This window comes from Mauremys mutica, chromosome 1 (assembly GCF_020497125.1).
Source record: "Mauremys mutica isolate MM-2020 ecotype Southern chromosome 1, ASM2049712v1, whole genome shotgun sequence".
Taxonomy (NCBI): Eukaryota; Metazoa; Chordata; order Testudines; family Geoemydidae; genus Mauremys; species Mauremys mutica.
In genome coordinates, this window is record NC_059072.1 from 367946456 (window position 1) to 368090634 (window position 144179).

The 144179-nt window shown below is 46.1% G+C and overlaps 5 protein-coding genes and 1 pseudogene across 5 annotated transcripts; 4 read left to right on the forward strand and 2 right to left on the reverse strand.

Annotated features, from left to right (window-relative positions):
* The first annotated feature begins 40131 nt into the window (after nucleotides 1-40131).
* On the forward strand, nucleotides 40132-41112 carry LOC123362858 (olfactory receptor 52R1-like). Its single transcript, XM_045003371.1, has one exon. The coding sequence runs from the start codon at nucleotides 40132-40134 to the stop codon at nucleotides 41110-41112; it is 981 nt and encodes a 326-aa protein (XP_044859306.1).
* Nucleotides 41113-53053: 11941 nt separating this feature from the next.
* On the forward strand, nucleotides 53054-54022 carry LOC123362864 (olfactory receptor 52R1-like). The gene has a single exon (XM_045003380.1). The coding sequence runs from the start codon at nucleotides 53054-53056 to the stop codon at nucleotides 54020-54022; it is 969 nt and encodes a 322-aa protein (XP_044859315.1).
* Nucleotides 54023-70923: 16901 nt separating this feature from the next.
* On the reverse strand, nucleotides 70924-71871 carry LOC123376150 (olfactory receptor 52M1-like). The gene has a single exon (XM_045027945.1). The coding sequence runs from the start codon at nucleotides 71869-71871 to the stop codon at nucleotides 70924-70926; it is 948 nt and encodes a 315-aa protein (XP_044883880.1).
* A 16664-nt stretch (nucleotides 71872-88535) lies between these two features.
* LOC123362870 (olfactory receptor 52E4-like) lies at nucleotides 88536-89516 on the forward strand. Its single transcript, XM_045003394.1, has one exon. The coding sequence runs from the start codon at nucleotides 88536-88538 to the stop codon at nucleotides 89514-89516; it is 981 nt and encodes a 326-aa protein (XP_044859329.1).
* Nucleotides 89517-100530: 11014 nt separating this feature from the next.
* On the reverse strand, nucleotides 100531-101478 carry LOC123376124 (olfactory receptor 52M1-like). Its single transcript, XM_045027884.1, has one exon. It carries the CDS (start codon nucleotides 101476-101478, stop codon nucleotides 100531-100533), a length of 948 nt encoding a protein of 315 aa, XP_044883819.1.
* Nucleotides 101479-118714: 17236 nt separating this feature from the next.
* Nucleotides 118715-119695, forward strand: LOC123362872 (annotated as a pseudogene).
* Nucleotides 119696-144179: the final 24484 nt, after the last annotated feature.

A 144179-nucleotide genomic window follows, 5' to 3' on the forward strand; every position in this document is an offset into this window, starting at 1 on the left:
GTGATGGTCGCAGTACAAATGCCTGGATGGAGAGACAATGTGAATTTGAGACACTACATGCACTACTGGAGACTGTTCTTGTTGGTGAAGCAGATTGGCCACTCTTCACACACAGAAAAGAAGACATTTTCATTATTCATAGAAATAAATTATGAACAACTGACCCTACTAATGCCAATTCCATATTTTATGGCATGTGTCAATAATTCCTACATGTTGTGGTGAGGTAAAGCTTAATAGGCAATAGCAGGAAACATGACTTTGGGTACTGGTTATCCATCATTGTTCTTTAATGCAATGAAACCCAGGCTAGGGAGTCCATGCTGTAGGCAGTTCCCCATTCACCCGGTTGCTTAAAACCTGAGAATGGGAAAAAAACCCACAAACTTTTGCCAATTCATGCCCCGGGGGGGGGGGGGACATCCCAGCTAGTCGCACCCCACGGAAAAGACCTGGGCGTCATTGATAGCAACTCAGTGGAAACACCTGCTGTGGTAAATGATGGGGGGTAGAACCCCTTTTATGAACACCCAGCCAGCCAGTCAGTTAGCTATGAAAATCCTTCTTAGTAGCTGTTCTCTACTTGCCTTGCTTGTAAAGGCTGAAGGCGTCTCACTGAAATGCTTAGGTAAGAGGAAGTGAGTTGGCACCTGGCCAAAAGAGCCAATGGGAAGACTAGAAACTTTGAAAATTGAGAAAAAACTTCCCGTCTTTGTGAGGGTTGTTGTTTTCTCTCGGCTGGAGAGACAGAGAGCAGCAGGTGTGCTGTAAAGATTGGGCCAGATATGAAAATTCATCAGCATTTATACCTAAAAATTACTCATTTGGAACTACAGATAAGCAAGTAGAACAGGAAATGTTTAGTGAGACGTGATCTGGTTTATCGCTTTATCTTGGGCTGTGGAGTCTTCTGTGCTAAACGCAGGGGCTTCTGTTTTCTTTGTAACCTTTAAACTGGACCCCAAGGAAGGCATTCTTGGGTGTTAATGATATCAGTTGCTCTTTTAATATCTAGCAACACCCTGATTTTCCAGATGTGTTGTCATAAATATAAAGGGAAGGGTAACCACCTTTCTGTATACAGTACTATAAAATCCCTCCTGGCCAGAGAGACAAAATCGTTTTACCTGTTAAGGGTTAAGAAGCTCAGGTAACCTAGCTGGCACCTGACCAAAAGGAGGGGAAAAAGGCTTTGTTTTGTCTGTCTGTTCTGTGTGCTTGCCGGAGACAGATCAAGAAGGCAAGCAATCCAACTCCATTAGAATTAATAAGTTATAATAAGGGAATGTGTTAACTTACTTTTATTTTGGCTTATGATTTTCCTTGTCTAGAGGGAGGTCTTGTCCAGAGGGAGGTTTTGTCAAGAGGGGAGATCCTCTATGTTCTTCAGTCTTTTGTTATTCTGTAAAGTACCTACCATCCCGATTTTACAGCGGTGATTCTTTTACCTTTTCTTTAATTAACATTAATCTTTTAAGAACCTGATTGATTTTTCATCATTTTAAGATCCAAGGGTTTGGGTCTGTTCACCTGTACCAATTGGTGAAGATATTATTCTCAAGCCTGCCAAGGAAAGGGGGTGTAGGGATTTGGGGGGATATTTGTGGAAGGTGGGGCTCCAAGTGGCCTCCCTAAATAAGCTCAGAGGGTCTTCAAGCGGGTCCCCACGTCTGTACCATAAAGTTCAAAGTGGGGAGGGAACCCTGACATGGTGGCAGAGCGGTGGGATCATTTTGAACCAAAAGCCCAGTAGAATTTTAAAAGGACATTTTTTTTCCTTTTGGGCTGTTTAGAAAGCAGATAGAGATCTCTCTCTCTCTTTGCCTGGAGGCAGAGGTATCAGGTCCTGGTAATGAAGGGATGTTTTTAAGCTGTGAGCTGCTGGAGATTTTTGTCTCTGCCTGAGGGCAGAGTAGGTAACTTTCTACAAGGGAATTCACAAGCTAGTTTTTTTTCCCCTTTCTAGCTCTTGCGGTAGGCTAGGTTAAGTACAAAAAGCAGGAACATGATGACCAGTGACACAGCTAATAAACCAGAGCTGTCTAGACTGGCAGCAAAAGAGAAAGAGAACGAACATGAGAGACTGATCGAATTAAAACAACTAGAAATGAAGGCACAAGAAGCTGCCCACAAGAGAGCCCTGGAGTTACAATAAAAAGAGAGGCAGCATGAACTGGAGTTAGAGAAGGCAAGAGCTAAGCAGAATGTACCAGACAACCCTGGCAATCCTTCTCCAGGTACCACTTCCCATCCCAGAAAGTTGCCCACCTACAAGGCAGGCGATGATACTAAGGCCTTCTAAGAAAATTTCGAAAGGGCCTGCCTTGGGTACAGCATCTCTACTGACCACAAGTGTCAGCTCTCCACCAATCCTTAGTGGACCCCAAATTCATCAACCCAGAGGCCCAAGTGACGATTCAACCCTTCAAGTCAAACTCTCTAAACTTGCCTATAGCCGAGTTGCCTGTCCAGTACAAAGGCTGGTCAGGAAAGTGGACTTTTGCAATCTAAGAAGATTATTCCATTCCTATGCTGCTGGGGCAAGACTTGGCCAACCATGTGAAGCTAGCCAAGAGAGTGGGAATGGTCACCCACAGCCAGGCTAAGCAAGCTTTCAAACCTCTCCCTGTTCCTGAGCCTTCCACCGTTGCCAGCACTGAGTCCAGCGCTTGCAAGCCCATCTACAACTTCAACACCAGAGGCACCAGCAGGCCTGCACTGGCAGCAGCAGCAGATAACCCTACACAAGAGGCTCAGCCAGAGCCTGAAATACCACATTGTGCACCAGAAGAGTCTCCAGGATCAAGGGAACAGTTCCAAGCCAAGCAGAAAGCAGATGAAAGCCTCCAGGGAGCTTGGACGGTGGCACGGAGCAACCCAGTGCCTCTCAGCTCTTCAAACCGATCCCAGTGTGTTGTAGAACAAGGACTTTTATACAAGGGAATTCTTTATAGTGGGCACCAGGAAGACTGGCATCCTCAGAGACAGTTGGTAGTTCCAACTAAGTACCGGGTAAAGCTCTTGAGCTTAGCCCACAATCATCCCAGTGGCCATGCTGGGGTGAACAGGACCAAAGACAGTTTGGGGAAGTCATTCCACTGGGAGGGAAGGGGCGAGGATGTTTCTACCTATGTCCGGTCTTGTGAGGTGTTCCAACGAGTGGGAAAACCCCAAGACCAGGTCAAAGCTCCCCTCCAGCCACTCCCCATAATTAAGGTCCTATTTCAGCGAGTAGCTGTGGATATTCTGGGTTTTTCCCAAAAAAGACACTCAGAGGAAAACTGTACATACTGACTTTCATGGATTTTGCTACCCAATGGCCAGAAGCAGTAGCTCCAAGCAACACCAGGGCTAAAAGTGTGTGCCAGGCATTAACAGACATTTTTGCCAGGGTAGGTTGGCCCTCCGAAATCCTTACAGATTCAGGAACTAATTTCCTGGCAGGGACCATAAAAAGCCTGTGGAAAATTCATGGGGTGAACCACTTGGTGCTACCCCTTACCACCATCAAACCAATGGCCTGGTGGAGAGGGTTAATGGAACTTTGGGGGCCATGACACGGAAATTCGTAAATGAACACTCCAATGATTGGGATCTAGTGTTGCAGCAGTTTCTCTTTGCCTATAGGGCTGTACCACATCCCAGTTTAGGGTTTTCACCATTTGAGCTTGTGTATGGCCGCGAGGTTAAGGGGTCATTACAGTTGTTGAAGCAGCAATGCGAGGAGTTTATGCCTTCTCCAGGAACTAACATTCTAGACTTTGTAAGCAACCTACAAAGCACCCTCCGACACTCTTTAACCCTTGCTAGAGAAAACCTACAAGGTGCTCAGGAAGAGCAAAAAGTCTGGTATGATAAACATGCGAGAGAGCGTTCCTTCAAAGTAGGGGACCAGGTCATGGTCTTGAAGGCACTCCAGGCCCATAAGATGGAAGCATTGTGGGAAGGGTCATTCACAGTCCAAGAGCACCTGGGAGCTGTTAACTATCTCATAGCATCCCCCACCTCAAACCTCAAGCCTAAAGTATATCATGTTAATTCTCTAAAGCCTTTCTATTCCAGAGAGTTAAAGGTTTTTCAGTTTATAGCCCAGGGAGGCGATGATGCTGAGTGGCCTGAAAGTGTCTACTATGAAGGAAAAAGTGACAGTGGTGTGGAAGAGGTGAACCTCTTCATGATCGTTGGACGTACGCAGTGACAGCAGATCAAGGAGATGTGCACTAGATTCACGCCGATGTTCTCAGCCACCCCAGGATGGACCGAATGGGCATACCACTCCTGTCATAAACAGATAGTTAAGGGTTAATGCCTCTTTTACCTGTAAAGGATTAAGAAGTTCACCTAGCCTAGCTGACACCTGACCAGAGGAACCAATGGTGGAACAAGATATTTCAAAAGGAAAGAGGGAAGTTTCCTTTGTTTAGAGTCAGTTTCAGTTTCAGCCGGAGTAGAAAAGATTATCTTATCAGAGTAGTAAGTAAGAAGGAAGGAAATAAATAGGTTTATGTTTATTTTCTTTTTGTAACTTGTCTTGGCACTAGGGGAATAATCAAATTGGGAACATCGTCTGTGTTTTGAATCTGTTGTCTGTGAGATCAGCTTGTATGCTATCTCCCAGAGGTTTTTTTTTAATTTTACCTTTCTTTTCTTTAATTAAAAGCCTTCTTTTTTAAGAACCTGATTGATTTTTCCTTGTTTTTAAGATCCAAGGGAATTGGAGCTGGACTCACCAGGGATTGGTGCGGGGAAAAGGGAGGGGGAATGAGTAATTCTTCCTTGTTTTAAGATCCAAGGGGTTTGGATCAGTGTTCACCAGGGAATTGGTGGAGGAGTCTCTCAAGGCTACTCAGGGAGGGGAAGGTTTTTTGGGGGGAAGACAGAGTTTTCCAAATGACTCAAACATTTGGATGGTGGCAGCCTATTGATCTAAGCTGATAATTAAGCTTAGGAGGTTCACATGCAGGTCCCCACATCTATACTCTAAGGTTCATAGTGGGGGTGAAACCTATGACAACTCCATTGACAGAGGTAATGCTCACCCAATTAGAGCCCAATTGAGGAGGGTGTCTCCTCAAGCCAAAACTGCTATAGAACAAGAGATCGAGGACATGCTACAGATGGAGGTAATCCTCTTCTCTAACAGTGCAAGGGCACCTCCAGTGGTTCTAGTTCCCAAACCAGATGGGGAGATTCACTTTTGCATGGACTATTGTAAACTAAATGCTGTAACTTGCCCAGACAACTATCCAATGGCATGCACAGATGAGCTATTGGAGAAACTGGGATGTGCCCAATTCATCTCTACCTTAGACTTAACCAAGGGATACTGGCAAGTACCGCTAGATGAACCCACCAAGGAAAGGTCAGCCTTCATCACCCATGCAGGGGTGTATGAATTTAATGTGCTCCCTTTCAGGCTGCGAAATGTACCTGCCACCTTCCAAATACTTGTAGATGGTCTCCTAGCGGGATTGGGAGAATCTGCAGTCGCCTACCTTGACGATGTGTCCATCTTTCCTGATTCATGGGCAGAACACCTGGAGCATCTACAAAAAGTCTTCAAGCACATAAGGGAGGCAGGACTAACTGTTAAGGCTACAAAATGTCAAATAGACCTAAACAGAGTGACTTACCTTGGACCCCACGTGGGTTAAGGAACAATAAATCCCCTACAGGCCAAGGTGGATGCTATCCAAAATTGGCCTGTCCCAAAGTCAAAGAAACAGATCCAATCCTTCTGAGGCTTGGCCGGATATTACAGGTGATTTGTACCACACTACAGCCAAATCGCTGCCCCACTAACTGATCTAACCAGAAAAACACAGCCAAATGCAGTTCAGTGGACTGATGAGTATCAGAAGGCCTTTAACCACCTTAAGGCGACATTCATGTCTGACCGTGTGCTAAGGCCCCCAGACTTTGACAAACTGTTCCTAGTAACCACAGATGCGGCTGAGCATGGTGTGGGAGCAGGTTTAATGCAGGAAGGATTGGATCAAGAATTCCATCATGTCGTGTTTATCAGCAAAAAACAGTCTGAGAGGGAAAGCCACTGGTCAATCAGCAAAAAAAAATGCTACGCCATTGTGTATGCACTGGAAAAGCTACGCCCATACGTTTGGGGACGGCGTTTCCAGCTACAAACTGACCATGCTGCGCTGAAGTGGTTTCACACCGTCAAGGACAATAACAAAAAATTTCTTTGGTGGAGTTTAAGTCTCCAAGATTTTGATTTTGAAATACAACACATTTCGGGAGCTTCGAACAAAGTGGCTGATGCACTCTCCCGTGAAAGTTTCCCAGAGTAAACTGGTAAAAATTGTCCTTGAAATGTGGAAAGTATTGTTAGTTTGTACATAGTCAGTAGGGTATCTAGAGGTGCATGTGTCTTATTAACTCTGATTTCTCCTAGAGCTCTAGGAAGAAATCACAGCCAGTGTGAAACCGACTGTCCAACATTACCTGTGATTGGGGCGGGGGCATGTCATAAATGTAAAGGGATGGGTAACCACCTTTCTGTATATAGTACTATAAAATCCCTCCTGGCCAGAGGAACAACAACCTTTTACTTGTCCGTTCTTACCTTAAACTCTGTGAATCTATCGATAAAGAAAGCAGACCAGGCATTTATATTTGCTGTGGTAATTCAGTTCCCTTGAAAGTCTGAACATGTAACAACGATAAAAGGAAATTGTTTATGTAATCCACAATTGGCCTGTGGAACTCCTTGCCACAGACATTATTGGAGTGAAGTGCTTAGCTGAATGGGATTCACAGATAGATACGCTATTGTAGGTGGCACTGGTGGGACTATCTTTAGTTAAAGCTGTCTGAGATCTCAATAAGAAGACCTCATTTTCAGCTGGATGTAAATTTTCCAAACTGTAAGTGTTCAGAGTGATATTTCCTACGCTGGGTGAATTTGTTTTTGAAAGTTTCAGACATAAGTTAGAAGTTAGGAAACAATGTCTTGGCCATGTTATTCCAGTGAGGACCATTTCCACCTGCATGTTTTCCAGCAGATAAAAGTCAGGTACCAGCCACCTCCCCACACTTAACAACTAGAGCCCTGAAACGCAAGAGGAGGAGGTGACAGTCTCCGTACATTAACACACAACTGGCTCTTAAGGCCTTTACTCACTTCTTGTTCCAAGGGGAGGTTTGCCTCAGTGGGGCCTGAGCAAACTATGGGCAGGGCCCCAGAATTCAGCTTGTGTATTATACATCTACTAAAACCTTTCTCCTGAAGGATCCACAGGCCACTGGGAAACATGCATTCACCTTGGGTAGGAAGCCATCAGCTGGGGCAGACAGGTGTGCGCAGAAAATACTGGAGCAAACTCATGCACTGTGGCAATGGCCCTAAGATGTTTACTGGCTATGCAGGGCAGAAAGTATCACAAACTTACTGTCTATCCCATCATTCCCACGTTGCACTAAGTTTCTCAATGAGGTGAGCTCCTCAGCAAAAGATGGTACCTGTGAATGCTGAGACGGACGTGTCTTCCCTGGGAATCACTCTCAGGTAGCCGTGTCTCTCATTCCAGTATCTGCAGCAGCGTCCTATGCCGAGAGCTGACACAGAGGTGTGCACAGTTTATAACATAGCTTTGTGCAGTCTCAGGGGGGGTCGCTCAGCCTCCAGGGGAGCAGCATCTGGATGCAAACAGGCTGGAGACCAGCCGGTCTGTGCTTCTGTGCTAATTATCCAGCTTTAGGAGTAAACAGTAATTAAGGGACTTTCCCAAAGGGAGATGAGAACTCTTGGGCTCTGTCCTGAGTCAGACAGTAATTGGCTGCTCCGTGTGTTTATATATATGTAAAAATTATAGTTGATTAGGAAGAAAAACTAGGGATTAGTCCTAGATCTCCATAGAGTCTAATAGTCTGTAAATACCCAGGATGGAGGGGTAGATAATAGACAGATAGATCTGGAGACAGATGCCTGAGGGGAGACACAAACACTCTGCAGGCACACAGAGTTATTGCTAACATATCAGAGATTAGTAATTCTCCTCAGTAACTATCATCATGCTGTGCAGCACCTTTCATTGAAGGATTTCAAAAAGACTCAGGAACATCAGTATGTCAGTATGAACATATCCCCATTATACAGATAAGTAAACTGAGGCAGAGGGAAACGTGATCAGTCAAGGTCACATAGATCTTGAATGGCAGGATGACAGACAGAACCCAGAAATCCTGACTTCCCTGCCCTAATCACGGTCCCTCTCTCATGCCAAGAGGGAAATGGACTCCCGCTCTTGCATGGACTGTTTGTTGGGTGGGATGCAGAGGAAAGGCTGAAAGAGGGAGCCTGAGCCTTCGCCATCCTGTCAAGGTGAAACTGAAGTTTTCAGAACTAGCTGAGGTTTGTGAGTGTTGTCAGATGTCGCCGGTGTGATGTTCTGCTCTATCCAATGTTGATAACTGTTGGCTACGTACGTATGTTTCCTCTGCATACTGCCCCAGCTCTGCATAGAGAGCTGACCCAGAAAACCCTGAGAGAACTCCCAATGACCACAGACTCCCATAAGGTACGAAGACACCTGGCCAGATTTATTGTCAAACAAAACACAGTCTATAGCTGCCCGGATCAGATATCTACAGTTCTGCTAGTACAGATGTGCTCCCTGACAATGGACACAGCTCAGTCATTGGCGGGACTCTCCATTGCCCCCTAGGCTGGAGAAAGACACTCCCTCAGGGATGCATTTTTATACACAGGAACAAACAAGTTACACATCACTACTGACACATTGAGGTACGGGGTTGCTGCATGTTGGGGTGCTGCCTCTCTCCTCGTACATGGTGGTTCGAACAAACCAGTCTATCCATCATATTGTCCTTTTGACCCTGTCTTTAAGATGGGTCGGCCTGTTCCTTGTTACCTCTGTTGAATGTGTTCATACCAGGATGTCCGGTGCCATCCTGGCACATGGATACTTGCAATTAGTAGCCTTCTTCTTGCCAGCTTCTGTGAGCAGGGCCTGCCTCTGGCTCAGAGATTAACTTTGCTTTATGTTAGCAAAGTCTTGACCATAACTTTAGTTCAGGCCTCAGGCCTCATACTGGGCCTCTTATACAAGGGTTTATGTTTCAGGGCCTCATCTTACTACAGTGAGCTCCCCGCTCCTGTGAGGTGTGAACTCTGAGACTCCTCTTCCACTCCCACTCAGAGACCTGCCAATGCATCACAACTACCGGGGTCACTATCGGGGAACCAGCTTTGTGAAAGCAACAGCAACAGACAGTTCCTATGGGTGGAGTGTCCTTCCCCCACAAAACTGCCCTGAAACAAGTGGGGCCCTCTGGGCGGGATAGAGACTGGATTAATGTTTGCACTGGATTTGTTCTCTTCTTCTCGGATCATTTCCTCCCAGTCTCTCCCAGGTGGAATTTAAATTGAATGTTCCAGGCTGAGTCAGACTTTCCAGGACTGCTGTGGTGGAGGGCGCTTGGATTTCCACAGCTGAGCTCTCAGCCAGATCATCTGTCTAGTTGGGGGTATTTCTCTGGTGTGGAGCACCTGGGTTTTAAACACTGTTATGAGACTGAATAAATTCTCCTCTCTGAGCTGAACAGGGGGACATTTCCTCCTGTATTCAAGTGACTAACACTCTGTAGCTGGCAAGCATGGATTGACCTAATCTGTAGCTAAAGGCAATGAAGGGTGGTGGGACCTAGGCCCCTACTTGTGTGGATTATCGTGTTTATTATTTATGATCATTATTTGTGTTGTGGAAGCATCCAGAGGCCCCACTGAAGTTCTGGGCCCATTGTGCTGGGGCCTTCACGCACACAGGAGAAACAGCCCCTGTGTGACATCATTGACAGGAACTGTGACTGTATAGACCATTGTTGCAACCAAGATCCCATAGTTACCCCAAATATTCTACAAAGGAGGTGTTGCCAGCCCAGAGGGTCCGAGGGGGCAACAGTGGGAGTTCGTTGCCCGGTGTGCGTCGCACTAATTAACACACCAGGGTGGAGAAGCAAACCAAGTTTATTTGAGCTCAAATAAGGGGCAAGGGAGAAATAGCCATCTCAAATCCTGCACACCCGCACGCAGGCGGGGTCCCAGTATTTATACCCCCCTTGTTTTTCTCTTTCTGTACTTTCCCACTGTGTGGGCGACTTTATCATGCATGTAACCTTGATTATAGCATTTGCTTTCCGCCTATCTTAACTAGTATTGGCTGCATCTAGTGCTAACCGGCCTTGCAGCTGCTAGCAGTCAGCACAAAGCACAGGAGGTTACAAAAGTTTAGTAAGGCTAACAGAAGCGCTTAACATGGAGGTACTGTGGTTCACATAGGCCTACAGCAAGAAGACTTCATCGACACTCGTGATCTTCCATCCTCCCGAGTTACCTAGATTTATGCCTAGTGACACCAACAGAGGTGTCTGTGGAAACGTTGTAATTTGCTGGTTAGAATTATGCTGTCTGTAAGTGTGTATCATGTTTGTATCTGAAGTTATGAATATTGGCTATGTACTTGTATCCCAATGTGTTTGATTCTGAGTAGCATGACTGAAGCATTTGATCAGCTTCTTGAGAAATGACTATTCTGGGTAAGTGCCCAGTCAAGAAACACTTAACTGACATTGGACCTTGGGAGACTCCCATCCACAGCTGAGGAGCCTTCCTGGGAACATTCAAGGTAGCATGTGAGCAATGGCTGCTCTACCTGCAAACTGAGTCATGCATGGACACGTCACTTGCCCAGGTGACTCCAAACTCCATACTGCTGCTGTGATTTTCCACAGTAAGAACAAAGGTGTCCTTCCACCTGGCAGAGGATATAAAAGGCCCTTGAAACCCATCCATTTTGTCTTCTATCCTGCTTCTGACCTCTGGAGGAACTTTACTACAAATTGAAGCTCTGAACAAAGGACTGAAGGATCCATCCAAGCTGAGATGTTTGTACTCCAGAGACTTGATTGGTTTAAATCAGCAGTAATCCCATCAAGCCTGAAACAAGCCTGAACTAAGAACTTTGCAATTGTTGTGTGTATTTGTTTCCATTTAACCTATTTTAACTCTCATCTAAATTTCTTTCTTTTTATGAATAAACCTTTAGATATTAGATATTAGATTCTAAAGGACTGGCAACAGCGTGATTTGAAATCTGAATTATATATTGACTTGTGTCTGGGACTTGGTCCATTGGGATCAGGACAAACTTTTTTTTTCTTTTACTTGGGTATTGGTGTTCATAACCATTCATCCCCATAAGGAGTGGTGCTGGTGGTGATACTGGAAAACTGATTTGGTGCCTTAGCAGTGAAGGAACCCAGCCTTGGGCTGTGACTGCTCTGCTCCAAGCAATTTGTCCCGAATCGATACTCTCAGTAGTGTCCCACTAGAGGCCACATTGTCTCACCCTGTCCCGAGGAGCTTATTGTAGACACAGCTACTGTGTGTAACCAACCGGAAAAGGAGTATGCAGGAAGATGGGGGAGTAACAGCACTGAGACTGGGTGGTTACATAAGCTGCTGGGTGGGTATGAGACAACTAAAATGCACAGCCCTGCCCTGGCAGTTAGAAGTATATCCTGGGCCCTTAAGAGCAGATCACATGTTCAGGGCCAAGCGAGAACCGGCCATTGAGAGCCAGTTGGGCCAGACACACAGCTGGGAGCGCAGAGCTCTCTGTTAGCTTTTGTAACCTGCTTTAGTTCTCATCACGCCTCCCTCCTTTGAGTGCAGACTGTGCCTCTGTCTTAGAAATTCCCAAGAACCCCTGGTACCAGGGAGGAGACCAGAAGAGAGGGCAGAGGTAACAGGGCTGTGGTGAAAGAAGGAAGGAGCCACCCTGGAGATGGAACAACTGAAAGCCCCCAAGGATTCGAAAGTCTTCAAGCTTTGCCTACACTAGAACTTTGGTCTGTAAAACATTTGTTGGTCTAGGGTGTGAAAAAACTCACTCCCTTAACCAACAAATGTTTCACTGGTAAAAAGCACCAGTGTGGACAGTGTTATGTCAGTGAGAGACAGAGCTACTGCTGCTTGTTGGGGGTGGTTTAATTATCCCAGCAGGAAAACAATTGCTCAGATGTTGCCTGAATCTTCATCCAAAAGAGGCTGTACCCTGGCTGCCAACCCTTCAAAATGCTTTGCTCTGCTCACCGGCATTGCCTCTGTCGTGCTCTTTTTCAGCTTCAGCCAGCTGGTCCGTCCTGGGGAACGTGGTGTGGTTGTACAGAACGGAGAGCAGGAGCTTGGTATCATGTGCAAATTGCTGGCATTTGAGTCCATGTTGTGTGACCAGTTCGCACAATGGCTGCCCAGAGATTTTGAAAGGCCCCAGAGAGGGAACTGATCCTTGTGGAACTCCACCAAGGAGGGATCTAGTGCTGCAGTTGCAGTTTCCCCATCACCAGTAATTGGTTGTGTCTGTCCCTGGATTCAGACCATTTTAGTGCATCCCTCTAGACTCCTGCTGCCTCTTGGATGACACAGCAGTATCTCATTGCCAACTGAGTCAAATAATGCAAAGAAGTCCAGGAGAATGAACACAGAGTCCTCCATCCATTGACAGGAAGAGATTGTCCATTGGTGCATTTAAACCAGGCAAAGTGGATAGCAGTTGATAGAAAGGAGAAATTATAAAATATTGAAAATGGATAAGGGAAGCAAAAGACACCAGAGACAAATCCATGGCTGGCAGGGCTTAGGAAATAAGGAGAATATTTTTCAGTATATTAGAATCAGAGGAAATTTACAGAGTGGTATCGATTTTTACTAGATGAGGGTGGTAACACTGTTCATAATGATGCAGAAATGGGAAAAATGTTCAATAAAGCTTTCTATGCTGCATTTGGAAAGAAGCAGGATGATGCATTCAGATCACATGAACTTCTTTTCCTTGCACTGGTAATTATGGCAGAAGGTAAATAGCACCTACTTGGGATCGGTATTTTTAAATCAACATTCCCAGATATAAAGCATCCAAGGAGTCCTAAAAGTGTTTTCTGAGGAGATCCCTGCACCGGTGAAGGTCATTTTTAGTAAATATTAGAGAACTGGGGATATCGCAGAAGGCTGATAGACTGCTAATGTTACGAAAGTATTAAAAAAGAGATGACTTTAGATATTGAAGGTGGTTAGCTTGACGTTGGTCCTGGGCATAATAATGGAAAATATATTTAGAAAATAAGGAATTGAAGGAATACTACAGTTCACGATTGTTTTAGGGAATCACAAATGTGGGTGATAAAGCGAACTGGAGAGATGGAATAGCTTTGCACCACTGCAATCTGTTTGACTAGTACCACATGACATTCAGATTACCAAACTAGACCTAGCCAGTGTCACTAGAGCACTCATTAGATGGAGTGAGAACTGGCTAACTGATAGATCTTGTGGGGAGTTATCTCTAGGCTTCATCATAGAATCATAGAATCATAGAATATCAGGGTTGGAAGGGACCTCAGGAGGTCCAACCCCCTGCTCAAAGCAGGATCCATTCCCAACTAAATCATCCCAGCCAGGCCTTTGTCAAGCCTGACCTTAAAAACCTCTAAGGAAGGAGATTCCACCACCTCCCTAGGTAACCCATTCCAGTGCTTCACCACTCTCTGAGTGAAAACGTTTTTCCTAATATCCAACCTAAACCTCCCCCACTGCAACTTGAGACCATTACTCCTTGTTCTGTCATCAGGTACCACTGAGAACAGTCTAGATCCATCCTATTTGGAACCCCCTTTCTGGTACTTGAAAGCAGCTATGAAATCCCCCCTCATTCTTCTCTTCCGCAGACTAAACAATCCCAGTTCCCTCAGCTTCTCCTCATAAGTCATGTGCTCCAGCCCCCTAATCATTTTTGTTGCCCTCCACTGGACTCTTTCCAATTTTTCCACATCCTTCTTCTAGTGTAAGCAGCAAAGAACCCTGTGGCACCTTATAGACTAACAGATGTTTTGCAGCATGAGCTTTCATGGGTGAATACCCACTTCTTCGGATGCAAGTGTGGGGCCCAAAACTGGACACAGTACTCCAGATGAGGCCTTACCAATGTCGAATACAGAAGAATGATCACATCCCTCGATCTACTGGCAATGCCCCTACTTATACAGCCCAAAATGCTGTTAGCCTTCTTGGCAACAAGGGCACACTGTTGACTCATATCCAGCTTCTTGTCCACTGTAATCCCTAGGTCCTTTTCTGCAGAACTGCTGCCTAGCCACTTGGTCCCTAGTCTGTAACAGTGAATGGGATTCTTCCGTCCTAATTGCAGGACTCTGCACTTGTCCTTGTTGAACCTCATCAGGTTTCTTTTGGCCCAGTCCTCTAATTTGTCTAGGTCCCTCTGTATCCTATCCCTACCCTCCAGCATATCTACCACTCCTCCCGGTTTAGTGTCATCTGCAAACTTGCTGAGAGTGCAGTCCACGTCGTCCTCCAGATCATTAATGAAGATATTGAACAAATCCGGGCCCAGGACCGACCCTTGGGGCGCTCCACTTGAAACCGGCTGCCAACTAGACATGGAGCCATTGATCACTACCCGCTGAGCCCAACAATCTGGCCAGCTTTCTATCCACCTTATAGTGCATTCATCCAGCCCATACTTCTTTAACTTGCTGGCAAGAATACTGTGGGAGACCATATCAAAAGCTTTGCTAAAGTCAAGGAATAACACATCCACTGCTTTCCCCTCATCCACAGAACCAGTTATCTCCTCATAGAAGGTAATTAGGTTAGTCAGGCATGACTTGCCCTTGGTGAATCCGTGCTGACTGTTCCTGATCACTTTCCTCTCCTCTAAGTGCATCAGAATTGATTCCTTGAGGACCTGCTCCGTGATTTTTCAAGGGACTGAGGTGAAGCTGGCTGGCCTGTCGTTCCCCGGATACTACTTCTTCCATTTTTTAAAGATGGGCACTACATTAGCCTTTTTCCAGTCATCTGGGACCTCCCCCATTCGCCATGATTTTTCAAAGATAATGGCCAATGGCTCTGCAATCTCATCGTCCAACTCCTTTAGCACCCTTGGATGCAGCGCATCCGGCTCCATGGACTTGTGCTCATCTAGTTTTTCTAAATAGTCCCGAACCACTTCTTTCTCCACAGAAGGCTGGTCACCTTCTCCCAATAATGTGCTGCCCAGTGCAGCAGTCTGGGAGCTGACCTTCTTTGTGAAGACAGAGGCAAAAAAATCATTGAGTACATTAGCTTTTTCCACATCCTTTGTCACTAGGTTGCCTCCCTCATTCAGTAAGGGGCCCACGCTTTCCTTAACTTTCTTATTGTTGCTGACATACTTGAAGAAAGCCTTCTTGTTACTCTTAACATCTCTTGCTAGCTGCAACTCCAAGTGTGATTTGGCCTTCCTGATTTCACTCCTGCATGCCTGAGCAATATTTTTATACTCCTCCCTGGTCATTTAAGAACATAAGAACATAAGAAAGGCCGTACCGGGTCAGACCAAAGGTCCATCTAGCCCAGTATCTGTCTACCGACAGTGGCCAATGCCAGGTGCCCCTGAGGGAGTGAACCTAACAGGCAATGATCAAGTGATCTCTCTCCTGCCATCCATCTCCATCCTCTGACGAACAGAGGCTAGGGACACCATTCTTACCCATCCTGGCTAATAGCCATTTATGGACTTAGCCACCATGAATTTATCCAGTCCCCTTTTAAACATTGTTATAGTCCTAGCCTTCAGAACCTCCTCAGGTAAGGAGTTCCACAAGTTGACTGTGCGCTGCGTGAAGAAGAACTTCCTTTTATTTGTTTTAAACCTGCTGCCTATTAATTTCATTTGGTGACCCCTAGTTCTTGTATTATGGGAATAAGTAAATAACTTTTCCTTATCCACTTTCTCAACATCACTCATGATTTTATATACCTCTATCATGTCCCCCCTTAGTCTTCTCTTTTCCAAACTGAAGAGTCCTAGCCTCTTTAATCTTTCTTCATATGGGACCCTCTCTAAACCCCTAATCATTTTAGTTGCTCTTTTCTGAACCTTTTCTAGTGCTAGAATATCTTTTTTGAGGTGAGGAGACCACATCTGTACACAGTATTCGAGATGTGGGCGTACCATGGATTTATATAAGGGCAATAATATATTCTCAGTCTTATTCTCTATCCCCTTTTTAATGATTTGTAACATCCTGTTTGCTTTTTTGACCACCTCTGCACACTGCGTGGACATCTTCAGAGAACTAGCCACGATGACTCCAAGATCTTTTTCCTGACTCGTTGTAGCTAACTTAGCCCAGATCATATTGTATGTATAGTTGGGATTATTTTTTCTAATGTGCATTACTCTACATTTATCCACATTAAATTTCATTTGCCATTTTGTTGCCCAATCACTTAGTTTTGTGAGAACTTTTTGAAGTTCTTTACAGTCTGCTTTCATCTTAACTATCTTGAGCAGTTTAGTATCATCTGCAAACATTGCCACCTCACTGTTTACCCCTTTCTCCAGATCATTTATGAATAAATTGAATAGGATTGGTCCTAGGACTGACCCTTGGGGAACACCACTAGTTACCCCTCTCCATTCTGAGAATTTACCATTAATTCCTACCCTTTGTTCCCTGTCCTTTAACCAGTTCTCAATCCATGAAAGGACCTTTCCTTTTATCCCATGACAGCTTAATTTACGTAAGAGCCTTTGGTGAGGGACCTTGTCAAAGGCTTTCTGGAAATCTAAGTACACTATGTCCACCGGATCCCCCTTGTCCACATGTTTGTTGACCCCTTCAAAGAACTCTAATAGATTAGTAAGACACGATTTCCCTTTACAGAAACCATGTTGACTATTGCTCAAGAGTTTATGTTTTTCTATGTGTCTGACAATTTTATTCTTTACTATTATTTCAACTAATTTGCCCGGTACTGACGTTAGACTTACCGGTCTGTAATTGCCGGGATCACCCCTAGAGCCCTTTTTAAATATTGGCGTTACATTAGCTAACTTCCAGTCATTGGGTACCAAAGCCGATTTAAAGGACAGGTTACAAACCTTAGTTAATAGTTCCACAACTTCACATTTGAGTTTTTCAGAACTCTTGGGTGAATGCCATCTGGTCCCGGTGACTTGTTAATGTTGAGTTTATCGATTAATTCCAAAACCTCCTCTAGTGACACTTCAATCTGTGACAGTTCCTCAGATTTGTCACCTACAAAAGCCAGCTCAGGTTTGGGAATCTCCCTAACATCCTCAGCCGTGAAGACTGAAGCAAAGAATCCATTTAGTTTCTCCGCAATGACTTTATCATCTTTAAGCGCTTCTTTTGAATTTTGATCATCAAGGGGCCCCACTGGTTGTTTAGCAGGCTTCCTGCTTCTGATGTACTTAAAAAACATTTTGTTATTACCTTTCGAGTTTTTGGCTAGCCGTTCTTCAAACTCCTCTTTGGCTTTTCTTATTACACTCTTGCACTTAAGTTGGCAGTGTTTGTGCTCCTTTCTATTTGCCTCACTAGGATTTGACTTCCACTTTTTAAAGGAAGTCTTTTTATCTCTCACTGCTTCTTTTACATGGTTGTTAAGCCACGGTGGCTCTTAATAGTTCTTTTACTGTTTTTCTTAATTTGGGGTATACATTGAAGTTGGGCCTCTATTATGGTGTCTAAAAAGGGCCCACGCAACTTGCAGGGATTTCACTTTAGTCACTGTACCTTTTAACTTTTGTCTAACTAACCCCCTCATTTTTGTATAGTTCCCCCTTTTGAAATTAAAGGCCACAGTATTGGGCAGTTGAGATGTTCTTCCCACCACAGGGATGTTGAATGCTATTGTATTATGGTCACTATTTCCAAGCGGTCCTGCTATAGTTACCTCTTGGACCAGCTCCTGCGCTCCACTCAGGATTAAATCTAGAGTCGCCTCTCCCCTTGTGGGTTCCCGTACCAGCTGCTCCATGAAACAGTCATTTAAAGTATCGAGAAATTTTATCTCTGCATTTCGTCCTGAAATGAAATGTTCCCAGTCAATATGGGGATAATTGAAATCCCCCACTATTATTGGGTTCTTAATTTTGATAGCCTCTCTAATTTCCCTTAGCATTTCATCATCACTATTACTGTCCTGGTCAGGTGGTCGATAATAGATCCCTACTGTTATATATTTGTCCAATCTTCCACTACTTGTAAGCTTCTTTTTTGCGTTTAAGATCAGCAAGGATTTCACTGTTAAGCCAAGCTGGTCGCCTGCCATATTTACTATTCTTCCTACACATCGGGATGGTTTGTTCCTGCAACCTCAATAAGGATTCTTTAAAATACAGCAAGCTCTCCTGGACTCCTTTCCCCCTCATGTTATTTTACCAGGGGATTCTGCCCATCAGCTCCCTGAGGGAGTCAAAGTCTGCTTTTCTGAAGTCTAGGGTCTGTATTCTGCTGCTCTCCTTTCTTCCTTGTGTCAGGATCCTGAACTCGACCATCTCATGGTTACTGCCTCCCAGGTTCCCATTCACTTTTGCTTCCCCTACTAACTCTTCTCTGTTTGTGAGCAGCAGGTCAAGAAAAGCGGTGCCCCTAGTTGGTTCCTCCATCACTTGCACCAGGAAATTGTCCCCTACACTTTCCAAAAACTTCCTGAATTGTCTGTGCACTGCTGTATTGCTCTCCCAGCAGATATAAGGGTGATTAAAGTCTCCCATGAGAACCAGGGCCTGCGATCCAGTAACTTCTGCTAGTTGCCGGAAGAAAGCCTCGTCCACCTCATCCCCTGGTCTGGTGGTCTATAGCAGACTCCCACCACGACATCACCCTTGCTGCTCACACTTCTAAACTTAATCCAGAGACTCTCAGGTTTTTCTGAAGTTCCATACCGGAGCTCTGAGCAGTACATACTGCTCTCTTACATACAATGCAAGTCCCCCACCTTTTCTGCCCTGCCTGTCCTTCCTGAACAGTTTATATCCATCCATGACAGTGCTCCGGTCATGTGAGTTATCCCACCAAGTCTCTGTTATTCCAATCTCATCGTAGTTCCTTGACTGTGCCAGGACTTCCAGTTCCTCCTGCTTGTTTCCCAGGCTTCTTGCATTTGTGTATAGGCAATGAAGATAACTCGCTGAATGTCCCACTTTCTCCATCTGAGACAGGAGTCCTCCCCTCCTGCACTCTCCTGCTCGTGTTTCCTCCTGCTATCCCATTTCCCCACTTACCTCAGGGCTTTGGTCTCCTTCCCCCGGTGAACCTAGTTTAAAGCCCTCCTCACTAGGTTCATCGAGTCTGTCTGGTAAAATGCTGGAAGAGACGATCTGTGACACACGTGGAAAACCCCCAAACCACAAGCTTGCAGGTGTGCACTGACAGTTGAAGCGCTCGATTGGAGCCCTTATAAGACAGAAGTGGGCATAAGCTAAGGTAAATACAAACAGGGTGGAGAATTAACAGGGTAATTAGAGGGTAATTATTGGGCCAAGACCAAGGCCAGAACTCTCTTTCTGGGTAGGGGGAGGGCTAATGCTTACAATAAAGGGGAAACACAAAGACACCTCAGGGTCACTCCTCGGGATGTGGGGGGGGTGGTGAACGAGTGATATAGCTTTGCTTTCACTTTTGGCTAAGTCCCTGCTACAATAAATGGTAATCTTGTAACCAAAGACTCCATTCTCCGTGTGTTCCTGTGTGCCAGCTCGACAAGCCCAACAATAGTGGGATCCCGGGTGAACCACCAACAGAGCTCAGCAAGGAGACGTCCATGGGGATGCACATGCACACACACACAGGGACCGAAGTGTACACAGACACAGAAACCCACGTGCACACACACATGTTGGTGTCCCTAGGCCTAAATGAACCAAAGTTGTGACTCTAGGCCTGAGTGAACCAAAGTTCTTCCATGCTGTGAACTTTAACCAGCTTAAGATGCTTATAAACAGCAAGCAAAATGTGTAACTGTCAGCTTTCTTAGCTTGCAGCTGCAGTATAGCTCGAAACAGCAAAAAGCGGCAGTAAGACGAGGGAGAAGGGGGAGGAAAGTCTGCATGCGTCTGTGCTGTGAAGGCCATAGATAAACATGCGAACGAGAACAGTTCTAACAAGCTACATTATAGTGTTAAGTGTAACTGTTGCAAGGGGGAGGGAGGAAGGGGTAAAAACAAGGGGGGTATAAATGCTGGGACCCCGCCTGCTTGCGGGTGTGCAGGATTTGAGATTGCTTTTTCTCCCTTGCACCTTATTTGAGCTCAAATAAACTTGGTTTGCTTCTCCACCCTGGTGTGTTAATTAGTGCGACGCACACCGGGCAACGAACCCCACGGTTGCCCCCCCCTTGGGCCCTCTGGGCCGGCAACACACAGACACACACACGCAGCTTCAAACTCAAATGTGGATGCATGTGCATGTAAGGGTCCGTGTCCGGGTCCCCTTGTCAGGTGAGGGGTCGCTCTTCACCTTCGGGGTGCCTGGGAACCAGGCCGCCTCACTACCGGAGGCTGGGTAGCAGTTCAGTCTTACAGTCCATGCCCTAGATCAGGGCGGGACAACAGGCAGTAGTCCTGGCTCAGACCCTCAGGCAGGGGCTGAGCAAACAAACAGTCGTTCAGGGGCTCAGGCCCTCAGGCAGGGGCTGAGCAAACACCCAGCAGTTCAGTTTATCAAAGCCCAAGCCCTAGCTCAGGGCCGGGCAGCAATAGGTACAGAGCCCAGTCCCTCAGGCAGGGCAGAGCAGCAGTTCAGTTTGTAGAGCCCAAACCCTGGCTCAGGGCGGGGCAGCGACACAGATACAGGGCTCAGACCCTCAGGAAGGGGCTGAGCAAACCACAGGTAAGTCCAGGCTTCTAAGCCTGAGCGTTGGGGTGAGGGGGAGACTGCCACCCGTGAGTAGGGGGTGGCAGGGGGGACGCGGGCCCACCCACTCCACTGCGTCCCGGCCCGGGGCCCTAGCAGCGGCAGGGATCCGCTGCAGTCAGTGGGGATCCTGGCCGCAACACACTGACATAGGCTCAGGGTCGGCTACAGCCAGACTGGGGTCGGCTACCCCCGGGCCACTTCCAATCTCCCCCTCCACTGGTACCTGTATCGTCGGGGCTTCGGCAGGGGGGTCCACCAGCATCGGCTCCTCAGGCTATGGGTGCACGGGAGGGCTCGACTCCTCCTCTGGGTACCGGGCTCGGGGCAGGCTCGGCCCGTCCTCCTCGGGGTACCGGGCTCGGGGCAGGCTCAGCCAGTCCTCCTCAGGGTACCGGGCTCGGGGCAGGCTCGCTTCAGCAGGAGCTCGGGCACCAGTGTCTGTCCTCTCCAGCAGCCGGGGCCCAACTGAGCGCTGGGCCCGGGCCTTTATACTTCCTGTCCCGCCCCTTGACTGCCGGGGGGCGGGGACAGGTGGCGGTGGCTCCGCCCACTGAGGCAGCTGTTCTGGCTCGTCCCTCTCAGGTGCGGCTGGGAGCCAGGCCGCCTCACTACAGTGCACAAACACAGATGCACATGCACACACACACACACACACAAGCACATGGGTCCATGTGCAAAACCACACACACGGGTGCACATGCACACAAAAATTTCCAACCTGCAAGGCCCCATCGAGAAGGTGTGGTCTGAGAACCCCTAAGTGACTGGGTCTGCAGGGGAGATGCGGGGGAGACACCTCATTGGAGAATCCCACCAGAATTGAAGCCTGAGCAAAGACTCTAAGCAGCTCATTAGTTGTGGAGCAGCGTCAGCACTCAGGTTGCTTTGTGAACGCTACTGACGGAACCTTAGGAACCTGCAGGGTCAGGCAGCAGATGAGCTGAGGTTTGAGCAAGGCAGCGATGCCTAAGTTCAGTATTTCCCTGAGTGCCTTTGTGGATCTAGCCCTGGACGCCTTTCTGGAAGATGCTTTAGTCAAACACAAATTAAGGTTGTTCAAAGCCAGGGGGGCTGGCTGGAAACGCTTGGAGGAAACAGCCAGGTTCATGGACGTCCACCTGTCACTTTAAAAAAAACCCTCTTTTGTCCTGTCCTGTACAAGGAACAGAGTCCCTGCTGCAAAAGAGGTTTTTATCTGCTCTTCCCATCCTCCAGTGGCTCTAGTGTCCCAGCTGCTTGCCCTGCTAGAACCTGGGCAATCAGGGCCGGCTCTAGGCACCAGCAAAACAAGCAGGTGCTTGGGGCAGCACATTTGCAGGGGGCGGCATTCGGGCCACCCTTTTTAACTCACTTCCTCCCCTCTCACAACCCTGGAGAAGTGGAGCCACGGAGCATCTGGGAATCCAGCATGGGAGCTGAGAACCCATGGGACACTGGGAGCTGTAGTTCCTTGCCTGGCTCCCTGCCTAGAGAGCCAGTCGTGGATCAGAGAAAGAACTACATTTCCCAACATTCCCTTGGCCGCTAACAGCAGGAAAGGGAGGGGGAAACAGTGTGGTAGCTGGGACCTCATGCTGCAGTTTGCTGTGAATGGAGAGCTCACTGCTAGAGCGGGGTGGCACTGTGAATGGGGAACAAGTGTGCCCAAGGAGTAGAAGGCTTTGGCCCAGATATCTTCTTCAGAAGACATCCCCAGACTGGCTTAGGGATACTGGTGTGACCTCACCTTGCAGCCCCCAAAGAAGGAATTGGGTGGACTAAATGGACAGTGCCCCTCTCTAGCTGAAGCCTAGCAAGGGAGGTACGTGGATCCCACTAGAATTTAAAATGAAAAGTAAGGGAGGGGAGGCTCTGCTAGGGGCCTTCAGCAGCTTTAGATACCGTGCCAGGCACGTAGGAGGATTTCCACTTCTGAGCCATGGAAGCAGAAATTGACTTTTCCTTTCCAGTTTTAGCTAATATTCAGAAAGGGAATCTAGCCCCTGCCTTCCAGATTTGAACACCTCAGAATTCAGGAGTGCTCAAGCTCAATTTGGGCAGCTGTTACTTCATTTCTCCCAAATCAAATATACTGATCCACTGTAACTTGCTGTAACAGAAGGTAAATGCTAGCAATGATAATGCGGAAATGCAGGGGCACATTCTGGCCAAACCGGTACGTGAGGGAGGAGAAGAGACCTGGGATGTAGAAGGCTAAGATGACACAGAGGTAGGAGCCACACGTCCCAAAAGGCTTGAGCCGGGGAGACTGAAGATGGCCCTGAGGATCTCGATCCAGACCTACTACACCGAATACCACAGAGAGGCTTAGTAACTACTGATGCGGATCTCGGCGCAGGCCAGCTTCACCACGGCTATATACTGACAGTATAAGTGGGGGATGAGGTTGGTTCTGCAATATGGCCACTGCCTCGCCAGGAAGGGAAAGGGCAGAACGACCATTCCGCCACGCAGCACCATGACCAAGCTGATCTTGGCCATGATGGAGTTTGTCAGGATGGTGGAATGTCTCAGGGGATGGCAGATGGCCACATAGCGATCCAGAGCCATGGCCACGAGGATTCCAGACTCCATCGCTGAGAAGCAGTGAACGAAGTACATCTGGGTGAGGCAGGCACTGAAATTGATCTCCCTGGAATTGAACCAGAAGATGCTCAGCATTTTGGGCAGGATGGACGTGGACATAACCAGGTCGGTGACAGCCAGCATGCAGAGGAAATAGTACATGGGCCCATGGAGGCTCAGCTCCCTCTTCACGATGAACAGGATGGTGAAATTCCCCAGCATGGCTATGATGTACATTGCACAAAAGGGGATGGAGATCCAGACATGGGCTGCCTCCAGGCCAGGAATTCCCAGCAGGATGAAGGTGGAGGGGCTGGTGAAGTCGGTTGTGCTGGAATCTGACATGGAGTCTGGGAGAAGGTGTGTAACTGAGACAGAACGGTATCTCCTTCATGTACTGTACGTTCCCCTGACTTCCTGTATTAGGACAATAGTCGCAGTTGAAATGCCTGGATGGAGACACAATGTTACTACTGGAAGCTGTTCTCATGGGTGAAGCAGATTTTTTGCTCTTCCCACACTGTAAAACAGACTTGGGCAAACTATGGCCCACGGGCCACATCCGGCCTACGGGACCTTCCTGCCCGGCCCCTGACACCCCTGGCCAGGGAGCCTAGTCCCTGGCCCCTCCAGAGTTGTCTCTCTTTCCCTGCAGCTGGGTGTCGCAGCTGCGAGCTCCTGCTGTTGGTAAGGGGGTGGGGAGTTGGGGGAGGGTTAGGTAAAGGAGCCGGGGATCCTGGGGGGCAGTCAGGGAGGAGGGGGTGGTTGGATGGGGCAGAGGTTTGGGGGGTGGTGGTCAGGGGATGGGGAAAAGGGAGGGTTGGGACTGGGAATCCTGGGGGGGCTGCCAGGGGCGGGTTTGTGGATAGGGGTTGGGGCAGTAAGGGGACAGGGAACAGGAGGGTTGGACAGGGGGCAGGGGTCCCAGGAGGGGGCAGTAATGGGACAAGGAGTGGGTGGGGTTGGATGGTTTGGGGGTTCTGAGGGGGGCAGTCAGGGGATGGGGAACAGGGAAGGTTGGGAGTGGGAGTCCCAGGGTGGGGCTGTCAGGGGGCAGGGATGTGGATGGGGTTTGGCAGTTAGGGGACAGGGAGCAGGGGGGGTTGGATAAGAGGGTGGGATCCCGGGGTGCAGTTAGGGGTGGGGGTCTGGGGAGGAGGTGGTCAGGGGATGGGGAACAGGGAGGGTTGGGACTGGGAGTTCTGTGGGGGTTGCCAGGGGCAGGTTTGTGGATAGGGGTTGGGGCAGTCAGGGGACAGGGAGCAGGAGGGTTTGGATAGTGGGCAGGGGACAAGGAGCAGGGGGAGTTGGATGGGTGGGGGGTTCTGAGGGGGGCAGTCAGGAGGCAGGAAGTGGGAAGGGGCAGATGGGGGCAGGAGCCAGGCGGTTTGGGGAGGCACAGACTTCCCTACCCAGCCCTCCTTACAGTTGCACAACCCCGATGTGGCCCTCGGGCCAAAAGGTTTGCCCACCCCTGCTGTAAAATGCCGGTCATTATTCAGAGAAATGAATTATGAACAACTGACCCTATTAATGCAAATTCTATATTTTATGGTTTCAATAAATCCTGCATGTCGTGGTGTGGGAAACTTTAATAGGCACCAGCAAGAAACATTCATTATCCCTCATTGTTGCTTAATTCAGTGAATGCCAGACTAGAGAACCCAGGGTGTATTGAGTTTGCCATTCACCCAGTTGCTCAAAATCTGAGATTGGGAGAAAAAACAAAGCATTGCTAAGAGTTGTGTTGGGGGAAATGTCTGAGCTAGAACACATCTCAGGGGAGAAAGGCCTGGGCTCCATGGAAACACCTTCTCATTCGCAGTAGTAGCCAAAACAAGACAATGTTCACATGCTTACGGAATAGGGTGGAGAAAAACCTGCTGTGGACATGCACTCAAGTATGGGGCTCTCCAAGGCAGTCTCTGACAACTGGGAAGGCTATGTAGCGGGGTGGTCACCCCACTCCTGCCCTAAAGGGCTTAAAGCAGCCCAGGAGAGGGCTGTGGCAGAGAAAAGCTGGGCTGATGGGGGAAGCAGCTGCAGCTGTAGCCAGTGAAATCAGGGCCCAGCTGGCTCTTATAAGAAGGCAGTGGGCTAGAAGCACAAACAGTCTCTCTCTATAAAAGGCAGTGAGCCAGAGGCCCAGTCAGTCTCTCTCTAGCTGTAGAGAGAGAAAGGCCTGACTGCAGGGAACTGGACACAGGGTACCTGAGTGGAGCAGGGCTGGGGAAAGGCAGAGGAGCTGGGGAGCTCCAGCCTGGAAAGCCCCAGGCTGCGGCCTAGCAGAAGGCCAAGGAGTACTGGGGGTTGCAGACGGCAGCCCAGGGGTAGGCCAAGGCAGCAGGTCCAAACCCTCCTTGCCAGTGATGAGTGGCTGATACTGCAGTCTGCCCCAGAGTGTGGGGCTAGACAATGACTGGCAGTAGCCTGATACGGAGGCGAGGTGGGAATAGTGGGTGGGGGTTCCCTGGGTAGGGAAGACCCTGAGACGGAGGGGTGTATGGCCAGGGGGCAGCACCCCAGATAATGGGGCACCGGGTCTGGGAAGGACATGGGGGGTCAAGCGGCAGTGGGACCCCGGCCTGCAGAGGGTGCTCTGGAGGCTGGACGAGCTAATTCCCAGAGACAGTCAGCAGGAGATGCCACAGGGGTTAGTCCTGCACCATCACAGTTGCCATATGTGGACAGAATGAAAAGTCTGGGACTATTTAGTTTAGAGAAGAGACAAAGAAGGGGACATGTGATAGAGGAGAGGAAAATAAAGAATGGAACTGACTACATTCAAATGGACAAACACAGAACAGTTCCCAACCAGTAACATCTACAGGCCCTTAGTGCTTCAAAAGGGCTTATTCTCCAAAGCTGAGGCAAATTATCAGGAAAACTTTTCGGGAGGAAAAACTGAGACAGAAAAATGGGAATGAAAATTGGGGGTTCTTTAAGAACTGTTTATTAGATAGCTAAAATGTCACAGTTCCACAATCAAGAAAATGGACAACTTTGGCCAAGAACCCGGTTCAGTTGCAAAGGGAAGCCAGCAATTAAGGATGAAAACTGGAACTTCTATTTCAAAAGGGTAGTGTATGGTTACTGCAGGGATGGAGGAGATCCCAGGTGTCAGGGTTCCCCTGAGGTACAGATGTGGGGATCTGCATGAAAGACCACCTAAGCTTATATTCTTCCAGCTTAGGTTAAAACTTCCCCAAGGCACAAATTCCTTTTCTTCTCCCTGGACAGTATACTGCTGCCCCCACCAAGTGATTTACTCGAAATATTCAGGAAAGGGAAACTTGGAATCCCTATCCCCAAAAATATACCCCAAGACCCTTCACCCCCTTTCCTGGGGAGGCTTACGAATAAACTACCAACCAGTTGTCTTAGCAATGTGGGTAAGGAATGGGATCCCTAGCCTCTGTTTGTCAGAGGGTGGAGATGGATGCCAGGAGAGATACCAGGCAGTTGCCTTAGCAATGTGAGCACATGCCAGACCCTTTGTCTTCAGGACACTGAAATCAATCAGGTTCTTAAAAGAATAACTTTATTTATAAAGAAAAAAGTAAAAGAACCACACCTTCAGAACCAGGATGGAAGCTAACTTTACACTCAGAGGTTTCCCTATGAACGAATGAAACTACCTATGTAGCATAGGAAAATTCACAAGCCAAAACAAAAGATAACCTAACACATTTCCTTGCCCTACTCACAGTTTTTGTGGTTTTAGATGGACTATTCCAGGTATATTTTTCAGGAGATGTTATGCCCGCTTGGCTTCTTCCTCCGTCCAGAGAGGAAGAACAAACAAATCCTTCCCCCTCCAGATTTGAAAGTATCTTCTTTTCTCATTGGTCCTTCTGGTCAGGTGCTAACTAGTTCATTTGAACTGCTTCACCTTTAACAGGTAAGGCAATCCAGTACAGCTGCCAAGAACACATAAAGATTGCTACCCTTCCCCCTATATTCATGAAAGCAGGTTATTAACCCAAGCCAGCCCTTGCTCAGCCATGGTTGCCTTGTATCTGCAGACAGGCTACATGTCATGCTACAGAAGCTCCTGTTTGTGCTGGAGCAGAGGGATCCCTGTGGGTTAGATGTGCTGTTTAGGGAGGGTGGGGGGAGCTCTAGCTCCTCCTGACTTTCGAAGCTAATGCCAGCGTCTCTGCAGTGGGGTGGGCATGGAAGGAATGGAATTTCCTCAGAAGATGGAAGAGAGGGAGGAGGTGTTTCTCTAGCCCTTTAAAAACACAGATGTAGGATGAGCCAGAAAAAGCTGCGACAGGAGAGAGGCACACAGGCAGAAGAATGGACTCTTTGGTTGCAGGACTTTGGCTGCAGCAGAGACAGACTCCAGCTGGACGAGAAGCCAGGAGTAGTAGGCGGTGGCCCCTGGACATCTGATGTTCTATGATTCTGTGACAACCTAAAGGGCTCTGGCCAAATCCCACTGATGCTCCAGGGTGGTGAGGACACACTGGCAGGGAATGGTGTGCAGGTATTGTACAGTGTTTACCTGGATCTGGGTACCTCTTGTGCTTTGCAGAGGACACTAAACTGGGAGGAGTGGGAGATACTCTGGAGGGTAGGGATAGGATACTGAGGGACCTAGACAAATTAGAGGATTGGGCCAAAAGAAACCTGATGAGGTTCAACAAGGACAAGTGCAGAGTCCTGCACTTAGGCAGGAAGAATCCCATGCACTGCTACAGACTAGGGACCGAATGGCTGGGCAGCACTTCTGCAGAAAAGGACCTAGGGGTTACGGTGGACGAAAAGCTGAATATGAGTCAACAGTGTGCCCTTGTTGCCAACAAGGCTAATGGCATTTTGGGCTGTGTAAGTATGAGCACTGCTAGCAGATCAAGGGACATGATCATTCCCCTCTATTCAACATTGTTGAGGCCTCATCTGGAGTACTGTGTCCAGTTTTGGGCCCCACACTACAAGAAGGATGTGGAAACATTGGAAAGAGTCCAGTGGAGGGCAACAAAAATGATTTGGGGGCTGGATCACATGACGTATGAGGAGAGGCTGAGGGACCTGGAGGATGGGATGTATTGCACTCTCATCAAGTTGGCAGATGATACTAAACTGTGGGGAGAGGTAGATATGTTGGAGGGTAGGGATAGGGTCCAGAGTGACCTAGGCAAATGAAAGGATTGGGCCAAAGGAAATCTAATAAATAGAGATATACCTATCTCCTAGAACTGGAAAGGACCTTGAGTCCAGCCCCCTACCTTCACTAGCAGGACCAAGTATTGATTTTTGCCCCAGACCTCCTAAGTGGCCCCCTCAAGAATTGAACTCACAACCCGGGGTTTAACAGACTAATGCTCAAACCACTGAGCTATCCCTCCCACCCTTTGATCATGTTTAACAAGGGCAAGTGCAGAGTCGTGCACTTAGGATGGAAAAATCACATGCACCGCTACAGGCTGGGGACTGACTGGATAAGCAGCAGTTCTGCAGAAAAGAATCTGGGAATTACAGTGGACAAAAAGCTGTTTATGAGTCAACAGTGTGGATTCTATGGGTTGCATAGAGAGGGGAATCTCTGTAAATTAAATACCAGCAGGGATGCCGACAGGGAGAGACAAATGGGGTACCTGCCCTGGGGCCTGGCAATTTAGAAGGGCTTAGGGCTCCCAACCGTCACTACTGTGGCTTCAGCCAGAGCCCCGTGCGGTGCGGGCTGGGCAGTGCTGAAGGGCTGGATGAGGAAGTCTGGTCATAGAATCATAGAATCTCAGGGTTGGAAGGGACCTCAGGAGCTCATCCAGTCCAACCCCCTGCTCAAAGCAGGACCAAACCCAACTAAATCATCCCAGCCAGGGCTTTGTCAAGCCTGACCTTAAAAACCTCTAAGGAAGGAGATTCCACTACCTCCCTAGGTAACCCATTCCAGTGCTTCACCACCCTACTAGTGAAAAAGTTTTTCCTAATGTCCAACCTAAACCTCCCCCTCTGCAACTTGAGACCATTACTCCTTGTTCTGTCATCTTCTACCACTGAGAACAGTCTAGATCCATCCTCTTTGGAACCCCCTTTCAGGTAGTTGAAAGCAGCTATCAAATCCCCCCTCATTCTTCTCTTCTGCAGACTAAACAATCCCAGTTCCCTCAGCCTCTCCTCATAAGTCATGTGCTCCAGACCCCTAATCATTTTTGTTGCCCTCCGCTGGACTCTCTCCAATTTATTCACATCCTTCTTGTAGTGTGGGGCCCAAAACTGGACACAGTACTCCAAATGAGGCCTCACCAGTGCTGAGTAGAGGGGAATGATCACATCCCTCGATCTGCTGGAAATGCCCCTACTTATACAACCCAAAATGCCATTAGCCTTCTTGGTAACAAGGGCACACTGTTGACTCATATTCAGCTTTTCGTCCACCGTAACCCCTAGGTCCTTTTCTGCAGAACTGCTGCCCAGCCATTCGGTCCCTAGTCTGTAACAGTGCATGGGATTCTTCCGTCCTAAGTGCAGGACTCTGCACTTGTCCTTGTTGAACCTCATCATATTTCTTTTGGCCCAATCCTCTAATTTGTCTAGGTCCCTCTGTATCCTATCCCTACCCTCCAGCGTATTAACCACTCCTCCCAGTTTAGTGTCATCTGCAAACTTGCTAAGGGTGCAGTCCACACCATCCTCCAGATCGTTAATGAAGATATTGAATAAAACCGGCCCCAGCACCGACCCTTGGGGCACCCCACTTGATACCGGCTGCCAACTAGACATGGAACCATTGATCACTACCCGTTGAGCCCGACCATCTAGCCAGTTTTCTATCCACCTTACCGTCCATTCATCCAGCCCAGACTGTGGGAGACTGTATCAAAAGCTTTGCTAAAGTCCAGAAATAGCACATCCACTGCTTTCCCCTCATCCACAGAGCCGGTTACCTCATCATAGAAGGCAATTAGGTTAATCAGGCATGACTTGCCCTTGGTGAATCCATGCTGACTGTTCCTGATCCCTTTCCCCTCCTTTAAGTGGTTCAGGATTGATTCCTTGAGGACCTGTTCCATGATTTTTCCAGGGACTGAGGTGAGACTGACTGGCCTGTAGTTCCCTGGATCTTCCTTCTTCCCTTTTTTAAAGATGGGCACTACATAAGCTTTTTTCCAGTTGTCCGGGACCTCCCCCGATCGCCCTGATTTTTCAAAGATAATGGCCAATGGCTCTGCAGTCTCATCGGCCAACTCCTTTAGCACCCTCGGATGCAGCGCATCCGGCCCCATGGACTTGTGCTCGTCCAGCTTTCCTAAATAGTCCCGAACTACTTCTTTCTCCACAGAGAGCTGGTCACCTCCTCCCCGTACCGTGCTGCAGAGTGCAGCTGTCTGTGAGCTGACCTTGTCTGTGAAGCATTGAGTACACTAGCTTTCTCCACATCCTCTGTCACTAGGTTCCCTCCCTCATTCAGCAAGGGGCCCACACTTTCCTTGACTTTCTTCCTGTTACTAACATACCTAAAGAAACCCTTCTTGTTACTCCTAACATCTCCGGCTAGCTGCAACTCCAAGTGTGATTTGGCCTTCCTAATTTCACACCTGCATGCCTGAGCAATACTTTTATACTCCCACAGCCCCACCCCTTCTGATCGAGGGCCTGCCCTTTTCGGGAGCCCAGCGACCCACCTCCATACCAGTAAGAATTTTAATTTACTTTCCCCCAAAGTAACCCCAGTGACTGTGATGCGTTGGCAAGTTTCTGAGTGGGAGATGATGAGGAGTCTCGGACTTCACAGCTCACATGAGAGGGATCTCACAACCTCCAGCTAGTTCTGGAAACCTCACATTCACCTTGAGAAGATGATGCAGGATCTGGCTCCCTCTTTCTGCCTTCCCCTGCATCCCACCTAATGAACAGTCCCTGCCAGAGCGGGAGTCGATTTCCCTCTTGGCGTGATGGAGAGACCGTGATTATGGAAGGGGAGTCTGTGCGGGGAGATTTTGGGAAACCAGTAAAGTGCCTGAAACCGCTATGACTTATTGTTAAAAGCAGCCTAGTCAGCAGTTTCAGCTTGACCAAGGCAGGAGGGGAGCGGGGTTTTGGGTGCCACAGAAAGGGCAGCTTGACCCCCGCATCCTTCCTGATAAGAATTGTTTTTGAAGTTGCTGACACATGCATTTTAGAAAAGCAGGACGTGCCCCAGGAATGTCTATTGGGGCCTCCAGGCTGAAAACTCTGGAAAAACCCACACCTGGTTAATCAATAATCAAAAGGTACCTCTTTTGACCATTGAAACTGCTCGCTTAACAAGTTATTTATAAATAAAGGGGAAAGTTTGAGGTAGTTGGACTCTTTTGAGACTTCTTTGGACTCTTCCTCTGGATACATCTTGCGGACCCCACCGGCAGACAGAAGATTTGGCTACCAGAAGCCTGCTGCAGTGTCACTTGAGAGCCACACTCAGCTTTGTTAATTATCAAGGGCTGGGGGTGTTTTACGAACCTGTTGCGGACGTGTATAAGTGCTTGAGACTAAGTAAAGTTTAGCTTTAAGTGAAAGCACTCTCGTGTTTTCCTGTCTGTGCCAGCCATCGATCGGTCGGACGGCCGTGTCTCCCCTGATTTATTTCCTGACACCTCCTCGCACAGAGTAAAAGTTACCAAGAGCTTTGGGTTGAAAGAACCCCGGGTAACAAGTCAGGACTCCTGGGTTCTGCCTGTCATCCTGCCACACAATTTCTATGTGACCCTGGCCAATTTATGTCTAACGGTGCCTTAGTTTACATATAGGGTACATTTATAGAGACTTTCCTTTGTTAAGTGTTCTGTTAATCCTTCAAAGGAAGATGTTGCACAGGATGATGATAGTTACTGACAAGAATTACTGATCTCTGATCTTTTAGCAACAGTCCTGTGTGTTAGCAGAAAAGATTTGTGTCTCCCCTCAGTCTTCTATCTCCAGATCTGTTTGTCTACTATCTACCCATCCCTCCTGGTAATTTACAATGTATCATTCCCTATGGGGATGTAGGTGTTATCCCTAATTTTCTTCTTAATCAATGATAGCTTTTAAATTTACACAAACACACAGAGCAACCAATTCCTCTCTGACTCAGCACAGAGTCCAAGAGACCTTATCTCCCTTAAGAAAGGTCTCTTAATTGCTGTTTACTCCGAAAGCTGGATAAATAACTCAGAAGCGCAGACCGACTTTTCTCCAGCCTGCTTACATTAAGGTGCTGCTTCTCCGCTAGAGGCTGAATCAATCCCACTGGGATTGCAAAGAGCTATATTATAAATGGTGCACAGCCGTGTGTCGGGTCTCAGCATGAGCTGATGCTGCGGTGAGAGAGGTGTGGGACACGGCTACCTGAGGGCATTCAGCGTGGAGGTGGGTGTATTTCTGTGGCACAGGGCAGCATTCAGGATTAAAGGTGGTAGAAGTACAATACAAGGCCAAATTCTGACACCATGGCCCATAGTTCGTTCAAGCCCCACTATGGGAAAACTCCCCTGAATAAGAACTGAGTAAAGACCTGAGAAGACAGATGTGTGTTAAAACACAGAGACTGACACCTCCTTCTCTTGAATCTTGGAGCTCTGACTGGTGGGTGGGGGCTGTTACCTGACTTTTATTGCTGGGAACCATGGAGGTGGAAGGGCTCCTTGCGGGAACAACACCATCAAGAAATGGGATCTCTTAGCTTCATTCGAATAGTCAGCCGAACTCTTATGCCTGAAAGTTACAAAAAACAATTCAGCTGTAAGCAGACATCCAGCATGGGAAATTTCACTCCCAATGCTTGAAGACTGGAAAACTTCAGCTGAAACTGAGGTCTTCCCATTGAAGGTATCAGACAGCCTTAATTAAAGGTGGTGCCACCAAAGTCACCACCAATTGTCAATCCATTTGTGAATCCCATTCAGCTAAGCTCTTCACTCCATGTCTGTGGCAAGCAGTTCCACAGGCCAAATATGGATTTTGTAATATGTCATATTATTAAATATGGATTGTGTCGTATGTTCAGACAGTAAATGGAACTGAATGTTCTCTTGTTCGTGTGTTATGAGACACAGTAAATGTAAATATTTGATCTACTTTCTTTATTGATAGATTTATGGGGTTTATGGTTATTATGCACCATTTGATCATGCAGTCTGTCCTCCTGTATAACACAGGCCATTAAATTTCACCCAGTTACTCCTGCATTGAGCCCCTAAACTTGTGTGTCACCAAGGCCTGGTTCACACCAGGATTTTACATTGCAGACTCACAGAGACACTGCACGATAATGCGCCAGAAGGGTCACCTAGTCTGACCCGCTGCCAAGATGGAGGAGGTGTTCAGTCTAAACCTTCCGAGGCAGATGGCTGTCCCTCCTCCTTTTGAATACATCCAGCTAAGGAGCTTCCATAACCTTCCAAGTCATCTGTTCCATTGTCCTCCTGTTGTTACTGTTAGGAAGTTTTTCCTGAAATTTAATCTATATCTGCTCTCCTGTATTTTGAACCCATTGCCTCTGGTCCTGCTCTCTGCGGCAAGAGAGAACAACTTTTCTCCACTTTTTTTAAGGCAGCCTTTCAAATATCTGAAGACTTTTGCCATGTCCACCCTCCAATCTCCTCTTTTCCAAACTACTGAGTACTGTGTCCAATTCTTCCACTGAACTAGCTACCACCTCTCGGGGGGGATGGATTACCTACACTGACAAGACAACCCCTGCTGTCGGTGTAACTAGTGTCTACACAGAAGCAGTAAGACAGAGCCTTTGTAGCATTTTAAGTGTAGTGAACCCCTCAAGCAGATATTTTGGGAAAGCATCCACTCTGGGTCTGCAGACATGCGGAGTTGGAGAATCCTCCATTTCTCTTTGCAGTGCTCTCCAGCGGTTAGTCTCTCTCAGTGCCAAACATTTGGCCCGCTATTTCCAACTGGAATTTGTCTGACTTCAGTTTCCAGCCATTGGGCCCTGCTCTGCCTTTCTCCGCTAGATTAAAGAGCCCGATACCGCTATATAAGATAAATAAATCAAGTTCCTTTAGTCTCTCTCTCTCTCTCTGACCAGCATTTTCTCCCACCTCAAATCATTTCTGTGAGTCTTTTCTGCACCTTCTCCAATTTTTCCACATCCCTTTTGAAATGAGGACCCAGAACTGGACACAGTCGCTTACACCGGTGCATTTGCAGAGGTAAAATCCTTCCCCTGCTTCAACTCCCCATTCCCCTGTTTATGCATTAAAGGATTGCATGAGCCCTTTCAGCCGCAGCATCCCACTGGGATCTCACGATGAGTTGGGTGTCCATAGTGACCCATAATACAGTGCCCTAGTCTGAGGATCAGGCCGGCATTCCCTGTTCCAAGATGACAACTCTGCATTTGAGTGTATCAAAACATTTTATTTTGCATGGGCCCATGTCAAGGTTCCGCCCCCATTCTGAACTTTAGGGTACAGATGTGGGGACCTGCATGGACACTTCTAAGCTTAATTACTAGCTTAGATCTGGTAACACTGCCACCATCCAGAAATTTCAGTGTATGGATCACTTTCTGTCCCCCCAAAACCTTCCCCTCCCTGGGCAGCCTTGAGAGGCTTTTTTTCACCAAGTTCCTGGTGAACACCAACCCAACCCCTTGGATCTTAACACAAGGAGAATTTAACCATCCCCTCTACCTTCCCCCACCAATTCCTGGTGAGTCCAGATCCAGTCCCCTTGTATCTTAACACAATCAAGTTCTTAAAAAGAAAGCTTTTAATTAAAGAAAGAAAGGTAAAAATTATCTCTGTAAAATCAGGATGGAAAATACTTTACAGGGTAATCAGATTCAGATAGCCCAGAGGAACCCCCTCTAGCCTTAGGTTCAAAGTTACAGCAAACAGAGGTAAAATCCTCTCAGCAAAAAGGAATATTTACAAGTTGAGAAAACAAAAATAAGACTAACACGCCTTGCCTGGCTATTACTTACAAGTTTGAAACATGAGAGACTGATTTAGAAAGATTTGGAGAGTCTGGATTGACGTCTGGTCCCTCTTAGTCCCAAGAGCAAACAACCCCCAAACAAAGAGCACAAACAAAAGACTTCCCTCCACCAAGATTTGAAAGTATCTTGTCCCCTTATTGGGCCTCTGGTCTGGTGTCAGCCAGGTTTACTGAGCTTCTTAACCCTTTACAGGTAAAAGAAACATTAACCCTTAACTATCTGTTTATGACAGCCTGGCTCACCAAAAGCTCCAGATCAATCAGTGTGCCTGTCCCGGCCTCCTCATTTTAACCACTCTGCCAATGTTTGGGTTCTGGATTGGTTTTTTGATTGGGAGTGGCCTTTAAAGGGCATTTGGCCATACTGGATTTGCCATTTGTTACCAAAACAGATTTAATTTTTTTTACCAAAATTTTGTAACACATTAAGTTACCTTAAGGATTAAATACTAAATACCAGAATTAAACAACACTAGTTTTTATTTGTTTGGCAAAAGTATTTTTTTGGTTTTACAAACCCCAAAACAACACCAATTTATTATAAAACACCCTAAGTGTTTTAGAAATGTGACTAACTTTTTTATAGTGAAATGATTTTACTTAAATAACCTTTTTCTGATTATTTACAGACATTTTTAAAGAAACCAAGATTTTTTTATAAACCTTTTTTTTGACATTTGTACATAGTTTTACTGCTTAATTTTTTTTAATAACTACAGAGTTAACTTTTAACTTTCTTTCTTTTTAACTTCCTCTAACTGCAGTTGCCTGCTTGTTTGGGCCCAATCCTTCCTTCTTGCTACATTATTTCTTTTTATGGGCACAGGTATTGTTTCACTACCACTTTAGCAAGGAGGGTGGGCTTTTTGACTTACCCCCTTTTTATTTATTTATACACAGCTATTTACATACACACATTACATTTAGATGCATTTTATTTAATAATATTTTTTTTTATGTTTGGACTTAATACAATTATTTTTTGAGGCGGTAACAACCCCTTAGCACCGGTGCATTGTAAGAAAGGATAGCAGCAGGGCTACAGACAACGGGAAAGACAGGGAGAACAACAGCATGAACAGCACAGTAAAATAGGGAAGTTACACTTACTGACTATAGGAATAATGACTTTTTTTTTAATTAAGAAGGTAATTACAGGTTAAATTTTTTTTGGTTTAGTTTGAGAGAGGGATTTACTACACTTTGGGAAGTGGTTTTGCTGGGTTTAGGCAAATGCTAGCCGGTTAGGCTGCCCCAATGTGCCCAAACTGGTTGGCATGATTGGCTCACAATGCCCACAGGGAGGGAGAGACCTTAACCAGCAGTTTTTGTTGCAACGAGGAAGGGCTGGGGTCGTTTTTTTTTTAGAGTGTTTTTTTGAAAAACTGCCAGGACCTTATTGTGAGCAGGATTAGGCACATTTAGATACACACCATTTGGGGTACAGCAGATTGTACAATTTAATTTACAAAGCAAATCTTTTTTCCAAAAGATTATTAAGTAAACAAGAACTGAGGAGGAAAGCATAATAGTTAGTCAGAGGACCAACAGAAACGATTAGAGGTAAAGAGATGGGGTGGGACACAAGAACGTTGCCCACCCTTACCGTTTGTGGAGCGGCCAGGGTGGTAGGGACATTTTTTTAAGAGTTGGTTTAAGTGGGGTTATAACAGTGCATGACACTGTTTGAGGGATACATGTAAGGGCTTTTGATATTTAAGGTGCTTGTATTTTTTACCTTTGGGGCCGGTGGGGGCTGGGCAGCAGCTTTTTGCCTACTTTTTAGGACCATAATTTGAGTATATGTACGTGGCAGGAGTGCCCTTTTTTGGCATGGGAATTTGCTTAGATTTTTCTTTGCCCCCATTATGGATACCGGGCAGACAATTACAACCCAGCTGACAGGCATTAACAGACAGGCTAGCACAGTGGACAAAACGTACAACAAAACACACCACATTTACCGTGTGCCCTTTCGCCCCTGTCACCATTAGTTAGGGTGTAACTTTTAATTATTTTAGCATTTACTGGCACACCTACGGGCTTTTAGCTTTAATTACTGGCAGCTGGTTTTACAGCCCCTCCACTGTTTGCCTATTGCTGACGGGAGCCTTGGCCAACCTTATTTTTAGGGCCACTTCGGGGTTACTTACTTTTTTGGGGTTTATAGTGGATTTTACCTTTGGGGGTTTTAGCCCCGAACCTATAACAGATACAAAACAACCTTTACAACACAGGAATTGGAAAGGATTTATTTTTTTAATTTTGCGGTACCATTTTTTTTGTTTTTTTATACCGATTAAAATATGCATTTAATTGCCCTTGAGGCACGGTGTTGACAAGGAGTGCACCCCTGAGGTGTAAAATTTTGTTAAGGTCGAAGCTTTTTTTTAGAGGAAACTGCAGGTTTGGATTATTCCTGGTGTACCAATTTTATTTTTTTAAGTATTTTCATGTTGACTGGCCATAGTTTGAATACATATAAGCAGCAGGCGTGCCTTTAGGTGGGAGCAGGATGCCTTTTGACCCTTCGGCCCCCATCCTTAAATCAGCTTGCTTTTGCTTAAGCCTTTTACACTAGGAACGCCTATTTTGGATTGCCCCAATTATTTACACCTAGGTCGGAGTGCTTGGACCCGTCGGATTTTTTGACCATTTACACCCACATTAAGATACTAGGACCCGTTGGTGGCTTTTAGCCTGCCCTTGGCAGGGGAGGGGAAAGGGAAGAGGGTAGGGTGAAGGGTAAGGAGATAGGGTCACACACGCACCTACACCTGGACAGGCCTTTCGACGTGCCAGTCAAGGTCCACACAATCTCTCCAAGCGTGATTGTGGGGCTTGCTTATGAGACATTTCCGGTCACAAGCTTCTAGGCTTCGCAGGAGGCTCGGGGCGTCTTCCCACAACCGTCACTCACACTGGCCACATGGCCTTTACTCACATGCAGGCACATTTCCGACACAGCTGTTGGGCGGAAGACAGGATTCAGCCAATCACGGCCAGATCAAGACCTATGGACCGATAGAAGCTGGTCCAAGGTCTACCAAGCCACACCCAGTGGCTTTCTCCAGGGAACAAAACAAGATCCCGATGAACAGAACGGGATCAAACAAGATCTGGGTGAACAGAACCGGACCGAAGGGCGTCGGGTGTGTCTGATAGCAAAAGGTTCAGATTCAGCTTATAACTCACCCAAACCCTGAGCCTACAAGTTAGTCCTCCACCAACAACCCACGATAGAGATTTCAAAAGGTCTCTTACCTTTCAGATGGGCCCAGGGTTTGGTGGGAGACTGCCCGAGGTCCTCTGGTCTGGGGAAGTCATCTGTGGATCCAAGACGAGCCCCCAGATTGTTGTGGAAAATTGACCACATGGTTGATTTTAGATCAGACAGTCTGAGGCTTCTTTATTTTATACAAGCATATATGCAGGGAGAGTTAGCATGGCCCCACACAAAAGGCAAACTGCTCTGCTTTTTACAAATTTTACCAAGCTTATAAAGGCTAAAACCGCAAATCATAACACGCTTGTTACATATTTTAATTGCCTTATTTGGAATATAACATTAATTACAAGCAAGCTGACCAATTACCTTTCCATTTAGGGTTTTTTTTTGTTATTGTCATTTTTAGCCAAGTTTTTGGTTTGACTGTTTTAACACCTTTTCTATAGTCCTGAAAGCAAGCTCAGCTGTTGTAACTTAATAGATATTCTGGTTTCCCTTTATTTAATTTCAGTTTCTTTTTTATGGGCCCCTGACCGCACCACTTTGCCCCCGCATGCCCTTTGTAAAAAAAAGCCATTGTTTCATTTTAAAATTTTTACTGTAACTCCTTTTACCTCTTAACACACAAAAGCAACTTTTCATCACTCTTTCATCACTTCGTCCCCGTTCTTTCTTTTCCTTATACACAAAAACAAGCTAAACCAAAGTTTAGGCCTAAAAGCCTGGCCAAAGTTGTAAGCCCACCATGTTTTCCCTCACACCACTAAAGTGGGTTTTTAGCCAAAGTTGTCCACTTTCTTGACTGTGAAATCGTGACTTTTTAGTTATCAAAAAATCTTCTTCAAGAACTCCCAATTTTCATTCCCATTTTTCTGTCCAACTTTTCCTTCCAATCAGTTTTTTTCTGATAATTTGCCTCAGTTTGGGGGAATTAGTTCATTGAAGCACTAAATGTCTTTAGATATTACTGGTTGGGAATTCTTCTCTATTCTTTATTTTCCTTTCCTCAGTCATATGCCCCCTTGTTTGTCTCTTCTCTAAACAGTCCCAGACTTTTCAGTCACTCCACATATGGCATCCTCCCCGCTTCTCAAAGCCTACCTCAGAATTCCCCTTTTTATGCTATATCCTTTACAGACACTGGGTGACCAAAACTGAGTGTTTGTCCACAGCAGGTTATTCTCCAACCCTTTCCTCATGCATCAAAACATTGTCTTTGTTTTGGCCACTGCTGCGAATGAGCTGGTATTTCCATAGAGTTGCTATCAGTGATGACAAAGTTTTTTCCCTGAGATGTATTTCCTGCTAGTGCCTATTAATGTTTCCGACACCACGGTGAATGCAAATTATTGATGCAGGGAGCCCCATTGGCATTAGTAGGGTCAGTTGTTCATAATTAATTTCTCTGAATAATGAAATTGTCATTTTTCAATGTCTGAATAGCAATCAATCTGCTTCTCCCAAGAAAACAGCCTCCAGTACATCATGAACTGTCTGATATTCATGTTGTTTCTCCATCCAGGCAGTTGCACTGCGACCATCACCCTAGACCCTGGGCATATACAGAAAGTCAGGGGAACATACCGTACAAGTAGGAGACACCGTTGTGCCTCGGAGTTGGACAACTTCTCCCTTGATCCATGTCAGATTCGAACACAACTGAATTCACCAACCCCTCCACCTTCATCCTGCTGGGAATTCCTGGCCTTGAGGTGGCCCATGTCTGGATCTCCATCCCCTTCTGCACCATGTATGTCATAGTCATCTTGGGGAACTTTACTATCCTCTTCATCGTGAAGAGGGAGCTGAGCCTCCATGAGCCCATGTACTATTTTCTCTGCATGCTGGCTGTCACAGACCTGGTCCTGTCCACGTCCACCATGCCCAAAATACTGGCAATCTTCTGGTTCAATTCCAGGGAGATCGAATTCAGTGCCTGCCTCACCCAGCTCTACTTCATTCACTGCTTCTCAGCGATTGAGTCTGGAATCTTTGTGGCCATGGCTGTGGATCGTTACGTGGCCATCTGCCATCCCCTGAGACATTCCACCATCCTGACAAACCGAATGGTGATCAAGATTGGCCTGGCTGTGGTGCTGCGAGGTGGCATGCTCGCACTACCCTATCCCTTCCTGGCGAGGCAGTGGCCATATTGCAGAACCAACATCATCCCCCACACACACTGTGAGCACATAGCTGTGGTGAAGCTGGCCTGCGCCGACATCCGTGTCAGTAGTTACTATGGCCTGTTCGTACTATTCTGTAGGATTGGTCTGGATGTGTTTTTTATTGTTGTGTCCTATACCCAGATCCTCAGGGCCATCTTCAGCCTCCCCACAAAGGACGCCCGGCTCAAGACTTTTGGGACCTGCAGCTCCCACCTCTGTGTCATCTTAGCCTTTTATATCCCAACTCTCTTCTCTTCCCTCACATCCCGATTTGGGCACAATTTGCCCCTTCATTTTCACATTTTTATTGGCAACGTGTACCTCCTTGTGCCCCCCATGCTAAACCCCATCATCTACGGGGTGAGGACCAAACAGATCCGGGACAGGCTGCTCCAGATCTTTACTCATAAAAGGACTAAAGTTTTCTCCTGGTGCTCTAGGTCTGAGACCTAGGTCCATGCAGACCTGGCTGGTGACATGGTGCTGGGCCATCTCCCCTGAATCACTTACTGGGCAGTCAAGGAGACATTAAACCCTTTCCTGGCCTTGCTGTGCTTTCTCAGCATGACGTACTATGGAATTGGTGTATGTACAACTCATTAACACATAGGGTTGCCACCTTTCTAACTATAATTCTAATTGTAACTGGACACCTTTTAAACCTGGACACCTGCCCCTTGCCCAACCTTTTCCCCCAAAATCCCCACTGCTGCTACACATCTTCTGTCATGGCTCCACCCACTTCTGGACCTTCCCCCCCAAGGCTCTGCCCCTGTTTACCACTCCTCTCCACTCCCTCGTCACTTTCTGGATCATCTATGTGATGGGTTTCCCCCTAGGATGCCACCTGGAATTGAGGTACAGATGACGCGTCTGTCTCACCATTCTGGGTTTCCTCTTGCATTGTAATATTGTGACAAGATGAAACACTCCAAGCTTGCCTCACATCAACATCTATGGACAGGGACCAACCCCAGATGTGCACTGACTTTTGTCCCTGGGCTGAGATTTTTCCCCTTTGCACTTCAAACAATGCACTGTGGTAAAATATAAAATAGGGGTGTTTAGCTAGAGAGAGAGAGAGCTTTTAAATGATTATCGGTGAAAGGAAACAGATCCAAGTAGATTATCATAAGAAACAAAACAAAACCACAACCTAAGCTTAATGTGCTAGTAAGGGTTTGAATCCAGCAGTGTCTCACCCAGTTAGGGCGTACAAGCAGGTTATCTTTCTCAGGCAGCCTGACTTCTTTCTGCCTGGGATGAGCATTTACCCACCTGTTCTGTCTTTTTCCTCCGGTACTTTCAGGTGTGTCGTTATAGGGAGAATGACAGCTCTGACATCCTGTTATTTCTCCCCTTTATGTCTTCTTCCAAATTGCTAGAAAGCCCTTTGCTGTAACCCGGGTCAAACAGTATGTGACTCTGTGGCCCGAATTAGAGTCTTTTGGTAGCAGCATCCTAGAAATAATAAAGTTTTGTACCGGTGACCCCTTTCACCCAGCAAGCCTCTGAGTGTGACCCCCTTGTAAACGAAAAACACTTTTTAATATATTCACTGTTAGAAATGCTAGGGGCAAAGAGGGGTTTGCGGTGGAGGTGACAGCCCAGGACCCCCCATGTAATAACTTTGTGACCCTCTCAGGGGTCCCAAACCCCAGGTTGAGTATTCGTCTCATTCCAAAGGTTTGTGTGCTTGATCGAGTGCTCATAATTCTGTGGTTCATAATTCTAAGGTTCTACAGTAGAAGCTGTTTTACATCCTCCTTAACAGCTAATGGACTGGAAAGTGTTTCATCATCTCGTGTAATATGCATTAAATGGAATCAATTACATACAATAATGACAAAGTCCTTGGTTCAGGAGTAAATTGACAGCTGGGATGTGTCATTCGGTCCTTTGTTCAGAGCTTCAGTTTGTGGCAAAGTCCCTCCAGAGGTATGAAGGAGAATTGAAGACAAGATGGAGATGAGGCATCAGCCTTTTATCGTCTCCTCCAGGTGTAAGCACACCGCTTTGCTCTTAGTGTGGAAAAAAAAGACAGCAAAAATGGAGTTTGGAGTCATGTGGGCAAGTCACATGTCCATGCATGACTCAGTTTTTACACGCAGCAGCCATTGCCCACATGCTATCTTGAAAGTCTTAAGGAACACTTCTTATGTGGATTGAAGTCTCCCAAGGTGTATTGTCAGTTAAGTGTTTCTTGATAGGGCACTTAATTTGCAAATTCCATTCTCAAGAAGCTGACCAAATGCTACTTCAGAATTAAAACAGATTCATATACAAGTATATAGCTAATATTAATAACTTCAACTACAAAATGATGCATGCATACAGATTGACAGATTTTAATCATAATCGCCAAACCATAACCTTTTCACAGACACCTTCTTGGACAAACTTTGTCCAATATTTGCTGCAAATATATAACAGTGATTGCAAGAATGATCTGTACAGTTACAGATTCTGTCAATAACATCACACCCACGCTCCCATAACCTTGCCCCCCATGGTGTGGCATTCCCACCTCTGTAGGCCCAGGAACCTGCAATACTTGGCCAACCACTGGAGCTAGGGTTCCTCACTGTCTTGCTTCTTGGCCCTCAACACAGATCTGAGTCATACACATTTTGGTGTCCTGCCCTGGCTCAGGGATGGGAATACTCATTGGTTACACAGCTAACTCGTAACTTTGAGTGACACCCATCAGCACAGGGAAGTGGAGTGGCCTCCCACTGATCCATGGGGTGGGACCACCGCTAATCTACCCCAAGGAATCTTAATACAATGAGAGTGCAGACTGACCACCGCGGCACGTCCTGCTGGTCGCTCTGGGAATTAGCTCAGCCCACCTGTGGAGCGCCCTCTGCAGGTGGGGTCTCGTCCACCAGCGCTCTGCTTTCTCCACCTTCTTTGGACCCACGTCGCTCTCTGGACCACGGTGTGAGTAATGTATCGGGGGGTAGCTGTGTTAGTCTGTATCCACAGAAACAACAAGGAGTCTGGTGGGATCTTAAAGACTAACAGATTTATTTGGGCATAAGCTTTCGTGGGTAAAAAAACCTCACTTCTTCAGATGCATGGAGTGATGCATTGGCAAGTTACTAAGTGGGAGATGATGTGGAGTCTCGGAGTTTACAGCTCACATTAGAGGGAACTCACAACCTCCAGCTAGTTCTGGAAACCTCACATTCACCTTGAGAAGATGGTGCAGGATCAGGGTCCCTCTTCCTGCCATCCCTCTGCATCCCACCCAACCAACAGTCCCTGCCAGAGCGGGAGTCAATTTCCCTCTTAGTGTGATGGAGAGACCATGATTATGGAAGGGGAGTCAGGACTGCTGGGTTTTGTCTGTCATTATGCCATCAATCTCTGCGTGGCCTTGGCCAATTTACGTCTCACAGTGTCTCAGTTTACCTATATGAATAATGGGGATATGTTCATAGAGACTTTCCCTTTGTTAGGTGTTCTGTTAATCCTTCAGAGAAAGGTGTTGCACAGGATGTTGATAGTTACTGATAAGGATTACTGATCTCTGACCTCTTAGCAACAGTCCTGTGTATTAGCAGAGTCTCTTTGTGTCTCCCCTCAATCTTCCATCTCCAGATCTGTTTGTCTACTGTCTACCCATCCCTCCTGGCAATTTACAGGGCATCATTCCCTATACAGATGTAGGTGTTATCCCTTTTTTCCTTCCTTATCAATTATAATTTTTAAATATACACCAATACACAGAGCAGCCCATTCCTCTGTGGCTCAGCAGAGAGTCCAAGAGTTCTCATCTCCCTTAGGGAAGGTCCCTTAATTACTGTTTACTACGAAAGCTGGATAAATAACACAGAAGTGCAGACCAGATTTTCTCTTGCCTGCTTACATTAAGGTGCTGCTTCTCTGCTAGAGACTGAATGAATCCCACTGGGATTGCACAGAGCTATATTATAAATGGTGCACACCCCTGTGTAGGGTCTCAGCGTGGGATGTTGTTGGAGACTCTGAGGTGAGAGAGGTGTGGGACACGACTACCTGAGGGGGATTCCCAGGGAAGACACTTCTATCTCAGAATTCACAAGTACCATCTCTTCCTGAGGCACTCACCTGCTTTACAAACTCAGTGCAACGTGGGCGTCATGGGATACAGTGTAAGTTTGTGGTCCATTCCGCTCTGCACAGCCATTAAACACCCAGGGCCCTTGCCACAGGGGATGTGTTTGCTCCAGTAGCACTAGCCAAAATGTCCTCCTTTGATTAGCATCCCTGCCTGTCCCGGCTGTTGCCATTCAGCGTGGAGGTGGATGTATTTCTGTGTCACAGGGCAGCATTCAAGATTAAAGGTGGTAGAAGTACAATCAAGGCCAAATTCTGATGCCATGGCCCATAGTTCCCTCAGTACCCACTATGGGAAAACTCCTCTGGATAAGAACTGAATAAAGATCTGAGAAGACAGATGTGTGTTAATAGGCAGAGACTGTCACCTCCTTCTCTTGAATCTCAGGGCTCTGGCTGTTAACTGGGAGGGCGTTGCGTGGGTGGGTAGGTGGGACTGTTACCGGATTTTAATCTGCTGGAGACCATGGAGGTGGAACAACACGGTTAAGACATATGTTCTCCTAGCTTCATTCAAGTAGTCGGCTGAACTGTCATGCCTGAAAGTTTCAAAAAACAATTCAGCTGTAAGCAGATATCCAGCATGGGAAATTTCACTCCCAATGCTTGAAGACTCGAAAACTTCAGCTGAAACTGAGGTCTTCTCATTGAAGATATCAGACAGACTTAGTTAAAGATGGTGCCACCAAAGCCACCACCAATTGTCAATCCATTTGTGAATCCCATTCAGCTTAGCTCTTCACTCCCTGTCTGTAGCAAGCAGTTCCACAGACCAAATATGGATTATGTAATATGTCATATTATTAAATATGGATTGTGTCGTATGTTCAGACATTAAATGGAACTGAATGTTCTCTTGTTCGTGTTTTATGAGACACAGTGAATGTAAATGCCTGATCTGCTTTCTTTATTGATAGATTCATGGGGTCTATGGGTAGAAGGCACCATTTGATCATCCAGTCTGTCCTCTTGTATATCACAGACCATTACATTTCACCCAGTTATCCCTGTACTGAGCCCCTTAACTTGTGTATCACCAAGGCCTGGTTCACACCAGGATTTTACATTGCAGACTCATAGAGACACTGCATCCAACGAAGTTGGTATTTGCACACGAAAGCTCATGCTCCAATACGTCTGTTAGTCTATAAGGTGCCACAGGACTCTTTGCTGCTTTTACAGATCCAGACTAACACGGCTCTGGTACTGCACGATAATGCACCAGAAGGGTCACCTAGTCTCACCCCCTGCTAAGATGCAGGAGGTGTTCAGCCTAAACCATCCCAGGCAGATGGCTGTCCCTTCTCCTTTTTGTCCACCTGTTGTTACAGTTAGGAGGTTTTTCCTGAAATTTAATCTAAATCTGCTGTGCTGTAGTTTGAACCCATTGCCTCTGGTCCTGCTCTCCGCGGCAGGAGAGAACAACTTTCCTCCACTTTTTTATGGCAGCCTTTCAAGTAACTGAAGACTGCTGTCATGTCCCCCCTTCAATCTCCTCTTTTCCAAACTAAAGACACCCGGTTCCTTTAGCTTGTTCATCCGTCTTGCACTGCATCCCTCGGAATATAAAAAAAAAAAAATCCACACCCCTAAGAGATGAAGCTATATCTACCTAAGCGTGGTATAGACAGCATGATGTCGAGGGAGGAATTCATCCACTGAACTAGCTACCACCTCTCGGGGGGGTGGATTACCTACACTGACAAGACAACCCCTGCTGTCGGTGTAAGTAGTGTCTACACTGAAGCAGTAAGACAGAGCCTTTGTAGCATCTTAAGTGTAGACAAGCCCTCAAGCAGATCTTCTGGGATAGCATCCACTCTGGGTCTGCAGACATGCGGAGTTGGAGAATGATCCATTTCTCTTTGCAGTGTTCTCCAGCGGTTAGTCTCCCTCAGTGCTAAATATTTGGCTCTTATTTCGAACTGGAATTTGCCTGACTTTAGTTTCCAGCCATTGGGCCTTGCTCTGCCTTTCTCCGCTAGATTAAAGAGCCTGATTAGTTTATATAATATAAATAAATCAAGTTTTTTAAGTCTCTCTCTCTCTGTGTCTAACCAGCATCGTCACCCACCTCAAATAATTTCTGTGGGTCTTTTCTGAACCTTCTCCAATTTTTCCACATCCCTTTTGAAATGAGAACCCAGAACTGGACACAGTCGCTTACACCAGTGCATTTGCAGAGGTAAAATCCTTCCCCTGCTTCAACTCCCCACTCTACTCTTTATGCATTAAAGGATTGCATGAGCCCTTTCAGCCGCAGCATCCCACTGGGATCTCACAATGAGTTGGGTGTCTACGGTGACCCCTAAATCAATCTCAGGGTCCCTGTGTTCCATAATACAGTGCCCTAGTCTGAGGATTAGGCTGGCATTTCCCGTTCCAAGATGATAACTCTGCATTACAGTGTACCAAAACATTTTATTTTGCATAGGCCCAGCTCACCAAAAGCTCCAGATCAATCAGTGTGCCTGCCCCGGCCTCCTCGTTGTAAACACTCTGCCAATGTTTGGGTTCTCTACAAATGTTATTTACAGTGATTATCCACTTTCTTCAAGATCATGGGTGAAAATATTGAATAGCATCCAGCCTAGAACTGATCCCTGCAGAACCCCACTAGAAACATTCCCATTCCCTGACAGTGTATAGGGTGGTGGGATAGCTCAGTGGTTTGAGCATTAGTCTGTTAAAGCTACAGTGATGAGTTCAATCCCTGAAGAGGCCCCTTAGGCATCTGGGGCAAAAATTGGTCCTTCTAGTGAAGGCAGAGAGCTGGACTTGATGACTTTTCAAGGTCCATTCCAGTTCTAGGAGATTGGCCTATCTCCAATTATTACCTAATTCACAAATGGTTTCTGTGATCTGTTAGTTAGCTAGTTTTTATTCCATTTTATGTGTTCTCTACTGATATCGTATAGTGTTTCTTTGTTTATCTGAATATTTTCCCCTACTAAATCTAATGTCTCAGAGAAATTAAGGTTTAGTGCATCTGCTCAGTTCCCTTCATCAACCATACATGTACTCTTATATAATGAAAGAATTGAGATTATTTTACAAGACCTGTTTTCCATAGACCATGTTGTTGACTGGTATTAATTATAATCCTAGCTGTTTTTTTCAATAATCCCATAACACCTTTTCCATTGTTTTCTAACCTTGTCAAATCTTTTTATTTTGAAATTTCCCTTTTTTTAAAATAGTTTAATATTTAACAGAGGCCTGCCTTGTATTTGCCTCCTTTTTGGAGATGGGAGGGTGTTCTGCTTTTGCATATTGTGTACTGCTTCCAAAGGAAATTTGTGGTTTATCAGTCGCTTTTTGTAACTCTGGTGTTTGTAACTCTACGTTTTTATTGTAGAGGCTGTTTCACACCCTGCTTGATTACTAATGGCCTGAAACGTGTTTCATCGCCTGAGGTGATATGAGTATATCACACTGCTTCTTTCCAAATGCAGAACAAAACTATTTCTTGAACATATCTGCCTTTTCTGGAAAATTAAAAAGTTTCCTTTACCGTTCTAGGAGCTCACTTAAATATTTTCTAGAGTTTCTTTTTTTCTTAATATACTTAATAACGTCCTCTTTGTGATCCTTAAGTCTGCCAAGCATGGATTTTTCTTTGATATCTTTAGCTTCCCTGATCAGTTTTCAAAACTTCTAATTTGTATTGCTTGCTATCTGTTTTTCTTTTCTCCCATGTGTTATATGTAGCTCTCCCCTGCCTAACTGCTGCCTTCACTTTGCCACTAAAGTGGGTTTTTAGCCAAAGTTGTCCACTTTCTTGACTGTGGAATCGTGACTTTTTAGGGTATCCAAAACTCTTGTTCAAGAACTTCCAATTTTCATTCCCATTTTTCTGTCCAACTTTTCCTCACAGTCAGTTTTTTCTGATAATTTGCTTCAGCTTTGGGGAATTAGCCCTTTTGAAGCACTAAGTGTCTATAGATATTATTGGGTGGGGACTCTTCTCTGTTTCTCAATTTGAATGTAATGTAATTACCTCCAGTCTTCCTTTTCCTTTCCTCAATCATATGCTCCCTTGTTTATCTCTTCTCTAAACAGTCCTAGGCTATGGCTACATTAGCGCTTCAAAGCGCTCCCGCGGCAGTGCTTTGAAGCGCTAAGTGTAGTCAAAGCACCAGTGCTGGGAGAGAGCTCTCCCAGCGCTGTCCGTACTCCACGCTGCGGGCTTTGACTACACTGGCGCTTTGTAGCGCCGCAATTTGCAGCGCTGCAGAGGGTGTTTTTTCACACCCTGCTGCAGCGCTGCATATTTGCAAGTGTAGCCATACCCCTAGACTTTTCAGTCACTCTGCATATGGCAGCCTCCCCACTTCTCAAAGCCTAGCTCAGAATTCCCCTTTTTATCGGTGTGATGAACTGGGAATGTTCTTACTGTGGCCTGTGAATGCTGAGTGGGGGGTGTTGGCCTGGGAGGACGATCTGCATTGAGGGATGGGAGACTGACTGGAGGGAGAGTCGCTGAGCAGGTAAGGTGAGAATCCAGGAAGGGGTTGGAGCCACGTGACACCTCTGCCTGGGAAGCTGAACAAAGGCTGGGGGAGGAAAGGCTGGGGGGAAAGAGGGAGTTTTCGGGAGGTGGCTGTGGAATGGAAGGAGGCGCAGCTGGGACTCTGACCCCCCCAAGGGGGATGTGGGGCTCCTGGGACCCCAAGATGGACCGAATTGGGAGGATCCTGTTGCCTGTGCCTGCAAGACTTGTCTTGGACTTTGTTCCTGTGTTGTGTTACTGGCTGGCTGAGAGTCCTGGTGAATCGCAGGAAGTGGGGGGTGCAGGTATCTGACTCCGCCACACTGCGTGACAACTGGTGGGAGCGGTGGGATTTACTGCACACCGTGGACGGCGCTTCCTGCAGTAGGTGACTGGGGAGCAGTAAAGCAAAGGGGGATTGACGGGGACCAGGTGTGCTGAAGAGTCAGAGAGAGATAGTTTGAGGGGGCAATTAACCCCTGGTAGTGTGTGACCAGCGAAAAGGACTGTTGGAGTAAGGGGGTCCCTCTGAGGACTGCAGGGAGCAGTTTCAGGAGCTTTCCGCTCGACCCTGGGAGAGAGAAGGATTTTTGCAGTAGTAGGGTTCCCCTGGGGATTGCAGGAGCAGTCCCAGGGGCGGAGGAGTCTGCAGCTCGACCCTGGCAGAGAAGGGGTGACCTGAAGAAGGGCTGGTGCACGAGAGGTGTCCCTGGAACCGGTGGGAAGCTGAGAGCACAGGCAGACGAGGGTCCATCAGGAAGATGTATGCTAAACGCCTTACGAGCGACCTGGTGGAGCTGTGCAGGCAGAGGGTGCTGCGCATTAGGAGGTCCACCAAGGAACAGCTAATTGCCCAGTTGGAGGAGAAGGATCGCTTGGGTGAACCGAGCCCTGTCCCGGAGGGAAGCCGCCCGGCGGACGCAGAGTGGGCCCCGGGGCCTGACATGGCTGGGAGGCTCCAGACTGGTGCCGAGGACACCCTTAGACCCTGCCCACCTATACCTAGGGGAGGGGTTGGAGGAAGCCCAGCAAATATCGAGGGCACCCTGACCCCGGCACCCAGCACGGGATTCCGGCGGAGTTCCCCGTCCCTGGAGCGGATGTGGCTGGAATATGACAGGGAGGAGCTCGAGTTAAGGAGGCAAGAACTGAAGCAGGAGCGGGAGGAACAGGAGACAGTGTCAGCATGAGGAGAACCAGCGTCAGCATGAGGAGAACCAGCGTCAGCATGAGGACAACCAGCGTAAGAATGAGCAGGAACTGGCCCGGCTGAGGAGCAGCGGGGCCCTGGCTGAGGTGAGTGAGGGGGGACCCAAGACTACAAAGAGCTTTGATAAGTGCTTCCTGGCTCAGCGTAAGGAGGGGGAGGACATAGATACCTTCCTGACAGCCTTTGAGACGGCCTGCGAGCTGCACAGGGTTGACCCTGCAGACAGGCTCCAGTTTCTCTGCCCCTTACTGGACTCCACAGCCATGGCGGAGGTGGAGGCAGGGTGGAGGCAGGGGACTTCAACCTGTTCAAACAGGCCCTGCTCCACGAGTTTGGGCTGACTCCTGAGATGTACCGGAAGAGGTTCCGGAGTCAACATAAAACTCGTGAGGTCACATACCTACAATTGGCCAACCGGGCGCAGGGGTATGCCCACAAGTGGACAGCTGGGGCCCAAACTAAAGAGGACCTGCTTGACCTATTCATACTGGAGCACCTGTATGAGCAGTGCCCATCTGACCTGAGGCTGTGGTTGATGGACCAAAAGCCAAAGAACCCGCAGCACACGGGCCAGCTGGCCGACGAGTTAGTGGACAGTCGGGTAGGGGATAACAAGGAGAGCCCTTAGGACGTGGGGGTGCACCCGCATTTGCCCCCTGAGGTGTTGATGGAGGGGGACCTGGAGGACTGGCCCAGCATCTCCCAGGGTGTCCTGGTCGTAACCTGTAGCCAGAGCCAGCGAGGAGCACGACACCCTGACAACAGGGAGGGTACCTTGCCCGAGGCACAGGATCCTAACCCAGTGGGGAGAGAGCACCCAGGGACACGGCTCAGAGAGGCTGCGGCCTCAGACCCAGCCAGTGGGAAAGAGCAGGTCTCCATCCCTGTCCCAGCTGCTGAGTTCCAGGCCAAGTTGCAGAAAGATCCCTCCTTGCGGAAGATAAGGGACCTGGCCGAACTCGGTGTGGTACAGACCATGGCAGGAGGTTGCCGGAAAAGGTTCCTGTGGGAGAAGGTGTTTCTGTACTGAGAATGGGCTCCCCCAGGGAAAATGGAGTTGGGGGGGATCAGGAGGCAGCTGATGGTACCCCAGAAGTATCGCCGCCAGCTGCTCTGCCGGGCCCATGACATTCCCCTCTCAGGGCACCAGGGAACCTGGCGTACCCAGCAGCGGCTGCTACGGAACTTTTACTGGCCTGGGGTCTTTACTCATGTCCGGCTGTACTGCCGCTCCTGTGACCCCTGCCAGATGGGGAGGAAGGCCCGGGAGAAGGATAAAATGGCTGTAGGGCCTTTGCCCATCATAGAGGAGCCTTTCAAGAGGGAGGCCCAGGTCAAAAGTGGGACTCTGAACCAAGAGAGCCCGAATCACAGCCCCTGAGACTGGAATGCTGGGAGAAGACCCCAGCCCAGCTTGAACGCCACGGGTATTGGGGTGGAAAAAGAGCACGGGACACATAAGCCTTCTCACATGCATGTAATTCTCACCAAGAAATGGGAGGAATGTTGGGGCATCCTGGAAATATAGGTAGGTTCGAACTTCCCCAGATCACTGGCTAAAGTGACCCCGCTGAGTTCGGTCTTGAAGGGGGAGAGATGTGATGAACTGGGACTGTTCTTACTGTGGCCTGTGAATGCAGATCGTCCTCCCAGGTGTTGGCCTGGGAGGACGATCTGCATTGGGGGATGGGAGATTGGCTGGAAGGAGAGTCACTGAGCAGGTAACGTGAGAACTCAGAAAGGGGTTGGAGGCCAGGTAACACCTCTGCCCCAGAAGCTGAACAAAGGCTGGAGGGGAGGAGACGCTGGAGGGTGAGAAGGGTTTCAGGAGCTGGCTGGGGAATGGAGGGGAGCCCAGACAGGGCTCTGACTCCCCAAGGGGTCTGTGGGGCTCCTGAGACCCCAATATGGACCTAATTGGGGAGGATCCTGTTGTCTGGGCCTGCAAGACCTGTCTTGGAATGTGTTCCTGTCGTCTAAATAAACCTTCTGATTTACTGGCTGGCTGAGAGTCAAGGTGAACCGCAGGAAGCTGGGGGTGCAGGTCCCTCACTCCTCCACACTCCGTGACAATACCCTTTATAGACACTGGGTGACCAAAACTGAGTGTTTGTCCACAGCAGGTTATTTTCCAACCCTTTTCTTATGCAGCCAAACATTGTCTTTGTTTTGGCCACTGCTACAAATCAGCCAGTGTTTCCGTAGAGTTGCTATCAGTGATGACAAGGTCTTTTCCCTGAGGTGTATTTCCAGCTAGTGCCCATTATTTTTTCCCACACCACAATGTATACAAATTATTGATGCCGGGAACCCCATTGGCATTAGTATGGTCAGTTGTTGATAATTAATTTCTCTGAATAATGAAAATGTCATTTTTCAATGTGCGAAAAGCAACCAATCTGCTTCTCCCATCAAAACAGCCTCCAGTAGTTCATAAACTGGCTGATATTCATATTGTCTTTCCATCCAGGCAGTTCCACTGCAACAATCACCCTAGACCCTGGGCCTATACAGAAAGTCAGGGGAACATACAGTACAAGTAGGAGACACCATTCTGCTTCGGAGTTGTACAATTTCTGCCTTGCTCCATGTCAGATTCCAACACAACTGAATTCACCAACCCCTCCACCTTCATCCTGCTCGGAATTCCTGGCCTGGAGGCCGCCCATGTCTGGATCTCCAACCCCTTCTGCGCCATGTACGCCATAGCCATCTTGGGGAATTTCACTGTCCTCTTCATTGTGAAGAGGGAGCCGAGCCTCCATGAGCCCATGTACTATTTCCTCTGCATGCTGGCCGTCACTGACCTGGTCCTGTCCACATCCACCATGCCCAAAATACTCGCAATCTTCTGGTTCAATTCCAGGGAGATCGATTTCAGAGCCTGCCTCGCCCAGCTGTACTTTATTCACTGCTTCTCAGCGATCGAGTCTGGAATCTTTGTGGCCATGGCTGTGGATCGGTACGTGGCCATCTGCCATCCCCTGAGATATTTCACCATCCTGACAAACCGCATGGTGGTCAAGATAGGCCTGGCCGTCGTGCTGCATGGCAGCTTGCTTGCACTACCCTATCCCTTCCTGGCGAGGCGGTGGCCATATTGCAGAACCAACATCATCCCCCATACACACTGTGAGCACATGGCTGTGGTGAAGCTGGCCTGTGCCGACACCCACATCAGTAGTTACTATGGCCTATTTGTGGTATTCTGTGGGATTGGACTGGATGTGTTTTTTATTGTTGTGTCCTATATCCAGATCCTCAGGGCCATCTTCAGCCTCCCCACAAAGGACGCCCGGCTCAAGACTTTTGGGACCTGCAGTTCCCACCTCTGTGTCATCTTAGCCTTTTACATCCCAATTCTCTTCTCTTCCCTCACATCCCGATTTGGGCACAATTTACCCCTTCATTTTCACGTTTTTATTGGCAACATGTACCTCCTTGTGCCCCCCATGCTAAACCCCATCATCTACGGGGTGAGGACCAAACAGATCCGGGACAGGCTGCTCCAGATCTTAACTCATAAAGGGACTAAAGTTTTCTCCTGGTGCTCTTAGGTCTGAGACCTAGGTCAATGCAGAGTGACGGGGTGACATGGTGCTGGGCCGTCTCCCCTGAATCACTTACTGGGCAGTCAAAGAGACATTAAACCCTTTCCTGGCCTTACTGTGCTTTCTCAGCATGACGTACTATGGAATTGGTGTACGTACAACTCATTAACACATAGGGTTGCCACCTTTCTAACTATAATTCTAATTGTAACTGGACACCTTTTAAATCTGGACACCTGCCCCTTGCCCAACCTTTTCCCCCAAAATCCCCACTGCTGCTACACATCTTCTGTCATGGCTCCACCCACTTCTGGACCTTCCCCCCCAAGGCTCTGCCCCTGTTTACCACTCCTCTCCACTCCCTCGTCACTTTCTGGATCATCTATGTGATGGGTTTCCCCCTGGGATGCCACCTGGAACTGAGGAACAGCTGACCCGTCTGTCTCACCATTCTGGGTTCCCTCTTGCATTGTAATATTGTGACAAGCTGAAACCCTCCAAGCTTGCCTCACATCAGCATGTATGCACAGGGACCACCCCCAGATGTGTTCACGACTGCCCAGGCCAGCCACTCATGAAACTGCAATAGAGAACCTACGACCACAATACTCCCAGATGCCCAGCCTAAGATCCCAGACCTCTACTGTCCTGCCCTAGTCAAAAACCGACCAGCATGAATTTATTACAGAGTCCACCATTTCTACAAAGGAAAGCGGATGTGCACTAACTTTTGTGCAGGGGCTGAGATTTTTCCCCTTTGCACTTCAAACAATGCACTGTGGTAAAATATAAAATAGGGGTGTTTAGCTAGAGATAGAGAGAGCTTTTAAATGATTATCGGTGAAAGGAAACAGATCCAAGTAGATTATCATAAGAAACAAAACAAAACCACAACCTAAGCTTAATGTGCTAGTAAGTGTTTGAATCCAGCAGTGTCTCACCCAGTTAGGGCGCACAAGCAGGTTATCTTTCTCAGGCAGCCTGACTTCTTTCTGCCTGGGATGAGCATTTACCCCCCTGTTCTGTCTTTTTCCTCCGGTACTTTCAGGTGTGTCGTTATAGGGAGAATGACAGCTCTGACATCCTGTTATTTCTCCCCTTTATGTCTTCTTCCAAATTGCTAGAAAGTCCTTTGCTGTAACCCGGGTCAAACAGTATGTGACTCTGTGGCCCGAATTAGAGTCTTTTGGTAGCAGCATCCTAGAAATAATAAAGTTTTGTACCGGTGACCCCTTTCACCCAGCAAGCCTCTGAGTGTGACGCCCTTGTAAACGAAAAGCACTTTAAAATATATTTACTGTTAGAAATGCTAGGGGCAAAGTGGGGTTTGCGGTGGAGGTGACAGCCCAGGACCCCCCATGTAATAACTTTGTGACATTCTCAGGGGTCCCAATCCCCAGGTTGAGTATTCTTCTCATTCCCAAGGTTTGTGTGCTTGATCGAGCGCTCATAGTTCTGTGGTTCATAATTCTAAGGTTCTACAGTAGAACAGATTTACATCCTCCTTAACAGCTAATGGACTGGAAAGTGTTTCAACATCTCGTGTAATATGCATTAAATGGAATCAATTACATACAATAATGACAAAGTCTTCGGTTCTAGCCTGTAGCAGTGATGGAATCAATTGCAGGTTCAAATCAAGTCTCTGGAGTACATTGACAGTTGGGATGTGTCATTCAGTCCTTTGTTCAGAACTTCGGTTTGTAGCAAAGTCCCTCCAGAGATATGAAGGAGAATTGAAGACAAGATGGAGATGAGGCATCAGCCTTTTATCGTCTCCTCCAGGTGTAAGCACACCGCTTTGCTCTTAGTGTGGAAAAAAAAGACAGCAAAAATGGAGTTTGGAGTCACGTGGGCAAGTCACATGTCCATGCATGACTCAGTTTTTACAGGCAGCAGCCACTGCCCACATGCTATCTTGAAAGTCTTAAGGAAGACTTCTTATGTGGATTGAAGTCTCCCAAGGTCTATTGTCAGTTAAGTGTTTCTTGATAGGGCACTTAACTTGCAAATTCCATTCTCAAGAAGCTGACCAAATGCTACTTCAGAATTAAAACAGATTCATATACAAGTATATAGCTAATATTAATAACTTCAACTAAAAAATGATGCATGCATACAGATTGACAGATTATAATCATAATTGCCAAACCATAACCTTTTCACAGACACCTTCTTGGACAAATTTTGTCCAATATTTGCTGCAAATATATAACAGTGGTTGCAAGAATGATCTGTACAGTTACAGATTCTGTCAATAACATCACACCCACGTTCCCCTAACCTTGCCCCCCATGGTGTGGCATTCCCACCTCTGTAGGCCAAGGAACCTGCAATACTTGGCCATCCACTGGAGCTAGGGTTCCTCACTGTCTTGCTTCTTGGCCCTCAACACAGATCTGAGTCATACACTTTTTGGTGTCCTGCCGTAGCTCAGGGATGGGAATACTCATTGTTGGTTTGCTGCTCAGCCCTTGGTGCCGGCCTAAGTTATAGACTTTTTCCAGTATGTAATGGGAGTGCAGAATCCCCACCATGGCACCTCCTGCTGGTCGCTCTGGGAATTAGCTCAGTCCAGGTATGGAGCTCCCTCTGCAGGTGGTGTCTCGCCGTCGTGGCTCTGCTTTCTTCACCTTCTCTGGACCCATGTTGCTCTCTGTACCACGGTGTCCTCTTTGGCACACAGCCCTCTGGCTATGCCCCCAACTTCATTCTCCCCACTTCCGAGGGTATCCACAGGTCACAGTTCAGCCCTGTGCAGCAGTGGCAAGCTGCAGTCCTTTTTCTGGCCACTCCCACCAGCATCCAGTGGGTCAAAATGGGGGGTGTCATGGGCCCACCCACTTCTCTGGGTCCTGGCTAAGTGACCTTTGAGTGGCAGCCAGTTGCTAACTTCTTCCACTTTTCTCTACTGCCTGCCTTCCCTGGGACACTTCCCCGTAGCCCTTGCACCCACTCAGCCTTTGTGTCAGGGTCAGCTGTAGGGCACAACCCAGCCCTGATTGGCTGCCCATGGGCCCTTTCTAATTGGCTACCTTTCTGAACCGCCTCTCTCGACCGTTTTAACCCTCTCCTCTCCAGAGTGGGACAGCCGCCAGGCTACACTGACCCACACTGAATAAGGTGAATGACTGAGGCAGGCTAAAGACCTTAACTCACTATTATTTTGATGGGACTGTGGCCAGAGCCACAGGCTGTGGGGTACACAGCTAACTCGTAACTTTGAGTGACACCCATCAACACAGGGAAGTGGAGTGGCCTCCCACTGATCCATGGGGTGGGACCACTGCTAATCTACCCCAAGGAATCTTAATACAATGAGAGTGCAGACTGACCACCGCGGCACCTCCTGCTGGTCGCTCTGGGAATTAGCTCAGTCCACCTGTGGAGCGCCCTCTGCAGGTGGGGCCTCGTCCACCAGCGCTCTGCTTTCTCCCCCTTCTTTGGACACACGTCGCTCTCTGGACCACGGTGTGAGAAATGTATCGGGGGGTAGCCGTGTTAGTCTGTATCCACAGAAACAACAAGGAGTCCGGTGGGACCTTAACGACTAACAGATTTATTTGGGCATAAGCTTTCGTGGGTAAAAAAACCTCACTTCTTCAGATGCATGGAGTGATGCATTGGCAAGTTACTGAGTGGGAGATGATGTGGAGTCTCGGAGTTCACAGCTCACATGAGAGGGATCTCACAACCTCCAGCTAGTTCTGGAAACCTCACATTCACCTTGAGAAGATGGTGCAGGATCAGGGTCCCTCTTCCTGCCATCCCTCTGCATCCCACCCAACGAACAGTCCCTGCCAGAGCGGGAGTCAATTTTCCTCTTGGTGTGATGGAGAGACCATGATTATGGAAGGGGAGTCAGGACTGCTGGGTTTTGTCTGTCATTATGCCATCAATCTCTGCGTGACCTTGGCCAATTTACATCTCACAGTGTCTCAGTTTACCTATATGAATAATGGGGATATGTTCATAGAGACTTTCCCTTTGTTAGGTGTTCTGTTAATCCTTCAGAGAAAGGTGTTGCACAGGATGTTGATAGTTACTGATAAGGATTATTGATCTCTGACCTCTTAGCAACAGTCCTGGGTATTAGCAGAGTCTCTTTGTGTCTCCCCTCAATCTTCCATCTCCAGATCTGTTTGTCTACTGTCTACCCATCCCTCCTGGCAATTTACAGGGTATCATTCCCTATGGGGACGTAGGTGTTATCCCTTTTTTCCTTCGTTATCGATTATGGTTTTTAAATATACACAAATACACAAAGCAGCCCATTCCTCTGGGGCTCAGCAGAGAGTCCAAGAGTTCTCATTTCCCTTAGGGATGGTCCCTTAATTACTGTTTACTACGAAAGCTGGATAAATAACACAGAAGTGCAGACCAGATTTTCTCTTGCCTGCTTACATTAAGGTGCCGCTTCTCTGCTAGAGACTGAATGAATCCCCCGGGGATTGCACAGAGCTATATTATAAATGGTGCACACCCCTGTGTCTGGTTTCAGCGTGGGATGTTGCTGCAGATGCTGGGTGAGAGAGGTGTGGGACACGACTACCTGAGGGGGATTCCCAGGGAAGACACTTCTATCTCAGAATTCACAGGTACCATCTCTTCCTGAGGCACTCACCTGCTTTACAAACTCAGTGCAACGTGGGCGTCATGGGATACAGTGTAAGTTTGTGGTCCATTCCGCTCTGCAGAACCATTAAACACCCAGGGCCCTTGCCACAGGGGATGTGTTTGCTCCAGTAGCACTGGCCAAAATGTACTCCTTTGATTAGCATCCCTGCCTGTCCCGGCTGATGCCATTAAGCGTGGAGGTGGATGTATTTCTGTGTCACAGGGCAGCATTCAAGATTAAAGGTGGTAGAAGTACAATCAAGGCCAAATTCTGATGCCATGGCCCATAGTTCCCTCAGTACCCACTATGGGAAAACTCCTCTGGATAAGAATAAAGACCTGAGAAGACAGGTGTGTGTTAATAGGCAGAGACTGTCACCTCCTTCTCTTGAATCTCAGTGCTCTGGCTGTTAACTGGGAGGGCGTTGGGTGGGTGGGTAGGTGGGACTGTTACCGGATTTTAATATGCTGGAGACCATGGAGGTGGAACAACACGGTTAAGACATATGTTCTCCTAGCTTCATTCAAGTAGTCAGCTGAACTGTTATGCCTGAAAGTTTCAAAAACAATTCAGCTGTAAGCAGATATCCAGCATGGGAAATTTCACTCCCAATGCTTGAAGACTCGAAAACTTCAGCTGAAACTGAGGTCTTCTCATTGAAGATATCAGGCAGACTTAGTTAAAGATGGTGCCACCAAAGCCACCACCAATTGTCAATCCATTTGTGAATCCTATTCAGCTTAGCTCTTCACTCCATGTCTGTAGCAAGCAGTTCCACAGACCAAATATGGATTATGTAATATGTCATATTATTAAATATGGATTGTGTCGTATGTTCAGACAGTAAATGGAACTGAATGTTCTCTTATTCGTGTGTTATGCGACACAGTAAATGTAAATGCCTGATCTACTTTCTTTATTGATAGATTCATGGGGTCTATGGTTATAAGGCACCATTAGATCATCCAGTCTGTCCTCTTGTATATCACAGACCATTACATTTCACCCAGTTATCCCTGTACTGAGCCCCTTAACTTGTGTATCACCAAGGCCTGGTTCACACCAGGATTTTACATTGCAGACTCATAGAGACACTGCATCCGACGAAGTGGGTATTTTATTGCAATCACTTGAGTATGAACAATTGAGTCAAATTAGCTAAAGAAATGTATACAGTGTTATGTAATTGAAGCCTATTAGGCTCTAAGGGGCTACAATAAGTAGTGTTTTCTTTCAGATCCTTGTGTGTTTAAATCAGGAGTTAGACATAAAAAGCCATCAAAATTCTGGTAAAGTTAATTGTGTCCCTTTTCAAATAAGAATCTTTAAGCTGTGGATAGCTTTGTATCCAGAAGCAAGGCAGAAAGCATCTGTAATAATGCAAATTATCTAACTGATAAGGTAGGAGCCACTGAAACCTGGGCTGCCTATGAAACAAATACAACAAAAATGGGGTCATTCCTCTGTTTTGCCTGAAATCAACAAGGATATTTGTATATTTTAAGTGATGATTGACTGCCCCAAAGAGTAGACCTCGTTTTTTGTCTTTCAGATAATCAGAGAAAACTGATTCCAGCTGAACAGCATTCAACGTACCATGCATTTACTGGCACAATAGGAATTATGTTTTGAGTTCTAAGTCCTGTCTTGTAGTATTTGTCTCGTGGCCAGAACTGTTGTGTTTAAGAATATAAGAACATAAGAACGGCCGTATCGGGTCCCACCAAAGGTCCATCTAGCCCAGTATCTGTCTACCGACAGTGGCCAATGGCAGATGCCACAGAGGGAGTGAACGTAACAGGCCATGATCAAGTGATCACTCTCCTGCCATCCGTCTCCATCCTCTGTCGGACAGAGGCCAGGGACACCATACTTACAAACCTAGCTAATAGCCATTTATGGACTTAGCCACCATGAATTTATCCAGTCCCCTTTTAAACATTGTCATAGTCCTAGCCTTCACAACCTCCTTAGTTAAGGAGTTCCACAAGTTGACTGTGCACTGCGTGAAGAAGAACTTCCGTTTATTTGTTTTAAACCTGCTGCCTATTAATTTCATTTGGTGACCCCCTAGTTCTTGTATTATGGGAATAAGTAAATAACTTAAATACAATTTTTATACTTTCATCGGATAGTCTAGTTTAAAATCAAACAGAAGGGTTACATTAAAATGCTTGTCCTGGCTTGTTGCTCCAAAGCTCTATAATAAAGTTATTTTACTGGAAGGGTATATGTGGCATACACTGAATAATACGAATAATGTACTGTATAATGGCAATATGTATGTGTTCGTGGTTGCGAAAAGGTGTATTAGTAAAGAGTGGAAGTTTCATTTGTAGGTTAAAAGAAGCCAAGAAGGGGAGAAGGAAAAAGAACAGAATTAATTAACTGAAAAAAATAGCTAGCAAGCTCAGTCCAAAGATAAGATGCTGGCCCTAGTCAAGGGCACTGCTCACAGATAAGTCTTGGCTGACAACCAAGAAATGGGGGGGCTTGAATGTGCCCAAGCAGCTATGAGATCTGCAAAACACTGCCAGGCACTAATGAAATGCATTAGGTTTATTTTCTCACAGGTAAAGTAGCACTACCCAAAGACCCTAGCAGCTCTGCCACTCCTTGGAACCAGGAGACTGGATCTATCTAAAGATCCATCAGCGAAAGACTGCTCTGGCTCCATGTTGGAAAGGCCCTTTCTGAGTCCTGTTAACCACCAACACTGCCATGAAATGCCAAGGACTGACTGCCTGGACCCATGATTCTCACTGCAAAAAGACCCCTCCACCTTGGGAGGATTCTCCGACTGATGATCAGCATATTTCTCCTTCTAGCTCCACTGTGCCTTCTGGACAGCAGGGAAAAAGGACAAGGTGAAGTGCTAGTAACCTCTCCCTTCTCCACTGACAGACCTACTGTGCCTTTGGATTTTTCTAGAAGAATCAAAACCATTACAGGGTGATGTGCTGGTAACCTCTCCCCTGTAGGATGCTGAATCACGACTGCTTCAGGACAGAAGAAGGAACACTCGCTCCACTGAAATTGCCAAAGTCCAGGAATTCCTGACTAGAAAGGACATTAATAACTGACCCTGGTGAAGAAACAAAGAATTATACAATGGCAGGAAGAAATCTGTGGGACCCATGCTTGGGAATGTGGTATTGATTGGATGTTGGAGTTTATTCTACAGGCCTTGCCCTGTGGTTTGGATAAATCCTTCAGCATGTATTGCTATCCCTAATTGGATTTTAAATGACAAGTACCAAAGGCACCTTGTTGCCACTGCCCCTGCCATGTCCTATATTACACTATTACTCCTGTAATACATCCAAATACAGACAATGCCATATATCTGATAAAAACAATTGCCAAGGCCTTCACACTTCAGTGATTTATTTAAAAATTATTTGGGGAAAAAATATGTTTAAAGTTCAGGATATCCCATATAAGCGAACAATTGAGTGGAGAATAAATGGATCAGTGGAAATAGAAATCTATGATATCACTACAAATGAACCCCAAGAATCTGTAATTGAAATTCTTGGGTTCCATAGTGAAGTAGATACGATGGCTGTTTCTGGAGTTTGCAATGTGTTACATGAAAGAGGCCCTTATTGTTGTTTGGTTACCCAATTAGTGAATAATCAAACGAATACCCAAAGAGTTTGTTCTGCCACAGGAAATTGTACCTGTATTGAAACCATTCCAGTGACTAATAATGTAACCTGTACAGTATATAAGGGTGTACAACCAACAGATGTGGTATAGTCCTAGTCCAAAGAGAGATGTATTAGGGTATCGATAGACTGTGATTAATACAACACTAGGGACTGTTAAGGTTACATTGCCCTTATCTAATTTCCAAATCACCTCTACATACACAAATTGCTCACAGGGAGCTGCCATTAGATTAGCACAACAGAGGACCTGGGTTATTTCCTCTGGAAGAAGAGGGACTTGACCAGATCCCTATGGGATGGGGCCAATAGTGCAGCAGCCATTTGGAATATTTTTTAGAACCAAGAACATGATGAGAAATTGGGCAACTAGAAAAGGCCACTGGCCTTATTACTGGGACACAGCTAACCCAAGTAAAGGTGGGAGTTGGTGAGTTGCATGTCATTTCCGCCCTTAGTTCTATGACCCAGAAGTTGCTGACAGAGATGGTATTGAATATCACTGAGGCTGGGAAGGCATTGCAGTGGGATCTAGCATGCTCAGAAATACATGATTTCCTGAATGACCAGCTGATGGCCATTCGGAATGATCTTGAGCACCAGGCTTGGCCCACTGCCCTTACAGACACATCAGGAACCATCTGATCGGTGGCCATGGAGACATGCTTGGACACTTTCTGGGTAGTGTGTGGACATTCACAGTGCTCCTTCCATGCATTTGGACTGGTTAGGGGGGTGTGGACTCCCGCATACCGAATCCTGCCAGGTCCACGGGGCGGATGCATGTGGGACTGGATTATTCACCATGACATCAGGTAGATTAGACCACCTGGCATGCCTAGCCAATTTGTAGTCAGTGCCCCTAGAATAACACTCGACATTTGGATAGGAATAGGGAGTCAATGGACATTTTGGTTATTAGAACCCCTACATCTTCAGCATATCCATTAACTGAAGCCAGGGGAAGTTGTCACTGTTCATGACAACATTTTGCTGTCAGGGTAGAGGACAAGGAACTACCCTGACAGGACATCTACTTTTTCAAGCTAATGACAGATGTGTGTATGTTAAAAACAGTAGCCCTTAGGTTTCAGATACCCTTTAATTGGACTAGTTTAGTACCTGAATGATTTCAAGATTTACTTTCATTGTTACCAGAGGTTCAAAGAATCTCTGAAGTACAGGGGCAAATTCATATGCTTCAAAATAGATATCAAGTTGAAAACAATGCCTTTCATACAGCTTATAGAGTGTCTACTTTACGTACTATGTATGATGTATTGTGCTTTGTCACTAAAACTGTACAACAACCCCATCATATTATTATTATAGAAATGTGATTTTTGTATTATTGTTACTTAGTTTAGGATTATGTTGTTGTGGTAAAGGACGTGATAATATTAATACCTTTCATGTCCAGGCTAATCATGCATTGTCATTACATCCAATCAAAACCCCTAAGGTAGAAACATCTAATGTAGAATATGAAATCCATGGCTTAATGCATAGAGATTTAGAGATGTTAGTTGTACTAGAAGTGCAAATGAGGGAGTGAGTTGTGGAAGTAGAGCAAGAACTGACTTGGATTTCAATGCATGACAGTCTCTGTTAGCAAGAGTCAGGCTAGCGGTAACCCTAATAACGCAAGATTTGTAGAAGCGAGGATTGTGTGAAGCGAGTGGGTAAGAGCTCTGGGAGAAGTCATTGCGACCTTGTGTCGATAATAAGGAATGTAAATTGGCGTCTAAATAGAAGTGAGAGAAATAAGATAACAAAATAGCCTATGTATAAACAAAATGCAGCTGTTGCTCATTATTGTAGGTAACAAAAAGTATAAATTCTTGCTGTCATTGTTTACTTGGAGAGAGACCTGCCTAGGAGGGAGAAACCCTGTGTCCTAGCGCACTCCCTTCCTTTATACAAGTGTAAAGAGAAAATAAAGTATCTGAGTCTGCTGCACTCAACCAAAAAGTGAGAACTAAGTTTTATTCTGACAATGTAAACAGGCTGGAGACAAGCCTGTCTGCGCATTTGTGCTATTCTTCCACCTTTAGAAGTAAAGAGTAATTACGGGCATAGGCGGCTCCAGGCCTCAGCATTCCAAGCGCGTGCTTGCGGCAGCAAGCCACTGGGGGCGCTCTGCCGGTCGCTGCCAGGGCGGCAGGCAGGCTGCTTTCAGCGGCTTGCCTGCGGAGGGTCCGCTGGTCCCATGGCTTCGGCAAAGGCAGCCTGCCTGCCGTGCTTGGGGCGGCAAAATGCCTAGAGCCGCCCCTGATTAAGGGACCTTCCCAAAGGGAAATGAGAAGTCTGGGGCTCTCCACTTTGTACAGAGGGGAATTGTCTGCTCTGTAATAGGCTTCAATTACATAACACTGTATACATTTCTTTAGCTAATTTGACTCAATTGTTCAATGGTTATGAAGAATTAGGGATAATGCCGAAAACTCCATAGCATGTAACACCCTGTAAATGGGTTTGTTGCTAAGGGATTAGAGATCAGTAATTCTCATCAGTAGCTATCATCAGACTGTGCAGCATATTTCGTGGAAGGATCTTGAAAACACCAAGCAAAGAAAAGTCACTATGAACTTATCCCCATTATACAGATCAGTAAACTGAGGGAACAAGTGGCAGGATGACAGAACCCAGGAGTCCTGATTTCCCTGCCATAATGATGGTCTCTCCCTCACACCAAGAGGGAAATGGACTCCCACTCTGGCATGGCCTGTCTGTTGGGTGGGATGCAGGGGAAAGGCTGGAAAAGGGAGCCTGAGCCTTGTCCATCCTCTCAAGGTGAATCTGAGGTTTCCAGAACTAGCTGGAATTTGTGAGGCCTCACCCTCCCCACAAAGCTGCCCTCGAACAAGGGTGTCCCTGCAGCCAGTCTAGCGACTGGATTAGTGTTTGCAATGGTTTTGTTCTCTCCCTTTCAGTTCATTTCCTCTCATCTCTCCCAGGTTGAACTAAAATATAATGTTCCAGGACTGCCCCAGCTGGACGGTGCTTGAATTCACATAGTTGAACTCGATACCTGCTCATCCGGCTAATTGAGAGTATTTCTCTGGTGCAGAACATCTGTCTGATCCCAATGGGGCACCGTGTCCACCAGTATTCAAGTTACTAAAACTCTATAGCTGGCAAATATGGTTTAACCTTCCTCTGTAGCTAATGGCAAAGGGGGAGTGGGGCTATTGACTGGATTATTGTGTTTATCATTTATGGTTATTATTTCTATTGTGGAAGCCTCCAGAGGTATGCGTTCGGGGGAACCAGATTGGGGTTAGCGAGAATAGGCCATTGAGTGGTGGCATCACCGGACACACAGCTGGAGCGCAGGGCTCTCCATTAGCTTTGGTAACTCTGCTTTAGTTCTACTCACTCCTCCTTCTTCGAATGCAGACTGTGCATCCTTCTTATGAATTCCTAGGGCAACCTCTTGTATCAGAGGGGAGAGAAGAGGAGAGGGCTGTGGTGAAGAAATGAAGGCGCCATCCTGGAGATGGAACAACTGAAAGCCTCCAAGGAGTTGAAACTCATGGGTAATGCAGCAGGCCCCGGGAAGATATAGCTATGCAAGCAGCTGGGTTTGCTGAGAAAGAAACCAGCAGAAAATTTCAATCTTCTTAAACATTGCAGAACTTGAGGCAGTGGGTGTCTTTTTTAGCATGCAACTCAGGCTTTGTCTACACTAGCACATTTGTCACTAAAGTTTTATTGGCTGGGGGGTATGGAAAAAACACAAAGAAACACAAAAAAGAAACACAAAAAACACAAAGAAAAGGGCCATTGTGGACAGCATTTTATGAGTGGGACATGCTTGTTGGGGGTGGTTTAATTATGGCAGCAGGAGAGCTCTACATGGCAGACCTTACAGTGGCGCAGGGGCAGCGATACAGCTGTCCTGCTGTAAGGTGTGTAGTGTAGACGTGGTCTCAGGCAGGAAGAGGGAACAGGTTATTTCACACTTGTGCAGAAATTTGAAGAGACTTGAGTACCGCAAAAGAGAAAAATATTCCAAGGGTAAAGGTTTCAGCTGAAAAAAAAAGGGAAGGTGAGTCCTTTGAAGAATTCCTAACAAATGGAAACGGAGAATCATCTTTCTCTTCTGGGGAACTTTCCAGGTTTCTACGCTACCCCATGGAATTGGTTATTGAAAGGATCAGAGACCTCGCTCCCAGTCCCTTTACCTACAGTCCTGGATGACCCTGAGGACTCCCCTTCCACTCTCTTATGTGGCAGAATCCTTATAATCCTGACAAGGCTGGGCCCAGCATTCAACCACTAGCCTTGTCATGCTCAATTAGGACAAGAGCTGGGGTGCTCTGGGGTGCTCTCTCTGCTCTGGAGACTTCTCTGACCCACTGATCATCGCATATATCGACAGACCTTTTGTCACAGGACATCAATTACCATCAACATCTTCATGGCAAATCCCAATGGAACAGAGCCTCCTGGCCACCCGAGTGCTGCCTGGATTGGTCTCTGGTTAAGAGATTTTGGTTGTGATCTTTTGTAGTGATAATCAAGATAGCCCATTTCAGACAGTTTGACAAATGGGCAATCTTGATTATCACTAGAAACATTTTTTTCTCCTGCTGACAATAGTTCATCTTAATTAATTAGCCTTTTAGAGTTGTTAGGACAACTCCCACCTTTTCATGTTCTCTGTATGTATCTATATCTCCTCACTATACGGTCCATTCTATGCATCCAACGAAGTAGACTGTAGCCCACAAAAGCTTACACTTTGGTTCAATCTGTTTCCAATTTCTCTTTTTTCATGATTGTTAAAGGAAAGAGGCCCATGCCTGGTAAAAAAGTTGTTATGTGACACATGGCCAGAATGGGTCAAGCAGCTTGAAGGTTAATGTCACCAGATTCAGAGCCATGTTAGAAAGTATGCATATGGGAGTTAGGGCCATTCCGTGGGACATAGGCTAGAGCTGTGAAATGTGGGCTTGTATTGTTAAAGAATTGGACGGAGACCGTGACTGTGGTAGTCTATGTTTGCCTAGAGCTTGTTAGAGTTAACAATGTAAGCCAATGATTCTACATGAGGGTATTCAGATAATTCTGAGATCAAAAGGAAATATTATTAGCTGAATCGTTGGTGTAGTAATACCATTTCTATATGTCTCTTTGAAGTTTTTGGTTAATCATGTACAAACGGCCTAATTGATAATTACCTTATCTTAATCAGGTAGTTAATGCATCTGATGAAGTAGACTGTAGCCCACAAAAGTTCCTGGGATGGAAAGTATATTTTCCATCCCAGGAACTGTCTAAAGGGCTCTTGTAACATGATGCTTTTTACCTCAATCCTGCTTAAGCTTCATCAGATTTCCAGTTTCTCCCTGGACATACCTGGTATTCTCATCATCTCTACTATGAAATTGACTTTAGATCTTTAGAACATAAGAACGGCCATACTGGGTCAGATCAAAGGTCCATCTTATTCAGTCTCCTGTCTTCCGACTGTGGCCAGTGCCAGCTGCCCCAGAGGGAATGAACAGAACAGGGAATCACCAAGTGATCCAACCCTGTCACTCATTCCAAGCTTCTGGCAGACAGAAGCTAGGGACACCATCCCTACCCATTCTGGCTAACAGCCATTGATGGACCTGTCCTCCATGAATTTATCTAGTTCTTTTTTGAATCCCATTAGAGTCTTGGTCTTCACAATATCCTCTGGCAAGGAGTTCTACAGGTTGCCTGGAAAGAAATACTTCCTTTTGCTTGTTTTAAACCTGATGCCTATTGATTTCAGTTGGTGACCCCGAGTTCATGTGTAATGAAGAGTAATAAACAACACTTGCTTATCTAATTTCTCTACACCAGTCATGATTTTATAGACCTCAGTCATATCTCCCCTTAGCTGTCTCTTGTCCAGGTTGAAAAGACCCAGTCTTACTAATATCTCTTCATACAGAAGCCATTCCATATTTCTAATCATTTATGTTGTCTTTTTCTGAACCTTTTCCAATTACAATATATCTTTTTTGAGATGAGGCGACTACATCTGCATGCAGTATTCAAAATGTGGGCGCACCATGGATTTATATACAGATTGATTACCTCCATTCATGTCTGTATGTAAAATGATCGTTTCACCAATACTCGGTCACTTTTCTTTTCAATAAATTTTAGTTTAATTAATAAAAAATGGGCAGAAACTGTGTATTTGGGTAGGAGCTGAAATATTCATTGACCTGGGAGGTGCTGTGTCCAATCCTTTGGGATCGGTAGAACTGTTTTATATGAGGAAGAAGATTTTCAATACTCATCATCGTACTTGACTTGGCTGTGTGGGTGGCAGCCCAAAGTTGGGTGGCTTTAAGGGACCAGTGTTTTAACTTCGGTGTAAATCATTGTGAAAGATTTGTTCTTGCTGGCTGGCCAAATCTAAGTATTGGAATAATTACCCATTCTGGGGATTGTCAGCCCCATTCTTTGCAGTTTGCCTTTATTGAACAATCTCAGTTTGGAGTCCCCTGTCACCCCAGTCACAGGTTGCTAAAACAATTCCTCTACCTTAGGCAGCACAAGAGGTACCCAGATCCAGATAAACACAATATAACATCTTCCCTCCATTTTCTACCTCAGTCATCATAAACATGTACGAACGGCCAGACTGGGTCACACCAAAGGTCCATCTAGTCCAGTATCCTGTCTTCCAACAGCGGCCAATGCCAGGTGCTTTGGAGGGAACGAACCGAACAGCTAATCATCAAGTGATGCATCCCTCATCACCCATTTGCAGCTTCTGGCAAACAGAGTTTGGGACATCACCCCTGCCCATCCTGGAAAATAGCCATTGATGGACCTATCGTCCATGAATTTATCTAGTACTTTTTTGAACCCTGTTATAGTATTGGATTTCAGAACATCCTCTGGCAAAGAGTTCCATGGGTTAACCTTGAGTTGTGTGTATCATTCCTTTGTTTTCTTTTAAACCAGTGGCCGATTAATTGTATTAATATATAAACATATCATATTGCTTCTATATAAGTCCATGGTGCATCCACATATTTAATACTGCATGCAGATCTGCTAGCCCAACCTAAAACAAAGTATATTAGAATAGGCAAAGTTACAGAAAAAGGCAACAAAAATGATTAGGAGTATGGAACAGCTTCCAAAAGGAGAAAGATTAATATGACTGGGGGGGCAGGGTATGAGAGAATGGTGGGGAAAAATTGAATAAGAAAATGTTATTTATTCCTTCAAATAATACAGCTGGAGGTTACCCCAGGAAATTAATAGGCAGCAGATTTAAACCAAACAAAAGGAAGTATTTCTTCATAGTGAACCAGTGGTACTCCTTGCCAGATGATGTAGTGAGGGCCATGACTATGGTCATGTCTACACTTACCTCCGGAGCTATCGATCTACGAGAGGTCAATTTATTGCTTTTTGTGAAGACGTGATAAATCGGCCACCAAATGCTCTCCCATCGACTCCGATTCTCCACCGGAGCGAAAAGCGTAGGCGGAGGCGACGGGGGAACAGCAACAGTCGATCTACTGCGCTAAGTAGCTCTAAGGACGTTGACTTCAGCTACACTATTTCAGTAGCTGAAGTTGCAGAATTTACTTCAACTTAGCTGACACCCCCGCAGTGTAGATCAGGTCTCAAAAAGAGTTCTGAAAAGATAAGTTCATGCAGGATGGGTCAATCAGTGGCTATTTGACAGGATGGGCAGGGATGGTGTCCTTAGCTTCTGTTTACGAGAAGCTGGGATTGAATGAAAGGGGATGGATCCCTTCATGATTCCCTGTTCTGTTCATTCCCTCTGGGACTCCTGGCATTGGCGACTATCAGAAGAGAGGATAGTTGGCTAGATGGACCATTGATGTTACCCAATATGGCTATTCTGATGTTCTTATATAGACCCCAGATGTATTTGGCTCTTGCTGTAAGCCACTACACCCCACTCCCCTCCCAGAGCCAAGATAGAATCCAGGAGTCCTGATGGGGTTTCTCTCTGTACAAAGGTAACAAAATAAGAACGTACATTAACATTTTAAACCTTACCAGTGTCCCTTAAGTGATTTACCATAAGATGGCAGAATATGCACTAGAGCTGAGTGGGTCTAATGTTTCTTTAATTTTCTTTCTTCCATACAGTGCTCCTTTAATTGCTCAGTTATCTGCCAAAATACTCACGTTTTTAGGAGACTAAGTAACCCCGGAATCACAGTTAAACTTCCCTCCTCCCCAAAATATCCTGAAATGGCTCCCTTACTGGCTGTGGAGGTTGGAGGGAGGGACATGGAGATGATCCCGCAAGTGACAAGGGAGGGGAAGAGACGAGAAGATCGAGCGATAGAGAGGGCCTGCAGGGAAGAGGCAGAACAGGCATGTGGCCATCTTGGAAGGAGTGGCAAAGGGGTGGTCTTGGGGGTCCAGTTACAAGCAATAAGAAAGGTGACAACTTCATGAGTTGTGCATAGACCGATTCCCCAGATTGTCATGCTAACACAGCACCGTACATTCAGTAAAGTGTTTAATGCCCTTTGACAGCCCAGTAAGTGATTCAGGGAAGAGGGCCCAGCACTTTGTCACCAACCAGCTCTGCACGGAGCTCAGTCTGAAAATCTGAGCACCAGGAGGGAACTTTAGGTCCTTCTATGAGTAAATAGTGAGAGCAGCCTGTCCCTGATCTGTTTGGTCCTCACCCCGTAGATGAGGGGGTGTAGCATGCAGGGCACCAGAAGGTAGATGTTGGCCATGAGAATGGGCAAATACAGGGGCACAGTGTTATCAAACCGGTGCATGACAAAGGAGAAGACAAATGTTATGTAAGAGGTAAAAACGGCACAGAGGTGGGAGCTGCAGGTCCCAAACGTCTTGAGCCGGGAGTCCTTTGTGGGAAGGCTGAAGATAGCCCTGAGGATCAGGATATAGGACACAGCAATAAAAAGCATATCCAGACCTGGAGTAAAGACTGTCACAGAGAGGCTGTAGTTACTGCTGAGGCGGATATCGGCGCAGGCCAGACTCACCACAGATATGTGCTTGCAGTACGTGTGGGGGATGATGTTGGTTTTGCAATATGGCCACCGACTCGCCAACAAAGGATATGGCAATATGAGTAAGCAGCCACGCAGCACCAAGGCTAGGCCAATCTTCACCACCACATGGTTTGCCAGGATGGTGGAATGTCTCAGAGGATTGCAGATGGCCACATAGCGATCAAAAGCCATGGCCAGAAAAATCCCTGATTCCATTGTTGCAAAGCAGTTAATGAAGTACATCTGGATGAGGCACGCACTGAAATCGAACTCCCTGGAATTGAACCAGAAAATGCTCAGCATTTTGGGCAGGATGGACGTAGACATGCTCAGCTCGGTGATGGCCAGCATGCAGAGGAAATAGTACATGGGCTTATGGAGGCTTCGCTCTCTCTTTACAATGAACAGGATGGTGAAGTTTCCCAAGATGGCTATGGCGTACATGGTGCAGAAAGGGATGGAGATCCAGACATGGGCCCTTTCCAGGCCAGGAATGCCAAGTAGGATGAATGTGGAGGGGTTGGTGAAGTCAGTTGTGTTGGAATCTGACATAGAGTAGGGGAGAAGGTGTCGAGCTCTGAAGCAGAATCGTGTCTCCTGTATGTACCATATGTTTTATTGACTTCCTCTATGTGCCCAGGCTCTCGGGTGATGGTCACAGTAGAAAGGCCTGGATGGAGAAACAATGTTAATATTAGACACTACATGCACTACTGAACAGTGTTGTCATGGGTGAAGCAGATTGGTGGCTCTTCAGACACTGAAGTTATTTTTATTATTCAGAGAAATTAATTCTGAACCACTGACTCTATTAATGCCAATTGCACACAAGATGGTGCTCCATGCATCAATCATTCTCACACATTATGATGTGGGAAACCTTAATAGGCACCCACAGCAAACAGGATTGTGGATACTGGTTATCCCTCATCGTTCCTTAATGCAATGAAATCCAGGCCGGAGAATCCATACTGTAGGGATTTCCCCATTAACATGGTTGCTAAACATCTGAGATTGGAAAATAACCAAATCTTTGTCTAGTCATGTGGCAGGGGAAACATCCCAGGCAGAAAACACCTCAGGGAAAAGACCTGGGCTCCACGGAAACACCGGCTCATTCCCAGTAGTGGGCAAAACAAAGACAATGTTCGGATGCCTAAGGAATGGGATGGACACTAACTTGCTCTACACACGCACTCTGTTTTTCTCACCCAATCTCTGTAAAGAATAGAGCAGCTAAAAAGGGAGTTTCTGATACAGTCTATGAGAAGGGGGGAGACTGTCCTAGTGCAACATACTGAAAATCTGGGACAGTTTAGTTTAGAGAAGAGACAAACAAGGGAGCAAATGATAGAGGAGAAGAAAATAAAGAATGGAGCTTATTACATTCAAATGGACAAAGAGAGAACAGTTCCCAAGCAATAATATCTATAGACGCTTCGTGATTTAAAAATATTTCCCCTAAAATGAGGCAAATTATGAGCGAAACGGATTGGGGGGGGGGGAATGGAGACAGAAAAATAGAAATGAAAGTTATGAGTTTGTTATAGGAATTCATTAGGCAGCTAAACAGCCAGAATTTCACAGTGAAAAAAGTGGATAACTTTGACTAAAAAGCTGGTTCAGTGAGAAAGAGGAGGCAGTAACTGGGGTGGGGTGGGGAGGGGAGCGGGAAAAAGGAAATAGATATAGCAAGCAATACAAATTGGATGTTATGAAAACTGGAAAGGATGTTAAAGAGATTGGGGAAAACTCAATGTTTGACAGAGCTACATATCACAAAAAAGAGGTTTTTAAGTATATTAAGAAGAAAAGAAATCCCAGACGCGTTTGACACCAATTATGAGAGGGAGAAAGTAAACTTGTTAATGTTGCAGAAAATGTAGATTTGTTCAAGAAATAATGTTGCTCTGCATTCGGAAGTAAGCAGAAGGCGGTATTCAAATCACATGAGGTGATGGAACACTTTCCACTCCATGAGAAGTCAAGGGGGATTTTAAACAGAATTCATAGTGGAACCACAGACTTATCAACACAATAATTACGAACTGACAAATCGAACACACATCTCGTTTGGAATCAGAAATATGCAATCAGGCACCAGTGTTAAACAGAAAGTATTTAGAATAGGGAAGTAAACAAGAAGATTTTAGAAGGTTAGGAAACAATGGAAAAGCTGGTATTGGATTGGTTTAAAATTAAGGTCTAGGATTATAATTAATGCCATTCAACAGTTGATTTTATGGAAAATCAGTCTTGTCAAATAAATTTGACTTTATCTTTTAATGAGAGTGCACATTTGGTTGATCAAGGAAACCGTGCAGATGCAATAAACTTTGATTTCTACAAGGCATTTGGTTTAATATTGGAAAATTAAAAATGAACACAGTGCTATATCAATAGAGCATATGTAACATGGATATAATCTGGCTAATTAACAGATCTCAGAAAGCAGTTATCAATGGGCCATTGTCAGTGAATGGGGTGAGTGGGGTTCTGCAGGGATCAGTTCTAGGGCCGATGCTATTCAATATTTCCATCAATGATCTGTATAGAAACAGAAAATCACTGAAGAAAAAATCTGCAGACGCCCCAAATATTGGCAGAATGGTCTTTTCAGGATCCCCCCAGTACATAAGAAAGTGCCCTTGCCTGTGGGTCGAGCCTCCATTCCTGGTTCTGAGAGAATAATTTTGGATTTGACTGTATTAAAACATTTTGTTTGCATGGGTCCAGCTCGCTAGACGCTTTTCCCACTGCCCATGGCATTGGTGAAACTGACTGTGTCCAGTCCTGGGGTCCACATTTCAAAAAGGATGTTGAAAAATTGGGGAGGCTACAGAAAATGATTGGAGGCTGGGGAAAAGGCTGGAGAGTGAGGGACTTAATTTATGAAAAAGACAATCAAGTGGAGAATGTCATGGGGAGAAATCAATGGGTAATAATGGTCTCTGTAATCTAGCAGAGAAAGGCAGAGCAAGACCCAGTGGCTGGAGGCTGAAGCCAGAGACATTCTTGTCAGATATAAAGGCCAAATACCTAGTACTGAGTGTGATTATTCGTTTGGACACACCACAAAGGAAAGTGGTGGATTCTCCAACACCCCATCACTGCAGATCCCGACTGGATGCTACTCTGTAAGATCTGCTTGAGGCTTGACTAGAACTAACAGGCTAGAGTGGTGCTGATGTAGCACATCAGTGTAGACACTGCTAACACCAATGTCTGGGGTTCTTCCGCCAGTGAGGGCAATCCACCTCCCCGAGAGGTGGTAGCTGGGGCGATGGAAGAATTCATCCATTGGCCTCAGACTGTCTACACCAGGGTTAGTCTGGTATATCTACATCCCTCTGGGGTGTGGGGTTTCTTCAACCAACCAACCAACCAAGCAGATTGATACACACAAGTTCAGCACAGAGCAAGTAACCCCCAAACACAAACAAACACACAATACAGACAGTCACTTGCCCCAAGGATGCTGAATTTGCTCCTCCTTCCCCTGGAAAAGAGGAGATGGAGGAGGGTCATGACAGCCTTCTTCAGATACTTGAAAAGCTGCCATAGAAAAGGAGGAGAAAATTTCTCCTCTCTTACCACAGCGGGCAGGACAACAGTGAATTGAGTTTAAACTACAGTATAGCAGACTAAGATGATATCGCAGGAAAAAGTTCCTAACTGTAAGGGCAGGAGGACAATGGAACAGACGGCTCAGGAGTTTGCGGAATCTCCATTGCAGGAAGTTTTCCAAAGGAGGCTGGGCAGCCATCTGTCCTGGATGGTTCAGACTCAACAAATCCTGTATCTTGGCAGGGAGTTATACTAGGTGACCCAGCAGTCCCTTTTCATCCTGTAGCTCTGTGATTCTATGATATAAAATCCTAGCGTAGACCAGGCATTAGTTACACTCAAGTCATCCAGCTCAATACAGGATAACTCGGTGAAATATAGTGGCCTTTTTTATACAGGAGTTCAGATTGGATGATCTAATGCTGCCTTCTAACCATAAACCCAATGAATCTATCAATAAAGAAAGTAGACCAGATATTTATATTTACGGTGTAACACACAAACAGGGGAATATTCCTTTACATGGAAGCCTGAACATTTAACACTGATAAAAGAAAATTGTTTCACATAATCCATAATTGGCATGGGGAACTCCTTGACACAAACATTATAGGAGCAAAGAGCTTAGGTGAATGGCATTCGCAAATGGACCGGCCATTGTAGTTGGTGCTTGTGGCACCAACTTTACTTAAGGCTGTCTGACACCTTCTATAAGGACAATTCTCTTCAAGTTATTTATAAGTTTGCCAAACTTCAAGCATTTAGACTCTAATGTTCCATGCCTGATGTCAGTTTCCGGCTCACGTGGTTTTTTTTGAAAGTTTGAGGCATAACAGTTCCTCTGAATTGGAGAATTAGGTCAGGAGACAAGACGTCGTGCCCATGTTGACAAATTCTTATAATTGTTCCATTGAGGAGCCTTAGCACCTCCAAGATTTCCAGCTATGGTGACCAGATAGAAAGTGTTGAAAATCAGGACAGATGTGGCGGACAAGAGGTGCCTATATTAGGAAAAAATCCCTAAATATCGAGACTGCCCCCCCAAAATCGGGATATCTTGTCACCCTATTTCCAGCACATAACAATCAGACTACAGTGCCCCCACAATCCACACATGCAAGAGGAGGAGGTGACAGTCTCTCTGCATTAACACACAGCTGGCTCCAGAGATCTTTACTCAGGTCTGACTCCAAGGGGCTGTTCTCACTGGGGACTGAGGATACTATGGGTCACGGCCTCAGAATTTGGCCTTGTCTTGTACTTCTAGTAACATCTTCAATGCTGAAAGCTTCAATGTGCCACTGAAATGCAGCCACCTCAAGTCTGGCATCCACCAGCGAGCCTGAGGGCCCAGCAAGGTGCGACCTTTTGCCCTGTAATACTAGAGAAAACTCCATCCCTGTGGCAGGGGCCATGGGCAGTTTAATGGATGTGAAGAGCGGAAAGGACACAGAATAACTCTCTATCCCATCACATAGATGTTACACTGGGTTTGTCGAGCAGGTGAGCTCCTATGCAAAAAATGGGTACCTGTGAATCCTGAGATGGAAGCGTCTTCCCTGGGAATCCCCCACAGGTAGCCGTGTCCCACACCTTTCTCACTCCAGCATCTGCAGCAGCATCCCACACCGAGAGCCGATACAGAGGTGTGCATCATTTATAATAAAACTCTGTGCAATCCCAGTGAGGTTCGCTCAGCCTCTAGGGGATTAGCAGTATTTGGATGTAAACAGGCTGGAGACAGGCCTGTCTGCACATTTGTGCTATTCTTCCAGCTTTAGAAGTAAACAGCAATTAAGGGACATTCCCAAGGGGAGATGAAACCTCTGGGGCTCTCCACTTTGTCAGAGAGGAACTGTGTGCTCTGTGTATTTTTGTATATTTTGAAATTGTACTTGATTACAGAGATCTCCATAGGGTCTGGTACCCTGTAAATGCCCAGGATGTATGGGTACATAGTTGGCAGACAGATCTGGAGTCATATGACAAAGAGAGAAACGTACACTTTCAGGAGGCACATGGGGCTGTTGCTAAGGTATCAGAGATCAATAATTTGCATTAGTAACTATAATCAGACTGTTCAGTACTTTTCATGGAAGGATCTTGAAAACATCAAGCAAAGAAAAGTCACAATGAACATATCCCCATTATACAGATAGGTGAACTGAGGGAATGTGTGGTAGGATGACAGACAAAAGCCAAGAGTCCTGATTTCACTTCCGTAACCACAGTCCCTCTATCACCCCAAGAGGGAAATGGACTCCTGCTCTCTCAAAGCCTGTTCCTTGGGTGGGATGCAGGAGAAATGCTGGAAGAGGAATCCTGAGCCTTCTCCATCCTCTCAAGGTGAATCTGAGGTTTCCACAACTAGCTGGAGTTTGTGAGCTCCCTGGTCCTGGAAATTGTCAACTCTGGGACTCCACTATCACTAAAAGAATGTTCCTGTGGGTAGAGTAGAGCCGGGGGCTTCTTGGGGACAGAGGCCTCACCCTCCCCACAAAGATGCCCTGAACAAGAGGGTGGGGAGCACTATAGGAAGGCTAGAAACTGGATTTGTGTTTGCACTGGATCTGTTCTCTCCCTCTCGGTACATTTCCTCCCAGTCTAATGTTCCAGGCTGAGTCAGACTTTCCAGGACTGCCCCGCTGGAGGGCGCTCAGATTCCCTAGTTGAACTCTCTGCCTGCTCATCTGGCTAATCGAGGGGATTTCTCCAATGTGGAGCCCCTGGGTTTTTAATAACTGGAATTAGACTGAATGAATTGTCCTATCAGTTCCCAACAGGGGCATCCTGTCCACCCGTATTCAAGTTACTAAGACTCTATCGCTGGCAAGAATGGTTTGACCTTCCTCCGTAGCTAAAGACAAAAGGGTGCTGGGGGTAGGGCCCACTCCTTGACCGTTAGGAGCACAGCACAAGTTCGAGGGACTAGATGGGGGTTAGTGAGAACAGGCCATCGAGTGGTGCCATCACGGGATACACAGCTGGAGGTCAGGGCTCTCCATTAGCTTTTTTAACTCTGCTTTCATTCTAATCATGCCTCCCTCTCATTGGCATAGAGCGGCTACAAGCACACCTTACAGCGGCTTAGCTGCAGCAGTACAGCTATACCACTGTAAGGTGTGTAGTGTAGACGTGAACTCAGGCAGGCAGAGGGGGCAGGTTATTACACACTTGTGCAGAAATTTGAAGAGCCTTGAGTACCGCAAAAGAGCAAAATGTTCCAAGGGTAAAAGTTTCCCCTTAAAAGAGAAAAGTAAGGTGAGTCCTTTGAAGAATTCCTAACAAATGGAAGCAGGAGAAAGGTCCCGCTCGTGTGAGGAACTTTCCAGGTTTTTACGCTACCCCGGTGGAATTGACTACTGAATGGATCTGAGACCTCACTCCCACTCCCTTTACCTACAGTCCTGGATGACCCTGAGAACTCCCCTTCCACTCTCTTATATGGCAGAGTCCTCATAATCCTGACATAGCTGGGCCCAGGATTTCTGGGGGGCTCAACCACTAACCTTGTCATGATCCATTAGGACAAGGGTTAGGGTACTTTGGGGTGCTCTCTCCACTCTGGAGACTTCTCTGACCCACTCCAGATGTGTAGTCCAATGATTTTGTGCCTTTGTCTTCGTGAACAAGGCATTAGTGTGGCCTCATCTGGAGTACAGTGTCCAGTTCGGGGCCCCACACTACAAGCAGGCTGTGGAAAAATTGGAAAGAGTCCAGCGCAGGGCAACAAAAATGATTAGGGGGCTGGAGCACATGATTTATGAGAAAGAAGCAATAATCCTGTGGCACCTTAAAGACTAACAGACCTTTTAGAGCATGAGCTTTCGTGGGTGAATACCCACTTCGTCGGATGCAAGTAGTGGAAATTTCCAGGGGAAGGTATATATATGCAGGCAAGAAGCAAGCTAGAGATAACGAGGTTAGTTGAATCAGGGAGGATGAGGCCCTCTTCTAGCATCTGAGGTGTGAAAACCAAGAGAGGAGAAACTGGTTTTGTAGTTGGCAAGCCATTCACAGTCTTTGTTTAATCCTGAGCTGATGGTGTCAAATTTGCGGATGAACTGAAGCTCAGCAGTTTCTCTTTGAAGTCGCCCTGAAGTTTTTTTTGCTGCAGGATGGCCACCTTAATATCTGCTATTTTGTGGCCAGGGAGGTTGAAGTGTTCTCCTACAGGTTTTTGTATTTTGCCATTCCTAATATCTGATTTGTGTCCATTTTGCCCTTTTCCTTAGAGACTGTCCAGTTTGGCCGATGTACATAGCAGAGGGGCATTGCTGGCATATGATGGCATATATTACATTGGTGGACGTGTAGATGAATGAACGGATGATGGTGTGGCTGATCTGGTTAGGTCCTGTGATGGTGTCTCTGGTGTAGATATGTGGGCAGAGTTGTCATCGAGATTTGTTGCATGGATTGGTTCCTGAGCTAGAGTTACTATGGTGCACTGTGCAGTTACTGGTGAGAATATGCTTCAGGTTGTCTGTGGGCGAGGACTGGCTTGCCACCCAAGGCCTGTGAAAGTGTGGGATCATTGTCCAGGATGGGTTGTAGATCCCTGAAGATACGTTGGAGGGGTTTTAGCTGGGGACTCTATGTGATGGCAAGTGGAGTCCTGTTGGTTTCTTTCTTGGGTTTGTCTTGCAGTACTAGGCTTCTGGGTACACGTCTGGCTCTGTTGATCTGTTTTTTATTTCCTCGTGTGGGTATTGTAGTTTTGAGAATGCTTGGTGGAGATTTTGTAGGTGTTGGTCTCTGTCTGAGGGGTTAGTGCAGATGCGGTTGTACCTCAGTGCTTGGCTGTAGACAATGGATCGTGTGGTGTGCCTGGGTCGGAAGCTGGATGCATGAAGGTAGGCATAACAGTCGATAGGTTTTCGGTATAGGGTGGTGTTAATGTGACCATGACTTATTTTCACCGTGGTGTCTAGGAAGTGGACCTCCCATGGAGATTGGTCCAGGCTGAGGTTGATGGTGGGGTGGAAGCTGCTGAAATCGTGGTGGAATTTTTCCAGAGTCTCCTTCCCATGGGTCCAGATGATGAAGATGTCATCGATGTAGCGTAGGTAGAGAAGGGGCGTGAGTGGACGGGAGCTGAGGCAGCGTTGTTCCAGGTCAGCCATAAAAATATTGGCATATTGTGGGGCCATGCTAGTGCCCATAGCGATGCCACTGATCTGGAGATATATATTGTCATCAAATTTGAAATAGTTGTGTGTGAGGATAAAGGCACAGAGCTCAGCAACCAGTTGTGCTGTGGCATCATCAGGGATACTGTTCCTGACTGCTTGTATTCCATCTGTGGGTGGGATGTTTGTGTAGAGAGCCTCTACATCCATGGTGGCTAGGATGGTGTTTTCTGGAAGGTCACCAATGCATTGTAGTTTCCTCAGGAAATCAGTGGTGTCACGGAGATAGCTGGGAGTACTGGTGGCATAGGGTCTGAGTAGAGAGTCCACATATCCAGACAGTCCTTCAGTGAGAGTGCCAATGCCCGAGATGATGGGGCGTCCAGGATTTCCGGGTTTGTGGATCTTGGGTAGTAGAAAGAATAACCCTGGTCGGGGCTCTAAGAGTGTGTTGATCTATTCCGGTGTTAGAGCCCCGACCAGGGTTATTCTATCTACTACCCAAGATCCACACTCTCACTGAAGGAATGTCTGGATATGTGGACTCTCTACTCAGACAGTGATTGCAACAATGATCTATACAGTTACAGATTCTGTCAATAACATCACACCCATGCTCCCCTAACCTTGCCCCCCATGGTGTGGCATTCCCACCTCTGTAGGCCAAGGAACCTGCAATTCTTGGCCATCCACTGGAGCTAGGGTTCCTCACTGTCTTGCTTCTTGGCCCTCAACACAGATCTGAGTCATAAACTTTTTGGTGTCCTGCCTTGGCTCAGGGATGGGAATACTCATTGTTGGTTTGCTGCTCAGCCCTGGGTGCAGGCCTAAGGGTATGTCTAGACTACGGGGTTATTCTGATTTTACAGAAACCTGTATTTGGAAACAGATTATATAAATTCGAGAGCACGTGGCCACACTAAGCACATTAATTCGGCGGTGTGAATCCATGTACCGAGGCTAGCGTCGATTTCCGGAGCGTTGCACTGTGGGTAGCTATCCCATAGCTATCCCCCACCCATTGGAATTCTGGGTTGAGATCCCAATGCATGATGGGGCAAAAACAGTATCACGGGTGATACTGGGTAAATGTCGTCAGTCAGTCCTCCCTCCATGAAAGCAACGACAGACAATCATTTCATGCCCTTTTCCCTGGATTGCCCTGGCAGACGCCATAGCATGGCAACCCTGGAGCGCATTTAGCCTTTTTTCACTCTCACTGTATGTGTACTGGATGCTGCTGACAGACGCGGTACTGCCGTGCTACACAGCAGCATTCACTTGCCTTGCAAGGTAGCAGAGATGGTTACCAGCCATATTGCACCGTCTGCTGCTGTCATGGGTGCTCCTGGCTGGCCTCGCTGTGGTCGGCTGGGGGCGTATGGACAAAAATGGGAATGACTCCCCAGGTCATTCCCTTCTTTACGTTTTGTCTAAAAGTAGAGTCAGTCCTGCCTAGAATATAGGGCAAGCTTACAAAAGAACCAGAGAGGACAGCCGCTCCATGTCAGAGCCCCAGAGATCCCGCAAAAATGATGAGCCGCATGCCATTCTAGGGGGTGCCCCTGCAACAACCCCACCCGTTGTTTCCCTTCTCCCCCCCCTCCTGTTATCCCCCCATTTGTGTGATGAAGTCATAAAGATGCATGAATAAGAAACACTGACTTTACTGAGATAAAATAAGGGGGAGGCAGCCTCCAGCTGCTATGATATACCAGGCAGGACTGAATCTCCACTAGACGTTAAAGGGGGTAGGGGGAGAGGAGCGCAGCCTCCATCTGCTATGATATACCAGGCAGGACTGAATCTCGAAGAGACAAAGCTTAAAAAAGGGAATGACCGGGAGTCATTCCCATTTTCGCCCAGGCACCCCCGGCCAAACTCACCGAGGCCAGCCAGGAGCACTCACGGGAGGATGATGACGACTATGAGTCCTATTGCACCGTCTGCCATCAGGTAGAGGAGAGGAGGGGATGCTGCTGTTTAGCAGTGCAGCACTGCGTCTACCAGCAGCATCCAGTAGACATATGGTGACATTGAAAAAAGGCGAGAAACAATTTTTTTCCGTATACTTTCTGAGCGGGGGCGGGGGGGAATTAATGACATATACCCTGAGCCACCTGCAACAATGTTTTTGACCCTTCAGGCATTAGGAGCTCAACCTAGAAAGCAAATGTTTTTTGGAGACTGTGGGAACTGTGGGATAGCTTGAGTCCTCAGTCCCCCCTCCCTCCCTCCATGAGCGTCCATTTGATTCTTTGGCTTTCTGTTACGCTTGTCACGCAGCTGAGTCCCTGCTGTGGCCTCTTTCTATCATAGCCTTGGAGATTTTTTCAAATGCTTTGGCATTTCGTCTTCTGTAACGGAGCTCTGATAGAACAGATTTGTCTCCCCATACAGTGATCAGATCCAGTATCTCCCGTATGGTCCATGCTAGAGCTTTTTTGGATTCTGGGACTGCACGGTCACCCGTTCTGATTGGCGCTCCACGCTGGGCAAACGGGAAATTAAATTCAAAAGTTCGCGGGACATTTTTTGTCTACCTGGCCAGTGCACTGTGGGATAGCACCTGGATGCAATACCATCAAATTGCGGCCACACTAACCCTAATCCCACATGGCAATACCGATTTCAGCGCTACTCCCTTCATCGGGGAGGATTACAGATACCAGTATTAAGAGCCCTTTATATCCATATAAAGGGCTTTGTTGTGTGGACGGATGCAGGGTTAATTCAGTTTACTGCTGCTAAATTCGGTATAAACTCACAGTGTAGACCAGGCCTAAGTTATAGACTTTTCCCATCATGTAATGAGAGTGCAGAATCCCCACCATGGCACCTCCTGCTGGTCGCTCTTGGAATTAGCTCAGTCCAGGTATGGAGCTCCCTCTGCAGGTGGTGTCTCGCTGCCGTTGCTCTGCTTTCTCCATCTTCTCTGGACCCACGTTGCTCTCTGGACCACGGTGTCCTCTTTAGGACACAGCCCTCCAGCCATGCCCCCAACTCCGTTCTCCCCGCTTCCGAGGGTATCCACTGGCCACAGTTGAGCCCTGTGCTGCAGTGGCAAGCTGCAGTCCTTTATCTGGCCACTCCCACCAGCATCCAGTGGGGCAAAATGGGGGGTGTTATGGGCCCACCCACCTCTCTGGGTCCTGGCTAAGTGACCCTTGAGTGGAAGACCAGGCCTCTCTGGACCAAGGTGTGAGTAATGTATCGAGGGGTAGCTGTGTTAGTCTGTATCCATAGAAACAACAAGGAGTCTGGTGGGACCTTAAAGACTAACAGATTTATTTGGGCATAAGCTTTCGTGGGTAAAAAAACCTCACTTCTTCAGATGCATGGAGTGATGCATTGGCAAGTTACTGAGTGGGAGATAATGTGAAGTCTTGGAGTTCACAGCTCACATGAGAGGGATCTCACAACCTCCAGCTAGTTCTGGAAACCTCACATTCACCTTGAGAAGAGAACCTCAGGCTCCCTCTTCCTGCCTTCCCTCTGCATCCCACCCAAGGAACAGTCCCTGCCAGAGCGGGAGTCAATTTCCCTCTTGGCGTGATGGAGAGACCGTGATTATGGAAGGGGAGTCAGGACTGCTGGGTTTTGTCTGTCATCATGCCATCAATCTCTGTGTGGCCTTTGCCAATTTACGTCTCACAGTGTCTCAGTTTACCTATATGAATAACGGGGATTCGTCAATAGAGACTTTCCCTTTGTTAGGTGCTCTGTTAATCCTTCAGAGAAAGGTGTTGCACAGGATGATGATAGTTACTGATAAGAATTACTGGTCTCTGATCTAACTGTTTGTGTCTCCCCTCAGTCATTATCTCCAGATCTGTTTGTCTACTATCTACCCATCCCTCCTGGCAATTTACAGGGTATCATTCCCTATACAGACGTAGGTGTTATCCCTTTTTTCTTCCTTATCAATTAGAATTTTATATATACACAAATACACAGAGCAGCCCCTTCCTCTGTGGCTCAGCAGAGAGCCCAAGAGTTCTCATCTCCCTTAAGGAAGGTCCCTTAATTACTGTTTACTCCGAAAGCTGGATAAATAACACAGAAGTGCAGACCAGCTTTTCTCCAGCCTGTTTACATTAAGGTGCCGCTTCTCTTCTAGAGGCTGAATGAATCCCCTGGGGATTGCACAGAGCTATATTATAAATGGTGCTCACCCCTGTGTCGGGTCTCAGTGTGGGATGTTGCTGGAGATGCTGCGGTGAGAGAGGGAAGACATTTCCGTCTCAGAATTCACAGGTACCATCTCTTGATGAGGCACTCACCTGCTTTACAAACTCAGTGCAACGTGGGCGTCATGGGATACAGTGTAAGTTTCTGGTCCATTCCGCTCTGCACAGCCATTAACATCCCAGGGCCCTTGCCACAGGGGATGAGTTTGCTCCAATAGCACTGGCCAAAATGTCCTCCTTTGATTAGCATCCCTGCCCGTCCCGGCTGATGCCATTCAGCGTGGAGGTGGGTGTATTTCTGTGGCACAAGGCAGCATTCAGGATTAAAGGTGGTAGAAGTACAGTACAATGCCAAATTCTGATGCCATGGCCCATAGTTCGCTCAGGCCCCACTATGGGAAAACTCCCCTGGATGAGAACTGAGTAAAGACCTGAGAAGACAGATGTGTGTTAATGGGCAGAGACTGTCACCTCCTTCTCTTGAATCTCAGGTCTCTGGCTGTTAACTGGGAGGGGGTTGGATGTGTGGGTAGGTGGGACTGTTACCGGACTTTTATCTCCTGGAGACCATGGAGTTGGAACAACATGGTTAAGACACATGTTCTCCTAGCTTCATTCGAGTAGTCAGCTGAACTGTCAAGCCTGAAAGTTTCAAAAAACAATTCAGCCATAAGCAAACATCCAGCTTGGGAAATGTCGCTCCTAATGCTTAAAGACTGGAAAACTTCAGCTGAAACTGAGGTCTTCCCATTGAAGGTATCAGACAACCTAATTAAAGGTTTTACCACCAAAGACACCTCCAATTCCACAGGCCAAATATGGATTATGTAATATGTAATATTATTAAATATGGATTGTGTCATATGTTCAGACAGTAAATGGAACTGAATGTTCTCTTGTTCGTGTGTTATGAGACACAATAAATGTAAATGCCTGATCTGCTTTCTTTATTGATAGATTCATGGCATATACGGTTAGAAGGCACCAGTCTGTCCTCCTGTATAACACAGACCATTAAATGTCAGTCAGTTACCCCTGTATTGAGCCCCTAACTTGTGTGTCACCAAGGCCTGATTCATACCAGGATTTTACATTGCAGACTCACAGAGACACTGTACGATAATGCACCACAAGGGTCATGTAATCTGATCCGCTGCCAAGATGCAGGAGATTTTCAGTCTAAACCATCCAAGGCAGGTGGTTGTCCCTTCTCCTTTTGAATACATCCAGCTAAGAATCTTCCATAACTGTCTAAGTTGTCTGTTCCATTGTCATCCTGTTGTTACAGTTAGGAGTTTTTTCCTGAAATTTCATCTAAATCTGCTGTGCTGTAGTTTGAACCCATTGCCTCTGGTCCTGCGCTCTGCGGCAGGAGAGAACAACTTTCCTCCACTTTTTTTATGGCAGCCTATCAAGTACCTGAAGACTTCTGCCATGTCCCCACTTCAATCTCCTCTTTTCCAAACTAAACACACTTGGTTCCTTTAGCTTGTTTATCAGGCTTCCACTGCATCCTTTGGAATATCTTTGTGCCTTTCCTCTGGATCCTTTCCAGGTTCCCTCCACCCTTCTATACAGTCACGATCAAAATTGGACATAGTACTCAACTGGGTCTGCAGACATGCGGAGTTGGAGAATCCACCATTTCTCTTTGCAGTGTTCCCCAGCGGTTAGTCTCCCTCAATGCTAAACATTTGGCCCTTATTTCAAACTGGAATTTGCCTGACTTCAGTTTCCAGCCATTGGGCCTTGCTCTGCCTTTCTCCGCAAGATTAAAGAGCCCGATACTTCTATATAAGGTTGTCATAAACAGATAGTTAAGGGTTAACGTCTCTTTTACCTGTAAAGGGTTAAGAAGCTCAGTAAACCTGGCTGACACCTGACCAGAGGACCAATAAGGGGACAAGATACTTTCAAATCTTGGTGGAGGGAAGTCTTTTGTTTGTGCTCTTTGTTTGTTGGTTGTTCGCTCTTGGGACTAAGAGGGACCAGACATCAATACAGGCTCTCCAAATCTTTCTGAATCAGTCTCTCGTTTTTCAAACTTGTAAGTAATAGCCAGGCAAGGCGTGTTAGTCTTATTTTTGTTTTCTCAACTTGTAAATGTTCATTTTTGCTGAGAGGATTTTACCTCTGTTTGCTGTAACTTTGAACCTAAGGTTAGAGGGCGGGTTCCTCTGGGTCATAAGAACCTGATTACCCTGTAAAGTATTTTCCATCCTGATTTTACAGAGATAATTTTTACCTTTCTTTCTTTAATTAAAATCTTTCTTTTTAAGAACCTGATTGATTTTAAATTGATGGTTAAATTCTTCTTGTGTTAAGATCCAAGGGGTTGGATCGGTGTTCACCAGGAACTTGGTGAAAAAGCCTCTCAAGGCTGCCCAGTATGGGGAAGGTTTTGGGGGGACAGAAAGTGATCCAGACACTGAAATTTCTGGATGGTGGCAGTGTTACCAGATCTAAGATAGTAATTAAGCTTAGAAGTGTCCATGCACATCCCCACATCTGTACCCTAAAGTTCAGAATGGGGGAGGATCCTTGACAAAGATAAATAAATCAAGATCTTCAAGTCTCTCTCTCTCTCTGACCAGCATTTTCTCCCACCTCAAATCATTTCTGTGGGTCTTTTCTGCACCTTCTCCAATTTTTCCACATCCCTTTTGAAATGAGGACCCAGAACTGGACACAGTTGCTTACACCAGTGCATTTGCAGAGGTAAAATCCTTCCCCTGCTTCAACTCCCCACTCTCCTGTTTATGCATTAAAGGATTGCATGAGCCCTTTTGGCCACAGCATCCCACTGGGATCTCACGGTGAGTTGGGTGTCCATAGTGACCCATAATACAGTGCCCTAGTCGGAGGATCAGCCCGGCATTCCCTGTTCCAAGATGATAACTCTGCATTTGAGTGTATCAAAACATTTTATTTTGCATGGGCCCGGCTCACCAAAAGCTCCAAATCAATCAGTGTGCCTGCCCCGGCCTCCTCATTGTAACCACTCTGCCAGTGTTTCGGTTCTGCACAAATTTTATTTGCAGTGATTATCCATTTTCTTCCAGATCATGGGTGAAAATATTGAGTAGCATCCAGCCTAGAACCAATGCCAGCAGAACTCCACTAGAAACTTCCCCATTCCCTGACAATGGTCAATTCACAACTGGTTTCTGAGATCTGTCAGTTAGCAGTTTTTATTCCATTTTATGTGTGCTCTACTGATATTATACAGTGTTCTTTGTTTATCTTAATATTTTCCCCTACAAAATCTAATGTCTCAGAGAAATTGAGGTTTAGTGCAGCTGCGCAGTTCCCTTCATCAAGCAAACATGTACTCATAAAATGAAGAAATTGGGATTATTTGAGAAGACCAGTTTTTTATAAACCATGTTGTTCACTGGCGTTAATTATATTCCTAGATTCTTTTTTTTAAAATCCCTTACAGCTTTTCCATTGTTTCCTAACCTTGCCAAATCTTTTAACCGAGACCTGCCCTGCATTTGCCTCCTTTTTGAGGTGGGAGGAGGCTCTGCTTTTGCCTATTGTGTATTGGTTCAAAATGGGATTTATGGTTTATCAGTCGCTCCTGATCTCTGGTGTTTGTAACTCTCAGATTCTACAGTAGATGCTGTTTCACAGCCACCTTGACTACTAATGGTCTGGAAAGTGTTTCTTCACCTGAGGTGATATGAGTACATCACAGTTCATCTTTACAAATGCAGAACAAAACTATTTCTTGAACACATTTGCCTTTTCTCAACATTAAAAGTTCCTTCCCCTTCTAGGAACTCACTGAAATATTTTCTAGGATTTCTTATTTTCTTAATATACTTAAGAAATTCTTAACCCTGCCAAGAATGGACTTTTCCTTTTTGTGATCCTTAACCCTGCCAAACATGGATTTTTCCTTGATATTTTTAATTTCCCTGCCACGATGGGTAGGGAATGGTGTCCCTAGCCTATGTTTGTCAGAGGGTGGTGATGGACGGCAGGGGAGAGGTCACTTGATCAATACCTGTTAGGTTCACTCCCTCTGCGGCACCTGGCATTGGCCACTGATGGCAGACAGGATACTGGGCTAAATAGACCTTTGGGTCGGACCCAGCACGGCCATTCTTATGTTCTTCTATGTTGCTTTCCCATTACTATTGCTGTCTTCACTTTGCCACTAAAGTGGCCCCCATTCATGTACTGTCTGATATTCATATTGTCTCTCCATCCAGGCAGTTGCACTGCGACCATCACCCTAGATACAAGAAGTCAGGGGAACGTACAATCCAAGTAGGACACACCTTTCTGCCTTGGAGTTGGACAACTTCTCCCCTGCTCCATGTCAGATTCCAACACAACTGAATTCACCAACCCCTCCACCTTCATCCTGCTGGGCATTCCTGGTCTTGAGGTGGCCCATGTCTGGATCTCCATCCCCTTCTGCGCCATGTACGTCATAGTCATCTTGGGAAATTTCACTATTCTCTTCATTGTGAAGAGGGAGCCGAGCCTCCATGAGCCCATGTACTATTTCCTATGCATGCTGGCAGTCACTGACCTGGTCCTGTCCACATCCACCATACCCAAAATTCTGGCAATCTTCTGGTTCAATTCCAGGGAGATCGATTTCAGTGCCTGCCTCACCCAGCTGTACTTCGTTCACTGCTTCTCAGCGATCGAGTCTGGGATCTTCGTGGCCATGGCTGTGGATCGGTACGTAGCCATCTGCCATCCCCTGAGATATTCCACCATCCTGACAAACCGCATGGTGATAAAGATTGGCCTGGCCGTCGTGCTGCGTGGCAGCATGCTCGCACTACCCTATCCCTTCCTGGCAAGGCGGTGGCCGTATTGCAAAACCAACATCATCCCCCATACACACTGTGAGCACTTGGAAGTGGTGAAGCTGGCCTGCGCCGACATCCGCATCAGTAGTTACTATGGCCTATTTGTGCTATTATGTAGGATTGGTCTGGATGTGTTTTTTATTGTTGTGTCCTATACCCAGATCCTCAGGGTCATCTTCAGCTTCCCCACAAAGGACGCCCGGCTCAAGACGTTTGGGACTTGCGGCTCCCACCTCTGTGTCATCTTAGCCTTTTATATCCCAACTCTCTTCTCTTCCCTCACATCCCGATTTGGGCACAATTTGCCCCTTCATTTTCACATTTTTATTGCCAACGTTTACCTCCTTGTGCCCCCCATGCTAAACCCCATCATCTATGGGATGAGGACCAAACAGATCCGGGACAGGCTGCTCCAGATCTTAACTCATAAAGAGACTAAAGTTTTCTCCTGGTGCTCTAAGTCTGTGACTTAGGTCCATGCAGATCTGGTTGGTGGCATGGTGTTGGGCTGTCTTCCCTGAATCACGTACTGTGTTTTCTCAGCGTTACATACTATGGAACTGGTGACCGTACAACTCATTAACACATAGGGTTGCCATCTATCTAATTATAATCATAATTGTCACTGGTCATCTGGACACCTGCCCCTTGCCCCACCTTTTCCCCAAAAATCCCCACCGCTGCTCCTACTCCAATACACTCCCTCATCACTATCTGGATCATCTATGTAATGGGTCCCCTCAGGTTGCCAGCTGGAACTGAGGTAGAGCTGACTCATCTGTCTCACCATTCTGGGTTCCCTCTTGCATTGTAATATATTGTGACAAGCTGAAACCCTCCAAGCTTGCCTCACCTCAACATCTATGGGCAGGGACCACCCCTAGATGTGTTCACGACTGCCCTGGCCAGCCACTCATGAAACTGCAATAGAGAACCTACGACCACAATACTCCCAGATGCCCAGCCTAAGATTCCCAGACCTCGACTGTCCTGCCCTGGTCAAAACCTGACCAGTATGAATTTATTACCCAGTCCACCATTTCTACAAAGGAAAGCGGATGTACACCGAATTTTGTGCATGGGCTGAGATCTTTCCTCTTTGCACTTGAAACAACACCGTCTGGTAAAATATAAAATAGGGGTGTTTAGCTAGAGAGAGAGAGCGCTTTTAAATGATTATTGGTGAAAGGAAACAGATCCAAGTAGATTATCATAAGAAACAAAACAAAACCACAACCTAAGGTTAATGTGCTAGATAGTGTTTGAATCCAGCAGTATCTCACCCAGTTAGAGCGTACAAGCAGGTTATCTTTCTCAGGCAGCCTGACTGCTTTCTGCCTGGGATGAGCATTTGCCTCCCTGTTCTGTCTTTTTCCTCCGGTACTTTCAGATGTGTCATTATAGGGAGAATGACAGCTCTGACATCCTGTTATTTCTCCCCTTTATGTCTTCTTCCAAATTGCTAGAAAGCCCTTTGCTGTAACCCGGGTCAAACAGTATGTGATTCTATGGCCCGAATTAGAGTCTTTTGGTAGCAGCATCCTAGAAATAATAAAGTTTTGTACCGGTGACCCCTTTCACCCAGCAAGCCTCTGAGTGTGGCCCCCTTATAAACGAAAAACACTTTTTAATATATTTACTGTTAGAAATGCTAGGGGCAAAGTGGGGTTTGCGGTGGAGGTGACAGCCCAGGACCCCCCATGTAATAACTTTGTGACCCTCTCAGGGGTCCCAACCCCCAGGTTGAGTATTCGTCTCATTCCAAAAGTTTGTGTGCTTGATCGAGCGCTCATAATTCTGTGGTTCATAATTCTAAGGTTCTACAGTAGACGCTGTTTTACATCCTCCTTAACAGCTAATGGACTGGAAGGTGTTTCATCATCTCGTGTGATACGTGTAGCTCATGCTGCTTCTTTCCAGATGCGGAAAAACATGCCATTATTATAAAACAGTTGTGAATATGGGGGTGCTAGGATGTCACAATCTCCACCTCCCTCCCCCGAGCTGGGATCCCTCTACTCCAGGACTGGAATGGGGGCCGCTGCAGCCTGACAAAGAGATTACAGTGAGTGAAGCCAGGATGCAGCAGCGTGGCGACTGGCCAATCCGGAGCGGTGAGGGAAGCCAGGAAGCCGAATAAAAGCAGCTGAGGTTTGGGAGCAGGGTTCTGAGGCAGAGTGAGGCTGTGCATCTCATTAGGAATCAGAAGTATGCAATCATGCAGCAGCAAGGTTTTAAATAAAAACAAGCAAAGAGAGGACAATTCTCTGTTAAATATAAAGTATTTTAAAAGGGGAAGTTAATAAAGATTTCAGAGGGTTAGGAAACCATAGAAAAACTGATATGGGATTAATTTAAAATAAAAGTCTAGGATTATAATTAATGCCAGTTAACAGTAGGGCTTATGGAAAATCAGTCTTGTCAAATAAATCTGACTTTATCCTTTAATGAGAGGGAACATTTGGTTGATCAAGGAAACCATGCAGATGTAAGAAACTTTGATTTCTATGAGGCATTTGATTTAATATTGGAAAATATACCGATTAAAAATGAACACAGTGCAATATCAGTAGAGCATATGCAACATGCATATAAACTGCCTAACTTACCGATCTCAGAAAGCAGTTATCAGTGGGCCATTGTCAGTGAATGGGGTGAGTGGGGTTCAGCAGGGATCAGTGCAAGGCCTGATGCTATTCAACATTTCTATCAATGATCTGGATGGAAATAGAAAATCATTGCAAAAAAATCTGCAGATGCCCCAAATATTGGCAGAATGGTCTTTTCAGGATCCCCCCAGTCCATAAGATAGTGCCCTTGCCTGTGGGTCAGGCCTGCATTCCTGGTTCTGAGAGAATCATTTTGGATTTGGCGGTATTAAAACATTTTGTTTGCATGGGTCCAGCTCGCTAGATGCTTTTCCCGCTGCGCATGGCTTTGGTGAAACTGACTGTGTCCAGTCCTGCGATCCACATTTCAAAAAGGATGTGGAAAAATTGGGGAGGCTACAGAAAAGAGCTGCAAAATGTTTGGAGGCTGGGGAAAAGGCTGGAGAGTGAGGGACTTACTTTATGAAAAAGACAATCAAGTGGAGAATTTCCTGGGGAGAAATCAATGGGTAATAATGGTCTCTGTATTCTAGCAGAGAAAGGCAGAGCAAGACCCAACGGCTGGAGCCTGAAGCCAGAGACATTCTTGTTTGAAATAAGGGCCAAATACCTAGCACTGAGGGTGATTAGTCGTTTGGACACACCCCAAAGAAAAGTGGTGGATTCTCCAACTCCCCATAGAATCATAGAATCATAGAATCTCAGGGTTGGAAAGGACCTCAGGAGGTCATCTAGTCCAACCCCCTGCTCAAAGCAGGACCAAACCCAACTAAATCATCCCAGCCAGGGCTTTGTCAAGCCTGACCTTAAAAACCTCTAAGGAAGGAGATTCCACTACCTCCCTAGGTAACCCATTCCAGTTCTTCACCACCCTACTAGTGAAAAAGTTTTTCCTAATGTCCAACCTAAACCTCCCCCTCTGCAACTTGAGACCATTACTCCTTGTTCTGTCATCTTCTACCACTGAGAACAGTCTAGATCCATCCTCTTTGGAACCCCCTTTCAGGTAGTTGAAAGCAGCTATCAAATCCCCCCTCATTCTTCTCTTCTGTAGACTAAACAATCCCAGTTCCCTCAGCCTCTCCTCATAAGTCATGTGCTCCAGCCCCCTAATCATTTTTGTTGCCCTCCGCTGGACTCTCTCCAATTTATCCATCTCTGCAGATCCAGACTGGATGCTATTCTGGAAGATCTGCTCGAGGCTAGAGTGGTGCTGCTGTAGCACATCAGTGTAGACACTGCTAACACCAATGGCCGGGGTTCTTCCGCCAGTGAGGACAATCCCACCTCCTCCTCAAATGCAAAAGGAGGAGGAGACAGTTTCTGCATTCACACACAGCTGGCTCCTGAAATCTTTACTCAGTTCTGACTCCAAGTGGGGGTTTCCTCATTGGGAACTGAGGAAAGTATGGGTCACAGCCTCAGAATTTGGCCTTGTCTTGTAATACTAGTAATACCTTTTATCCTGAAGGCTCCAGTGTGCCACTGAAATGCAGCCACCTCAGGTCTGGCAGCCAGTCAGACTGGTGCCCCAGCGAAGGGTGACATTTTGCCCTGTGAAAGAGACAAAATTCATTCCCTGTGGCAGGGGCCATGGGCAGTTTAAAGGATGTGAAGAGCGGAACGGACACAGACTTACTCTCTATCCCATCACATACATGTTACACTGGGTTTATCGAGCAGGTGAGCTCCTCAGCAAGAGATGGTACCTGTGAATCCTGAGATGGAAGTGTCTCCCTGGGAATCCCCCTCAGGTAGCCGTGTCCCACGCCTCTCTCACCCCAGCATCTGTAGCAGCATCCAATGCTGAGGGCCGACACAGGGATATGCATCCTTTAGAATATAGCTCTGTGCAATCCCAGTGGGGTTCACTCAGCCTCTAGGGGATTAGCAGCATCTGGATGTTGTGGAAGTAGAGCAAGAACTGACTTGGATTTTGATGCATGACAGAGAGGTGAAGTGAGTAATGTAGATCAAGAGTCAGGCTAGCGGTAACCCTAATAATGTGAGATTTGTAGAAGCGAGGATTGTGTGAAGCGAGTGGGTAAGAGCTCTGGGAGAAATCGTTGCGACCTTGTGTCGATAATAAGGAATGTAAATTGGCGTCTAAATAGAAGTGAGAGAAATAAGATAACAAAATAGCCTATGTATAAACAAAATGCAGCTGTTGCTCATTATTGTAGGTAACAAAAAGTATAAATTCTTGCTGTCATTGTTTACTTGGAGAGAGACCTGCCTAGGAGGGAGAAACCTTGTGTCCTAGCACACTCCCTCCCTTTATACAAGTGTAAAGAGAAAATAAAGTATCTGACTCTGCTGCACTCAACCAAAAAGTGAGAACTAAGTTTTTCTTCGACAATGTAAACAGGCTGGAAACAAGCCTGTCTGCGCATTTGTGCTATTCTTCCAGCTCTAGAAATAAACAGTAAATATGGGCAGGGTTGGCTCCAGGCCTCAGCATGCGAAGCGCGTGCTTGGGGCGGCAAGCCACTGGGGGAGCTCTGCCGGTCGTCCGCTGGTCCTGTGGCTTCGGCAAAGGCAGCCTGCCTGCCATGATGGGGGCAGCAAAATGCCTAGAGTCTCCCCTTGGTTAAGGGACCTTCCCAAACGGAAATGAGAAGTCTGGAGCTCTCCACTTTGTCAGAGAGGAATTGTCTGCTCTGTGTATTTTTTTTATATATATTAAAATTCTACTTGATTACGAAGAATTAGGGATAATGCTGAAAACTCCATAGCATGTAACACCCTGTAAACGGGTTTGTTGCTAAGGGATTAGAGATCAGTAATTTTCATCAGTAGCTATCATCAGACTGTGCAGCTTATTTCATGGAAGGATCTTGAAAACACCAAGCAAAGAAAAGTCACTATCCCCATTATACAGATCAGTAAACTGAGGGAACAAGTGGCAGGATGACAGAACCCAGGAGTCCTGATTTCCCTGCCATAACGATGGCCTCTCCCTCACACCAAGAGGGAAATGGATTCCAACTCTGGCATGGCCTGTCTTTTGGGTGGGATGCAGGGGAAAGGCTGGAAAAGGGAGCCTGAGCCTTGTCCATCCTCTCAAGGTGAATCTGAACAAGGGTGTCCCTGCAGGCAGTCTAGCGACTGGATTAGTGTTTGCAATGGTTTTGTTATCTCCCTCTCATTTCATTTCCTCTCATCTCTCCCAGGTTGAACTGAAATATAATGTTCCAGGACTGCCCCAGCTGGACGGTGCTTGAATTCACATAGTTGAACTCGATACCTGCTCATCTGGCTAATTGAGAGTATTTCTCTGGTGCAGAACATCTGGGATTTTAAGCACTGGAATGAAGCTTAATAAATTCTCCTGTCTGATCCCAACAGGGCACCGTGTCCACCAGTATTCAAGTTACTTAAACTCTATCGCTTGCAAATATGGTTTAACCTTCTTCTGTAGCTTAAGGCAAAAGGGGGGTGTGGCTAGGTCCTGATTTGACTGGATTATTGTGTTTATCATTTATGGTTATTATTTGTATTGTGGAAGCCTCCAGAGGCATATGTTCAGGGGGAACCAGATTGGGGTTAGCGGGAACAGGCCATCGAGTGGTGGCATCACCGGACACACAGCTGGAGCGCAGGGCTCTCCGTTAGCTTTTGTAACTCTGCTTTAGTTCTACTCACTCCTCCTTCTTCGAGTGCAGACTGTGAATCCTTCTTATGAAGTCCTAGGGCAACCTCTTGTATCAGAGGGGAGAGAAGAGGAGAGGGCTGTGATGAAGAAATGAAGGCGCCATCCTTGAGATGGAACAACTGAAAGCCTCCAAGGAGTTGAAACTCCTGGGTAATGCAGCAGGCCCCGGGAAGATATAGCTATGCAAGCAGCTGGGTTTGCTGAGAAAGAAACCAGCAGAAAATTTCAATCTTCTTAAACATTGCAGAACTTGAGGCAGTGGGTGTCTTTTTTAGCATGCAACTCAGGCTTTGTCTACACTAGCACATTTGTCACTAAAGTTTTATTGCCTGGGGGGTATGGAAAAAACACAAAGAAACTCAAAAAAGAAAGACAAAAAACACAAAGAAAAGGGCCATTGTGGACAGCATTTTATGAGTGGGACATGCTTGTTGGGGGTGGTTTAATTATGGCAGCAGGAGAGCTCTACATGGCAGACCTTACAGCGGCTCAGGGGCAGCGATACAGCTGTCCTGCTGAAATGTGTGTAGTGTAGACGTGGTCTCAGGCAGGCAGAGGGAACAGGTTATTTCACACTTGTGCAGAAATTTGAAGAGCCTTGAGTACCGCAAAAGAGAAAAACATTCCAAGGGTAAAGGTTTCAGCTGAAAAAAAAAAGGGAAGGTGAGTCCTTTGAAGAATTCCTAACAAATGGAAACGGAGAATCATCTTTCTCTTCTGGGGAACTTTCCAGGTTTCTACGCTACCCCATGGAATTGGTTATTGAAAGGATCAGAGACCTCGCTCCCAGTCCCTTTACCTACAGTCCTGGATGACCCTGAGGACTCCCCTTCCACTCTCTTATGTGGCAGAATCCTCATAATCCTGACAAGGCTGGCCCAGGATTCAACCACTGGCCTTGTCATGCTCAATTAGGACAAGAGCTAGGGTGCTTTGGGGTGCTCTCTCTGCTCTGGAGACTTCTCTGACCCACTGATCATCACATATATCGACAGACCTTTTGTCACAGGATATCAGTCACCATCAACATCTTCATGGCAAATCCCAATGGAACAGAGCCTCCTGGCCACCCGAGTGCTGCCTGGATTGGTCTCTGGTTAAGAGATTTTGGTTGTGATCTTTTGTAGTGATAATCAAGATAGCCCATTTCAGACAGTTTGACAAATGGGAAATCTTGATTATCACTAGAAACATTTTTTTCTCCTGCTGACAATAGTTCATCTTAATTAATTAGCCTTTTAGAGTTGGTAGGACAACTCCCACCTTTTCATGTTCTCTGTATGTATCTATATCTCCTCACTATATGGTCCATTCTATGCATCCAATGAAGTAGACTGTAGCCCACAAAAGCTTACACTTTGGTTCAATCTGTTTCCAGTTTCTCTTATGGGGGGCACATGATTGTTAAAGGAAAGAGGCCCAGGCCTGGTAAAAAAGTTGTTATGTGACACATGGCCAGAATGGGTCAAGCAGCTTGAAGGTTAATGTCACCAGATTCAGAGCCATGTTAGAAAGTATGCACATGGGAGTTAGGGCCATTCCGTGGGACATAGGCTAGAGCTGTGAAATGTGGACTTGTATTGTTAAAGAATTGGACGGAGACCGTGACTGTGGTAGTCTATGTTTGCCTAGAGCTTGTTAGAGTTAACAATGTAAGCCAATGATTTCTACACGAGGGTATTCAGATAATTCTGAGATCAAAAGGAAATATTATTAGCTGAATCGTTGGTGTAGTAATACCATTTCTATATGTCTCTTTGAAGTTTCTGGTTAATCATGTACAAACGGCCTAATTGATAATTACCTTATCTTAATCAGGTAGTTAATTACCAGTGATAATTAGGAAATAGAAATTTACTTCAAAAGTATATTTTCCATCCCAGGAACTGTCTAAAGGGCTCTTGTAACATGATGCTTTTTACCTCAATCCTGCTTAAGCTTCATCAGATTTCCAGTTTCTCCCTGGACATACCTGGTATTCTCATCATCTCTACTATGAAATTGACTTTAGATCTTTAGAACATAAGAACGGCCATACTGGGTCAGATCAAAGGTCCATCTTTTCAGTCTCCTGTCTTCCGACTGTGGCCAGGGCCAGCTGCCCCAGAGGGAATGAACAGAACAGGGAATCACCAAGTGATCCAACCCTGTCACTCATTCCAAGCTTCTGGCAGACAGAAGCTAGGGACACCATCCCTACCCATTCTGGCTAACAGCCATTGATGGACCTGTCCTCCATGAATTTATCTAGTTCTTTTTTGAATCCCATTAGAGTCTTGGTCTTCACAATATTGTCTGGCAAGGAGTTCTACAGGTTGCCTGGAAAGAAATACTTCCTTTTGCTTGTTTTAAACCTGATGCCTATTGATTTCAGTTGGTGACCCCGAGTTCATGTGTAATGAAGAGTAATAAACAACACTTGCTTATCTAATTTCTCTACACCAGTCATGATTTTATAGACCTCAGTCATATCTCCCCTTAGCTGTCTCTTGTCCAGGTTGAAAAGACCCAGTCTTACTAATATCTCTTCATACAGAAGCCATTCCATATCTCTAATCATTTATGTTGCCTTTTTCTGAACTTTTTCCAATTACATTATATCTTTTTTGAGATGAGGCGACTACATCTGCATGCAGTATTCAAAATGTGGGCGCACCATGGATTTAATACATATTGATTACCTCCATTCATGTCTGTATGTAAAATGATCGTTTCACCAGTACTCAGTCACTTTTCTTTTCAATAAATTTTAGTTTAATTAATAAAAAATGGGCAGAAACTGTGTATTTGGGTTGGAGCTGAAATATTCATTGACCTGGGAGGTGCTGTGTCCAATCCTTTGGGATCGGTAGAACTGTTTTATATGAGGAAGAAGATTTTCAATACTCATCATCGTACTTGACTTGGCTGTGTGGGTGGCAGCCCAAAGTTGGGTGGCTTTAAGGGACCAGTGTTTTAACTTCGGTGTAAATCATTGTGAAAGATTTGTTCTTGCTGGCTGGCCAAATCTAAGTATTGGAATAATTACCCATTCTGGGGACTGTCAGCCCCATTCTTTGCAGTTTGCCTTTATTGAACAATCTCAGTTTGGAGTCCCCTGTCACCCCGGTCACAGGTTGCTAAAACAATTCCTCTACTTTAGGCAGCACAAGAGGTACCCAGATCCAGATAAACACAATATAACATCTTCCCTCCATTTTCTACCTCAGTCATCATAAACATGTACGAACGGCCAGACTGGGTCACACCAAAGGTCCATCTAGTCCAGTATCCTGTCTTCCAACAGCGGCCAATGCCAGGTGCTTTGGAGGGAACGAACCGAACAGCTAATCATCAAGTGATGCATCCCTCATCACCCATTTGCAGCTTCTGGCAAACAGAGTTTGGGACATCACCCCGGCCCATCCTGGAAAATAGCCATTGATGGACCTATCGTCCATGAATTTATCTAGTACTTTTTTGAACCCTGTTATAGTATTGGATTTCAGAACATCCTCTGGCAAAGAGTTCCATGGGTTAACCTTGAGTTGTGTGTATCATTCCTTTGTTTTCTTTTAAACCAGTGGCCGATTAATTGTATTAATATATAAACATATCATATTGCTTCTATATAAGTCCATGGTGCATCCACAAATTTAATACTGCATGCAGATCTGCTAGCCCAACCTAAAACAAAATATATTAGAATAGGCAAAGTTACAGAAAATGGCAACAAAAATGATTAGGAGTATGGAACTGCTTCCAAAAGGAGAAAGATTAATATGACTGGGGGTGCAGGGTATGAGAGAATGGTGGGGAAAAATTGAATAAGAAAATGTTATTTATTCCTTCAAATAATACAACTGGAGGTTACCCCAGGAAATTAATAGGCAGCAGATTTAAACCAAACAAAAGGAAGTATTTCTTCATAGTGAACCAGTCGAACTCCTTGCCAGCTGATGTAGTGAGGGGCAAGACTATGGTCATGTCTACACTTACCTCCGGAGCTATCGATCTACTGGAGGTCAATTTTTGCTTTTTGTGAAGACGCGATAAATCGGCCACCAAATGCTCTCCCATCGACTCCGATACTCCACCGGAGCGAAAAGCGTAGGCGGAGGCGACGGGGGAGCAGCAACAGTCGATCTACTGCGCTAAGTAGCTCTAAGGACTTTGACTTCAGCTACACTATTTTAGTAGCTGAAGTTGCAGAATTTACTCCAACTTAGCTGACACCCCCGCAGTGTAGATCAGGTCTCAAAAAGAGTTCTGAAAAGATAAGTTCATGCAGGATGGGTCAATCAGTGGCTATTTGACAGGATGGGCAGGGATGGTGTCCTTAGCTTCTGTTTACGAGAAGCTGGGGTTGAATGACAGGGGATGGATCCCTTCATGATTCCCTGTTCTGTTCATTCTCTCTGGGGCTCCTGGCATTGGCCACTCTCAGAAGAGAGGATAGTTGGCTAGATGGACCATTGGTGTTACCCAATATGGCTATTCTGATGTTCTTATATAGACCCCAGATGTATTTGCCTCTTGCTGTAACCCACTACACCCCACTTCCCTCCCAGAGCCAAGATAGAATCCAGGAGTCCTGATGGGGTTCCTCTCTGTACAAAGGTAACAAAATAAGAACGTACATTAACATTTTAAACCTTACCAGTGTCCCTTAAGTGATTTACCATAAGATGGCAGAATATGCATTAGAGCTGAGTGGGTCTTATGTTTCTTTAATTTTCTTTCTTCCATACAGTGCTCCTTTAATTGCTCAGTTATCTGCCAAAATACTCACGTTTTTAGGAGCCTAAGTAACCCCGGAATCACAGTTAAACTTCCCTCCTCCCCAAAATATCCTGAAATGGCTCCCTTACTGGCTGTGGAGGTTGGAGGGAGGGACATGGATTTGATCCCGCAAGTGACAAGGGAGGGGAAGAGATGAGAAGATCGAGCGATAGAGAGGGCCTGCAGGGAAGAGGCAGAACAGGCATGTGGCCATCTTGGAAGGAGTGGCAAAGGGGAGGTCTTGGGGGTCCAGTTACAAGCAATAAGAAAGGTGACAACTTCATGAGTTGTGCATAGACCGATTCCCCAGATTGTCATGCTAACACAGCACCGTACATTCAGTAAAGTGTTTAATGCCCTTTGACAGCCCAGTAAGTGATTCAGGGAAGAGGGCCCAGCACTTTGTCACCAACCAGCTCTGCACGGAGCTCAGTCTGAAAATCTGAGCACCAGGAGGGAACTTTAGGTCCTTCTAGGAGTAAATAGTGAGAGCAGCCTGTCCCTGATCTGTTTGGTCCTCACCCCGTAGATGAGGGGGTGTAGCATGCAGGGCACCAGAAGGTAGATGTTGGCCATGAGAATGGGCAAATACAGGGGCACAGTGTTATCAAACCGGTGCATGACAAAGGAGAAGACAAATGTTATGTAAGAGGTAAAAACGGCACAGAGGTGGGAGCTGCAGGTCCCAAACGTCTTGAGCCGGGCGTCCTTTGTGGGAAGGCTGAAGATAGCCTTGAGGATCAGGATATAGGACACAGCAATAAAAAACACATCCAGACCTGGAGTAAAGACTGTCACAGAGAGGCTGTAGTTACTACTGAGGCGGATATCGGCGCAGGCCAGACTCACCACAGATATGTGCTTGCAGTACGTGTGGGGGATGATGTTGGTTTTGCAATATGGCCACCGACTCGCCAACAAAGGATATGGCAATATGAGTAAGCAGCCACGCAGTACCAAGGCCAGGCCAATCTTCACCACCACACGGTTTGCCAGGATGGTGGAATGTCTCAGAGGATTGCAGATGGCCACATAGCGATCAAAAGCCATGGCCAGAAAAATCCCTGATTCCATTGTTGCAAAGCAGTTAATGAAGTACATCTGGATGAGGCACGCACTGAAATTGATCTCCCTGGAATTGAACCAGAAAATGCTCAGCATTTTAGGTAGGATGGACGTAGACATGCTCAGGTCGGTGATGGCCAGCATGCAGAGGAAATAGTACATGGGCTTATGGAGGCTTCGCTCTCTCTTTACAATGAACAGGATGGTGAAGTTCCCCAAGATGGCTATGGCGTACATGGTGCAGAAAGGGATGGAGATCCAGACATGGGCCCTTTCCAGGCCAGGAATGCCAAGTAGGATGAATGTGGAGGGGTTGGTGAAGTCAGTTGTGTTGGAATCTGACATAGAGTAGGGGAGAAGGTGTCGAGCTCTGAAGCAGAATCGTGTCTCCTGTATGTACCATATGTTTTATTGACTTCCTTTATGTGCCCAGGCTCTCGGGTGATGGTCACAGTAGAAAGGCCTGGATGGAGAAACAATGTTAATATTAGACACTACATGCACTACTGAACAGTGTTGTCATGGGTGAAGCAGATTGGTGGCTCTTCAGACACTGAAATTATTTTTATTATTCAGAGAAATTAATTCTGAACCACTGACTCTATTAATGCCAATTGCACACAAGATGGTGCTCCATGCATCAATCATTCTCACACATTATGATGTGGGAAACCTTAATAGGCACCCACAGCAAACAGGATTGTGGATACTGGTTATCCCTCATCGTTCCTTAATGCAATGAAATCCAGGACGGAGAATCCATACTGTAGGGATTTCCCCATTAACATGGTTGCTAAACATCTGAGATTGGAAAATAACCAAATCTTTGTCTAGTCATGTGGCAGGGGAAACATCCCAGGTAGAAAACACCTCAGTGAAAAGACCTGGGCTCCACGGAAACACCGGCTCATTCCCAGTAGTGGGCAAAACAAAGACAATGTTCGGATGCCTAAGGAATGGGATGGACACTAACTTGCTCTACACATGCACTCTGTTTTTCTCACCCAATCTCTGTAAAGAATAGAGCAGCTAAAAAGGGAGTTTCTGATACAGTCTATGAGAAGGGGGGAGACTATCCTAGTGCAGTATACTGAAAATCTGGGACAGTTTAGTTTAGAGAAGAGACAAACAAGGGAGCAAATGATAGAGGAGAAGAAAATAAAGAATGGAGCTTATTACATTCAAATGGACAAAGAGAGAACAGTTCCCAAGCAATAATATCTATAGACGCTTCGTGATTTAAAAATATTTCCCCTAAAATGAGGCAAATTATGAGCGAAACGGATTGGGGGGGGGAATGGAGACAGAAAAATGGAAATGAAAGTTATGAGTTTGTTATAGGAATTCATTAGGCAGCTAAACAGCCAGAATTTCACAGTGAAAAAAGTGGATAACTTTGACTAAAAAGCTGGTTCAGTGAGAAAGAGGAGGCAGTAACTGGGGTGGGGAGGGGAGCGGGAAAAAGGAAATAGATATAGCAAGCAATACAAATTGGATGTTATGAAAACTGGAAAGGATTGTTAAAGAGATTGGGGAAAACTCAATGTTTGACAGAACTACATATCACAAAAAAGAGGTTTTTAAGTATATTAAGATGAAAAGAAATCCCAGACGCGTTTGACACCAATTATGAGAGGGAGAAAGTAAACTTGTTAATGTTGCAGAAAATGTAGATGTGTTCAAGAAATAATGTTGCTCTGCATTCGGAAGTAAGCAGAAGGCGGTATTCAAATCACATGAGGTGATGGAACACTTTCCACTCCATGAGAAGTCAAGGGGGATTTTAAACAGAATTCATAGTGGAACCACAGACTTATGAACACAATAATTACGAACTGACAAATCGAACACACATCTCTTTGGAATCAGAAATATGCAATCAGGCACCAGTGTTAAACAGAAAGTATTTAGAATAGGGAAGAAAACAAGAACTTTTTAGAAGGTTAGGAAACAATGGAAAAGCTGGTATTGGATTGGTTTAAAATTAAGGTCTAGGATTATAATTAATGCCATTCAACAGTTGATTTTATGGAAAATCAGTCTTGTCAAATAAATTTGACTTTATCCTTTAATGAGAGTGCACATTTGGTTGATCAAGGAAACCGTGCAGATGCAATAAACTTTGATTTCTACAAAGCATTTGGTTTAATATTGGAAAATTAAAAATGAACACAGTGCTATATCAATAGAGCATATGTAACATGGATATAATCTGGCTAATTAACAGATCTCAGAAAACAGTTATCAATGGGCCATTGTCAGTGAATGGGGTGAGTGGGGTTCTGCAGGGATCAGTTCTAGGGCCGATGCTATTCAATATTTCCATCAATGATCTGTATAGAAACAGAAAATCACTGAAGAAAAAATCTGCAGATGCCCCAAATATTGGCAGAATGGTCTTTTCAGGATCCCCCCAGTACATAAGAAAGTGCCCTTGCCTGTGGGTCGAGCCTCCATTCCTGGTTCTGAGAGAATAATTTTGGATTTGACTGTATTAAAACATTTTGTTTGCATGGGTCCAGCTCGCTAGACGCTTTTCCCACTGCCCATGGCATTGGTGAAACTGACTGTGTCCAGTCCTGGGGTCCACATTTCAAAAAGGATGTTGAAAAATTGGGGAGGCTACAGAAAATGATTGGAGGCTGGGGAAAAGGCTGGAGAGTGAGGGACTTAATTTATGAAAAAGACAATCAAGTGGAGAATGTCATGGGGAGAAATCAATGGGTAATAATGGTCTCTGTAATCTAGCAGAGAAAGGCAGAGCAAGACCCAGTGGCTGGAGGCTGAAGCCAGAGACATTCTTGTCAGATATAAGGGCCAAATACCTAGTACTGAGTGTGATTATTCGTTTGGACACACCACAAAGGAAAGTGGTGGATTCTCCAACACCCCATCACTGCAGATCCCGACTGGATGCTATTCTGTAAGATCTGCTTGAGGCTTGACTAGAACTAACAGGCTAGAGTGGTGCTGATGTAGCACATCAGTGTAGACACTGCTAACACCAATGTCTGGGGTTCTTCCGCGAGTGAGGGCAATCCACCTCCCCGAGAGGTGGTAGCTGGGGCGATGGAAGAATTCATCCATTGGCCTCAGACTGTCTACACCAGGGTTAGTCTGGTATATCTACATCTCTCCGGGGCGTGGAGTTTCTTCAACCAACCAACCAACCAAGCAGATTGAGACACACAAGTTCAGCACAGAGCAAGTAAACCCCAAACACAAACAAACAAACAATACAGACAGTCACTTGCCCCAAGGATGCTGAATTTGCTCCTCCTTCCCCTGGAGAAGAGGAGATGGAGGAGGGTCATGACAGCCTTCTTCAGATACTTGAAAAGCTGCCATAGAAAAGGTGGAGAAAATTTCTCCTCTCTTACCACAGCGGGCAGGACAACAGTGAATTGAGTTTAAACTACAGTATAGCAGACTAAGATGATATCGCAGGAAAAAGTTCCTAACTGTAAGGGCAGGAGGACAATGGAACAGACGCCTCAGGAGGTTGCGGAAGCTCCATTGCAGGAAGTTTTCCAAAGGAGGCTGGGCAGCCATCTGTCCTGGATGGTTCAGACTCAACAAATCCTGTATCTTGGCAGGGAGTTATACTAGGTGACCCCAGCAGTCCCTTTTCATCCTGTAGCTCTGTGATTCTATGATATAAAATCCTAGCGTAGACCAGGCATTAGTTACACTCCAGTCATCCAGCTCAATCCAGGATAACTCGGTGAAATACAGTGGCCTTTTTTATACAGGAGTTCAGATTGGATGATCTAATGATGCCTTCTAACCATAAACCCAATGAATCTATCAATAAAGAAAGTAGACCAGATATTTATATTTACGGTGTAACACACAAACAGGGGAATATTCCTTTACATGGAAGCCTGAACATTTAACACTGATAAAAGAAAATTGTTTCACATAATCCATAATTGGCATGGGGAACTCCTTGACACAGACATTATAGGAGCAAAGAGCTTAGGTGAATGGCATTCGCAAATGGACGGGCCATTGTAGTTGGTGCTTGTGGCACCAACTTTACTTAAGGCTGTCTGACACCTTCTATAAGGACAACTCTCTTCAAGTTATTTATAAGTTTGCCAAACTTCAAGCATTTAGACTCTAATGTTCCATGCCTGATGTCAGTTTCCGGCTCACTTGGGTTTTTTTTAAAGTTTGAGGCATAACAGTTCCTCTGAATTGGAGAATTAGGTCAGGAGACAAGACGTCGTGCCCATGTTGAAAAATTCTTATAATTGTTCCATTGAGGAGCCTTAGCACCTCCAAGATTTCCAGCTATGGTGACCAGATAGAAAGTGTTGAAAATCAGGACAGATGTGGCGGACAAGAGGTGCCTATATTAGGAAAAAATCCCTAAATATCGAGACTGCCCCCCCAAAATCGGGATATCTTGTCACCCTATTTCCAGCACATAACAATCAGACTACAGTGCCCCCAGAATCCACACATGCAAGAGGAGGAGGTGACAGTCTCTCTGCATTAACACACAGCTGGCTCCTGAGATCTTTACTCAGTTCTGACTCCAAGGGGCTGTTCTCATTGGGGACTGAGGATACTATGGGTCACGGCCTCAGAATTTGGCCTTGTCTTGTACTTCTAGTAACATCTTCAATAGTGAAAGCTTCAATGTGCCACTGAAATGCAGCCACCTCAAGTCTGGCATCCACCAGCGAGCCTGAGGGCCCAGCAAGGTGCGACCTTTTGCCCTGTAATACTAGAGAAAACTCCATCCCTGTGGCAGGGGCAATGGGCAGTTTAATGGATGTGAAGAGCGGAAAGGACACAGAATAACTCTCTATCCCATCACATAGATGTTACACTAGGTTTGTCGAGCAGGTGAGCTCCTATGCAAAAAATGGGTACCTGTGAATCCTGAGATGGAAGCGTCTTCCCTGGGAATCCCCCGCAGGTAGCCGTGTCCCACACCTTTCTCACTCCAGCATCTGCAGCAGCATCCCACACCGAGAGCCGATACAGAGGTGTGCATCATTTATAATAAAACTCTGTGCAATCCCAGTGGGGTTCACTCAGCCTCTAGGGGATTAGCAGCATCTGGATGTAAACAGGCTGGAGACAGGCCTGTCTGCACATTTGTGCTATTCTTCCAGCTTTAGAAGTAAACAGCAATTAAGGGACATTCCCAAGGGGAGATGAAACCTCTGGGGCTCTCCACTTTGTCAGAGAGGAATTGTGTGCTCTGTGTATTTTTGTATATTTTGAAATTGTACTTGATTACAGAGATCTCCATAGGGTCTGGTACCCTGTAAATGCCCAGGATGTATGGGTACATAGTTGGCAGACAGATCTGGAGTCATATGACAATGAGAGAAACGTACACTTTCAGGAGGCACATGGGGCTGTTGCTAAGGTATCAGAGATCAATAATTTGCATTAGTAACTATAATCAGACTGTTCAGTACTTTTCATGGAAGGATCTTGAAAACATCAAGCAAAGAAAAGTCACAATGAACATATCCCCATTATACAGATAGGTGAACTGAGGGAATGTGTGGCAGGATGACAGACAAAAGCCAAGAGTCCTGATTTCACTTCCGTAACCACAGTCCCTCCATCACCCCAAGAGGGAAATGGACTCCTGCTCTCTCAAAGCCTGTTCCTTGGGTGGGATGCAGGAGAAATGCTGGAAGAGGAATCTTGAGCCTTCTCCATTCTCTCAAGGTGAATCTGAGGTCTCCAGAACTAGCTGGAGTTTGTGAACTCCCTGGTCCTGGAAATTGTCAACTCTGGGACTCCACTATCACTAAAAGAATGTTCCTGTGGGTAGAGTAGAGCCGGGGGCTGTCTTGGGGACAGAGGCCTCACCCTCCCCACAAAGATGCCCTGAACAAGAGGGTGGGGAGCGCTATAGGCAGGCTAGAAACTGGATTTGTCTTTGCAGTGGATTTGTTCTCTCCCTCTCGGTACATTTCCTCCCAGTCTAATGTTCCAGGCTGAGTCAGACTTTCCAGGACTGCCCCGCTGGAGGGCGCTCGGATTCCCTAGTTGAACTCTCTGCCTGCTCGTCTGGCTAATCGAGGGGATTTCTCCAATGTGGAGCCCCTGGGTTTTTAAGAACTGGAATTAGACTGAATGAATTGTCCTATCAGTTCCCAACAGGGGCATCCTGTCCACCCGTATTCAAGGTACTAAGACTCTATCGCTGGCAAGAATGGTTTGACCTTCCTCCGTAGCTAAAGACAAAAGCGTGCTGGGGCTAGGGCCCACTCCTTGACCGTTAGGAGCACAGCACAAGTTCGAGGGACTAGATGGGGGTTAGTGAGAACAGGCCATCGAGTGGTGCCATCACGGGATACACAGCTGGAGGTCAGGGCTCTCCGTTAGCTTTTTTAACTCTGCTTTCATTCTAATCATGCCTCCCTCTCATTGGCATAGAGCGGCTACAAGCAGACCTTACAGCGGCTTAGCTGCAGCAGTACAGCTATACCACTGTAAGGTGTGTAGTGTAGATGTGAACTCAGGCAGGCAGAGGGGGCAGATTATTACACACTTGTGCAGAAATTTGAAGAGCCTTCAGTACCGCAAAAGAGCAAAATGTTCCAAGGGTAAAAGTTTCCCCTTAAAAGAGAAAAGTAAGGTGAGTCCTTTCAAGAATTCCTAACAAATGGAAGCAGGAGAAAGGTCCCGCTCGTGTGAGGAACTTTCCAGGTTTTTACGCTACCCTGGTGGAATTGACTACTGAATGGATCAGAGACCTCACTCCCACTCCCTTTACCTACAGTCCTGGATGACCCTGAGAACTCCCCTTCCACTCTCTTATATGGCAGAGTCCTCATAATCCTGACATAGCTGGGCCCAGGATTTCTGGGGGGCTCAACCACTAACCTTGTCATGATCCATTAGGACAAGGGTTAGGGTGTTTTCGGGTGCTCTCTCCACTCTGAAGACTTCTCTGACCCACTCCAGATGTGTAGTCCAATGCTTTTGTGCCTTTGTCTTCGTGAACAAGGCATTAGTGTGGCCTCATTTGGAGTACAGTGTCCAGTTCGGGGCCCCACACTACAAGGAGGCTGTGGAAAAATTGGAAAGAGTCCAGCGCAGGGCAACAAAAATGATGAGGGGGCTGGAGCACATGATTTATGAGAAAGAAGCAAAGAATCCTGTGGCACCTTATAGACTAACAGACGTTTTAGAGCATGAGCTTTCATGGGTGAATACCCACTTCGTCGGATGCAAGTAGTGGAAATTTCCAGGGGAAGGTATATATATGCAGGCAAGAAGCAAGCTAGAGATAACGAGGTTAGTTGAATCAGGGAGGATGAGGCCCTCTTCTAGCATCTGAGGTGTGAAAACCAAGAGAGGAGAAACTGGTTTTGTAGTTGGCAAGCCATTCACAGTCTTTGTTTAATCCTGAGCTGATGGTGTCAAATTTGCAGATGAACTGAAGCTCAGCAGTTTCTCTTTGAAGTCGCCCTGAAGTTTTTTTGCTGCAGGATGGCCACCTTAATATCTGCTATTGTGTGGCCAGGGAGGTTGAAGTGTTCTCCTACAGGTTTTTGTATATTGCTATTCCTAATATCTGATTTGTGTCCATTTACCCTTTTCCTTAGAGACTGTCCAGTTTGGCCGATGTACATAGCAGAGGGGCATTGCTGGCATATGATGGCATATATTACATTGGTGGACGTGTAGGTGAATGAACGGATGATGGTGTGGCTGATCTGGTTAGGTCCTGTGATGGTGTCTCTGGTGTAGATATGTGGGCAGAGTTGTCATCGAGATTTGTTGCATGGATTGGTTCCTGAGCTAGAGTTACTATGGTGCACTGTGCAGTTACTGGTGAGAATATGCTTCAGGTTGTCTGTGGGCGAGGACTGGCTTGCCACCCAAGGCCTGTGAAAGTGTGGGATCATTGTCCAGGATGGGTTGTAGATCCCTGATGATGCGTTTGAGGGGTTTTAGCTGGGGACTCTATGTGATGGCCAGTGGAGTCCTGTTGGTTTCTTTCTTGGGTTTAAGTATCAGAGGGGTAGCCGTGTTAGTCTGGATCTGTAAAAGCAGCAAAGAATCCTGTGGCACCTTATAGACTAACAGACATTTTGCAGCATAAGCTTTCGTGGGTGAATACCCACTTCTTCAGATGCAAGATGCATCTGAAGAAGTGGGTATTCACCCACGAAAGCTCATGCTGCAAAACGTCTGTTAGTCTATAAGGTGCCACAGGATTCTTTGCTGCTTTCTTGGGTTTGTCTTGCAGGAGGAGGCTTCTGGGTACACGTCTGGCTCTGTTGATCTGTTTTTATTTCCTCGTGTGGGTATTGTAGTTTTGAGAATGCTTGGTGGAGATTTTGTAGGTGTTGGTCTCTGTCTGAGGGGTTAGTGCAGATGCGGTTGTACCTCAGTGCTTGGCTGTAGACAATGGATCGTGTGGTGTGCCTGGGTCGGAAGCTGGATGCATGAAGGTAGGCATAGCAGTCGATAGGTTTTCGGTATAGGGTGGTGTTAATGTGACCATGACTTATTTTCACCGTGGTGTCTAGGAAGTGGACCTCCCGTGGAGATTGGTCCAGGCTGAGGTTGATGGTGGGGTGGAAGCTGCTGAAATCGTGGTGGAATTTTTCCAGAGTCTCCTTCCCATGGGTCCAGATGATGAAGATGTCATCAATGTAGCGTAGGTAGAGAAGGGACGTGAGTGGACGGAAGCTGAGGAAGCGTTGTTCCAGGTCAGCCATAAAAATATTGGCATATTGTGGGGCCATGCGAGTGCCCATAGCGATGCCACTGATCTGGAGATATATATTGTCATCAAATTTGAAATAGTTGTGTGTGAGGATAAAGGCACAGAGCTCAGCAACCAGTTGTGCTGTGGCATCATCAGGGATACTGTTCCTGACTGCTTGTATTCCATCTGTGGGTGGGATGTTTGTGTAGAGAGCCTCTACATCCATGGTGGCTAGGATGGTGTTTTCTGGAAGGTCACCAATGCATTGTAGTTTCCTCAGGAAATCAGTGGTGTCACGGAGATAGCTGGGAGTACTGGTGGCATAGGGTCTGAGTAGAGAGTCCACATATCCAGACAGTCCTTCAGTGAGAGTGCCAATGCCCGAGATGATGGGGCGTCCAGGATTTCCGGGTTTGTGGATCTTGGGTAGTAGAAAGAATAACCCTGGTCGGGGCTATAAGAGTGTGTTGATCTATTCCGGTGTTAGAGCCCCGACCAGGGTTATTCTATCTACTACCCAAGATCCACACTCTCACTGAAGGAATGTCTGGATATGTGGACTCTCTACTCAGACAGTGATTGCAACAATGATCTATACAGTTACAGATTCTGTCAATAACATCACACCCATGCTCCCCTAACCTTGCCCCCCATGATGTGGCATTCCCACCTTTGTAGGCCAAGGAACCTGCAATACTTGGCCATCCACTGGAGCTAGGGTTCCTCACTGTCTTGCTTCTTGGCCCTCAACACAGATCTGAGTCATAAACTTTTTGGTGTCCTGCCTTGGCTCAGGGATGGGAATACTCATTGTTGGTTTGCTGCTCAGCCCTGGGTGCAGGCCTAAGGGTATGTCTACACTACGGGGTTATTCTGATTTTACAGAAACCTGTATTTGGAAACAGATTATATAAATTCGAGAGCATGCGGCCACACTAAGCACATTAATTCGGCGGTGTGCATCCATGTACCGAGGCTAGCGTCGATTTCCGGAGCGTTGCACTGTGGGTAGCTATCCCATAGCTATCCCCCACCCATTGGAATTCTGGGTTGAGATCCCAATGCATGATGGGGCAAAAACAGTATCACGGGTGATTCTGGGTAAATGTCGTCAGTCAGTCCTCCCTCCATGAAAGCAACGACAGACAATCATTTCATGCCCTTTTCCCTGGATTGCCCTGGCAGACGCCATAGCATGGCAACCCTGGAGCGCATTTAGCCTTTTTTCACTCTCACTGTATGTGTACTGGATGCTGCTGACAGACGCGGTACTGCCGTGCTACACAGCAGCATTCACTTGCCTTGCAAGGTAGCAGAGATGGTTACCAGCCATATTGCACCGTCTGCTGCTGTCATGGGTGCTCCTGGCTGGCCTCGCTGTGGTCGGCTGGGGGCGCATGGACAAAAATGGGAATGACTCCCCAGGTCATTCCCTTCTTTACGTTTTGTCTAAAAGTAGAGTCAGTCCTGCCTAGAATATGGGGCAAGCCTACTAAGGAACCAGAGAGGACAGCCGCTCCATGTCAGAGCCCCAGAGATCCCGCAAAAATGATGAGCCGCATGCCATTCTAGGGGGTGCCCCTGCAACAACCCCACCCGTTGTTTCCCTTCTCCCCCCCCCTTCTGTTATCCCCCCATTTGTGTGATGAAGTCATAAAGAATGCATGAATAAGAAACACTGACTTTATTGAGATAAAATAAGGGGGAGGCAGCCTCCAGCTGCTATGATATACCAGGCAGGACTGAATCTCCATTAGACATTAAAGGGGGTAGGGGGAGAGGAGCGCAGCCTCCATCTGCTATGATATACCAGGCAGGACTGAATCTCCAAGAGACAAAGCTTAAAGAAGGGAATGACCGGGAGTCATTCCCATTTTCACCCAGGCACCCCCGGCCAACCTCACCGAGGCCAGCCAGGAGCACTCACGGGAGGATGATGACGACTATGAGTCCTATTGCAACGTCTGCCATCAGGGAGAGAAGAGGAGGGGATGCTGCTGTTTAGCACTGCAGCACTGCGTCTACCAGCAGCATCCAGTAGACATATGGTGACATTGAAAAAAGGCGAGAAACAATTTTTTTCCATATACTTTCTGAGCGGGGGCGGGGGGGAATTAATGACATATACCCTGAACCACCTGCAACAATGTTTTTGACCCTTCAGGCATTAGGAGCTCAACCTAGAAAGCAAATGTTTTTTGGAGACTGTGGGAACTCTGGGATAGCTTGAGTCCTCAGTCCCCCCTCCCTCCCTCCATGAGCGTCCATTTGATTCTTTGGCTTTCTGTTACGCTTGTCACGCAGCTGAGTCCCTGCTGTGGCCTCTTTCTATCATAGCCTTGGAGATTTTTTCAAATGCTTTGGCATTTCGTCTTCTGTAACGGAGCTCTGATAGAACAGATTTGTCTCCCCATACAGTGATCAGATCCAGTATCTCCCGTATGGTCCATGCTAGAGCTTTTTTGGATTCTGGGACTGCATGGTCACCCGTTCTGATTGGCGCTCCACGCTGGGCAAACGGGAAATTAAATTCAAAAGTTTGCGGGACATTTTTTGTCTACCTGGCCAGTGCACTGTGGGATAGCACCTGGAGGCAATACCATCAAATTGCGGCCACACTAACCCTAATCCCACATGGCAATACCGATTTAAGCGCTACTCCCTTCATCGGGGAGGATTACAGATACCAGTATTAAGAGCCCTTTATATCCATATAAAGGGCTTTGTTGTGTGGACGGGTGCAGGGTTAATTCAGTTTAATGCTGCTAAATTCGGTATAAACTCACAGTGTAGACCAGGCCTAAGTTATAGACTTTTCCCATCATGTAATGGGAGTGCAGAATCCCCACCATGGCACCTCCTGCTGGTCGCTCTTGGAATTAGCTCAGTCCAGGTATGGAGCTCCCTCTGCAGGTGGTGTCTCGCTGCCGTTGCTCTGCTTTCTCCATCTTCTCTGGACCCACGTTGCTCTCTGGACCACGGTGTCCTCTTTAGGACACAGCCCTCCAGTCATGCCCCCAACTCCGTTCTCCCCGCTTCCGAGGGTATCCACTGGCCACAGTTGAGCCCTGTGCTGCAGTGGCAAGCTGCAGTCCTTTATCTGGCCACTCCCACCAGCATCCAGTGGGGCAAAATGGGGGGTGTTATGGGCCCACCCACTTCTCTGGGTCCTGGGTAAGTGACCCTTGAGTGGAAGACCAGGCCTCTCTGGACCAAGGTGTGAATAATGTATCGAAGGGTAGCTGTGTTAGTCTGTATCCATAGAAACAACAAGGAGTCTGGTGGGACCTTAAAGACTAACAGATTAATTTGGGCATAAGCTTTCGTGGGGAAAAAAACCTCACTTCTTCAGATGCATGGAGTGATGCATTGGCAAGTTACTGAGTGGGAGATAATGTGAAGTCTTGGAGTTCACAGCTCACATGAGAGGGATCTCACAACCTCCAGCTAGTTCTGGAAACCTCACATTCACCTTGAGAAGAGAACCTCAGGCTCCCTCTTCCTGCCTTCCCTCTGCATCCCACCCAAGGAACAGTCCCTGCCAGAGCGGGAGTCAATTTCCCTCTTGGCATGATGGAGAGACCGTGATTATGGAAGGGGAGTCAGGACTGCTGGGTTTTGTCTGTCATCATGCCATCAATCTCTGTGTGGCCTTTGCCAATTTACGTCTCACAGTGTCTCAGTTTACCTATATGAATAACGGGGATTCGTCAATAGAGACTTTCCCTTTGTTAGGTGCTCTGTTAATCCTTCAGAGAAAGGTGTTGCACAGGATGATGATAGTTACTGATAAGAATTACTGGTCTTTGATCTAACTGTTTGTGTCTCCCCTCAGTCATTATCTCCAGATCTGTTTGTCTACTATCTACCCATCCCTCCTGGCAATTTACAGGGTATCATTCCCTATACAGACGTAGGTGTTATCCCTTTTTTCTTCCTTATCAATTAGAATTTTATATATACACAAATACACAGAGCAGCCCCTTCCTCTGTGGCTCAGCAGAGAGCCCAAGAGTTCTCATCTCCCTTAAGGAAGGTCCCTTAATTACTGTTTACTCTGAAAGCTGGCTAAATAACACAGAAGTGCAGACCAGCTTTTCTCCAGCCTGTTTACATTAAGGTGCCGCTTCTCTGCTAGAGGCTGAATGAATCCCCTGGGGATTGCACAGAGCTATATTATAAATGGTGCTCACCCCTGTGTCGGGTCTCAGTGTGGGATGTTGCTGGAGATGCTGCGGTGAGAGAGGGAATTCACAGGTACCATCTCTTGCTGAGGCACTCACCTGCTTTACAAACTCAGTGCAACGTGGGCGTCATGGGATACAGTGTAAGTTTCTGGTCCATTCCGCTCTGCACAGCCATTAACATCCCAGGGCCCTTGCCACAGGGGATGAGTTTGCTCCAATAGCACTGGCCAAAATGTCCTCCTTTGATTAGCATCCCTGCCCGTCCCGGCTGATGCCATTCAGCGTGGAGGTGGGTGTATTTCTGTGGCACAAGGCAGCATTCAGGATTAAAGGTGGTAGAAGTACAGTACAAGGCCAAATTCTGATGCCATGGTCCATAGTTCGCTCAGGCCCCACTATGGGAAAACTCCCCTGGATAAGAACTGAGTAAAGACCTGAGAAGACAGATGTGTGTTAATAGGCAGAGACTGTCACCTCCTTCTCTTGAATCTTAGGTCTCTGGCTGTTAACTGGGAGGGGGTTGGATGTGTGGGTAGGTGGGACTGTTACCGGACTTTTATCTCCTGGAGACCATGGAGGTGGAACAACATGGTTAAGACACATGTTCTCCTAGCTTCATTCGAGTAGTCAGCTGAACTGTCATGCCTGAAAGTTTCAAAAAACAATTCAGCCATAAGCAAACATCCAGCTTGGGAAATGTCGCTCCTAATGCTTAAAGACTGGAAAACTTCAGCTGAAACTGAGGTCTTCCCATTGAAGGTATCAGACAACCTAATTAAAGGTTTTACCACCAAAGACACCTCCAATTCTCAATCCATTTGTGAATCCCATTCAGCTAAGCTCTTCCCTCCTTGTCTGTGGCAAGCAGTTCCACAGGCCAAATATGGATTATGTAATATGTCATATTATTAAATATGGATTGTGTCATATGTTCAGACAGTAAATGGAACTGAATGTTCTCTTGTTCGTGTGTTATGAGACACAGTAAATGTAAATGCCTGATCTGCTTTCTTTATTGATAGATTCATGGCATATACGGTTAGAAGGCACCAGTCTGTCCTCATGTATAACACAGACCATTAAATGTCAGTCAATTACCCCTGTATTGAGCCCCTAACTTGTGTGTCACCAAGGCCTGGTTCATACCAGGATTTTAGATTGCAGACTCACAGAGACACTGTATGATAATGCACCACAAGGGTCATGTAATCTGACCCCCTGCCAAGATGCAGGAGATTTTCAGTCTAAACCATTCAAGGCAGATGGTTGTCCCTTCTCCTTTTGAATACATCCAGCTAAGAATCTTCCATAACTGTCTAAGTTGTCTGTTCCATTGTCCTCCTGTTGTTACAGTTAGGAGGTTTTTCCTGAAATTTCATCTAAATCTGCTGTGCTGTAGTTTGAACCCATTGCCTCTGGTCCTGCGCTCTGCAGCAGGAGAGAACAACTTTCCTCCACTTTTTTTATGGCAGCCTATCAAGTACCTGAAGACTTCTGCCATGTCCCCACTTCAATCTCCTCTTTTCCAAACTAAACACACTTGGTTCCTTTAGCTCGTTCATCAGGCTTGCACTGCATCCTTTGGAATATCTTTGTGCCTTTCCTCTGGATCCTTTCCAGGTTCCCTCCACCCTTCTATACAGTCACGATCAAAATTGGACATAGTACTCAACTGGGTCTGCAGACATGCGGAGTTGGAGAATTCACCATTTCTCTTTGCAGTGTTCCCCAGCGGTAAGTCTCCCTCAGTGCTAAACATTTGGCCCTTATTTCAAACTGGAATTTGCCTGACTTCAGTTTCCGGCCATTGGGCCTTGCTCTGCCTTTCTCCACAAGATTAAAGATCCCGATACTTCTGTATAAGGTTGTCATAAACAGATAGTTAAGGGTTAACGTCTCTTTTACCTGTAAAGGGTTAAGAAGCTCAGTAAACCTGGCTGACACCTGACCAGAGGCCCAATAAGGGGTCAAGATACTTTCAAATCTTGGTGGAGGGAAGTCTTTTGTTTGTGCTCTTTGTTTGTTGGTTGTTCGCTCTTGGGACTAAGAGGGACCAGACATCAATACAGGCTCTCCAAATCTTTCTGAATCAGTCTCTCGTGTTTCAAACTTGTAAGTAATAGCCAGGCAAGGCGTGTTAGTCTTATTTTTGTTTTCTCAACTTGTAAATGTTCATTTTTGCTGAGAGGATTTTACCTCTGTTTGCTGTAACTTTGAACCTAAGGTTAGAGGGGGGGTTCCTCTAGGTCATAAGAACCTGATTACCCTGTAAAGTATTTTCCATCCTGATTTTACAGAGATAATTTTTACCTTTCTTTCCTTAATTAAAATCTTTCTTTTTAAGAACCTGATTGATTTTAAATTGATGGTTAAATTCTTCTTGTGTTAAGATCCAAGGGGTTGGATCGGTGTTCACCAGGAACTTGGTGAAAAAGCCTCTCAAGTCTGCCCAGTAAGGGGAAGGTTTTGGGGGGACAGAAAGTGATCCAGACACTGAAATTTCTGGATGGTGGCAGTGTTACCAGATCTAAGCTAGTAATTAAGCTTATAAGTGTCCATGCACGTCCCCACGTCTGTACCCTAAAGTTCAGAGTGGGGGAGGAACCTTGACAAAGATAAATAAATCAAGATCTTCAAGTCTCTCTCTCTCTCTCTGACCAGCATTTTCTCCCACCTCAAATCATTTCTGTGGGTCTTTTCTGCACCTTCTCCAATTTTTCCACATCCCTTTTGAAATGAGGACCCAGTACTGGACACAGTCGCTTACACCAGTGCATTTGCAGAGGTAAAATCCTTCCCCTGCTTCAACTCCCCACTCTCCTGTTTATGCATTAAAGGATTGCATGAGCCCTTTTGGCCACAGCATCCCACTGGGATCTCACGATGAGTTGGGTGTCCATAGTGACCCATAATACAGTGCCCTAGTCTGAGGATCAGCCCGGCATTCCCTGTTCCAAGATGATAACTCTGCATTTGAGTGTATCAAAACATTTTATTTTGCATGGGCCCGGCTCACCAAAAGCTCCAAATCAATCAGTGTGCCTGCCCCGGCCTCCTCATTGTAACCACTCTGCCAGTGTTTCGGTTCTGCACAAATTTTATTTGCAGTGATTATGCATTTTCTTCCAGATCATGGGTGAAAATATTGAGTAGCATCCAGCCTAGAACCAATGCCAGCAGAACCCCACTAGAAACTTCCCCATTCCCTGACAATGGTCAATTCACAACTGGTTTCTGAGATCTGTCAGTTAGCTAGTTTTTATTCCATTTCATGTGTGCTCTACTGATATTGTACAGTGTTCTTTGTTTATCTGAATATTTTCCCCTACTAAATCTAATGTCTCAGAGAAATTGAGGTTTAGTGCAGCTGCGCAGTTCCCTTCATCAAGCAAACATGTACTCATAAAATGAAGAAATTGGGATTATTTGAGAAGACCAGTTTTTTATAAACCATGTTGTTCACTGGCGTTAATTATATTCCTAGATTCTTTAAAAAAAATCCCATACAGCTTTTCCATTGTTTCCTAACCTTGCCAAATCTTTTAACCGAGACCTGCCCTGCATTTGCCTCCTTTTTGAGGTGGGAGGAGGCTTTGCTTTTGCCTATTATGTATTGGTTCAAAATGTGATTTATGGTTTATCTGTCACTCTTGATCTCTGGTGTTTGTAACTCTTAGATTCTACAGTAGATGCTGTTTCACAGCCTCCTTGACTACTAAAGGTCTGGAAAGTGTTTCTTCACCTGAGGTTATATGAGTACATCACAGTTCATCTTTACAAATGCAGAACAAAACTATTTCTTGAACACATTTGCCTTTTCTGAACATTAAAAGTTCCTTCCCCTTCTAGGAACTCACTGAAATATTTTCTGCAATTTCTTATTTTCTTAATATACCTAAGAAATCCTTAACCCTGCCAAGCATGGATTTTTCCTTGATATTTTTAATTTCACTGATCAATTTTCAGAACTTCAAATTTGTATCTATTGGTATCTATTTTGCTTTTCTCCCTTGTGTTAGGGGGTATATGATAGAGGTATATAAAATCATGAGTGGTGTGGAGAAAGTGAATAAGGAAAAGTTATTTACTTCTTCCCATAACATAAGAACTAGGGGCCACCAAATGAAATTAATAGGCAGCAGGTTTATAACAAATAAAAGGAAGTTCCTCACGGAGCAACAGTCAACTTGTGGAACTCCTTACCTGTGTAGGTTGTGAAGGCTAGGACTATAACAGGGTTTAAAAGAGAACTGGATAAATTCATGGAGGTTAAGTCCATTAATGGCTAATAGCCAGGATGGGTAAGGAATGGTGTCCCTAGCCTCTGTTTATCAGAGGGTGGTGATGGACGGCAGGGGAGAGATCATTTGATCAATACCTGTTAGGTTCACTCCCTCTGCGGCACCTGGCATTGGCCACTGATGGCAGACAGTATACTGGGCTAAATGGACCTTTGGGTCGGACCCAGCACGGCCATTCTTATGTTCTTCTATGTTGCTTTCCCATGACTATTGCTTCCTTCACTTTGCCACTAAAGTGGCCCCCATTCATGAACTGTCTGATATACATATTGTCTCCCCATCTAGGCAGTTGCACTGCAACCATCACCCTAGATACAAGAAGTCAGGGGAACGTACGATCCAAGTAGGACACACCTTTCTGCCTTGGAGTTGGACACCTTCTCCCCTGCTCCATGTCAGATTCCAACACAACTGAATTCACCAACCCTTCCACCTTCATCCTGCTGGGCATTCCTGGTCTCGAGGTGGACCATGTCTGAATCGCCATCCCCTTCTGCGCCATGTACGTCATAGTCATCTTGGGAAATTTCACTATTCTGTTCATTGTGAAGAGGGAGCCGAGCCTCCATGAGCCCATGTACTATTTTCTCTGCATGCTGGCAGTCACTGACCTGGTCCTGTCCACATCCACCATACCCAAAATACTGGCAATCTTCTGGTTCAATTCCAGGGAGATCGATTTCAGTGCCTGCCTCGCCCAGCTGTACTTCGTTCACTGCTTCTCAGCGATCGAGTCTGGGATCTTCGTGGCCATGGCTGTGGATCGGTACGTAGCCATCTGCCATCCCCTGAGATATTCCACCATCCTGACAAACCGTATGGTGATCAAGATTGGCCTGGCCGTCGTGCTGCGTGGCAGCATGCTCGCGCTACCCTATCCCTTCCTGGCAAGGCGGTGGCCGTATTGCAAAACCAACATCATCCCCAATACGCACTGTGAGCACATGAGAGTGGTGAAGCTAGCCTGCGCCGATATCAGCGTCAGTAGTTACTATGGCCTATTTGTGGTATTCGGTAGGATTGGTCTGGATGTGTTTTTTATTGTTGTGTCCTATATCCAGATCCTCAGGGCCATCTTCAGCCTCCCCACAAAGGACGCCCGGCTCAAGACGTTTGGGACCTGCGGCTCCCACCTCTGTGTCATCTTAGCCTTTTACATCCCAACTCTCTTCTCTTCCGTCACATCCCGATTTGGGCACAATTTGCCCCTTCATTTTCACATTTTTATTAACAACATTTATCTCCTTCTGCCACCCATGCTAAATCCCATCATCTATGGGGTGAGGTCCAAACAGATCCGGGACAGGCTGCTCCAGATCTTAACTCATAAAGGGACTAAAGTTTTCTCCTGGTGCTCTAAATCTGAGACTTAGGTCCATGCAGATCTGGCTGGTGGCATGGTGTTGGGCCGTCTTCCCTGAATCACTTACTGTGTTTTCTCAGTGTAAAGTACTATGGAACTGGTGACCGTACAACTCATTAACACATAGGGTTGCCACGTATCTAATTATAATCGTAATTGTCACTGGTCATCTGTTACACCTGGATACCTGCCCCTTGTCCCACCTTTTCCCCAAAAATCCCCACCGCTGCTCCTACTCCGATCCACTCCCTCATCACTATCTGGATCATCTATGTAATGGGTCCCCTCAGGTTGCCACCTGGAACTGAGGTAGAGCTGACTCATCTGTCTCACCATTCTGGGTTCCCTCTTGTATTGTAATATTGTGACAAGCTGAAACCCTCCAAGCTTGCCTCACCTCAACATCTATGGGCACAGGGCACCCCTAGATGTGCCCTGGCCAGCCACTCATGAAACCGCAGTAGAGAATCATAACCACAATACTCCCAGATGCCCAGCCTAATATCCCAGATCTCTACTGTCCTGCAATTGTCAAAACCCGACCAGTATGAATTTATTACCCAGTCCACCATTTCTACAAAGGAAAGCGGATGTGCACCGACTTTTGTGCATGGGCTGAGATCTTTCCTCTTTGCACTTGAAACAACGCTGTCTGGTAAAATATAAAATAGGGGTGTTTAGCTAGAGAGAGAGAGAGCTTTTAAATGATTATCGGTGAAAGGAAACAGATCCAAGTAGATTATCATATGAAACAAAACAAAACCACAACCTAAGCTTAATGTGCTAGTTAGTGTTTGAATCCAGCAGTGTCTCACTCAGTTAGGGCGTAAAAGCAGGTTATCTTTCTCAGGCAGCCTGACTTCTTTCTGCTTGGGATGAGAATTTGCCCCCCCGTTCTTTCTTTTTCCTCCGGTACTTTCAGGTGTGTCGTTATAGGGAGAATGACAACTCTGACATCCTGTTATTTCTCCCCTTTATGGCTTCTTCCAAATTGCTATAAAGCCCTTTGCTGTAACCCACGTCAAACAGTATGTGACTCTGTTGCCCGAATTAGAGTCTTTTGGTAGCAGCATCCTAGAAATAATAAAGTTTTGTACCGGTGACCCCTTTCACCCAGCAAGCCTCTGAGTGTGACCCCCTTGTAAACAAAAAACACTTTAATATATTTACTGTTAGAAATGCTAGGGGCAAAGTGGGGTTTGCGGTGGAGGTGACAGCCCAGGACCCCCCATGTAATAACTTTGTGTCCCTCTCAGGTGTCCCAACCCCTAGGTTGAGTATTCGTCTCATTCCAAAGGTTTGTGTGCTTGATCGAGCGCTCATAATTCTGTGGTTCATAATTCTAAGGTTCTACAGTAGAAGCTGTTTTACATCCTCCTTAACAGCTAATGGACTGGAAGGTGTTTCATCATCTCGTGTGATACGCGTAGCTCATGCTGCTTCTTTCCAGATGCGGAAAAAAACTATTTCTTGAACGCATAATTGCCCTGTGCCTTTGCTAGGATTTCACTTGTTCTGGTGTCGTGCCGTTGCTGAGAGGTTCCTATTTTACACATTTCCTGGGTTAATCCTTGTGCAGTTCCTCCATAAGCCATTAACATAATTTGTCCTATTTTTTGTTGTACCTGAAGGCTGCTTGCGGGTTTTCCCATTCCCACAACATATTTTCGTAGCACATACATAACTAAGTGTCATAACTACATATACAATGACAGCACATACCCCTTAACAGGATATTAATGTTAAACAGGTTAATACTTTTTGAATGGAACCTCATAAGGCATCTTTTGTACACAACATGCCATTATTATAAAACAGTGGTGAATATAGGGGTGCTAGGATGTCAGAATCTCCACCTCCCTCCCCCGCAGCTGGGATCCCTCTACTCCAGGAGTGGAATGGAGGCTGTTGCAGCCTGACAAGGAGATAACAGTGAGTGCAGCCAGGATGCAGCAGCGGGGCCAACAGTCCAATCCGGAGTGGTGAGGGAAGCCAGGAAGTCGAATGAAAGCAGCTGAGGGTTGGGAGTAGGGTTCTGAGGCAGACGAGTGAGGCTGTGCATCCTACACCTTGTGTACCCTAAAGCTCGGCTACAAAGTCCTGAGGGAAGAGATCCTTGTGTGGCTTATTTCCTTAACATCAGCTCCCCTTTGTTCTTCCCACCTGGGAATGTGTAGCCCTTTGCCCTGAGACTGGCCCCGGATGCAGGATAGGGATCAGCTTTGAAGCTCAGAGGACAACAGCTGAGTGATGTGAAAGGATAAGCCCCGGTGTTAGCTGGGAAGGTGGGATGCTGGGCAGAGGCCGGGGTGGCTGGGGTAGCTCTCAGGGAGGGAGATAAATGGCACATCCACCATTAGCCGGCTATTCACACACATATACAACACTTTTGATCACTACATCTAGAATCATAGAATATCAGGGTTGGAAGGGACCTCTGGAGGTCATCTTGTCCAACCCCCTGTTCAAAGCTGTTAAGTCCTTGGGGCAGCCGGTGTAGGAAACAATCACTTGAGGCCAGAGAGCAGACAGCTAACCAAAACCTCCAGACGGTATCCAGACGCTTTTGATTGGAGTGTTGTCCCTTTGCTGATTTCAAAGTGTTTTTCATTGTCTGCACAAATCTTTCAGCTAATCCGTTGGTGGACGGATGATATGGTGCTGACGTGATGTGGTGTATCCCATTTGCCTTCATAAAATTTTGAAACTCCTGAGAGACGAACTGCGGTCCGTTGTCGCTCACAAGTTGTTCTGGCAGACCAAAACGACTAAAGAGCCCTCGTAGTTTTTGGATAGTACTCTCTGCAGTAGTGGACTGCATTATAGAGACTTCTGGCCATTTAGAATGGGCATCTACTGCCACCAAGAACATGCTTCCTTCAAGGGGGCCAGCAAAGTCAACGTGAATACGTTGCCACGGGTTTTCAGGCCAGTCCCATGGGTGTAGGGGTGCCCACTGGGGTGCATTTCTTACACTCTGACATGACATACAAGCTTTTGCTTCCTCTTCAATAGCACTGTCCAATCTAGGCCACCAAAAATAGGTTCGTGCAATTTCCTTCATGCGCACTATTCCACAGTGACCGGAATGTAGCTGTTCTAACATCTGTGATCTCAGGGGTGGTGGAATAATGACACGCCTCCCCCACATCAAACAACCAGATTGGACCGATAACTCCATCCGCCTGGACATGTAGGGAACAAGGTCGGGTGAGACCGGAGAGGTTTGTCGAGATTTTCCATGCATCACCAGGTCCATAACTTGGGATAATACTGGGTCAACGCGGGTTGCCTTCTTTATCTGAGTAGCAGTGATGGGTGTATTCTCTACCTGTTCAAAGTAGAAGATTTCCTTTTGGGCACTATCTTGATGTTTGACCGGTAAAGGCAACCTTGAGAGGCCATCTGCATTGCCGTGCAGAGTGGATTTCCGATATTTGATTTCATATGTGTGTGCAGAAAGTATCAATGCCCAACGTTGCATACGACTAGCAGCTAATGGGGGAATGCCTGTGTAGGGTCCAAAAATTGATGTCAGAGGTCGATGGTCTGTAAGAAGAGTAAACTTTCGCCCAAACAGGTACTGATGAAACTTCCTAATTCCAAAAACAATTCCTAATGCCTCACGTTCGATTTGGGCGTAGTTAGTTTCTGCTTTGCTTAGAGTGCGTGAAGCAAAAGCAATAGGTCTTTCTTCTCCCGAAGGCATAATGTGTGACACGACCGCTCCCACTCCATAAGGGGAAGCATCGCAGGCCAATTGCAGGGGTAAGGATTGATCAAAGTGCGTTAGAACTTCAGAATTTAACAATGCATCCTTAGCTTTGTTAAATGCAACATCACAGGCTTCAGTCCACTTCCAGGCCTTGTTCTGCCCAAGGAGCTCATGAAGTGGTTTTAGCAGTGTGGCTAACTGTGAGATGAACTTTCCATAATAGTTCAGTAGTCCTAGAAATGAGCGCAGCTGGCTTACATTTCGAGGTGGGGGAGCCTCCACAATAGCTTTAACGTTTGCAGGGGCCTTATGAAGACCTGCAGAATCGATGATGTGTCCCAAATATTCAACAGAGGGCTTGAAGAATTCACACTTGTCTTTGCGAAGTCGTAGGCCATACTCTTCCAGTCTTTGTAGGGTAGCCTCTAAATTCCTTAAGTGATCCTCTTCATTTCTTCCAGTGACCAGGATATCATCCAGATAGCACTGAACTCCTGACAAGCCACACAAGATCTGGTCCATAGCCCTCTGGAACTGGGCGGGAGCCGATGTGATTCCGAAGGGTAGGCGACAGTATCGATAAAGCCCCTTATGAGTCACAATAGTCAACAGCTCTTGGGACTTTTCATCGACGTGCATCTGTAAATATGCTTGACTCAGATCAATCTTACTGAACTTTTGTCCCCCAGCCAGGCCTGCGAAGAGGTCATCGATGCGGGGAAGCGGGTATTGCTCTGCACACAACTCTGGGTTGACAGTGAATTTAAAATCACCGCAAATCCAGAGAGAGCCATCTTTCTTCACGATTGGAACGATAGGAGTGGCCCATGAGCTATGGGTAACTGGTATTAGGACTCCATTGGTGACCAGGCGCTCCAGGTCTGCTTCAACTTTTGGCCTGATGGCATATGGCACAGTTCGGGCTTTCAGATACTTTGGTGGACTGCCAGGTTTAATGTTCAATGTCACAGTGATTCCCTTCATACTTCCCAAATCATCTCCAAAAACAGCAGCATGTTTCCTTAGTATAGGGGTTAGACTGGTTTCTTCTTTAGTCATCCGGTGCACTTCTGCCCAGTTCAGCTGAATCTTCCCAAGCCAAGACCTACCCATTAAGGCTGGGTAGTTACCTCTCACCACAAACAGTGGCAATTTAGCCGCCTTTCCATTGAGCTCCATCTTAACATCAATAGTGTCCAACATGGGCACAGCTTCACCTGTATACGTCTTCAGAACAGTTTTTGTTGCCTTAAGCGGAAGATGCTGTAGCTTTTCCTTATACACAGTCTCAGGAACCAGCGAGACAGCTGCACCGATGTCTAGTTCCATGCGTATAGGTTTGCCCTCCAATAAGGGGGTTACCCAGTATTCATGTGAGCCCGCTGCCAAAGACAAAACATGCAGTGGCACTTCCTTTTGTGAGGAGGTGTCACCTTGATCATCCTGGGTCTGCTCTAGGGTATGCAAGGTTCCTCTTTTTGTCGGCCAGACCACAGGCCTCTTTTTCTTTTGTTTACAGGCATACTCAATGTGTCCCTTTTTGCCACAGTGTCGACACACCAGGTCCTTACACCAGCATTCTGATGCCTGGTGACCCAGCTTACCACAGCGGTAACATTCTTGACTCTGCACCGTTTTGTGGGTCAGTTCTTGTGACACTTTTTGCACCCTAGGGGATGCACCGATGTATTGTGCCTCCCTTGTAGCCAGTTCCATGGAGACAGCAATATCAACAGCCTTCTGTAATGTAAGCTGAGCCTCTGTCAGTAGGCGCTTCCCTATAGCTTCACTGCAGAGGCCACACACTAACCTGTCATGCAGGGCATCATTTAACATCTCTTTAAATTCACAGTGTTCTGCTAGCTTTTTTAAAATGGCTACAAATTGTACAACTGTTTCATCTTCCTTTTGGTCTCTTTTGTGGAACCTATATCTTTCAGCAATTACCAGTGGTTTTGGGGAGAAATGAGACCCCAGGATTTCCACAATGTCACTGTAAGATTTAGTCTCAGGCTTAACAGGGTGCTGTAAGCTGTGTAGCAGAGAGTAGGTTTTAGCCCCTACAACAGTTAAGAATATTGGCACCTTCTTCGCTTCTGTAATGTCATTTGTAATACCAAAAAGCTCAAAACGCTCAGTATACACATGCCACTGCTCTGTATTCTCATCAAAAGGCTCCAGGGGCCTGGTCAGAGTAGCCATGATTTTTAGTTTCACTTTCACAGTCAGTGCAAACAAGCAGCTTTTTTTCTTTGTTTGGTCTTTACCTTGACTTCTACTTCCTTCTGTTACTGGAGCAGCACCAGGATCCCACCCTCGTCGCCAGTGTTAAGTCCTTGGGGCAGCCGGTGTAGGAAACAATCACTTGAGGCCAGAGAGCAGACAGCTAACCAAAACCTCCATTTTATTTACAGAAACAGAGAGCTCACTCAGCCGGTTGAAACCGGCTGAGCTATCCCTTGATAGTCTAACTCAGTTGCCATAGTAACAAAACCCATGACAACCAAATACACAACAAAAGCAGGACCAATTCCCAACTAAATTATCCCAGCCAGGGCATTGTCAATATGGGCCATAAAAACCTCTAAGGAAGGAGATTCCACCATCTCCCTAGGTAACCCATTCCAGTGCTTCACCACTCTCTGAGTGAAAAAGTTTTTCCTAATATCCAACTTAAACCTCCCCCACTGCAACTTGAGACCATTACTCCTTGTTCTCTCATCTGCTACCACTGAGAACAGTAGCAGGTATTCATATCACATGAGGTGATGAAACACTTTCCACTCCTTAGAAGTCAAGGAGAATGTTAAACAGCATCCAGAGTAGAACCTTAGAGTTACGAACACATTAATTATGAACTGACGAATCCAGCACAGATCTCATTTGGAATCAGATGTATGCAATCAAGCAGCAGCTAAGTTTAAAAAAAACCAAGCAAATAGTGGGCAATTCTCTGTTAAATATAAAGTATTTTAAAAGGGGAAGTTAATAAAGATTTCAGAGGGTTAGGAAAAAATAGAAAAACTGATATGGGATTAATGTAAAATAAAAGTCTAGGATTATAATTAATGCCAGTCAACAGTTGGGTTTATGGAAAATCAGTCTTGTCAAATAATTCTGACTTTATCCTTTAATGAGAGGGCACATTTGGTTGATCAGGGAAACCATGCAGATGCAATAAACTTTGATTTCTATGAGGCATTTGATTTAATATTGGAAAATATACCGATTAAAAATGAACACAGTGCAATATCAGTAGAGCATATGTAACATGCATATAAAGTGACTAACTCACCGATCTCAGAAAGCAGTTATCAATGGGCCATTGTCAGTGAATGGGGTGAGTGGATTTCAGCAGGGATCAGTGCAATGCCTCATGCTATTCAATATTTCCATCAATGATCTGGATGGAAATAGAAAATCATTGCAAAAAAATCTGCAGATGCCCCAAATATTGGCAGAATGGTCTTTTCAGGATCCCCCCAGTCCATAAGAAAGTGCCCTTGCCTGTGGGTCGGGCCTGCATTCCTGGTTCTGAGAGAATCATTTTGGATTTGACTGTATTAAAACATTTTGTTTGCATGTGTCCAGCTCACTAGACGCTTTTCCCGCTGCCCACGGCATTGGTGAAACTGACTGTGTCCAGTCCTGGGATTCACATTTCAAAAAGGATGTGGAAAAATTGGGGAGGCTACAGAAAAGAGCTACAAAAATGATTGGAGGCTGGGGAAAAGGCTGGAGAGTGAGGGACTTCATTTATGAAAAATACAATCAAGCAGAGAATTTCATGGGGAGAAATCAATGGATAATAATGGTCTCTGTATTCTAGCAGAGAAAGGCAAAGCAAGACCCAATGGCTGGAGCCTGAAGCCAGAGACATTCTTGTTTGAAATAAGGGCCAAATACCTAGCATTAAGGGTGATTAGTCGTTTGGACTCACCACAAAGAAAAGTGCTGGATTCTCCAACTCCCCATCTCTGCAGATCCAGACTGGATGCTATTCTGGAAGATCTGCTCGAGGCTAGAGTGGTGCTGCTGTAGCACATCAGTGTAGACACTGCTAACACCAATGGCTGGGGTTCTTCCGCCAGTGAGGGCAATTCACCTCCTCCTCAAATGCAAGAGAAGGAGGAGACAGTTTCTGCATTCACACACAGCTGGTTCCTGAGATCTTTACTCTGTTCTGACTCCAAGTGGGGTTTTCCTCATTGGGGACTGAGGAAAGTATGGGTCACAGCCTCAGAATTTGCCCTTGTCTTGTAATTGTAGTAAAACCTTTCATCCTGAAGGCTCCAGTGTGCCACTGAAATGCAGCCACCTCAGGTCTGGCAGCCACCAGTCAGACTGGCGCCCCAGCTAAGGGTGACATTTTGCCCTGTGGGAGTGAGAAAATTCATTTCCTGTGGCAGGGGCTGTCATGAATAGTTAGTAAAGGGTTAAAAATAGTACCTGGTAGGCACCTGACCTGAGGACCAATCAGGGAAGAGAATTTGAAATTTCTAGGAGGGAACTTTTTCCCTCTGTTGCTGTGTTTTTTGTCTTTAGCCGTTTGGAGTTACAAGAGTCCAGATGTTTTAATCAAGTCTACAAGTTTCTACCTTTCTGAACTAATTTCTTCTAGTCAAGATAGTGAGTATTAGAAAGATACTTTGTGTCATTATCTAATAATCCTATGTTTGCAATTCTGTGTGTTTGTTATTGATTATTCTTAATTCTGTCTGTTTTTGTTGTACTGAGAAAGAGAGAGGATTCTCTCCAGACCTTAGCAAGATTATACCCTATGAGTGTCCAGCTTGGACTCATAGAGATTCTGTATTTTCTTGTTTTTCTTTTAATAAATTCTTTCTATAAAGATTTGATTAAATCCCTTCTATTGTGGATATAGGGGGAGGGGCTAAGACATTCTCTCTCGGTGGTGAGACAGCTTATCTCCGGGCAGAGAGGGGAGGGGGGAGGTTCCTCCTCTGTGAGTTGATCTGTGTTCCCCAGGGAGTGTCTTTGGAGGGAGACAGGGGGAAAACAGGGGTGTTCCGGCCCATGTAATTGACCGAGGTGGTGGCAGCAAAAGGGAGACATACCCTAAGATTTTGGGGTGGGGGAAGACATGCGGGTCCTCACCTTGAAACCCCCCAGTTTCAAGTGAGGGTAGACTCTGACATGGTGGCAGTGGTGTTTCGGACCCAGAGAGAGAGGCAAGGCTTTTCTACCAAAGGCACTCTGAGGCAGTTTCAGGGTTAGAAGCATTTTCAGTTTTTTGCAGGGCTTTCTGTTACAAAGCCCTCCTGCGGAGCGGTGCTTTCGTCCATTGTGATACGAGGTACCACTCAGGATTCCTGAGGTGGGGGGAAGTGCTCGTCAAAGTACATTCCCAGCCAGCGGGAAAAACAGGTTTTTTGGGGGGGAAAATAAACCCTCCAGCCAGGTTTTTTTTTTTCCCTGTGTCTTTTGAAATCCTCTGGAGCCAAGGAATACAAATCCCTGAGAGGATTCACTAGATTTTTTTTTCACAGGTACTAAGTAGCAACAGCCTGTCAGCTGGGCTTCTTAGTGCCACAGCTCAGAAGGACAGGCAGACAGAGAAATTTTTTTTAATCTTTCCCTCTTTCTCAGTACAAAACAGTAACATTACACAAACCACAATTTGCTATACAAAGGATTGATTTCTCTTTCTTTACTCAAGTTATCATAGCCAGGGTTAGGGACTGTCAAACACCACAGACAGTTCACTGACTGCATAGGGGTGTGGCCAGCACCAGAAGGCACACAATCATGAGTACTGGTGAAACAATTAGCAAACTCGACCTGGCCAGGCTGCAGGCTGAAGAAAAACAACAAGAACATCAAAGACAGATGGAACTAATTATTGCAGAAAGGGCCAGGGAAGAAGCTAACCACAAGAGGGAGCTGGAGAAACAAGAGGCTGAGCACAGGAGACAAATGGAAATCCTGAGGGAGACCCACCAGCAGGCTCTGGAATTAGCAAAGACTAAGCAGCAGGAGCCAACCAATCCAACCCCTTTTCAACCTACTGATCAACCTTCTCGGAGAAAATTTCCCGCCTACAGGGCAGGTGAAGATGTTGAGGCCTTCTTATAAAACTTTGAAAGGGTCTGCCTTGGGTACAAGATCACTGAAGACCAATACATGGTAGAGCTGAGGTCACAGCTCTGCGGAGACTTATTACAGGTGGCAACTGAAATGCCTAGGGGCAACATGAACGACTATAAACTGTTTCTAACCAAGGCCAAATACAGAATGGGCATAACCCCTGATCACGCCCGTCAGCGTTTCAGAGAGCAGAAATGGAAACCAGAGGAGTCATTTCCAAAACACGCCTCCTACATTGAAAAGCATTATTCTTTCTGGTTATCAGGAGCCAATGTTATAACCATGGACGAGCTAAACCTCCTGATAATAATGGAGCAGTTCTTGGATGGTGTTCCTGAGGACATTACACGCTACATACGAGATGGAAAACCAAAAAATATCACTGAGGCAGGGGAGATTGGAGCCAAATGGATGGCAGTTACACCGAACAAGAAAATTGCTGCCAAGGGGAGCGAATCCCACAAGGTACCCACCGAGACTGAACCCTACCATCGAGGGCCAATCAAGCCCACACCTACAACCCAAGGACAGTCACACCCTACCTCTTCTTCTACCCCACCAGTCTCCAGTAGACCAACACAAACCGGTGACCCATCAAGTGGGCGATGTTTTCGATGCAATGAATTGGGGCATATCAAAGCCAAATGCCTAAAGAACCTAAACCGAGTGCAACTCCTTGCACCTTCACACCAAGGAAAATCAGACATAGATGTATCTCAAATACCCTTAGAACATAGGGAAACTTTGAGAGTGGACAAAAAGGAGATCATCGCATGGAGAGACACTGCAGCGCATGTGTCAGCTATCCACCGAACCTTCGTGGACCCCAAATTCATCAACCAGAAAACCAAAGTGACAATTCGACCCTTCATGTCAAAACCTGTAACATTACCTACAGTGCGTTTACCTGTCCAGTACAAGGGCTGGTCAGGGAAGTGGACTTTTGCTGTCTATGACAACCATGCGATTCCCATGCTACTGGGGAATGACTTGGCCCGACACGTTGAACAGAAAAAAACAGAGGGAGTGGTTACACGCAGCCAAGCCAGACGAGCTGCCAGACCCATACCTGTTCCTGAGCCATCCACCGAGACCCCGTCTGTGTTACCAGAGAGGGTGGAGCCGGCTCCCATACCAACAACTACAGCAGCCATAATACAGCCAGTCCCAGGACCGGAACTGGAAGAGCAACCGACGCCAGCACTTACAACACCATCGCCAGAGGGCGCCAGCGAGACAGAACTGGCAGAAGAAGCAAACAACCCTACCCAAGAGGCTCAACCAGAGCCTGAAATATCACCTTGTGCACCAGCGGAGAGCGGTTCACAGTCAACGGAAACAACCTCATCACCTACATCGCTCCCAGAGGAACTGGTGTCCCCCGCCTCAAGGGAACAGTTCCAGACAGAGCAGGAAGCCGATGACAGCCTCAAGAAAGCATGGGCGGCGGCACGCAGCAACCCACCGCCTCTCAGCTCTACTAACCGATCCCGGTTCGTTGTGGACCAAGGACTTTTATACAAGGAATTTCTTTCTGGTGGACACCAGGAGGGCTGGCATCCTCAAAAACGGTTGCTAGTTCCGACCAAGTACCGGGAAAAGCTCTTAAGCTTAGCCCATGATCACCCTAGTGGCCATTCTGGGGTGAAGCGAAGCAAAGACAGGTTGGGAAGGTCCTTTGACTGGGAGGGGATGGGCAAGGCGGTAGCCACTTACGTCCGGTCTTGTAAGGTATGTCAAACAGTAGGAAAACCCCAAGACCAGGTCAAGGCCCCTCTCCAACCACTTCCCATAATGGAGGTCCCATTTCAGCGAGTAGCTGTGGATATTATGGGTCCTTTCCCAAAGAAGACCCCCAGAGGAAAGCAGTACATACTGACTTTTGTGGACAGATGGCCGGAAGTAAAACCTTTCATCCTGAAGGCTCCAGTGTGCCACTGAAATGCAGCCACCTCAGGTCTGGCAGCCACCAGTCAGACTGGCGCCCCAGCGAAGGGTGACATTTTGCCCTGTGAAAGAGACAAAATTCATTTCCTGTGGCAGGGGTCATTGGAATTTTAAAGGATGTGAAGAGCGGAAAGGACACAGACTTACTCTCTATCCTATCACATACATGTTACACTGGGTTTGTCGAGCAGGTGAACTCCTCAGCAAGAGATGGTACCTGTGAATCCTGAGATGGAAGCGTCTTCTCTCGGAATCCCCCACAGGTAGCTGTGTCCCACGCCTGTCTCACCCCAGCATATGTAGCAGCATCCAATGCTGAGGGCCGACACAGGGATGTGCATCATTTATAATATAGCTCTGTTCAATCCCAGTGGGGTTCACTCAGCCTCTAGGGGATTAGCAGCATCTGGATGTGGTGGAAGTAGAGCAAGATCTGACAGGGATTTCAATGCATGCCAGTCTCTGTTAGCAAGAGTCAGGCTAGCGATAACCCTAATAATGTGAGATTTGTAGAACTGAGGATTGTGTGAAGTGAGTGGGAAAGAACTATGGGAGAAGTCGTTGCGACCTTGTGTTGATAATAAGGAATGTAAATTGGCGTCTAAATAGAAGTGAGAGAAATAAGATAACAAAATAGCCTATGTATAAACAAAATGCAGCTGTTGCTCATTATTGTAGGTAACAAAATGTATAAATGCTTGCTGTCATTGTTTACTTGGAGAGAGACTTGCCTAGGAGGGGGAAACCCTGTGCCCTAGCGCACTCCCTCACTCTATGCAATTGTAAAGAGAAAATAAAGTATCTGACTCTGCTGCACCCAACCTAAAAGTGAGATCTAAGTTTTTCTCCGAAAATTTTGGGGGCTCGTCCAGGATGGCAACGCCTACTGAGACATAAGCTGCTGCTATGGATCGTTCCCCTTCGAACCCCATTGCGCCACAAAAAAGGTATGAGACCTTTTGAAATCTCTATTGGGGTTTCGGAGGAGGACTGTCCGTGGGGCTGCTGTCCCTGTTGGCCTCACGCCATCTGAACTTATTGACTGTGCAGCAAGATCAGATGCAGAGCGGTGCTGGGGAACTGTTTTGCCACCCCCAATAAGGTTAGTTTATGTGGAGCTGGGGACTTAGTTTTGCCACCCCCAATAAGGTTAATGCATAAGGGAAATGAATTAGGTTAAAGCATCGGTGCTGAGGGTTTTTTACCGCCTCATGTATATTGAGTCCAGACGTAAGGTATAGATGCATCGTGGTATTTAGAAATAGAGGACTTGGTGTGTGTACACCAGTGTGAATGGCTGTTACCAGAAGACGCCCAGAGTTTTCTGCAAAGCAAAAGCTTATGACCAGTAATATTCTAACGCAAGCCCGCTAACTAGAGGATCTGTAGAAGATCCGACCCACGGGGGTGGATTCGGCCTGGCATCGTCCGACAAGGAAGCTAACTGGGTCTAGGAGCGCGTGAACCCATCTTCCCTCCCCCCTTCCTTTCCGTGTTGGCTACTGACAGTCTGATCATCTCACTGGACGCAACGAGAGTAAGCGGCGCCGTCTCCCTGAGACTAGCCAACGCTCTTTGCTGAAGGGAGGTGTAGGAGAGTCGTGGGCATCCTCGTTAGTCTCTCCTGTGTGAGGGAAAGATCCTTAGTTTATGTGCCACTAGCGCAGACAGGGCACCCTCCCTGTGTGTGTAAGTGGAAAATGGGGGAGGGACAGTCTAAACATTCCACCTCACCCCCTAAGCATAACTCAGCATATTATATGTACGTACATTATGGTCCTAAAACATGAAGGTATTTAGAGAACTGGAATCTTTACACGCATGAAAATCCATCTAAACAATGCCCACTAGAAGGTACCTTCTATCAAGATAAGATCATACATCTAAGAGGAGCTTTTAATCACCAAAAAGCCTCTCACAGAGTGGGAGCAATTTTTCTATTGAGGAAAGGAACAGGTTAATTTGAAATTCAGCTTGGCCCAGAGATAAAGAGAAAGTTGCTCTGCGTTCAAGGTCAAGATTCAACGCAGACTATGCTAAGTACAAAGAAAAACTGCTTTCGGCCCCAGGTGGCTGTGAAAAAATGTAGACAGAGACAAACCAAAGGTAATACAAGTTACAGGACTGAGATTACATTTGCAAAGCTTAACTGTCCAGTGAGATCCAACAGTGTGCCTTTGCGACCCCGGAGCCGGTGTGGCTTGGTGACACTCGAGAAGCCACAGGCAGCCGACCTGGACTTGAATCTCTGAAAGAGACGCCGCAGGAGACTCCAGGGTTTAAAAGAACAGTCCTCCCAAGAGCGGAAGCATGTTGGAAATTCTGGGCAAGCTGTATACAGGATAATCTCCCATCCACCTCTTCCCCTTCACTGAACATTATACACAGACATGGCCAGTCTGGACGTACGTGTGTGAGTATGAAAGTGGCTTAGGGCTTGGGGCATTAATGTTTTTCCTGAGTGATGTGGGAGCGTTCCTATCCCTCTCTGTTGTTGTTTTATTATTTTATTAATGAAGCTTTAAAATTCAATTATATGGTGTGTTTTCTTTATCTTCCCCCAACAATCCTGTAGTGTCAGCCTGATCACCTGATACCAGGGATCGGTTGGTAATGTCCTGCTGTGTCAGCCTGATCACCTGACATGAGGGATAGATTGGTAACAGAAATTTGTCACAGTTTGGTGGGCAATTGAGAATGGGAGAGGCCTGCAGAATTTACACCATCTATTTGTTTTACCCTTGTTATTTTATGTTTGCTTTGCTTGGTACTGTTGGTGTTATATGCTGAGGATTGCATGATTAAAGGTGTGTCCATTCTCAGCCGCAGTAAGTCTGAGAATTGGAGAGGGGTTTAGCATTCCTCTCTCCACCCCAGTTGACCAGGAAGGGTGGCAGGTGGATCTACCCCAGCCGTAGCAGGACTGGGCAATAGAGAAGTTGGAGAAAAGGGAAGAGATGTGTACTTGATAACTAGAATTGAGGAATTAAGAGCATAGATCATGAACCAGGCAGCAACTCAAACCTACGCCCAGGGCAAGTTGCAGGCCTTGAGACAGGACTTCCAGATAGAAAAGGAAGCCCTGGCTAAGCAAGTACCGGTCTTTCAGGGACTTGTCAAAATTTAATCAATTGTGCTCAGCATATGCCATAACAGCAGTGTGTTTGACACAAGAGGAAATTGAATAATTAAATGCCAATGGGCCATGCGTTTTTGCCCAGGTGGCAAGCCTCATGAGGGAGGATTCGAATAGCCTTGTGAGTAAGAATGTTTAAGGGAAGAGACCAGGAAGGGTGGGGGCTAGTTGAGAAGCCCACCCTCCAGCTAAACTGGTAGTGGAACAAAGCCAGTGCCCATGGAAGGGACAGTTCAGCGAGGAAAGCAGGATTGGCCTGCTGAATCCAAAGTTGTGAGTTCAATCCTTGAGGGAGCCACTTAGGGATCTGCGGCAAAAAAAATCAGTACTTGGTCCTGCTAGTGAAGGCAGTGGGCTGGACTCAATGACCTTTCAAGGCCCCTTCCAGTTCTAGGGGATGGTATATCTCCTATTATTATAAATTTTGAGGGCATAGTGGAAGGAAGGAGTAAGTAAGTAAGTGTAAGCATGGGGATTTCAGATACCCAGGACAATACTTGAAATGGTGATTTGAGCTGATAAAAAGTGGCTGTTGGGAGATAAGCAAGTGATTTAAGGAAAAGTGAGAAGTTAACTCTGTAGTTGCTGGAGGGAACAGCAGTTGATCTTTGTAAAAATGCTAAAGAAGAAAGTTCTTGTTGTCATTGAAATGTTTGTAAATAAATCCAGGCAAGAAATTATTTGATTGCAATCATTTGACTATGAACAATTGAGTCAAATTAGCTAAAGAAATGTATACAGTGTTATGTAATTGAAGCCTATTAGGCTCTAAGGGGCTACAATAAGTAGTGTTTTCTTTCAGATCCTTGTGTGTTTAAAGCAGGAGTTAGACGTAAAAAGCCATCAAAATTCTGGTAAAGTTAATTGTGTACCTTTTCAAATAAGAATCTTTAAGCTGTGGATAGCTTTGTATCCAGAAGCAAGGCAGAAAGCATCTGTAATAATGCAGATTATCTAACTGATAAGGTAGGAGCCACTGAAACCTGGGCTGCCTATGAAACAAATACAAGAAAAATGGGGTGATTCCTCTGTTTTGCCTGAAATCAACAAGGATATTTGTATATTTTAAGCCCCAAAGAGTAGACCTCGTTTTTTGTCTTTCAGATAATCAGAGAAAACTGATGCCAGCTGAACAGCATTCAACGTACCATGCATTTACTGGCACAATAGGAATTATGTTTTGAGTTCTAAGTCCTGTCTTGTAGTATTTGTCTCGTGGCCAGAACTGTTGTGTTTAAGAATATAAGAACATAAGAACGGCCGTATCGGGTCCCACCAAAGGTCCATCTAGCCCAGTATCCATCTACCGACAGTGGCCAATGGCAGGTGCCACAGAGGGAGTGAACGTAACAGGCCATGATCAAGTGATCTCTCTCCTGCCATCCGTCTCCATCCTCTGTCGGACAGAGGCCAGGGACACCATACTTACCAATTCTAGCTAATAGCCATTTATGGACTTAGCCACCATGAATTTATCCAGTCCCCTTTTAAACATTGTCATAGTCCTAGCCTTCACAACCTCCTTAGTTAAGGAGTTCCACAAGTTGACTGTGCACTGCTTGAAGAAGAACTTCCGTTTATTTGTTTTAAACCTGCTGCCTATTAATTTCATTTGGTGACCCCCTAGTTCTTGTATTATGGGAATAAGTAAATAACTTAAATACAATTTTTATACTTTCATCGGATAGTCTAGTTTAAAATCAAACAGAAGGGTTACATTAAAATGCTTGTCCTGGCTTGTTGCTCCAAAGCTCTATAATAAAGTTATTTTGCTGGAAGGGTATATGTGGCATACACTGAATAATACGAATAATGTACTGTATAATGGCAATAAGTATGTGTTCCTGGTTGCGAAAAGGTGTATTAGTAAAGAGTGGAAGTTTCATTTGTAGGTTAAAAGAAGCCGAGAAGGGGAGAAGGAAAAAGAACAGAATGAATTAACTGAAAAAAAATAGCTAGCAAGCTCAGTCCAAAGATAAGATGCTGGCCCTAGTCAAGGGCACTGCTCACAGATAAGACTTGGCTGACAACCAAGAAATGGGGGGGCTTGAATGTGCCCAAGCAGCTATGAGATCTGCAAAACACTGCCAGGCACTAATGAAATGCGTTAGGTTTCTTTTCTCACAGGTAAAGTAGCACTACCCAAAGACCCTAGCAGCTCTGCCACTCCTTGGAACCAGGAGACTGGATCTATCTAAAGATCCATCAGCGAAAGACTGCTCTGGCTCCATGTTGGAAAGGCCCTTTCTGAGTCCTGTTAAACACCAACACTGCCATGAAATGCCAAGGACTGACTGCCTGGACCCATGATTCTCACTGCAAAAAGACCCCTCCACCTTGGGAGGATTCTCCGACTGATGATCAGCATATTTCTCCTTCTAGCTCCACTGTGCCTTCTGGACAGCAGGGAAAAAGGACAAGGTGAACTGCTAGTAACCTCTCCCTTGTCCACTGACAGACCTACTGTGCCTTTGGATTTTTCTAGAAGAATCAAAACCATTACAGGGTGATGTGCTGGTAACCTCTCCCCTGTAGGATGCTGAATCACAACTGCTTCAGGACAGAAGAAGGAACACTCGCTCCACTGAAATTGCCAAAGTCCAGGAATTCCTGACTAGAAAGGACATAAAGAACTGACCCTGGTGAAGAAACAAAGAATTATACAATGGCAGGAAGAAATCTGTGGGACCCATGCTTGGGAATGTGGTATTGATTGGATGTTGGAGTTTATTCTACAGACCTTGCCCTGTGGTTTGGATAAATCTTCAGCATGTATTGCTCTCCCTGATTGGATTTTAAATGACAAGTACCAAAGGCACCTTGTTGCCACTGCCCCTGCCATGTCCTCCATTACACTATTACTCCTGTAATACATCCAAATACAGACAATGCCATATATCTGATAAAAACAATTGCCAAGGCCTTCACACTTCAGTGATTTATTTAAAAATTATTTGGGGAAAAAATATGTTTAAAGTTCAGGATATCCCATATAAGCGAACAATTGAGTGGAGAATAAATGGATCAGTGGAAATAGAAATCTATGATATCACTACAAATGAACCCCAAGAATCTGTAATTGAAATTCTTGGGTTCCATAGTGAAATAGATACGATGGCTGTTTCTGGAGTTTGCAATGTGTTACATGAAAGAGGCCCTTATTGTTGTTTGGTTACCCAATTAGTGAATAATCAAACGAATACCCAAGGAGTTTGTTCTGCCACAGGAAATTGTACCTGTATTGAAACCATTCCAGTGACTAATAATGTAACCTGTACAGTATATAAGGGTGTACAACCAACAGATGTGGTATAGTCCTAGTCCAAAGCCCACACATGCAAAAGGAGGAGGTGACAGGCTCTGCGCATAAACACACAGCTGGCTCCTGAGGTCTTTACTCAGTTCTTACTGACCAAAGAACAGTCACAGCCTCAGAATTTGACCTTGTAGTTTACATCTGCTAACACCTTTCACCATGAAGGCTCCACTGTGCCACTGAGATGCAGCCACCTTGCAGCTGCAGGCCATGAGCTGAGATGGGCAGGGGTGCATAGAGAAGAGTGACATTTTGCCCAGTGATACTGGAGTGAACTCATCACCTGTGGCAAGTGCCCTGGGATGTTTAATGGTTGTAAAGAGTGGAAAGGACACAGACTTACTCTCTATCCCATCACACACATGTTGCACTTAGTTTGTCGAGCAGCTGAGATCCCCAGCAAGTCATAGGTACCTATGAATTCTGAGATGGAAGTGTCTTCCCTGGGAATCCCCCTTAGGTAGCTGTCTCCCACGACTCTCTCACCCAATATCTGTAGCAACATCCCACACCGAGAGCCGACACAAGGGTGTTCACCATTTATAATAAATCTGTGTGCAGTCCCAGTGGGGTTTGCTCAGCCTCTGGGGAGGAGCAGCATATGAATGCAGGAGAAAAGCTAATTATCCAGCTTTCGGAGTAAACAGCAACTAAGATACCATCCCCAAGAGAGGTGAGAACTCTTGTGCTCTGTGCTGAGTCAGTGAGGAATTACCTGCTTGTGCATTTGTGCATATTTTAAAATTGTAGTTGATTAGGAAGAAAACTATGGATAATGTCTAGCACTCCATTGGGTCTGATACCCTGAAAATGCTCAAGATGGCTGGGTAAATAGTAGTCAGACAGATCTGGAGAGAGATGGCTGAGAGGAACACGAACACTTTCTGGAGGCACACAGGGTTTTTACTAAGGGATCAGAGATCAGTAATTCTCATCCGTAACTATCATCATCCTGTGCAGGATTTTTAATTGAAGAATCTTCAATTCACCTAGCAAAGTAGAGTCACTATTACCATATCCCCGTTATACAGATAGGTAAACTGAGATACAGGGAGATGTGACTTAGTGAAAGTCACACAGAGAATCACAGACAGAATCCATCATCCCTGACTTCTTGGCTGTAACCACAGTCTAACCCTCTCAGGTCTTGCACTTACACACTCATACACAGGCAGGTACACACCCAGATGCAGTTATATGGATGCTGTCACTGGCCACTCATGAACTAATAAACAGAGGCTCCAGCCAGTTCCACCCAGCTCCCCAGCTTAAGACCCCAGAGCTGCACCATCTTGCCTTGGTCAAAAGGCTGACTAGTGTAAGATTATTACCCAATCCGCCTCTCCCTGAATGTGGAGAGGACAATGCACCAGCCCCAGTTCCTAAGCAGGATTCCCTTATAGATTTCACACTCTTGTAGGTAACATATAGTGATAGACCCAGGCCAGTGGGGTACAGCAGAGTAGTAGAAGGCAGATATACTGGCCACTGGATAAGCAGTGTTCTGTTCCCTGACTGACCAGAGCAGGGGCTGCCCCAGGCTAGGGTGGACACATGACTCTAATTAGCCTGCAAAGAGTCAGGTGAGTCTGTTAAGCTAATGTGACCACCTGACTCTAATTAAGGTCCCTCTGATACTATAAAAGGGCTCATTCCAGTCAGGCTGAGGAAAGCCAGGGAGCCAGAGGAGAGGAAGTGCGGCTGAAGGGCTGGGTAATGGAGACACCCTCAAGATGCTGGACAGAGGGTTAAACGGCTCAGGAATAAACCCGTAAGAACAACAGAGACTGTGGGAGTTCTCTCAGCAACCTCCTTGCTGGCTTATGATGAAAAGGGCTCAGTAGGCTGTGACCCTTGCCTCTAGAGGGAGAAGCAGGGCCGCCCAGAGGGGGGGCAAGTGGGGCAATTTGCCCCAGGCCCAGCAGGGGCCCCCATGAGAGTTTTTCAGGGCCCCTGGAGCAGGGTCCTTCACTCGCTCCGGGGGCCCCGGAAAACTCTCGCGGGGCCCGGGCCCCCGGAGCTTCTTCACTCCCGGTCTTCGCTGGCGGGGGGTCCTTCCTCTCCGGGACAGAAGGACCCCCCGCTGCCGAATTACCGCCGAAGCGGGACCCACCTTTTGAGTGCAGCCAGGTCTTCGGCGGTAATTTGGCGGCGGGGGAGTCCTTCCATTCCGGGACCCGCCGCCAAAGTTCCCCGAAGACCCGTGGTGGGGGCTGCACTTCGGCGGCGGTGGGGGCTGCACTTCGGCGGCGGGTCCCGCTTCGGCGGTAATTCGGCGGCAGGTCCCAGAACGGAAGGACCCCCCGCCGCCGACTTACCACTGAAGCGAGGCCCCCCGCCGCCCAAGGCCCCGGGCCCCCGGAATCCTCTGGGCAGCCCTGGGGAGAAGGGCTACGTGGAGGGTCGCAGTGAGCCACTGAGGCTAGCATAATCCACCAGGAAGTGTGGGATCCACTGAGACAAGGTTGGACCTCTGCTACACTATATAATAAAAAAGATTAAGTACAGAAAGATAGATTTTAAGTGATTATTAATAATAGCACACAGATCACAGTTGGTTATAGAAATAACAAACAAAACTGCAATCTAAATTCTATACATTAGATAGTATTTGAATTAAGCAGTGATGCACCCTGATAATACAAACAGTCCACTAATCTTCCATACACAGACTAAGAGTCCACTCAGCCCCAGTTCAGTCCTTGTTCCTAAGGTGTTTCCAGATGTTGAGTTGTGGGGGTAGTCAAGACAAGTGATGATGTCACTTCTCTCTTAGTTAGTGGGAAAGAACAGGCACAAGGAGTCAAGATAAAGTCCAGTGTCACGTGAACTGGTCACATGCCCTTGCCTGCTTCGATGAGTCATAGTAGGTGCCATTACCCATTTCCTGGCTAGAACATTCACAGGATAGTCCATGAGGTGGAGTTAAGCTTCTTCTAAGGCCTATTGTGTTTCTTAATGGTCTATTACCTTGAATGGTTCATCCAACTGGATGTAAATGACTTTGTATGTGTTACCCAGGAGCAAACACATTTGAAATACTGGTACATAGTCAATATTCATAACTTTAGGTGGAAAAATGATACATGCATAGAATACACACTGATATATTACATGATATATTTGATATAAAACACATTATAAACATATCATGAAATAGATCCTAGAATACTCAAGGAGCTGACTGAGGAGATATCTGAGCACATTAGCTATTATTTTTGAAAAGTCATGGAAGACAGAAAGATTCCAGAAGACTGGAAAAGAGCAAAGATAATGCCAATCTATAAAAATGGCAATAAGGACAACCTGAGGAATTATAGACCAGTCATCTTAACTAATATCTAGAAGCTAATAAGATAATAAGTAACAGTTAGCAACAAATTAAGTCAACCCAGCCAGATACCTTTCTTTGACAAGCCTTGTGGATGGGGCGGGAAGCAGCAGATGTATATCCTGACTTCAGTAAAGCTTTTGATTCTGTCTTGTAACAAGGGGTGCTCTTGGGGGACACTCCTGAGAGTATCAATTCAGGACAAATTGCTTAGAGCAGGGCAGTCACAGCCCCAGGATGTGGGTCCTTCACTATAAAGGCACCAAACCAGCCAAACAGAGAGGACTTTGGTCTCACCCCACTAGCTAACCAGAAGTCACACAAGCAATTCCCTGAGACACTCTAGTTTCCCAGTATCACCACCAGTGCCACTTGTTATGGGGACAAATGGTTATGAAAACCAATTCTCACAAACAAGCTGATGGAGCTACTGTAAGGTGAATGCATAACTGGTTGGAAAATTGTTCCCAAAGAGTAGTCGTGCTGGAAGGGCATAATGAGTGGGGTCCCTCAGCGATCAGTTCTGGGTCCAGTTCTGTTCAATAACTTAATCAATAATTTAGACTGTGACATAGAGGGTACATCCATAAAGTTTGAGGATGACAAGAGGTTGCAAGTGGTTTGGAGGGTAAGATTATAATTCAAAATGATCTGGACAAAATGGAGAAAGAGTCTAAAGTAAATAGGATGAAATTCAATAAGGACAAATCCAAAGTAATCCACTTAGGAAGGAACATTCAGTTTCACACACACAAAATGGGAAATGACTGCCTAGGAAGGAGCACTGTGGGAAGGGATCTAGGGGTCATAGTGGACCATAAGGTAAATATGAGTCAACGGTGTAACTCTGTTGCAAAAAATGCAAACATCATTCTGGGATGTATTAGTAGGAGTGTTGCATGCAAGACATGAGCAGTAATTATTCCACTCTAGTCCACACCGATTAGGCCTCAACTGAAGTTTTGTGTCCAGTTCTGCGAGCCACATTTCAGGAAGGATGTGGACAAATTGGAGAAAGTCCAGAGAAGAACAACAAAAATGACCAAAGGTCTAGAAATCATGACCTATGAGGGAAGATTGAAAGAACTGGGTTTGTGTAGTTTGAAAAAGAGAAGACTTAGAGGGGACATGATGACAGTTGTCTTCGTAAATTGAAGCCATCAAATGCCTAATGAACCACTGAGGGCCCTCACCTGGTATGGCTACATCAGTAATACAAGTTATTACTTCATATTTCTAACTTCACATGTAAGAACGATACATGCATACAAATAGCAAAACCAAATTCTGTACATAGCAACTGTTTCAATTATATATTACAAGAGGTATTTCACATAACGCGTATTCCAGTTATGTCATATTCATAAGCATTCTTTCATAAAGCATATGGAGTGAAATGTCACGGCCCACATTAGTTGTTAAGTTAACTGGTAAATCACTGCATATCATCAATAAAACACCTATTGAGGATACTTTCGATTATTGTAAATTCAAAGAAATTGTTTTCAAACAATTTAAGATTACCCTGAAATTTATAGCATGAAAGAATTAATTCCAGGAGGCAGATGAGTGAGAGCCTGCCCACATCTAAAGGCCTCTCCCCCAGCCTTGCGGGAGGAGCAACTGGATTAGGGATCCAACTAAATATGGGGAATAACTAAAGAATAACAGGGTCAGAAGTGGAGGTCAAAGGTTATATGGATGAGGGAAAAGCAGTGGATGTGTTATTCCTTGACTTTAGCAAAGCTTTTGATACGGTCTCCCACAGTATTCTTGCCTGCAAATTAAAGAAGTATGGGCTGGATGAATGGACTATAAGGTGGATAGAAACTGGGCTAGATCGTTGGGCTCAATGGATAGTGATCAATGGCTGCATGTCTAGTTGGCAGCCGGTATCAAGTGGAGTGCCCCAAGGATCAGTCCTGGGGCCGGTTTTGTTCAATAACTTCCTTAATGATCTGGAAGATGGCATGGATTGCAAGTGCAGAGTCAATAAGGACAAGTGAAGAATCCCATGCACTGCTACAGACTAGGGACCGAATGACTAGGCAGCAGCTCTGCAAAAAAAGCATCTAGGGGTTACAGTGGATGAGAATCTGGATATGAGTCAACAGTGTGCCCTTGTTGCCACGAAGGCTCACAGTATTTTGGGCTGTATAAGTAGGGGCATTGCCAGCAGATAGAGGGACATGATCATTCACCTCTATTTGACATTGGTGAGGCCTCATCTGGAGTACTGTGTCCAGTTTTGGGCCCCACACTACCAAAAGGATGTGGAAAAATTGGAAGGGAAGTATGGAAATAAGCCCCACAGTTGCAGAGCACCTCCCTATCCTATTCCTTGTATTGTATAGGTCTACTTTGGCCAGGGCCAGGAGAAGGCTGATGAAGAGGTCTCACGACTTCATGAGGCTATGGACAAGTGTTCATATACGGAGACTTGCGAGGAAAATTGCAGCCAGAACCTCAACATGCTCATGGCTCAGTGAAGGAGCTGCCAACAGATATCCCCGGTCAGTCATGGTACCAGGGTGGAATATTGTCTTGCCCAGGAGTGTTCCTCACCCTTTGCCAGTAGTATAAGGTCCCATCACTTGGTATCAGGATGGGACATGAGGGTGCGGAAGTGAAACTTGTAGAGCATGAGCAAGTAGAGTTTGTTCCCTTGGTGCAATATGAAAGTGAACTGGCTGCAGGTCACGCAGCCAGCTTGAGTTGTAGAATCATAGAATATTAGGGTTGGAAAAGATCGCATGAGGTCATCTAGTACAATCCCCTGCTCAAAGCAGGACCAACACCAACTAAATCAGGTTTTGGAAGGGAAGGGGCTGTGGGGGGTTTGTGGGCCAGGGGCCCAATGACAAAGTCTGGAGAGCCAGGGTGAGGGGAAGATGGGGAGCACCCTCTTGCAGGACCCCACTCAAGGAAAACCAGAGAGTTA

Excerpts from the sequence above, each read along its gene's own strand:
- LOC123362864 (XM_045003380.1), top strand. The coding sequence starts at position 53,054 with ATGTCAGATTCCAACACAACTGAATTCACCAACCCCTCCACCTTCATC.
- LOC123362858 (XM_045003371.1), top strand. The coding sequence starts at position 40,132 with ATGTCAGATTCGAACACAACTGAATTCACCAACCCCTCCACCTTCATC.
- LOC123362870 (XM_045003394.1), top strand. The coding sequence starts at position 88,536 with ATGTCAGATTCCAACACAACTGAATTCACCAACCCCTCCACCTTCATC.
- LOC123376124 (XM_045027884.1), bottom strand. The coding sequence starts at position 101,478 with ATGTCAGATTCCAACACAACTGACTTCACCAACCCCTCCACATTCATC.
- LOC123376150 (XM_045027945.1), bottom strand. The coding sequence starts at position 71,871 with ATGTCAGATTCCAACACAACTGACTTCACCAACCCCTCCACATTCATC.